The following is a 141,713-nucleotide window of genomic DNA, read 5'->3' as shown; positions in this document are numbered from 1 at the left end:
CACACACTTAGCAAGTACTTGGATTCAGTAGAGAGAGAAAAACTCCCTTATCTCTGACAGTAAAACAATGATTGTTACATTAAAAACTGTCAGTGTAGATTTAAAGACTTTATAGTCATAATATCTTGTAGTATATTAGTGACATTCATACTAGCAGTAGAATTAATTGCGGTAAAATATAAAGCAGTGGTCAGGGTATATTATATCATATTAATAATAATCATTTGCGTATCGGCACAAAAATGTTCAGTTTCATGTAGAATCCAGATCCTTTATTCTAAAAGAAAAGAGGGATTGTGTTGCTAGAATTGTCATTTACAAAGGTTTATTAGTAAATGTCCATAAAACGTTAGGCTCAAAGCCGAAGCTGTAATTCTAGCCTCGAAACTGGACCTGGATCCTGCAGCCTGCAAGACGAGGACAGGAAGGAAAGACACAAACTAAGGAGAGAAAGAACAAGGTTAATAACATATAGTGAAGTTATATTCATACAGAGTGTGAGAGAGTGAATGTGAGAGAGTGAGTGCACCACATGAACTTCCTCAGCTGTCTAGGTCTATAGCAGCATAACTAAGAGAGGGTCCAGGTTTCTGAACTGTCACTGGGAAGGCTCTGCCTCCCATTCTGCTCTTACAGACTCTGGGAACCACAAGTAAGCCTGTATTTTGGGACCTCATCTGTTAGGATGTTATGGTAAAACCAGTTCTCATCATTAAGTGTTTTGTATGTGAGGAGGAGAACTCTACGGGGAGCCAGTGTCGAGAAGCTAACACTGAAGTTCCTGTCAGAACTTGTGCCGCAGCATTTTGAGTTAACTGGAGGGCACATTTATTCTTTTACTCTCAACACTATTGAATGAGGAAATACAGTTTGTTGAGAGCATGTTCTTGCACTTTTTATTCTCCACATCTCACACACATTGGTCTTAAAAGAGCAAAGAACCAAGATGATGACAATACAGCTAATACAAATAATAGCATTTGGTCTGGATCTGGATCCTGCTGCTATGGAGTCACAGGGACTTGTAGAATGACAACAGAGAGAGAGAGAAGCACACTCTGGGGTCGAGAAAGAACAAGAACAAGGTTATTATATATTATATAAGTGTAGTCTCATCACGGAGAGCTCCAGGACTCCATCTTTCATAAAAACATTTCCCTCGCAGACGCTGGAGGATTTTCTCCTGATGAAGTGAGTGCTTGCAGGATCGGGAAATCCCACGTTCAGAAGGTCTTGCGTACTTATGATCACTTCCCTCGAAGAAATGTTCCCTGATTTCAAAACTTTAGTTCTTAAGTTTCAGCCTTCAGAACAACGTTTCAGTTCATTCAGGTCAGCTTAGTTCAGTTTAATGTCTTATTTCTTTCTAATTTGGTTTCTTTGCATCGTTCAATTTTGCTGTGGAAAAAAAAAATGAAGCATGAAATAAATACAATTCTGTGCCTGAAAACATGAAGCACCAAACAATTCAATTCTACATAGGCTAGGTGTCAATTAAAAAATAATTATAATCAAAATTAGACAGATACAAATAGACTATGATGGAATTTGTACAACTAAAAAGTGAAAAAGTGAAGTGCAGGCACTGAGTGTGGTATCGTGTGCCATCTCAGGTTTAGACTTGTGCTGCTGTGGTTAGTGGATTCAGTCGTGGTCCCACTAGGATTTAGTTAAGTAATCAAATCCATGTATGGGTTGTGTTTTTTTTTTTTTTTTTCCTTTCAGAAACAAGATACCTTCAAGTCCCAATTTAAGGCTGTAACTTTCATTTTAACTACCCTCCCATCTCCACTCTCTTAAACCAGTCAGAACCAACATCGCCCCTGCGGCTTTACTTTGTGCACGGTTCAGTTAGTGTCATGAGAGGGGATTCGTATCTACGTCCGTGTAATGCACTCCTATCACAGTGCGTGTTTGATGACTGAGGAGCCGTTTATGAGAAGGTTCTCACAGCCTGTTTCATAACTTTACTGCGGGTCTGTGGCGAGTTAGAGTAATACCTTTTAATCGATAGTCATGTGCTCGTTTACTGAAAAATCTGTTGGAGCTTAAAAAGTACTCGGCCAGAATGAGCATGTGAACTGCAGAGAACATGTGTTTTTCATTACTGACTCTTCACAATGGGATTTTTGGACGTTTCGCAACACCAGAGTAAAAAGGAAAATTGTAAAAAGGTGTTGTCAGATTTGCGTATCGGGATCAAGAAATGGTTGCGCAAACTGTGCTTTTCCTTGGATATGAGGGGACTCGAGGAAAGAGTGGGAGAAGAGCACTGGGTGGTGGTGTTGCCAAGAGATGGAATGATAAACGTGACCCAAAACGGAAACAATCAGGCCTTATTACAGACGTCAGAGTCAGGGCGAGTCATGCAGCTTTGATGACACACCAAAACACACGTTCGCAGCAGGACACGTCGACGTCTCGCGGCTGATGACAGTCAGTGGAGCGTTACAGGAGTTTACTAACCGTTAGGTGTGCTCCTAAAATGATCACGTAGACTAAACCATGCCGTGAGGTTCAAACACTTTCTTTTGACAGATGCAGTCATGTCATAACAAGGGACAGAAAAAGCACAGAACACCCTGCAGGGCTCCTTATCGTCAGAGTAAATACCAAAGACTTCCTATTTCACCACATTTCGTCTATTTCATACTGTAAATATTCAATTAGTGAGCGTTACATAGCAGAGACTGGCTGAGGTTCTTGCTCTCTGATATGTAGCCGTTTTTAGACAACCTCTGCTCTCGTCCTACATGGGAGGTCAGTCAGTCAATCTTGGTTGCTTTCATTCCACTTGTCATTAGTGGGCCGGTGCCAAAAACCTTTTAGCAGGCTTCCAGTCAGCATCATTAGATCATTCGAATAGTGCAGGTTCAGTTACAACAAACAGCCAGTAACTCAATAATTAAAGAATATATCTGGATGACATTTTCTGGGGATGTAGTTGATCCAATGAAGAACTTATTGGATATTTGGGGGTGATCCAGAACAACCTTGCGAGATAGAGGAGTGTATTGACACTGTGGGAAAGTGAGTTCCAGAGCTATTGGCTCTTTATCCTTTATTTATACTGTCAGTGTGTGTGTGGGTACATGGAAGAACAGCATCATTCTAATCATGTTCATATAAACTGGAGCTTTGTCTTTTGTTCGCGTTCACAAACAGGTTTTTCAATCACAGCCGTCAGCATCAGCGCGAGCAGCAGGCCATCCATTTTGTTCATTAGCAGACGTTCCTCTTAGTTTCCCATGGTTCTTTGTTTGTGTGTCGTGTATGAACTATGACCCGCGAGCTGATACTGTCAGACGGAATGATCTGAATGTGAGCTGTGCAACACATTATATTTCAAGTTTCCCTTGAAGGGTTGGAAAACAAAGGTGACGGACCAACTCACTGACCATATACAGTTTACCGTCAAAATCTTAACGTGAGTTTGTCTTATTTTCACTCGGAATAATGTGTTGTGCAAATTGAATCAACGGGCAAATTTTCATTTTCCATTCATCAGGTTCTTTATTATTTTACAAACTGCTACCGTCTCTCTTCCCAACGAAAATCATTTTGTGCAGCAAACGCTTTGTCATGGTTACAAAATCTGCTCTACGCTAAGTATCAAAGTTACATTTATATCAAATGTACATACATATATATATATATTTCTACTCTGTTGTAAAAATTAATAAATTAGAACAATAAATAGTGTTTTAATTGACACAAGCAGCAGAGGTATCAAAAGGCTTTAAACTAAAGAAAATGATAGTATTTTCTTTGGGGATCCTTAACAGGAAGTGGCCCCATTTCCACACTTGGTTTTAGCTTACAGGTGATAATGTTGTTTTTTTTTTACATAAAATTGATGGATGACTCGGCGGAAGAGTTATGAGATATTGGGGGTACAGGGTGGGTCAGTGAGTTGAGCTAGTAAAAAATGTCTGTTACCTAGGAATGTGAACAACCTCTGGCCCCTTTGCTGTGTACCCCCAACTTTCAGCCCCACTACCTTAAAAAGATGCCCCCCAATGACGTCCAGTTCTAGTCTGGGTGGTCACTCCAATGTTTCTCAACCCCCCAACACCTTGCTATCACTTTAGCTAGGAGGGAGTGGAAAAGAGGCATGTGACGTGGGAAGCAGGGTTTAGGGATGATAACCCTGCCACCACGACCCCCACACAGCACCTACGTATCAGAGGCTGCAGAAGGCAGGAGGTGGGCCCACAGAGTTTATGTCTTGTCAGGTTGCCTCTGGGAGGCCATTTCACTGCACCAGGACACATGAAGTGCTGATTAGTGTTCGCATCAAGTGGGGAGTCCAGAGATAAGTAGAAAGGAAGACAGATGTCAGGGGGAAGTAGAGGGAGGGGGAATGCAAGCCCACTAGTTCCCACCAGGCTTCGCACACTTGGACGTACTTGGTTGGGTCCTTGGGAAATCTCGTTTCTTACTGTTCTCGATGGTCACAGTTAGCGACCAACGGCTGCCGTTCAGCAGCGCATTGTCTCTCCCCTGTCTTTGGCCATGTACACATCGGGTTTCGTGAACAGTGAATGTGCGATTCCAGTCTCACTGAGTAACCTTTACAGAGATTCCACCAGCTGTCCCTTTGTCGAAACAACATTCTGCGCTTATCTCCTTTTCCAGCTTATGTTTGTTCAGTGTCTTTCCTCTGACTGTAAAGCGTAAGACTTTGTAGCGTGTTCAACTCTCTCAGAGCATGGACTATCTGCAACCGCACTCAGCCACGACCATGCCCTCGTATTTGTACTTGTAGGTGACCACGCCCGTGTCGTCCAGGTACAGCAAAGAGATGGGGTCCAGCTTGGTGGGCACGCAGCAAGCTCGCGCCGCTTTCTGAGGACTGTTGATATTGACCAACGTCTGCACAATGGCGTGCTTGGTGGGCGTCACATGCTTTGTCAGTGGAAATGAACAAATGCCAGTGCATTCAAATGCATCATAACCAGTGGGTGCTAGAATCCAACTGTCCCATCCAATATCTTTGAACTCTACAAACAGACTCTGTTTATTGCAGTGGTCGCCTTTGGCATTGCGACGAATGCGGGATGCTGAATCGTAGATCAGATTGGAACGCATTTGGAGGAGCTCCTCCTCATCGGGCTCGACCTGTTCTTCTCCGTCCTCACCCCAAAGGCCTGTCTCAAGGTCATTCTGCAGAACCATGTTGGAGGTTTCGTGGTCAATCATCTCGTTCAGCTCCCGCTTGTCATCGCGGTGATCACTGCTTTGGTCGTCAGAGAAAACAATCAGCAGGGGTTTGTGTTTTTCCTCAGGACTGGTATCAATCTTCATGTCTCCTTCAGGTGGATCCCTGCTTCTGTTGTCCTCAGATATACTTTGAACATTTTCATTAGCCATACTGGCAATGTGCACCTCTATCCGGTGCGTGGTGCCACGGTCCAATTTGTGCCAACGCTGGACAGCAGCGGTGAGGTCAAACGCCTGCCAGCCGCTATCGGTGCCGTAGACCTGTCTCGAAGCCAACTGTACCCGCTCTATCTGCTCTCCTCCCCCTCTGAACGCATCTCCCATCACAGTGTTGTCATCCGTCATGTTGTCGTCTAGCTCATGCGGCTCCAGTTCGTAGATCGTGACCTTGCGGTCGACACCGGCATAAAGGTGGCGGTCAGTCTGGACGAGGGTGTAGAGGCGTAGTTCGGCTGTGGTGATGCGTTCGTGACGAGGGACTGACACGTTGAAGAGGAGAGGGTGACACCTCACTCCTTCAACACCGACAACACTGGGGGATGAATCTGGGGAGAGAAAGGAAACGAGTGGTTAAAGATAAACTTATGTGCAATTCGTCTTTCAATCCTAACCAGATTTAGATTTAGTTTGTTCTCATTTCATGGGATCATTTGAATCATTTGCTTGTTGTAAATCCTATATTTGGAAACAGCTAGCTAATTAATTAATTGTGTTACAAGCTGCTCCGCTTCAGCAAGAACATTATTTTGACAGGACCGCAGATTTGTGCAGAGAAGTAAGAGGGTTGTTACCAAGGCAAGTAAAAGTTGCTCTAAGTGTCATTACTGATACTAATTGGCCTTGCAGACCTGAATATGATGAAGAAAATAAAAATAGTATTTAAATAAAAACAAATTAAAGATGACCCATAATAAAAATAGTTCTAAGTTTGAATTTCATTTATTGAGCTATACCTTCATTTTTGAAGCTGCGGATGATGTTGGCGGAGGGCATGGCACTGTGGTCGTTAGCAAAACGGTTGTATAGCTCCATCATGTACTCAGGTGGCTCTTCTCGGGTACTTCCAGAAGGACCCAAGCCCGACAGGTTGAAGGTCTGCAGAAACTGTTCCTTGAGGCTCTCCAGCAGACTCTGCATGTCCATGTTGCTGTCCTGTTCCAGCTGTGATGGATCCACCACCCCTCCGTTCCCGTCTCCCAGCCCCGGGGCAGGACGATGCCTCTGATGGGTGCTGGAGATTGGACTGCTCTCACCACATAAAAGCTCCTGGAGTACCAGGATGGAAAACAGCAAGAGCCTTGTCTGGGAGCTGCAGATGGTTCCCGGTTGAGAAATCCAAATGCTCGCCATGGGAAAAACAATCAGCAGACAATCAGAATTCTATCTTATGCCCTCTGTGGTTGTTGATCAATAATCAAAAACAAAATAACTGCAACTTCTGGACCTCTGAATCCAAAGGTTAATTTAAATTGCGTTCATTTCATCTGTAGCCAAAGAAAGTTCTGGTTCTCCTGGCAGCAGTTAGTGGCGATGTTGACCCTTCCTATTCCTGCTGCTCTCCTCCAGGTCTTACAGTATAGTCTCTCTCTGAGCTCCGCTCTGTTGTTCCCAGCTCTTTCTCTCTGTCCCTTATCTATGATATGGTGGGCTCTGCATTGCTCAGTGCGTATGGTCTCTTTGCGAGTGTGTGTGTGTGTGTTTGCGTGTGTGCGAGTTTGTGCAGACGTGCATGCCTTCAACTTTGTGTGATGCACAAGCGTGTGTTATCTCACAACTTCCTTAATGAGGACTTCGTAAACATGTCCTGTAGCCTCTTCCTTGTGGAAGCGTATTTTGTTTGGGTGGGTGCTCCGGGGTTGATATACTTCATTTGTTTATTATCTTTGTAAATGGTGGAGTTCTGCGAGCTGCTGTCTGGGCTCTATTGACCATTTCGCTTTGACAAAATACACCAGGGGTCTGTTGATATTGTTGAATGCAACAGGATATATCTATTAGACAACAAATGTTCAAATGAAATTGAAATGCAATGAGGTGTGAGGCCTTAATGTTACAGAATAGTCTAGGGAACATTTCAAGTAGCTCATGAGGACAACAAAGAAGCATAAAATTATGACAAAGCAACGTTGTTATGCTAGCTGAAATGTTAAGTGCATACTTCCTCTTCTGGTAAGTGGACATGGTGTCTGACATACGGGTTATCTGCGCACCAGAAGGGCCTTAACAATGCGAGAGCCAGAATGACAAGTACAGTCATAAGATTTCATGGGTGGTAGAGAGAATTCTGACAGCAGCAAGTGAAATGTGACGCCACAGACACTGGGTGACTCACATAGGACGACCGCCGTCATCTAACAAGTCAGTACTGTACATATGGACGCACCATACATAGTATAGGTACGGTGGCCTGGAAGTGCTAACCAGTATTACAAAACTTGAAACAAATTTACCAATACAGAAACAAATTAACAAAGCTCGAAACAAATTTACATTTCCTGAAACAAATTGACATTTTCCAAAACAAATTTACAAAATGTGAAACACTTTTACAAATACCAAAACAAATAAACAAAAGTTAAAACAAATTGACATTATCCAAAACAAATTGACATTTTCCAAAACATTTTTACAAAATGTGAAACACTTTTACAAATACCAAAACAAATAAACAAAAGTTAAAACAAATTGACATTTTACAAAACATTTTTACAAAATGTGAAACACTTTTACATATCCTGAAACAAATTTACAAAAGCCACAGTTCTTATGGAAAGGGAAGAATGGATACTCGGAAAATGTAAATTTGTTTTGGAAAATGTCAATTTATTTTGGAAAATGTAAATTTGTTTCGGAAAATGTAAGTTTGTTTTAACTTTTGTTTATTTGTTTTGGTATTTGTAAAAGTGTTTCACATTTTGTAAATTTGTTTTGGAAAATGTCAATTTATTTTGGAAAATGTCAATTTGTTTCGGGAAATGTAAATTTGTTTTAACATTTGTTTATTTGTTTTGGTATTTGTAAAAGTGTTTCACATTTTGTAAATTTGTTTTGGAAAATGTCAATTTGTTTCAAGTTTTGTAATACTGGTTTGCACTTCCAGGCCACCGTATATAGGAGACTGGTCCCGCTACCAACTTGCGGTCAAAATGTGTCTCGGATGTTTTGTGATGAGAACAACAAGGACTCCTTGGTAGAGTCTGATTCGTCATCCGGAACTTCACTCCACTACACAAGAATCCGTCATTCCTGAGCTTCTTTGTGTGACCTGCAGATACACTCCTGATTGTAGTGCTTCACAGAGAAAGGAAGGAATGAACTTTTTCCTGCCTCTGCCAGTCATCTGCTGTCTGACAATTGACAGGCCTGCTGTTATCTGTCATTCTGTTAATCTGCTGCCACAACAAACTATCACCTCTTCCTGAAGGCATGATAGTAGCAATGTGTGCTAGTATATGCAATCAGGTCCCACACTTGGTCTCTCTCAAGGACCTGGAGGTGTAACGAATGTGGGATTACGAAAGCCAGGGTTGCTATTTCGAGACTGAACCTTGCAGAACACTTGTCCAGATGTTAAATGCACACTTGTAAAGATTTTCATGGGTTTCCTCCAGAGACTTTTGTTGGGATGATCGGTTGATTCAAAGCAGAATGTGACTGCAGTGGAACAGCACAGACAGACTGTATTCAGTCATAATAAGTTTTCAGCTGACATGGAGCATTGTATGAACTCATTCGGAGTCATTTCCCTGCCCTATGTTTAGTCTCACTGTTGCATCATTTTGCTTTTGTTGTAACTTTCCAACGAACAGCACGTCAAATGATGCTTAGCTCTTTCTAGGAAGACACTGCTCTAACTTCTGAAGGCCACGTGCAGCGCCAAGTGTCATGCAGCTCACCATTAATCACTGAAATCATGCATATGTGTGTCTCCCTTAACCACAAATCAAAGTTTTCATGCTTGTTTCGTTAGTCTGGTATTTATTGGCCACACGCAGTTTTCTTTTTAAAAGATCTGTTTTCCGGAAACCCGCTTGTTGAAAGTGAAATGAAAAGACTTCTCACATGTACTTTTTAAAGCTTTGTCCAAAATGAAAACGTAGATTGTTGCAGCTTTGAGTAAAGAGATGTCTGATATTTCACCATATAGCAGCAGGGCTCTATATGGTGAAATGTTGTTCCGTAAAATAAGGATTTGTTCTGTATTTGAAACATAAAAGATGTGTTCCTTAAACGGAATTTAGTTTGTGATGACATTGCATCGGGGGATGTCACCGGTTACGTACTGTACGGGGTACTTTATATAACCACAGGGAGTGAGCTGGGTCCCTGTACTTTTCCTGTCTGTCATCATGACTTGACCACGCTTTTTTTTGTTAACAGTCGGTCAAACGTATTTTGAAATCTCAGTGAATTCTTTTGTTTAGTGCGTCAGACAATCATGCCTGACCTCAGCCCCTCAGTGACCCAAATCCTCCTCCTCCTGCTGCCGGTCAGCTCTTAATCAGTCCGTCATTGATTCCAATCCAAAAGAAAATGGACACTTTTAATTGGTCCGAGTGTCAAATGTAAACCATAAAACCGTTCCTTACTTTCTTATCAGGACGTTAGCAACCCTACTATCAAATCTATCAAATCTAAGCATATTAGCAGAGCTGGTTACCCTGCACTGCCACATGGGAATAGTGGAATATTTCTCAACGTGTGCCACATGCAGAACAATGGACTTGGCAGCAGTTTAGTTTAGCGGCACATGACGCCACCACACTCAAACAGAACGAACAACATTCCAGTTGAAACACCACATGTGTGACTGCCATGCAAAGCATGCTCACATTGGCTTTTGCTCAAATTACCCATCTATTACAGGCCCCAAAGTTGACATCTTGATTGCCCCCTGGTGTGTGATTGCAGTAAACCACGTCTCTTTCAACAGATGTGGAAACACAAAGTACACAAAGAGGTTTTCTTTTGTTTGAAGCTAGCTGTAAACACACTGATGTCCAAGTGTTCATGTTACTGACAAAAGTTGTTATTTCATGCTATAATAACAGGCCGACATGTCATGATTGACAGGTGAGTCTGAGGGATGGCAACTAGGGACGATACCACTTTTTGTGTCCGATACCTATATCACAAAATTGGTATCTACTGATATCAATAATAGTCTGATACCATTACCATTTATGAACTATGAAGCAGCACATTTGTGCTGAGTCATTGTTTAACAAATATTGTTCTCCCACAAAGAAGAAATGAACATCCCAAACATGACTCGGCTAAAATGCTTTGGCTGATTTTTATTTACATTTTTACAGTCTGTGCATGAAGCATGTGATATATAAGATTTTTGTATTGTATCGGATTTTACATTTCTATCTCTCCCAATATCCGATCTAGTGGTTTTGATACCAATACTGACCGATACCGATTCTCATCCCTAATGGCAACACAGTGTGATGAAGTCGAGATGGTTTCTCCGTGTTTATTTAAACTCATTGATACAGAGGACACAGCTGTAGACCATACTACAGGCCTGATGTATCAGTGTAAACGTGCCATCACTTGTTGGCATTAACTTATTTTCATTTGGCTCCAAATATCTGACTTACTCTAGATGTAAGGGTTTCATGTATGTACGCTATAAATAACTTTTACTAGACATATGAAGCTAAACGAGAGAGAGCAAAGCACAAATGTGAGGGTGAGCCTCTTTAACCCCTATCTGGTTCTGGCTCTGTGTCCACATTTGATTTCTTTATACAGGTGAGGTAACTGTGTGTGGTACTAATAAGTGTTTGATTGGAGGAGCAGGAAAGACATCACATACAGTATCTAGAAAATATTATGTCCTGAGCCAAATACAACTGAACAGTAGGCCAGATGTGAGTTTGACACATGTGCCATAGACCTTAAATAAAAAAGGATGCAGTCGTCAGGATTCTTCCTGAAGCCTACCATGAATAAAAATATATTGAAAAGCCACTAGAGGGCAAAAAAGAACTCTTGTTTGTATGGAAGTCTGTCACTTGATTTATAACGCTAGTAAACAGCCATACTTCTGGATTCTTGTGGTCTAATGTCACCATCATTACTGACAACCACTAATCAAACAAAGAACAGGTTTTACGTAAACTTTGACAAATAAGAAATAATAGAATATTTGAGTTCTTTTTCTGCATGTTTTTTTATTTGCATATGTGCACAAGCCTTGCATTATTTCATGCAGAACACAGAAGTCATATATGCCCAAGCTGTAATCAGCTTACCGCAATCTATTTATCACACTCCAATGATTGGCTGACACCCACTCTCACACCAAGGCCGGCCAGTTAAATAACACTCCCCACTCACGGTATTGGTTAAAAAAAAGAGAAACTACCCAGTGAGCATCAGTTCCCTTGTTGGTGCAGATATCGGTCCTGAAATGATTGAAAACAACAGTAAACTCTATAGTAACCACTAGTTACAACAACAGCTCACAGAAGACCACACTTTTTTTTTTTTTAAGGTAAATGACTTTTTATTTAAAGTCATTCACCGAAAAAAGTTGGACATCACCAAAGGTTTGTGTGTATGTGAACTTATTTTATGCATCAACAAAAATAAACTTTCGTAATGTACCACTATAAATGACAAAGTAATTATTTACTCCATTTAAAAGGTGGTATTTGTACAGTCCAGTTATGCTCTGATCAAAGAGAGCATAACATCTCAGTGGTGTCCCCTCTGCATTCAAAACCTATTCACATCTCTCCTTGAAAGTCTCATAAAGCCAATAAATTATCTTTAGAACCAAACAGAGCTCAGATGAAAACAACCTAAGACCATTTCATGATCAGTTCATGTAAAGTAAGCTCCGTTGAGATGAATGGGGTCATGACTCGGTACACGAGTGAGTCTGAAAACGACCATTAGGTGGGAGCGTGTGGTCTCCCAGACAGGAACTGCTGAATTTCTCTTTGCAGCTCCTCGTTGCGTCTCTGGGCCTCGTCTCGAGTGCGCTCGGCATTTCCCAGGCAGATCTCCAGAGCGGACACACGGTGGCGCTCCTTCTCCAGAGCCAACTGGAGCTCCGCCACTGTGGCCCTCAGCTCCTTGTTCTCCAGCTGCACACTGAGGAGCACAGAGACACCAAAGGTTAAGAAAATAAATAATGCAGTCAAAGAAAAAACAACCAAAACTTGTTGTGATACACCTTAACAAAGTCACTTTGTCTTGCAGCTGTAATAGTTCATAACCTTAACGTTGTTACTATGGCTCTGTTTGATGTTTGTAAGCAGAAATGTTGTCACGTTATTTGTGTATTGCAGGCTCTGTCAAGCAAAACTATCATACTTGTTTTGAGTTAAAATATAACGCCCTTTAAGTCAAGTCAGTTTATTTGTGTTTAAAAACCGCAGATAAAGAAGTTAAAAAGAAAAAAAACAAAGAACGTGTCCCACATGTAACGACTAGTGAGAGTCTGACTGTTATTAGTGAAGTATGAGAGTCACTGTTACTCACCTGTCGACGAGTGGCTGGCTGTCTTTCTTCAGCTCAGACTTGCTGTTGACCTGCTGACCTGAACCTCCCGCTGTCAGGAGCTCTGCACTCTTGTGACTGGACGGCACCTGGACGGTCTGGGGCTCACTGACGACAGGTATTTGGGAACCAGCTGTTGAAGAACCCGTGCCGTCACTTTCTCTGCTGGCTGTGGGTTCATCGCCTCCCTTCTTGTTACTCGCGTGGGACCCCCCGAACAATGACATGGAGCTCCGCAGGTCCAGGATCTTAAAAATGTCCTCTGACAGTGTCCCGCTCTTCTCCTCCACGCCCTCCTGAATGCGACTCCACCGGTTTATAGCGCCGGCCTTAGCTGCCATTCCAGTGAGGGGGCAGTTGAAGGTGGGCAGGGTCTGGGTGCGTTTGCGGGGATTTCCAGGCCAGTCGTCTGTTGTAGCAGAGAGATGATCTGGATGGAGGGTTTGGGGGTTGCGGTTCCCTCTGTCTGGGCCTGGACTGTCAGTGTCCTCTTCCTCCTCTGGAGACTCCGACAGAGATGCATCGCCCATCTGAGGTGGACACATCACAGACATATGTTACAGTATGTGTGCAAAGGGAAGCGGAATAAACTTCACTGACGTAACAGATCAGGGAGGTCTTCTTTTGAGTTGTTGAGCTAAAAAAAGAGTTAAAAACTGTGTCCAAGTCGAGGTCAAATAATTCAGAACAAACCAGGCATGTTGTTTAAATAATGAAACATCAACAAGAATCACATTTGAAATGAATGTCATGTTAAGATATATTAGTCGGAATACTCATGAAAGAACATCAATGCAGAAGAGCGGTAAATATTATGTGGGAAGGGTTCGGGTTATAATAACTTTTACTAGACATATAAAACTAAAAGAAAGGGAGCAAAGTACAAATGAGAGGGGGAGCCCTCTTTAACCTCCCTCTGGTTCTGGTTCTGTGTTTTCAAAGTCCACATTTGATTTCTTTATACGAGACAAGGTAACTTGATGTGTGGTATTAATAAGTGTGTGATTGGAGGAGCAAGAAAGACATAATATCTCACAACTGTACGGCAGGCCAGATGTGGCCCGCGGGCCTTGGGTTTGACACATGTGCCATAGACCTTCAATAAAAAAGGATGTAGTTGTCGGGGTTCTTCTTGAAGCAACCATGAAGAAGAATATATTGAAAAGCCACTAAGGGGCAACTCCACTGGCTACAAAAAGAACTATATTATAATAATAATAATAATCTTCTGGATTCTTGTGGTCTACGGGTTGATGTCACCATCATTACAATTATTGACCAAAGAAATACAAGTTTTACATAAACTATGACTAATAAGAAACATATTTGAGTTTTTTTAAATTTGCATAAGTGCACTTAATGAACCCTTGCATTATTTCATGCAGAACACAGATGTCATAGACGCCCGAGCTGTAATCAGTTTACCACAATCTATTTATCACACTCCAATGATTGGCTGACACCCACTCTCACACCAAGGCCGGCCATTTAAATAACACTCAAGGACCCAGTGAGCATCAGTTCCATTGTTGATGCAGATGTCAGAGGAGAATGACCAGACTGGTTCTGAATGATTGAAAAACCACAGTAAACTCTAGTAACCACGAGTTACAACCACAGTTCACAGAAGACCACACTTCTGAAGTCAAAAGTCATTGACCTAAAATAAAAGGTTGGCCATGTTCAGGTGTTACACATATTAAAAGACTTCATGTACCTCTGAAGATTCCCAGCCCACAAAGCTGCGGGGAGTGTTCTTCTTGCTCTCGGCCTTTTTGGAGGGAGGGGAGGGGAGCACGTCTTTGGAGAGAGGAAACAGCTTCTCGTGCTGTCTGATCATCACCGTCATCAACTTTTGGATCTGAGGAGTCGCTGTGAAGAAAAGGAGAAGGAATTTTCTCTAAGTTTTAATGAGATTGGTTCTATGTCAAATTTGAAAACAGGAATGATTTTTAGAAACATTCAAAATCAGAAAATAAATTCAAAATCCATCTGTGTTAGGCAGTTTGTATAAAGTAAAAAGTTAAAGTACCTTAAAGGAAAATGACTTGTTGAAATCACTTTTTACAGTATCACTGCAGTAAAAGTCTTGAAGTATATGGGATTTACTGTACTTAAGTTTGAGAAGTAAAAGTATTAAAAAGTTAGAATTTAGCGACAGTAGCTCAGTGGTAGAGCAAGTTGTCTTTCAACAAGAATGTTGTGGGTTTGATTACTGGCTCTGCTCATGTATTTGTGTCCTGACAAAAGACGCTTAACCTCACATTACTCCTGACAGTACACAGCCGGACACACGGCTGTGTGAATGGATGAATGAATGGCACAACGTGTAGTGTAAAGCAGCTTTGTTAGGCACATACTAAACTATGACCTTTTTGGGTTCTTTTGGAAGATATTTAGACTTATTCACAGTTTCACATTACTGTGAACTGCATTGATTACAGAGTGTGCTGTTATTCCCAAAAGAAGGGATGGCTGAGTGTTCTATGATACTACTTCTAAAATGCCATCCTCCCATGAGCCATGGTTCAACACTCCAAATGTTTTGTTGTCTTTTTGGACGATATAATCAACTATGACTTTTTTGTCACATTTTGGAAGACATACTAACCTATGACTTTTTTGTCACATTTTGGACGATATACTAACCTATGACTTTTTGTCACATTTTGGACGACATACTAACCTATGACTTTTTTGTCACATTTTGGACGACATACTAACCTATGACTTTTTTGTCCCTTTTTGGACGATATACTAACCTATGACTTTTTTGTCCCATTTTGGACGACATACTAACCTATGACTTTTTTGTCCCATTTTGGACGATATACTAACCTATGACTTTTTTGTCACATTTTGGACGACATACTAACCTGTGACTTTTTTGTCACATTTTGGACGACATACTAACCTGTGACTTTTTTGTCTCATTTTGGACGACATACTAACCTGTGACTTTTTTGTCACATTTTGGACGACATACTAACCTATGACATTTTTATCACATTTTTGACGACATACTAACCTATGACAATTTTTTCACATTTTGGACGACACACTAAAGTATGACTTTTTTGTCAGATTTTGGGCGACATACTAACCTGTGACTTTTTTGTCCCATTTTGGACGATATACTAACCTGTGACTTTTTTGTCACATTTTGGACGACATACTAACCTATGACATTTTTATCACATTTTTGACGACATACTAACCTATGACACTTTTTTCACATTTTGGACGACACACTAAAGTATGACTTTTTTGTCAGATTTTGGGCGACATACTATAATATGGCTTTTTGTCACATTTTGGACGACATACTAACCTATGACATTTTTGTCACATTTTGGACGAAATACTAACCTATGACTTATTGTCACATTTTGGACGACATACTAACCTATGACATTTTTGTCACATTTTGGACGACATACTAACCTATGACTTATTGTCACATTTTGGACGACATACTAACCTATGACATTTTTGTCACATTTTGGACGATATACTTAAGTATGACTTTTTTGTCACATTTTTGGACGACATACTATGACTATGACTTTTTTTTTACTTTTTCAGTTTCACATTAGTGTGTATTAATGCGTTAATTACAGCGTGTGCTACTATTACAAATCTTTAAGTTTGGTTGAGCGGTCTATGGTACTGCCTTTTGGGTGCCAGCCCCCCATGGGACTCTGTTCACATCCTACCCCCGACAGTACGTAAGACGTTTTGGTGTCATTTTGGACGATATACTAAACCATAACGTTTCAATAAATTTTTTTGACTTTTTCAGTTTCACATTAGTGTGTATTGTGTAAATTACAGAGCGTGTTACAATTACAAACTTTAGGTTTGGCTGAGCGGTCAATCATGACATGATTGGACGACATACTAAAGTGCGATGTGACCTACTGATCTGCAGAAGTTTTATTTTTCAAACGTGTTAACATGACATGTGCATGTATGTTTGTGGTTTAAAACCCATTAGTTATGTGTTCCAAACTCTCCCAGAACTACTTTTGTCAGCTCCGAACTCGGGCGAGATCTCCAAACCGGAGTGAGGTGTTTGGATGTGTGTGTTCTCACCCTTCATCACAGTGATGGGATCTTCTATCTGAGGTTTGAGCAGGTTGATCCCCATCACTGTGGCCAAGTTCTCCACGTTCATCTTATTCACCTTTGAGTGCTGCTGCACCTCAAACAGAAACCTGGAGACAAAAACACACCACAAGCACAATATGTACACGGAGCACATCCCCACTGATGCTCTGTGCTGCAGCTTCCACTCACCGACACACGTAGCTGAGAAGGTTGTAGTTGATTCTGGGGAGAAGAGAGATTTGTTTCTCCAACATGTCCCAACCCTGAAAGGACACAGAGAGAGAGATGTTTGTGCAGCTATTCTTCTGCATTGACTTCCATTCATTTGGACAACCTAAAACAGGGATGTCTAAAGTCTGGCCCACGGGCCAATCACGGCCCTCTGTAAGATTTTGTACGGCCTGCAGCTTCGGATTTTATAATGCATTACTTATGGCCCATGAGTCATCCCCTTTAGCTGGTCAGGAGTTTTGCTTTGAAACGAGTTGTGACAGATACGTACATGTTATCCGACTCTAGATGTTAAAGAAAGGCAGAATTTTATATTTATAGATGATAACTATGACAATGACAGTAAAATTATTATAAAAAGTGTATTTGTATGTAACCTTTACTGTCTGAAAGGACCATTGGCCCCTGGAAATCTTCACATTGTCAAATCTGGCCCTTCAGACACATCTGACCTAAAAAATAAGTGTTATTTATCCCTAACCACAAACTAAACACAATTTAAATCTTATCTCTGAACTTAACCAATTCCTCATAAATGAGATTCTACCTCAGTAGGACCAGGTTTTGGACGTCTGGTCCTAAAAAGTCAATGTTCAAACCAGTAAAAAAAGGTCCTAAAGTGGTAACTAAAACATTATAGTATAAACACACACCTCTGTGCTGCTGCAGTCCAGCAGGTTGGTACAGTCCAGGAAGTCTTGGTACTGAGTCCAGGGAATCACAGGCTCTGGCAGCTCCCGCAGGTACAGCTTGAGCAGTGACGCCACTGTGTGGACATCTGTGTCACTGCAGGCGATGGAACAAAATCCACTTAGATTAAAACTGACATTTATACCTCAATTACTGAACATTGTGGGGGTGTTTGGCAAAAGAATGCTTAGTCACATGGTGTAAATGGAGACCTTTGAGCCTGATGTAATATTCACTGGGTTCTACTTGATGAATACAGTATGTGTCTGTTTTTTATGAATAATGACCTGGGTGTTTACCACATGTGGCTATGATTTTAGAACTATTTTATTATGATGAGACCAAACTATCAATATAAAGCATTTGTCTGTAAACAGTGTCTTTGTTATACTTTAATATCCGGTGGTGAAGACAAATGTTTAGCAGGAAATCAGTGTTTGGGCCTCTGTGAATTAAAGTTGGCTCACTCACATGTGTGTTTTGGACAAGAAAACACAAACTCTTGTCCTCATTGCTGGTTGTAAGTTATACGCTGGGCGAGCTTAGTTTTGCTGTTTTTATGCACATTTTCAATTTGTAGCACAGAAGCTTTGAAAAGGTTTAAGTTAAACCAGTCAATGATGGGCGGGACGAGTGGAAATCACAACACTCCTCAACTTCTATCGAATTTCATGGACAGAAGCAGCGATCAAAGGCCACCACATATCAGCAGCTAGTTCCTTAGTTATATGGAGCAGAGAATGGCCAATTATGATAGTTTATCATAATTAAACCCTTTTTTGAAACAAAGCTTTGCCAGCAGCAGCAGTGTGAGGCAGCATTGGTGTTACAAGAACGTAGACGTCAATTCAAATACAACCGTTCACTGCCAATGACGTCCGATGAAAGGAGAGAGTCTACTCTTTCTTTTGGTAGTTTGGGTGTTTACATAGTCATAGAACACAGTGTTTTGTGGGTCTTGGACTATCAGTCAAAATGCTGTAAAACGCCTGGCAGTTCTGTGCTGAGAATGGCTGGCAGCCAGTGAGTTAAATGGACCACCTTGGCGTGAGAGTGTCTGGGATTGGAGTGTGATTTCTTGACTGGATTCAGCTGGCTGTCAGCATGAACTAACACAAGGCTTCATTTCATTATACATACAGCTGTGCCAAACCTGTTGGTTTGCAGCATCTACTGTTATTGTCCTGGGTTACTTCTTCTTCCAAAATCACAAGAACTGCAAATGATTTTCTCACAGGAATGAAAAGAAAACCTGTGTTTTGATACCTATTACGGTTTGTACACAATCACAGTTTAAGTTTTGTACTTTTTGTTGGATCTTTTGTGTGTGACATCATGTCAATACTACTACAATACTACTTTGCCTATGCACTTAAAGATTTAAAGGTCCATTCCCCCCAAGTATTGCCATACCTAAATACTTTGTTTTAAAGGTTGATTCTACACCCGCAGGTGAACCCACTGTAATTTGTTGTGGGAATAAATCACAACTCTCATCAACTTCTTATGTGTTGTTGAGACAAATTTATGATTCATTTGATATAGCATTTTTAGTCGTGATATAAAGTAGCAATTATGGTGCAGAAGTCACATAATTAGACTGTTTTTCTTTCCCTTATGTTCATAAAAACGAGCCAAGTGAACTTTGAACTGTGAGGTATTTCGCAAATTTCACAAATTCAATCCAATTTCAAACATTTTGAGTACTTTTTGCTCAGGTGTTGGTGAAAAAAAAGGATATAAGACACTCTCACCAGCTGTCAATCATATCCGCCATACTTAACAAAAGTGACACCATAACCCTTAACTCCTCAGGTAAATATTTACTGGTGTTATAAATAAAATGGCATTCATTAGACCATGAAATACAGTGTCTGGTTCTAATCAGCAGCTCTCTGTCAGAAGTGATGTTGAGTAATACAGACACTCTCGCGTCTTCCTGTCAGAACAGGATGTGGTGTTGGCTTCAGCTGTGTGAGCAGACAGACGTGTACTAGTCTCTCTGCATCGTGCACCTCACCTCTCATTCCTTTCTCAGAAAAAAAAGAAAGATCCAACCCACTGATGCTGGTGATTGATAAAAGTCAGGCCATTTTCTGTAGCAGTGAAGTCTCCTCATATAACATTGCTAAATAAACTCATTCTTTTTCTTTCTCTCTCTTTCTGTGCTAAAGAATAAGACTTAAAACTTATTTTTTTATTCCACCCTGTGTTGAATTTGACTGTTTTATTTGCATATTTTGTTTTACTTCAAAGTTAAAAGAAGGTTTTCACTTTTGGACTATACAAATACAGTTTATTATTATGATTTATTCTATTACATATTTCAATGTTTTGATTGTGCCTTTTATATCTTCCATGCTGCTGCTTTTCTTATTATTACTGTAACGCACTTTGAAATGCCTTGTTGTCATTGTACGTACTGTACACAGTAAACTTGCTTTACCTTACAATGAACAACCAGGTCTAAAGAATTTGTTCCACGTGTGTCTCTGATGGCTCGTGATAAATAAACCACTCGACAACCACTGAATATTCACCATTTCCTCTGTTTTGTAGTCACAGGACTTCACATACAGGGCTTTATCCTCCACATGAGGGGCACATGGGGGAGCTGGAGCCAATCCCAGCTGACCCAGGGTGAAAGGTGAGGTAAAACCTGGACAGGTTGCCAGTCCATCACAGTGTCACATGGAGACAAACAACTATTCACTCTCACGGACAATTTTAGAGAGTCCAATTGACCTCATTTTGGAGTGTGGGAGTAAACTGTAGAAAACCCATGCACACACGTGGAGAACATGCAAACCGTGTTCTAGTGGTTAGCACTTTTGCCCTTGCAGCAAGAGTGCAAACCACTACACCCACCATGTGACCCCATCAGTGAGCATTTGTCAGCCTGAGACAGTGAGGCTTGGACATCTTTGGACCAAGTGCATTTTAACCCTTAAACACAGAGTGCATCGCAGACGAGACTTTTTCAACAGTTTCTGAGAGCTGAAAAGTTAGAAGTCAAAGTGGACGTGTGGTTATTACGGTAATTTCACTTGTGCTGTTGCAGGAAGCTGCAGGAATCAGCGTCTCTGTCCCCAGAGAGGAGAGAGTTGGAAAAATGCCTGTACATAGTTTCCATTTTATGGCCTGTTTTAGGACACAAATGTACTTTTAAATATGTTTTATACTGTGTTTTTTCTCAAAAAAACGTAGTCTTTCCTTTATTTTAATATATATACATATATTTTTGTCAAGTTTGGCTTTGCTGTGTCTTCAAGTAAGAAAAAAAGGGAAGGTAATCATATGATAAATGTATTTTTCAAATCCTTTTGTTGACAGAGGAGTGTGAGGGAGTTACCTGGGGAAGGACGGCCTCTCTCCGGCGTCAAAGGCGTCCCTGAACTGTTTAACGGCGTTGTCCTGTCCAGGCAGGCGGAAGATGCCCTCTTCATCCAGCCCGTGTTCTTTAATGAACTCCACACACTTCTGCACCAAGATCGGCACCATGCGAGGCCCGAAGCGCTGCTCATACGTCACCGTGTCGATGAGACTCTTTTCAAACACTGCAGAGATAAACACACACGTGATGAATGACCAGAGACTTCAAAATTAAGATATACTAAGTCATTTAATATTTTTAGAAATCTTTCAAAAGCTTGTTAAAAACTATAAATGTTATTTTATTGTTATTTATTTGGCAAATAACAAACTGAATAGTAATTTTTATACCCAGATTTGGGCCGGCTCACTGGGATTATGACATTCAACCACTAAAATGTATTTTTCTGTTCAGGAATGTAAGTTAATATCTATAATTTGACATCTTAATCAAGAAATAATAAAGTGCTTTACTAAAGCGTGTTAAATGTGTTGAGCAGAGTATATATATATACAAAGATAAAAAAGGTTAAAGATTATATACAATAAAACATTTACCCCTGTGTCAAGTACCAATATGCAGTAAAACATATATTATATTGAAATGAACACTCAATCAAATGTATTATAATAATAATAATAATATAACTGTAAACTATCATTGCTTTCTTTATATATTTACTTAAACATGTTTAATGTTTTACTCAAAACCTCAACCAAACTCCACCACTTTATTAATATTCTGCTTTACTTGTTCTTTACTTGTTTTTTGTTACAGATTTTTTTTTACAGTTTTACTTTAATTCAGCTCTTTTTACTTTTACTTTTTAATTTGCTCGTACACACAAAATTAGTGGAAAATGAATTCCAGTAACTGTCAATAAAGTTGTACCTTAGCGTGTGTTTATCTTACATTGTATTTAAAAAATCAGCTGTTCTTTGACTCCGTCTGACATCAACATTAACTTCCTGTTCCTGAGTCTTTTTCATAATGTTTTTCCCCTGGAAAAAAAGTACAGTTTTTGTTCTGGAATAAACGAAAGATAAAAAAAAAAATTTAAAAAAAAAAAGGTTTGACAAATGACTTTGAGTCATGATGATGATGATGATGATGATGATGTAGGCAGAGGTGGAAACTTATGAATTCTATTTACTCGTGTTGCTAGAATTGAGGAGGTTTGTTGTGTACTAAAATTTTACATTTGCTTCAGTATGTTTTTATGTAAAATCTCATCTGTTACTGAGTAAAAAAAAAAAAAATTATAATAAAAATAAATCACACGCCGGAATATTTGAAGTGAATAATGAGGACAGGTGAATTAGCGTTAATTAAAGTACCTGTGTGAGTGAGAAAGTTGAAGCTACAAGTTGACTGGCACATTAAAATAAAGTAGTTTTTTTTACACAAAAATAAATATGCTATACATCAAAAATAGTGGTACTTTTATTTCAGTGGAATATTTCAGTAACTCTGTCCACCTCTGCATGTACGTAATCATCGCTATAGAAACAGTCTCTTCGTAACATTTAAAGATTTTACCAAACCTCCACTCGTCTGTACTCCGACGACTCTGCGCAGAGCTCGGACCCACTCCTCCATGTCACTCTGGGAGTTTGCCATGAACACATATGGACAGCGCACTCTGTCAACAGTCGAACCTGTGAAATGAGTGGAAGTGACTGAGATTCTGATCGTTTCCTTGCACTTTCTAACTTCCTGTCATCCAGATAAGCTTTTATAGAAACACGCACACATGTCAGCAGAGAGGGACATTAACCCAAACTGGACCAGAGCACATTTAAAAACTGGTTTTCATATAATATGTATATATATATATATATATATATATATATATATATATATATATATACTGTATATGCTTACGTGGAATGATCTCAAAGAGGTACTTTGCGGGGTCGTCAGAGTTTGGAGGGAGTTCGTTAACTTTGGTGTGTCGTAGCTGGATGATTCCCTGGACACACACACACACACACACACACACACACACACACACATATATACAAAGTTTTTAGTCATTAACATCCTACAATAAGGGTTGTGGGGTTGCTGGTGCCAATCCCAGCCAACATAGGGTGAAAGGCAAGGGACACCCTTGACACGAGACCAACAACCGTCCACTCAAGGCTACAAGCAATTTAGTGTCCAATTAACCTCTGCATGCTTTTGGACATCCCATCAATCCAATTCAATTCAATTCAATTCAATCCAATCCAATTCAATTCAATTCAATCCAATCCAATCCAATCCAATCCAATTCAATCCAATCCAATCCAATTCAATTCAATTAAATTCAATCCAATCCATCTTTATTTATAAAGAACATTTTAAACAACAAAGTTGCACCAAAGTGCTGCTCAGTCTAAAACCTTTACGTACATAGTACGAGCATAAAATATACGATAAAACAGCAAAAACATGAGAACATCCACAAAATGAGTAAAACGAATAAAAGTCAAAATCACGTTGCTGTAAAAGCTAATGAAAACAAATGTGTCTTCAAAAGAGATTTAAAAACAGGAAGAGAAGAAGCCTAACCGAGATTGTGAGCTTCCAGACTCCCAGTCCCCTTCAGCCTGGTTTTAGGGACAACCAAGGTTAGGAGGTCAGCTGACCTCAGGGCCCAAGAGGGAGGCTGAAGCAGACCAGAGAGGTCGGGGCGGAGCCAGACCATTCATACATTTATAAACTCCACACAAATATCATTGTTTTTTATTAATGCTATAATAAGTGCTTTTTTTTTTATTGTATGGATGAGTGAGTCGTCTTTCAACTTGAAGGTTGTGGGTTTGATCCCCGGCCCTGTTAGTCTGAATGTAAACTGCAGTTCTGAGTGGTCATCAAGAGTAGGAAATATATATATATCTGAAATATCTCGAGCAAATGCATCTGTGGGTGTCGGCCCACTCTCTGGGAATGACTTCCAAGGCAGATGTGAAGTGCTGAACACTGGAAATGAAAAGAAGATGCTTTTCTGTTCATTGTTTGAATCTCCACTCCTCTTCATACACGGCCCTACTCTTTGTTTTTTCTTTATAGAGCAAGAGCTAAAGTAAAATTTACTTTTAGGGGGATTTGTGCGCCTACAGTATGTCCATCATCGTCCCCAAGATAAATTATATTTATTTATTTATTTATTTATTTATTTATTTATTTATTTATTTATGTATTTATTTATTTATTTAATTATTATTATTATTATTATTATTATTCAATCATAATAGTATTATTAATAATAATATTATTGTTGTTATTGTTAATACTAATACTAATACTACTACTAATAATAATAATAATAATAATGCTAATTATTATTATTAACAAGCAAAACTATCAGACCTGACTGAGGGAGTGCCGGGAGGAACTGCTTAGTTTTGAACACCTTGCTGTACTACCACAATGTTGCACCTCCATCTATCTTCACATAAAACAAATGACTTCCTGTGTGCAGCACAGGGGAGAGATCTAAACAACGCTATATTAGGAAACACAGAGAGAGTGAGTTGTGTGCAGCCTGAAGGGGCGGCTGAAAATCAGTGGGAGGTCATCAGAGGCTCAGTCACTGGCCGGTCTTTGAGCGAGACACTGCCCCTAATGTACTGAATGAATGTGAGTGAACGTGTGAATGTCAAACCGTTAACTAGCTCTAGAAAGACCAAACACCAGCATTAGACGTGTGTTTGAAAGTTAAACACACAATAAACAAAGTATTTTCAGTCAGAATCAGCAGGGGGAAGCACATAGAAACACATTGTCAAACGTTTTCTAAAGACGAACAAACTTTAAACAGAAGAGGCAGAAAATGCAACTTATTCCCACACAGTGTGAACCGGTGTTACACCTGTGTACAGACGTGGGAACAATAACAATAATAATAATAATGGCCTCTGCGCTGCAATTGTTTGCCCACAAGTTGCACAACACGAGTCTCACACAGACGCACCACAATAACAGCATAATGACAGAGAGGCTGGGCGGTGGAGGCATGTGCACAACATGTAGCAACGATGGACCCAAGAGACGAGTCTCAAAGTAAAAAAGTCTTAAATGCCGTGTGGCCTCAAGCGCTGTTGTTTACGCTGTTTATAGGAAGTTTGCAACTGTTGATAAATGACCACTTTTACTGACAGACAGACAGACAGACAGACAGATAGATAGTGTCTCACCTGGACAGTATTCTCCCTGTCATCTTTGTAGTAGGTCAGCGTGCTTCCCCTCAGCACAAAGTAACGCTGCTGCCAGTTCTTCACCAGAGACCTCTGTTGCTTCTTGAGCCAGCCGGCCTTCAGCGGCCGCTCCATGGACCTGGAGGAGCGCGGCGAGCCGGGGCTGGAGCCTCCCTCTCCAGGCATCACACTCCTGGAGCGCGCTGGCAGAAACACACCACAAGAAAGCAGCTGGAGCAAAACATGTCAGGAGCAACAATCCCCCAGCGTGCCGTGACACAATCCAAGCTGTTGAAACATAACCCAAGTATCTACTGATCTGCAGGCTGAGCACTTCCTCCTTTTTATTTGCATCAACCCATTATGGTTTGAGAGACTTGCTCACTCACTTCAGTCTGTTTTTGTTTGCTGTACTTTGGCCGGAAGGAAACTGCATGTCAGAGCAGGCCGGTTTCCTGTGGTGCAGCTGCTTTCTACAGCGACAACACAACAGACTGACCAAAGGTCAGAGAAAAAGGGTCTAAGTCGACTGAAGGCCACAGCATGTGTTCTCTGCCAGTAGAGGTCTCGCAATCAAAAGACCTTGTTTGATGACTTCATGAAGCAGAGTGGCATCATGGGAAGTCCAATCTAAGGCAGAGATGTGAAATTAGCTGGAACTGATGCTTGTGTGATGTGGAGGTTTGATGCTGCGGTGAAAGATCAGAGGCAGAGGCGTGCGTGGTTCGGAGAACTCAGCGTCACACACACACACACACACACACACACACACACACACACACACACGCGCGGTCAGAACTGCAGAGATTGAGATTGAGCCTTGTTGCTCACCGTGTCTTCTAACGCAAGATGATAGAGAAGAAGAAGAAGAAGAAGAAGAAGAAGAAGAAGAGCCTCAGTGGGATAAACAGGAAGCTTCCACGTCATTTCCACAGGGCCGGTCTCATTTTGAAGGCCTCCACCTCATAAGCTTCAGGGTCCTGTGATCTTATTTTGTTAGAAGTGCTGTTGAGGAACAGTGAGCGCCCCCACACACACACACACACACATGGGCTGATGTCACACCTCGTCTTCAAACACCTTTAAAGTGACTTTATGATGTGGCCAAACGTTCACGTCACGTCAAAGATGTGAGAAGAAGAACAAGTGCTTTCACACATGGGCGTTCACACAAGGAAATTGCCTGGGCCCCCCTCCCCCGAGAATAGCAGATTACATTCATTCACACTTTAAAGTGTATGATCAGCTACTGTATGTTCAGATTTGTATCCTCAGTCTTTCCAGTCGCCTTGGCCACACACACACACACACACCTGCTTTAACATCAAGATGAATATGATGATGAATGATCTTCAGGGTCAGCATTAAAGGTGTGAAAGTGTGAAAGAATTGGTGAAATCTAATGGTTAAAAGCTTATTCCCATGAAAATAATGTGCAAAACATCAGTGATAAACAGTTTTTTTATGCATAATTGATCACACATTTAATAATAATGCAATATTAGTTTTTTTTTATTATCTGAGGTTGTATGAGGTACTGAAAAATGCATGTGTGCGCCCCCTGCTGGCCCCCGAGCCAACAACCCACCTGGGTCACAGAGCCCAGAGAGGAAATGAGTGTTTTTTAGCTCAGGGGGACACAGGAGCTGCTGGTTAGTTTGTGTTACTTTGGTCAATTCAGTTGAAGGGTTTCAATCACTGATGTCACAAGATAAGACATCTCAACTTAGTGATGGAGGCAGCAGTGGATCAGACAACTCCTGTGTGATGTCATGTAAAAATCACTGATGTTCTCTATGGGCTCAGGTGCAGGAAGTGAGCCGCCGTAGAGAAAGTGGCGTAAACTTCAATTTACATTTTAATATTTTGAATAAATTGTAGTATTTTTCTAAAAAAACAAAACAAAAAAAAAAACCTACTCATTACTAGAGATTATTCATACACACACACACACCTACATACTGTCAGCATGTGGGCTGAGCTCTTGCATCAGTTTCCTGCTGAAAGTGCCTGCGTCACTCTAAATTCCACGGCATGAAATCGGCCATGAAACACGTCAAAGTCGCGCCGAGACCGTGAGATCACGAAAGAGATGCCGGGTCATCAAGTCAGACTTTTTATCCTGAGGGGTGCAGCGTGGTAGAAGCTGCTGATGTTCAGTCATTATGAAAGCAACAGATAAAGGGAAGCTACTTCCTTTCACAGAGGCTGTAAAAATGATACCATCAGTGCCTGTGTGTGTAAAGAATATTAATATTCAGTGTACATAGTACATACATACAAAGTGTGGTCAGTCCACTTCTATTGAACACTTCACTGTACTCCGAAATAGTAAAAAAAAAAAGCCTTCTATATTAGCCTATATGACAGTGGTCTGTGTGTAAAGGTATAAAAACAGCTCTGGTTACAGTGCAGTAACCACCAATGCGCAAAGTACAAATCAGATATACAGAAGCCTATATGAAGAATTACTGTGCCATAATTAAACACTAAAAACAAACACATAATATTCTGGAAGAAAAGGAGAAAGAGAACACTGTCTTTCCTCACTCTACATCCCTGCAGTTGACAGCATCAGTGTAAAGCGTGTGAAAAAGTGAGATGGGCAGCGTCAGTGAACGCACCACGGTGCCATCAGTCTTACCTATGCGACTCGTCTCAGCCTTGAGGGTGCTGAAGTCCCAGTTGCGAGGTAGTTTCAGGGACATTGTATTTAAGTTGTAGCTCAGGTCAGTGGTTCATTTCATGCACACACACACACACACACACACACACACACACACATACATGCACAGGCATTAATACACACTGACACAGAGAGACAAAGTGGAGCTATCGCACATCACTTCCTCCTTCCTGTGTGTTCATTTTTCTTCTTCTTCTTCTTTTCTCAGCCCTTCACAGCAGCAGCAGCAGCAGCAGCAGCAGCAGCGTGTCCCCTCACGTTGTCCATGTCCACACTCGCTCTCATCAGAGTGCAGTGTGGGTAAAAAGTCTCCCAGGCTGATTCACTCAAAGGTCTCCTCAAAGGAATTTGACATAGGAGTAAAAAACAAAAAAAAAGGGGATTTTTTCTTAAAAGAAATGGTTTTCACCTCCTGTTTCTTCACAGTGTGAATCCACTGATGCTCCTCTGTCCTCCAACAGAGCCACGGCCATAAAAGGCGCTCACTCACAGTGTGTGTAGAGATGTTTTTCAAAAAAAGGGAAGAAGACCGAGAGGGAAGAAAGAAGTCACACCATCGACACCACATGATTTATTTTAAATAGATCTATCTTTTAATTTTACTCTCAACCGATAAGGCGAAGCACATTTCAGCATCAAAAGAGTTCAGCTCTGCTCTGGACACTTAACACAAGCAACTGGACACTTGAACAAGAAGATACTGAAATCATAAACGTTGGGGTTTTTTTTTAAGAGAACTTAAAGCTGCAGTGTGTAACTTTAGTGGATTTGTGTTGTGTGTGTCATCTGTGTTTCTCAGTGTTTTCACTCAAGTTCACTCAAAATAGGAACATAATTAACAACAAACTGATTATTGAGACCATTAACTTTTCAGGAAAATGTTTACTGATGTTATGAATCAAGGACTTCCATTCAATCAGTGGTGTCGCCCCCCGGTGGCTGTTCGAAGATTGAATGACTTTATTCCTCCCCCAGGGGGGAAACACACATTCACAACAGCTCAGTTAAGAAATGAGAATAGAATAAAAATAAAATAAAATAAAATAAAATAAAATAAAATAAAAAAAGTAAGAAAATTACAAAAAAAGGATTACATTGAGGATATTCTTACTTGCTGATTGACTTCCGCAAGAATACTCTAACAGTAAGTCCAAATTTTATATTATAGTATGTTTTTTACTTCATCATTTTACAGTGGTTTGAATGTAAAGCTTTTAAAGGTTACGCACAACAGTTTTAAGAGAACTCTTTTCTTTCTTTTTTTAAGACAAAGGGGAATACGTTGTCCACTAAGGGAAGCCTACACGGTATTTGAGGCGGTCACAACTCCCATACATTCCTTTCAGAGGGTCCTGTCTGGGCAGGATTTGACAATCACAGCAGCAGACTGTGGCACAGGAGAGGTCACGAAACAAACAAACAAACAAACAAACAAACAAACGGGATAAAAGCCCTGATCCCTCGTGTCCTGCCTCCACATGAGCACATCTCAACTTTTGGGGCAGTGGAATGTATCAGACAGCAGTGACAAAGGGGTCAAACCTTCCCGGTCAGATGCAGCCACAGGAGCTTCAGCGCCCTCTAGTGGCCGTCTGTGAACACCAGACAGAGAAATGGCAGTACAGAGCTGTGTGTGTGTGTGGGGGGGGGGGGGAGGGATGCTGAGACTCATCACTTCCTGTCTACTCAAAAGAACACGGCACGACACGAGTCTCTTACACAGTCACAGCGACCAGAGGAAAAGAGACTGAAGTCACATACAAGGAGAAAATACTCTGCTATTTTGACTACTCTTCCCTCTATGGCAGTAATAATAATAATAACACTTCAATTATTAAGATCACTCAACATAATATCTCTAAACATCGTCTTAAATGTGGAATATAGTAACCTCAAGGTGATTAAAATAAACACTTTATATTTATATCCTTACAAGTCAAACCAAACATATGAATGGAGTGATATAAAGTGAATGAACATGGACGGAGAGACATTCTGTCACTACAAAGAACACGGGTTTAGGTCACATGACGGCGTCCAATAACAGCACGATCACGATGAAGAGACGACTGAGCTTTACATCCCTGCTACAGACGACTACTGCTCATATTGCTGTTTGAGTCCAGAACACTGACCACAGGTCACATGACTGTGTTTGAAGATGATGATGATGATGAGGGTGCAGAAAGGAGGGAGACGACGAATGAGTTTGTTGACGCGCTTAAATACTTGAAATCTTACATGTAGTGAATGAACCTGTTTGCTACACGAGTACAAATGGAGTTTAATGCGAATACGCGACTTAATTAAAGATCCTGTGACATTTAGGTTTGAATGTTTAATTGTTTCTTTAACGGAAATTGCAATTTCAAACAATGCAACTAGAAAATCACAAATACCACAAATTGAAAATGTACTTTGTGCACGTTGGAAATAGGTCTCATCTTTTTAAACCTTTTACTGTGAAACTTTTCAAACCTTTGGACTGAACATTAACTCAAAAACTTACTAACCCTATGTGTAAGAAAAAACTCAGCCCTATAGTACCAATAAGCAGTGTTTGTCTAAGTTTATAATTGCTCAAAAATGATAATTAAAGTCCTGTTTGTTACAAATTGCAATTTTAAAAGAGTCATCTGTCACTTCAGTAAAAGCTGGGAGACTTGCCAGTGACGGATTAAACTAATCATTTAAATTGATGAAGAAGATGCTGAGATAACCTGACGTTTATTCTACACTACACTTCCCACAATGCAACGCTACGGCATCTTTCACTTCCTTTAACTTAAAAATGCACACATCTCAGTATGTAACGTATCAATGTGCTCGAGGTGAGATAATGACTAGAAGTACTTCTAGTATTTAAAGTATTCGAGTATTTAACGAAACAGAACAGAAGCTTCAGCTTTTATATTTTATGCCAGTGGCATCAATATCAGAGTCGTGCTGTGCGTAGAGCAGACGATTTAAACGCCAACACTGGACCTCTCTGCATCTATCCACAAGCGCTCATGAACCATCCCACCACCTCACTGAACATGTGTCCTTTACCTTTAAACCCAGATCTTTAAAAAAAATATAACAAAACAGTAAAAATAATCATGAATCATGAAATGACTGTTAGCACAAACTCAGTTTCCCACAGGATCTTTATGGATTAAAACCAGATTCACCCAAATACACAGTAACCGAAACCTATAATACGACTGTTATTTTTATAAAGTTAATGATCAAAAAATGCTGAGAAAACCCGGATTTCTCAAGGTTAACGGAATACTTTGCATTTAGCTTTGTATTACTAGACTAGGGCTAGTATTTTTGAAACATTGTGCTTCCCCAACCTCGAGAAATATCTTCCTTCTTGTCTTTGTTACGTGGCCACCAGTGACACCTGTTAGCGTAGCTGTTAGCAAAGATGGCGGACACTGTTTACATTCTGGGAATGAGGTCCCGTCCCCCTACAAGTGGGTCTAAAAAGTGCGGAATTAGCATTGGGGTTTCAAACATTCAAAAAATACTAGCCCTATTCTAGTAATACAAAGCTAAATGCTAATCGGTGAAGTATTCCTTTAACAATTCTTTTAAATTAGTAATTGTCACCATTTCTTTCTTGGGCCGAAACCTAAATCCACAGAAAAAATAACACAGAATCACAGCCAAAATGTAACGTTTTTGGTGGATGTGATGATAAAAGACCTGTTTTCATGGAGCAATGCTACATGTCTATGGACTGTAACACAACACTGACAGGAATCAGATACTGGATGGAGGTGTGTGTGTGTGCGCGTGTGTCGGTTACAATGAAATACCTCAGTGTAATTTAGTTGTTCATCTCATATTTCTGCATGAGAATGAGAATGACAACGATTTGGCCACGAGTGTGAGAGGATTTGCAATGTTGAATGGCAGCAAACACAGGGTAACACACACACACACACACAGGGAAATGCACCTACTAGACGGTGAAAGTGGATTCGGACACACAACCTTAATATATAATAATAGAACATAGCAAATATAAAAACATCCATATATATATAAATAGAAACAATCACAATAAAGAAAATTAAAAGTTATTTTTTTTGGGGGGGAGGGTGGAGCTGGAGTCACGGTACAGTGAGGAGTAACAGGGTTGAGGGCAGTGCATTCAAATAAAAAGTACAGTAAAACATGAACACACATTAACCAGGTATATAGAGGATGATCTGTTTACAGCAGAGTGAGAGTTTGTTCAACACGGTGAGAAGATACATGGCGGTGAGAGTGGAAATGTGACGGACGTGACCTGAAAGTACTGGTGTCACAAACTGTATGAACACAAACACGCATGAAATGGAATGACCCAATGCTGTGGCTTTCTTTTTTCTTCCCTGTCCGATGTGTTCTCCCTCACACACAAAGCTCTGCGCACCTCCCACATTTCTTGGGCAGCACAGAAGCCGCGGGCGCCGCTCCCTCCGCTCCCGTCTCGTCTTCAGAGTGAGGAGCGCGGGCGGCCTCTAGGCGGCGGCCTCCTCCAGCGCCGGCAGCAGGCCCTTTTCTATGAGGTGAGCCTTCAGGGAGTTGAATATGTGAAGCTGCTGATCTGGACGCAGGGCCAGCAGCTGCTGGATGACCTTGCTCGGGTTGGGGCCCCTGAAAGAGGACAGAGACACGATCAAAGACACGTCCTCGCTTTCAGAATCCACTTGACTTCACTTTCCATTAGCTGGGTTTCTATTTAAATTGTGTTGCAAATTTTAACCGGATTTTCAAGGAAATTTGCATCTAAGCAAATATGGAGAAATATAAGAATGTGTATTGTTGTTTTTCTTGTTGCTGACCCAGTGCAGTGAAGTGAAATATCTAAACTGCTCGTGTGATTTCTTCTTTATTAACTGAATCGGTTTCTACTGTACTAACGTTCACATTTACCTTTTATACACAAATCTTTTTCAACTTCATGTACATTACTTGCTTTTCACCCAATCACAAGTGTAATAGAATTATATAAAAACATTATCTATCACAATAAATAGAGCACAATATTATGACAAGACATGGTAAAGTGCACTGCCAAGGAGGTAATATTCTGTGATTGGGTTTGCAAAATTGTAAACTTTCCATGGGAGTTAATGTGAATAAACAGGATATTTTCAAAATTGAAAGTTGGGAACTTAAATATCGTTGGTAAAACAATCAGATTTAATGCAAATACAGTTGATTATCAATGCTATTTCTCAGTCACAGGCACATAGATCACTACCTACATGCACAGATGATTTATAGACACCTGAACTACTGAGCCCATGACACAACGGTGTAACAAATTAATCTGCATCATGTTTTTTTTTTTAATTGTATCATTGACTGCTTATGACAAAACTAAATGTTGATATATTTAAAGTTTTTTTAAATGATCCAAAACGTCCAGTTCATCCTTATTAAATCCCATAAATTCATCTTCCTCAAACGAAAGAACTTTCATGTAATATTTCAAACATTTCCATTCGGGTTTTTTTATACACAAATCAAAAAAAAACATAAAAAAACATAAAAACACAGTCAAATCAAAGTATCAAGCTGAATTTCTCATGATGTCAAAGAAGCAAAGAGATAATCTAAGATGGATTCAGGGATATTAGTGTTTATCTGATCCAAATAAAGCTGCAGTCTTTACCTTTTACAGCTAACGTGCTAAGAACTTCAGAATAGGCATATAAAGTAATGTAAGAGCACACACACACACACACGTAAAGGCAGAAATAAAAGAGTGTGTTCAAATGTGACATTTCACGCCGCCGCTGTGTGTTTACCTGATGAAGCTCGCGATGTAGACATTAACAAATGTGGCCATGAGGTACTGGCAGTCGAACCTGTCCATGATGCCACCGTGACCCGGGATAGTGTTGGCAAAATCCTGCAAGGACAACGGAGAAAACACAGAGGTGTAAAAGTCTTTAACATGAGCTCAAATAAGTCAACTAAAAATGGACCTAGTCCTCTGGTATTGTGATTTGACCACCTACTGGACAATACAAGCCGTCAATCATACTGACCACTTTTCAACCTACTCATATTTTATGGCTGGTATCACAGCTGGGTAAGAAAAAGGAAACAATCCTAACCCTGTTACACATACTAAAAGGAAAACACTAAAGGCAACAGGTCATCTTGACTCATGTCCTTCATCTCTACCTTGATCTTGAAGGCTCTCTTGAAGCCGCTGGCAAAGAAGCCGCCAAAGGGACCGACGATGGAGGCAAAGGAAGAGAGCGCAATGCTGTGGATTTGGAATGGGTAGAGACGCACCGTCGTCTGTGGAGAAAACAGGGAATGTGAAGAGCAGCAGAGTGTATTTTCAAGATAAAAGTGTACACATTTACCTCTATACCCTGTACTTTACTTTTTTCAGTGAAGCATTTCCTAACGAAATTCAGAAATGTGGTTGTGCACCCTGCACTCTGAAAATTCCCCACATCCAGCCACAAAGTTACTAATTTGGCAACACTGCTCAAACTGCACGTTATGCCCTGATAAACTAAAGATGTAATCATTTACAAAAATCTTCTGGCTGCTATATTAGGTGTACATAATTAACTGCTTGTTAACACCAAAATCTAATCAGCAGCAACTCAGTACATACAGTCATGTGCAGGAAGAAATATTATTTAAAAATGACTTTGAACATGGTATTCCGCAGCAATTCTCTGAGAGAAGAAGACCGTCTCTGAATTCACAACACTTTAAAGCCTGAAGTCGATGAGCTGCAGCAGCAGCAGCAGCAGCAGAAGACCACACTGGTGCCACTTGTGCTGGCGAGTGTCAATATCCAATTTTCTGTCAGTTTCATAAAATGTGTTACTATGAGACGACAGGGAGAGTGCAGGGGACTCTTACCCATCCTGTGGCAGACTCCAGGACACTGGGCAGAGTGTAGTCTTGGAGCTGGAAAAGGTCAGAGGGCTCACAGTCCACCTGGAAACTGTTGGAGTCATTGTTGAACTCCACGGGACACACGAAGTAGCGACAGCCAGCCATCACATAGGAGAGCTGCAAACAGAGCGAGCTTCAGTTCTCAAGTACAGCTACAGCACCAACACACAGGAGGACACAGGGGGACAATATATACAATAATATACAATATACAATAATGTCGACGATATAGTGTGAGAACCAGAGCAAATAAAACGTCAAATTCTCTATGAAAATAACTGGTAAAGTGGGAATCGTGTCTTACCAGGATGCCAAACACAATAGTAGCGAATAATCCTCCAATGAATCCCTCCCATGTCTTCTTAGGCGACAGCTGCAGATGAAAGAGTGAAGGTTAACAATAATAATGGAAGTAATTATATCGGATTATTAAATACGGATGATTAAATACAAAAAAAATCGAATGAATGAAGATGAAAATCACTTTATAATCAAATTAAATTAGAAGGTGACCTAGAGATCCCCAGAATTATCTTAAATATTGGGTAGGAACTTACATCCAGATGTGTATTCTGTTGCTATATAACATCTTTGTTTACAAAGAACGACGACACAAACCGACCTTGATCAGAGGAGTGCGGCCAAAGAAGAAGCCAAACATGTAGGCCATGATGTCATTACAGATCACACAGGAAATGGGAACGATGAACCTGTCCAAACAAACCAGAGGTCACAATGAGCTTCACGGCACAAGAGATGAGGTTTAAACAGCGATAATGATCTGCACATGCACAAATCAACATGATGAGCATTATTAGATTCAGAGAGAAGGAGCTGTTTTGCATTTACACTCATGTACAGTAGTAAAAAGCTGCTCACTTACCAGATCATGCCCTCAAACAGGTTATGAATGATGAGGTGAGACTGAGTCACCACAATCAGCAAAGTCACGTGAGTCCATCCAAACTGTGGAGACAAGAACAACAGGGATTTTATGTAGCTTTCAGTTCAACATTTTATCCAATTATGTCCCATTTTGACATTTTTGTATGAATAGAAATGGTGCACCTGATGATACAATACAACACGCGATACATGGTCCACGATGCCAATAACATCCCAATAGTATAAATATACTGCAAGACCATCATAAATCACAATATCTGCCTAACTGAAGAAAACAAAACGTCTGTGAAAAGTTAAAAGTGAAGGTTTTCTCATAAAATCCATGTAGTGAACATTATCCTGCTGTAAACTCCCTCTCCTTCAGCCAGGTAACTTCCACCCGTTTCCCTCATTAGGGACTGTTGACTTTAGAGCGTCTTAATTTGTTTGCACGGGGAAGGATGACGATATATATCAACAGATTAATATTTTGACCCTCCCGCACTGCACACATGAGGTGACCTGTTTGACGTTAAGACAAACAAACGCAACAGCAACAGTGCACGACTAAACAGACACGGCTGCAAACACACAAAAAACACCCACATAAAGTTTCAGAAGTGAATTCTACCGCTCAAAAAAAAGAGTTGTTCACAATTAACAAACAATTATTTTTACAATTGATTAATTAATAACTTGTTTGGTGCGTAAAATGTTTTGTCCACAAACCAAAATGGTTGAGTTTTAATGATTTCTTAATGGTATGTGGGGCAAAGAAAACAGAAAATATTCACATTTAAGAAGCTTTGAAGTTTTAATTATTGAAAAACACTCAAGCAGATTAATCGATTATCAAAATAGTTGATGATTAATTTATAATTAATCGAATAATCGCTGCCGCCCTTAACAAAAGTTAGACACTGCAGCTTTAATAATGACATAACTGCCAAACAAAGGCTTCTTCTGACAAGATTAACTTCAGTAGCAACGGTTATAATTTGAAAAGATTATTCTGGGCCGAAGCTCCTGTTTTGAAAGTTGACATTTTTGATCACATGAGTAATCACGAATTGAATCATTCATATTTATCAAATAACTTCAGCCACAACAGAAGTGGAGTGTGAATTGTAAATGTCTATTTAACTGCAGATAAGACAATAACACAGACACTTTATCACATTAACAAAGATGAGTGGAAAATGTGGAAGTTTTCAGTGTCGCGGCGCAGAAACAGCTTTTTGTGCAGCAGAGGCAGCTTTTCTAACTGAGCAAAGTGTTCCATTGACTGTGTGACAGAGACTTCTGTTATAATAACATCTGGCCCACTTCTCTCTTCACTAGAGAGTCTGTATTTAAAGCAAACTTCATCAGTAACCCAGCACAGGCCTTGAGGCTTGCTGTTCTCTTACCATGTAGAACTGGAGACGGTAGTGTTTCTTCACCAAACTCAGCACAAACATGCAGAAACCTGCAACAACACGACAAATGCTGCATGAGATACCAAATAAGGACATAAACAGAGCTTTAGGCCCCGTAAGGAGGAGGAGATTTATTAATTCAGAATCCAGGTCATCTCTGGTCAAACTGACTAAATTTAGATCGACCTATTTAAAACATAAAGCCAAGTGTTGATGTGGAGCTCAGGATTGCTTCCTGTCATAAGACACAGAGCAAAGATGAGTGATTGTGAACAAAAAAACAGCAGAAATACTGAAAGAGACGCTCTGCTCGCGGGGAAATTCACTCCTTTACAACATAATATAACCACGTCATGACATCACACTGTAGATTTAAGCATTTTCTGTCACTGTCACCGCTCAGAAGATGTGTCAGAGGAAACGAGTCAATCAGTTTCACCTTGAAACTCGTCTGCAGGAGAGAGAGAGAGAGACAGAGCTCTTCCTTCCTCACCACATCCTGTTTGCCTTCTGGAGGCAGCTAAAGCAGCACTGAGCGACTAACAGACAACCTGCAGCACAGGAAGTGGGACTTAAGCAGTCTGTGCGGCGCCAGAAATAACCGACTCTGTACTGTCTACTTTAACATGGCGGAACAATCAAAACCATTTGGTTATCAAGTCTGACAATTTATATGAATATGACTTCATTTTTTTTTCATCTGTGCTCGGTTCAAACACCGTGACAGTAAACGTTTGAACAGAGCAGAGGTGCTGTGGGAAACAGTGTACCTGTGAGGTAGAGGGCAAAGGAGATGAAACGGTGGTATTTGCTTAGGATACGAAGTGGCTCCTCCCTTTGCACCAGGGTAAAGAAGTAATCTGTCACAGTCTCGCCATAGAAGAAGTAGTTGACACACAGCAGGAAGTACCTGTCAGGCAAAAGGATTAAGAACACACACACACACATCTGACAGTTTTAGGACGGATGCTAATTAGACTCTGAATTCAATGCACTGTAAATAAGGGCCTTGCTTTACAGAGACCCTCATCGATTCTATCAGAGTCCAAAGGGACAAACTAGTCATTTGAATCAGCAGAAGCTTAATACACAAATAAAAAAAAAAGAACATCATTTGTTGGTATGTGAAGGCCACCATAGTTCCCTGACACACATGAGGAAGTAGAGGAGCCCTCCATTTGTTGCAATCTGCAGACTCACCGTTAGATGTCACAGTTATTTTTACAAAATGGATCAGTAAGGCAGCCAAAAATCTGATTTAATTTACTCTTGAAATGAATCATGTGAGTAAACTGTCCTCATGGGCACATGATGTTTTGACTTTTCATCATGTTTTTATCTGCATATGGCATATGAATATCAAAACTCTGCTATCCATCTATCTATCTATCTATCTATCTATACATCAATACCAGAGGTTTTCAAACTGTGAGGTGTGCCTCCGTTGGACAGAAGGCAGTGTCATGTTGATACTTCATGTTCCAGGTACATGCAGGGGTTGTTGTGCATGTATCTGTACTTGATGAGTCCATGTCAGCAGCACAGTCAGCAGCATTTATAATTAAAACCGTAGGCCAAAATGCTGAAAGATACATGAAAATAAATGTTCTCTTTCTGAGTCATAACTCAGCCTAATCTCAACAGAGACATAATGTATAAATAGTATATATATGTGTGTGTGTGTGTGTATGTGTATATATACATATATATATATATATATATATATATATATATATATATATATATATATATATATATATATACATACACACACATACATATATATATATATATATATATATATACACACACACATATATACATATGTGTGTGTGTATATATATATATATATATATACATACACATACATATATATATATATATATATATCAGCAGCATTTATAATTAAAACCGTAGGCCAAAATGCTGAAAGATACATGAAAATAAATGTTCTCTTTCTGAGTCATAACTCAGCCTAATCTCAACAGAGACATAATGTATAAATAGTATATATATGTATGTGTGTATATGTGTATATATATATATATATATATATATATATATACACATATACACACATACACGTATATACATAGTACTGTGCAAATACATTTTCATTAAAGCTATTACTAACAACAGAAAACAGTATTTTTAAGTATAAATGTGAAGCAATGATAGTAACAAGGACATTTCAAAGCGGCTGAGTGGCTGGGGAGTGTGTGGGTGTGTGAGGCGGTGTCAGACCTTGAAAACCCCAGATGTACACTGACTGTACACATCTACTTCTAAAAGGTAATACAATGCAGATCTGCCAACCTGAAAGAATGTCTCGGAGCGCTGCCTTATGTCAAAAAAAAACAAATAACTGTTCAAGTTCAAAATATACAGCAAAAAAGCCCGTCAGACTGTTTGAAGTAATTACCATGTGGTCCAGCAGAGGGTGCTGTGTGCACAGCATTGGATCCACTTTTAAAGTCTTCTTGACCCATCAGAAAAATAAGATAGATGTTCAGTTGTTTTGCTGTGAAAATGGAGGCCATAACTGTTAACTGGGTGAAGAATAATGACACCAGAGGATCTGAAATGTGTGGACTTATATTTCAGGTTCTTCAACTTATGAACAAATCCGCAGACTCAGCTGTCAGTTTACCTGTTAGCACTAGTCGTTCTGTGTATGTGTGTGTGTGTGTGTGTGGGTGGGGGTGGGAGCGGTTAGAATCTTTACAAAGGGATTGTTAGTCAATATTCATAGAAAGTAGATTTTTTTTTGGAACAATTGGCATCCCTAATATGTGCATATTTATTGTTTATATTATAGTATTTTGTATTATCAATGGTCAACTATGTCGACAAACATTTATGGGAATATAAGTTGCAGGTTAATGTTAGTTACCTGTACGCGCGTTATAATGTGTCGTCAGATGCTTTACTTGTGTGTGATGCCTCCACTGACTTTGTAACTAGTGCCATCTATGGTGTTGAACCATACATACTGATATTTTGGCGTAACGCTCAGCACAACAACATAACATCACTCTCGTCTTCTTCTGATGAGCCAAGAGAGCATGGATGCAGGCCAAGCTACACTCACACCACCCTCTGTTGGAAATGTTGATTACTTCAAACAATCTGATGTGCTTCTGGGCTGTTTATTACATAAAATATACCAATGTAAAAGAGCCACCAAGTATGTGTGGTGTCACTGTCATGGCAATAATCCAAGTCGACTCACAAAATAGTAGTTAGTTGAAACCCATTTTGTATTGTATTGTAATTCTATTGTCAGATATTATGAAATAAGGAGCACTTGTTTCAAAGGATTAAATCTAAATGTTAAGCTAGTATTGCGACTTCTGTTGTGGTTTTATACACTTAAAGCTGTAACGTGCCAACTGATCATTTATGACAAATATTAGCATCTGCACTGTAGACTGTGCAGAACACAGATTGGGAAAATGTGGACAAACAGTGACACGGCCACCTTTCTCAGTAAATGTTCTGCCTTGTTTGTAACCATCAGATTCCTTCAAACACTGATTTTTACATGATTTGCTACGATGTCTTAAAATGACATTATCGTTTGTCACTCATCACTGCCTATGATTTTTTTCCCCACTGAGTGAAGGCCAGGGAAACTAATTCAATTATATTTTGGTATTTTTCCTTTTGCTTTTCTGCAGGCTGGACTCTTGAGTCCTATACAACTGGTCAAACTCACAAGACGATCATTGTTGCTACTTTACTTTGACAAACCAAACTACTGTACTTTGATCTCAAAATGTGTTTACTGTCTACGGAGGTTGGCAGGTCTGCAGACAACTGATAATTCACAGCAAGTTTGCTGATTGGCTTAATAGTCCTTGGTCTAATCAAGATTCAAAACAGGTCAGAAAACAAACCTTGAGAAGTCTGAAACACATAAAACACGAGACAAAACTTTAAGACAGAAGCAAACGAGGATATGTGCAGTTTCACAACACCCTTGTGGATTGTGTGATCGTTGTGTCCGCTGTGTGTGCACATCCTCACCAGCTCAACGTCCTGAACCAGGGAAGGTGGTAGGAGTGGTAGACACTGTAGCCGATGGTAATGATTTCTTGGAAGCACTTAATCTGCACACAGAGGACCTGCACAGGGACAGTGTCAAGGAATGTGTTAGAGATAGCGATTAAGAATATTACATAATATTACACACTGCAACAAGGTCCAAACCATCGGTGATGCTTGTACTCACAATCATCATAAGCACCATGGGGCCCAAGTAGATGATGAAGAAAAAGAAGGAGATCATGGCCAGTGTGAGGATTCCTCGTACCCACCAGTTCTTCCATCTGAGGAGAGTTCACAGACAAACAAACACTGCTGTTCAATGTCAGCTCTAAGAGGAAATACAACACAGAGGTTAACAAACAGAAACATACGGTTTAATGTTGGATCAGTTGAAGTCAACTATGCATAAGGAAAGTAAATCAGAAAGAGTCTGACTGCAGTCTTTTTATTTCATATAAACCACACAGTAACCATTTAAGCGTTAAAAGTCGTACTCAAACTCATACTCATCATATTCCCAAAGCTTTCATTACTGTATACATTAGTGTGATGTATGATTCTCTCTTCAACAGTTGTGGTACCTTGAGGAGAGTCCAGACAAGGCCTTGTTTAGAACCTCAGGGGTGTCATCAGGAGGGACGGGCACCTCTGGGACCCCCGAGTCCACCTTGGCCTCACTGTCCGACAACCCATCTTTGTCCACTTTCGCCTCACTGTCTGAACCCTGACACAAAGACAGACAGACAGACAGACAAGGGGAGGAATAAGACCCTGATATTTAGCAAAGATAGAAAATATCACAGAATCAATAAAAAAAACTATTCTCTAAATCATCATTTTAAAAATGTCCACCTTTTTGTCTTTGCAGACTCTCTAAAAAGTGGTGAGCTTTTTAGTAGGGCTGAACGATTTTGAATAAATATCAAAGGGAATGGTCATTTTTACATCATTACTATCATTTTTATTCGAAAAACATAGGAACATTTACGATAAAATGTTTGCAGATCCGTTCAGGCTTCATCTCACACTATGAACAGTAAAACCAAAAGTAAACACCCTTTACTCGATGACTGCCATGGAATGGCCTCAAACTTAATTACATCACATTGTGTCTAGGTTACACAGTATTTTCTTCTAACCGACACAAATTCCTTCTGCACTTTGTTCCCACGGGTAACTTTGAGACAAACGGTGTCACTGTATCAGTTAAAATGAGAACAACAACAAGAGAAGGCAGCAGCAACTCAGGCCTAAGACAACACATGAGAACATATCTACATTTTCTGAGCTATTAAGATTGAGTTGTGAATATGTATTTATTTTCTGTACTGTTAAATTGAAGCACTGATTATATCATTATATCAGACATCAGCCTCAGGCTCATGGTATCCATGGATTTAATAGTAATAAGCAAAGAAGCAGCAGACCTGCCAGCACAGGGATGTGTTGTGCTGTGTGTGTGGGAGGATGTGCACTGTGCCAATTCATCTCCGTCCATATTGTTGATTTCTCAGAACCGTCTGTTCACTAATGGAGGCCATCTTAAAATACACCCATACACAACTATCAGATAATGGATGTTACCAGATAAGAGCTCGACAAGATCACAAAGGCCGATTCTTATGAATAACCCAAACCCTAACCTGTTTCTTCTGATAAAATGTATAATTGCTCAACTACATTGCACATTATTTTGTATGCTGCGTCCTTCATCTGAAAACGGTCTGTCACATAATACTATCAGACCTAACTGAGGGAGCATTTGTGTGTATACAGCAGCATTATGGGAGCGGGCTCTGCGAGTTTTCTGAGCAGTAGAATTCACGTCTGACACGTTTCATGGGTGCTTCATTGTGTTTTCAGTCATACTCCATCATGCGCGCACCATGAAAAAACTAAAGCCTGACGGACTAATAGCCTTTCCTCTGTCAGATGATGGAAGTTCGCACACAGTCGCATTTTCTTTGGGGAAAAGAGACAGAGAACAGGCCGTCATTCACAACAACCCCACTGACCTCTCTGCTGCTGCTGACCAAATTAGGCTCACAGTTCTTGCCTCACAGTCACATAGCAGATGATTGCTTACTGTGCTGTGATGCAGTCTCGCACATGGCTGCGACAGCTACACTCTGTTATACATTACAGCAGCTAGAAACAATCTATATATGACATAGATTTGTCATTTCAGCATCAATAGCTGTCCAGTTATTCTGTCTTATTATTGTATGATACTGGCATATCATTTTGTGCAACTTTCTACACATTCATGGCAATTGAACAACTTATTTTAACTTAATTTCTTTCATAATAGGGAAAAATGATGGTAACGCAAGTATGATAATGGATCATCAACTGCATATAGATAACAAATTGTTCTTGTGCAGGAATTAAGTTGTGTTATATCATTAAAGGGCTGAATCAAAAGCAAAGTCAAACTGCAAAGTCAAATACTGACACCAATATTAAAGCTCAACAACCACAGCTAACTCGGCTACAACTGTCATGTGTAATGCCAAAGGCTCTCTCAGAAAAGCGTATTCACCATCAATAGCTGTGAGTCGCCTCCAGCTGAATGCAGCCATATGCACAAGACCACATACACACACACACAGACTCATTCTGTGCCTGCTGGTTTCTATGGAGACAATATCCGTCATTCAGGATGCTCGAGTTAAAAATAGGGGCATGCTTCACACAAACACTCCTCCCCTTTCAAGCTCTCTGGTAGACAAGCAGCAACCCTGAGCATCTCCATGTTTTTAGCACCATTTCCTTGGAACACACTCCATCTGTGTGTCCAGATATACTACAATTTTAGAGCTTTGAGTAAATGTCTTCAGACAGAAATATATTTTAAAACAGTCATTCCCAAAGACTGGGTCAGGATGCTTGTGTTGTGTTGAGGAACTACTCAACACAATATTAGCTTTTACAGAAATGGCAGTAAAATAGTAAGAAATGTTAAATTATAGCTTATACTGTAAATGTAAACTGGGTCATGATAGTTTGTCAAAAAAAGTTTGAAAAGTTTTCATTGACTATAAAAGCACATGTCTACTCAGATGATCATTGAGAAGGAAAGAAGGAAAGGAAGCACATTAGACAAAGGCACTAGATGATTCATTAATAAATAAACCATTTCCCTGACAGGATGCAGCTAATGCCTCCACCACTTTCCTATCAGCAATTTTTTTCTGTTCTCATCATGTCAGGAAGACTTCAAAAGACTACAAAAGAGTTCTAGCACAACTCGGCGCAGCTCTGCTCGGTTTGTTTTTGCTTTTCCATTCGGGATAGTACCTGGTGCCTTTAGTATCTGCACTGGTGAGGCTCCAAGCGAGCTGAGCCAATACTATGGTGGATCTCTTGATGTTCTACACTAAACCATAGCAAACTGATGGCATCATGGATTTGAGGGTTTCCTGCTATGGTGTCCTGTACATGTATTATATGACGGTTCTGCAGAGCAGACTAATGGCATGCTATTGTCTCAGGAGCTCCTCTCTGCTAGTGGCCCCAGCCAAATCCCTACTTTGTCTGCTATGTCGCAACCTATGTCCTCTCATCCTGCGTAGATGCCTACATCCATCATAATGCACAGGTCTCTACTTGGTCTGAATATACAGTGGGAAACTAGTTTGGGAACTGTATTGGCAAGGAGCAATGCATATATTTAACTTTAGCTTGAACACTACACAGCACAATGCTAAACAGACATGGCATAAAGTATAAGATAACCCAGCAGAACTAATATGTGTATGTTAAGGATAAGCCAATACAATAGTCAATATCAATATTAATCTGATACTGTGGTCAAAACCACTAGATCGGACATGGAAAATAAAAAAAGAGTAAAACCTGTAAATATCACGTACATGCACTATTGTCATGTGACCAGGATGGAAGTGAGGGCTCCACATATCTGCCACTCTGACAGTTTATTATGATTTTAAAACGTTTGATTATAGCTAGGTGGTAAATGCTTCACTGCAAATGTGTTACTAACACTTACGTTGATGCAAAAGACATAAAAAAACTGGACTGGACTGATATCAGTATTGACGGAATCCAACACAGAGAAGTGGTATTGAGCCAACCCCCATGTGTGTTGTCGGGGCGGGGCGGGGCGGGGCGGGGGGGGGGGGACATATGTGTGTGAGCTGTCGCCATTTAGCAGTGACACAATCAACAGGCCCTGTTGGAAAAAACAAACAAACTACAAACAAAACAGCAAAGACTACAGTCACCACTCCAACACTCATGTAACCACCGATTACCTACCATCGTACAAATACTTAACAATTTACACTTTGTAAGCTGATCAGCAAATTAAGGAATTAAATTGCTCCTTAGATCTCTTAGGCCACACGGTGGTGTAGTGGTTAGCACTCTCGCCTTGCAGCGAGAAGACAAGGGGCTTTCTGCATGGAGTTTGCATTTTCTCCCCGTGTGTGCGTGGGTTCTCTCCGGGTTCTCCGGCTTCCTCCCACAGTCCAAAAACATGCAATGTGGGGATAGGTAAATTGAACACTCTAAATTGACCATAGGAGTGAGTGTGAGAGTGAATGGTTGTTTGTCTCTATCTGTGTGTGGCCCTGCGATGGTCTGGCGAACTGTCCAGGGTGTACCCCGCCTATCGCCCGATGTAGCTGAGATTGGCACAGCACCCCCCGCGACCCTCTGGCGGAGGATAAAGCGGTAGATGATGACTGACTGACTGACTTAGAACTCTTAAGTAACAAAAGCTGTTCAATACATTTGCATTTATCGAGTAAGGAAAGCAGAGTGCGGTGCAATTATAACCACATAATATAAGCATTCCATCTTAAAACCCTGCTCACACAGCAACACCTTCATATCCTGCGTCAGTCTTTGTTATGTATATTCTCAATTTTGTTATTTTCTCCTAATATTGCAGCCTGGTCCATTTTACTGTCCTTAAATGCCCTCATACATAAAACACACTCAAACTCCAACTTCTAGGCAGAGAAACCAGAAGAGAAGTGTTGAGAGCAGATGTCTCAAACTCAAATGACCTGGAGGTCACACAAGCATCAAGTCTGGTCAGGAGGGAGCCAGCCAAGTGAAAAAAGTCCCAAAAAGGAAGAAACCAACTGATGAGTTGGTAAAATTGTTGACGTGGTCAAAATGATGTCACAATATTCCATCATTATATAGCAATGTTTGTGACTATTTGACATGATTTCAAAGTAAAATGTTTGATTTTGACGTAGAACAACATATAGTTCACTGTAAAGTCATATTCATGATGCAAAATGAATCTATAAATGTCAAATACACACATTTAAGCAGTAGGCTGCATGAAATCGATTGGGCGGGCACTTTAGACAACAAGAGGCACTGTGGTTGATTATAAATTTCAATTATAATTTTAAATTTTAATAATTTCAGCAGTAGCAATAAATATATCCAGGTGGGTTCAACAGAACCATGTAATTGGAATGTAAATATTGTTTTCCAGTGTCATATGAATGAGCTTCTCACTGTGTAGTTGATAGGAGATAGGAGCAAAACCAAAGCAGCAATACGTTAACAACGTATATATGTAAAGATGTAGTCATTTCTCGTTATGTCGTGCCATGTTGCTCGAAGTTATCGCAACATAGCGCATGTTTTCCTGATATTGTGCGGCTACAAAAGCACTAACATGTCCACACTGTCACGACGACAGCACAGTCAGGAAGACCATCAGCCAGTCATGTCATATAACGAACAGTATTTTGACAGATGATTCGTAAAGCCCGCGTCTTCTCTGTGTTGTAGCATTTTAAATGTTAGCTCTAAACCCGCCATGTAAGCGAGCATGTCTGAGAAAACATGTTTTAATTGATTTAAACGTGGCTCTGTCTCTGGCTCGCGCAACTGAGAGCAAATAGCGTTGACAAATTGGTGTAGCTGAGTGTGGCTAGCGAGAGTTAGCATCGCTTCCAGCGAGGCTGAGCGGTGGCAGGAGCTACCTTGTCCTCAGACGGCGGTTGTAAGGCTGGGTCACTGCCTGTAGCTCCGCGGTGCCTCAGCTCTGTCATGTTTGCAGTAAACGACAACAGCGAAGGTCCCGAGGCTCCGACACACTCTTCTGATGATGATGTGGATAAATGACTAACGGCTCCTCGGCTAAGACACTAGCTAGGTTTGTTTTTAACACTGTTCCTTCGAAGACCCCCCCAGATCAAAGTCACCCAACGACGCATGAAGAGAGCTGAACATTACTTCCGTTTTTCAAAATAAAGTCCATGCATCTCATATCCTGAACAAGGTTATATTAATAGTTTGGGATTTTTCATTGGTTTTAGTTTTTATTTCGTTGTGACTTTTTCCATTCCATTCAAAATGCAATAGATCACAGAATAAAATCATATTATTCTTTTTAGCAACAACAAAGCCAGTAGTGGCCATGGAATTTTGCACAGTATACACACACGGACGCACATACACACACACACTATGTCAATTCCAAAGTCCAGCGTACAACATCCAAGAGTGTTTGTAAGTACAGTGTCGGTACTTTTTGATTGTGAGTAAATGTGTAATTGCTTTAAAATAAAAAAAAACATTTGTTTTTTTGTTGCCTCATCATTTGCATTTTGAATCATAAGAGCAACTTCCTGTCTGCAAAGTCAAGGAATGAGTGGAGGAGATCTCTATTTGTCTCACCATTAGACATCACTAATCCTAAAAAAAATCTGATATGATAAAACAAATCTGAAATGAGTATAAATAGGTGTAAACATAATAATTCAAATCCAATTGTAGTGTGTCTAAAGTGTGTAACCAGTTCTTTTCTCATTCCTCTGCCCTCCATGTGTTCGGAGTATGATAAAGAATTATATGTATTATAGATTTGCCTTTTTTCTGGAGATGTAAACAAGCATAATAAATCTGCAAGCGATGAATCTGTGCTTTTATTTTTAAGGCATCATTGCCTAGTGTTTATTCTGTCCTGGTAAACTTGACTTTCCTATCAGTTCTCTGACGTCATCGGGGGAAGAAGTATACAAATATTGTAATGTGCTATAAATAATGTGTTACTATTACATAACTTAATCATGACAAACCATGGCCGCACTTAGTCTTTGTATACATCTGTACATTCTTTACTGCAATGCTATACATCATTGCATAACACATTCACAATCATTTAAATTTCCACTTTTCATATATATGTGACCTTTTGTGACCTTTGACCCATTTTGACTGATACATTATGTGTTTGCATATTTTAATTTGTAAAGTTTTTCGTCCTTTTTGCAGAACCTCAGTCTCTTTAACTCCAACTAAATTTTTAAAAAAGGTACTGTTTTACTTTACCTTGAGTACAAACTTTTACTTGTACTTAACTTGTAAAATTTGATCAAAATGGTGGTATACCTTTACAGTATACAGTATATATATTGTGTAATTTGCTCCTGTGAAAGTCAGAAACTCAAGAAATAAAGTACGTGGATGGAAGTGGGTGTTGATTTTCACTGTCATTAAAGTCAGTCAGTCAGTCATCATCTACCGCTTTATCCTCTGCCAGAGGGTCGCGGGGGGTGCTGTGCCAATCTCAGCTACATCGGGCGATAGGCGGGGTACACCCTGGACAGTTCGCCAGTCCATCGCAGGGCCACACACAGATAGAGACAAACAACCATTCACTCTCACACTCACTCCTATGGTCAATTTGGAGTGTCCAATTTACCTATCCCCACATTGCATGTTTTTGGACTGTAGGAGGAAGCCGGAGTACCCGGAGAGAACCCACGCACACACGGGGAGAACATGCAAACTCCATGCAGAAAGGCCCTTGTTCCAACCGGGGCTCGAACCCGGGTCTTCTCGCTGCAAGGCGAGAGTGCTAACCACTACACCACCGTGTGGCCCTGTCATTAAAGTAAGAAAACTAATTATCATGTGTTTTGATTGGACCAGTGTGTGACATAATGATTTTTATTTAGAACTAATGTCCATAAAACACATTTTTTGAGAAGACGGGACTGAATCATTTTACTTGTGCTTGATCGAGGATCTGTAATCTGCACCTGTAACACCAAGTGGCAGCAAAAGCTCACTGTAATTCTTTCATTCTCTCTCTCTCTCTCTCTCTGTGTGTGTGTGTCCTGACAGAAACCAGCAGTTATAAATTATTAATGGCGTACCGCTGTTGCAGCACATGTGAAAATGAGAATCGCTTTGCAGCCAAAATAAAACAGTTCAATAGGAGGTGACACTGTCACGGTGCAGTGATGAATGTATCAGCACACACACACATACACAAACACACGCGTGTGACCCAGAACACGCTTTGTTTACATCAGGATGCTGCAGTTTTTTTTCTTACATCACACTCACAATAAACCTGTTTGAAAAACTGAATTATAGAAATTATAGAAACAAAGTTCCTTCTGGCTCATCAGGGTAAAGAAGACATGGTATTTTTAATCCTTTTGTTTTTAAATTTGTGTTTTATTGACTATTGACAAAATGACTTTACACAAGTGTCTCTTCTGCCGCAATTTTCTTGTTATTTTCCTGTTATTTCACCTCTTACTGAGTGTCCCAGCATAATTTCAGGCTTTTCTCTAAAGGATTTCTCATCCTTATTACCTGACGAGTCATCGCTAAACCACTAAAACAGGAACACCAGCAGCCACAGCCAATAATAGTTACATCATGTGGTTTAAATGATGTTGTGTTTGTCATAATAATAATAATAACTCATTACCTTCTTCTTTCAGATATGTTGCCACTGTACAGTACATGTGATGGTAACTTGCTGTCTTCAATGGTGAAAATGTGTTCTTTTTACAACAAGACAGAGAGGAAACAGTTTAATAAAAAATAAATAAATAAACAATGATGGAAACACAGTGACCCACCCAGCCAAAGATTATGACTGCAGTGCTTTTAACTCCATTCATTTGGGGCCATTTCATCCTTGCCGCAGTGCTCTGCTGTGGACGGTGCTCTGCCGTGTCATCACTGTGTACAGACTTGTCATGCTTCAGCTGTCCCACCCTGCCTGCAGGCCACGATCCAGTCTGCTGTCTCTGATCCACTGCTGCGTATGTGTGTGTGTGTGTGACAGCAAAAACACTTTTCATTTTTTTGGCTGGGACTCCTCAGCGGCTCCTCCAGAACTGCAGAGCTGTGGGACATCTGCAATGCAGAAGTCTATATATAGCCATGGATTTAGAGAAGGAGAGAGAGAGGGAAGGATGGGAGAGGCAGAGAGGGGAAGGACACGGCAGAGAGAGAAACACTGAATGAAAAGAGTCATCTTTGAAGTTAAAATGAGCTCGGGACTATTATGTAAGTGACAGAAAGCAGCTTTATATACATTGACTCATTTGAATATATTGAATCAAGTCCCTGAATGCCTCGTCCAGTCCAAATGTCCACCCAAGACGTCAGCTCTCCCAACAGCAAGGTCACTGATGACTGTAATTACATTGTCATAGATAGACTCCCAGTTACAGGGAAACAGGGCAGGCAGTTTGTTAAATGCAGAGGTCGAGTATTTATTGCTCTATCTGTAAAGGTCCCAGGAGGGCAGTGAAGGAGGAGGAGGAGGAGGAGGAGGAGGAGAGAGGTTCAATTATGTATGCACCTCCACAACAACAGAAAGTGCTGACAGCAGAGCTCGGCACGCACGCAGCAGCAGCAGCAGCAGCAGAGTGGCCAAATCAAGGACACGCCAGGCATCTGTGCTGTTGATCGGACTCTTGAATTTTCAATAAATCTGCCCTCTGACACCCAACCACAGAGGCGTGTGCCGAGTCATAACTCTGCCCAGCAGGGATTCAGGGAACAGTTCAACATCAGTTGGTTTAAAAATTCAGTTCAGTTCAGTTACTCTGTAAGCGTGTATTGATTAACAATTATGGACAAATGTGTACAGTGCAGCCCTTAATTAAGTTGATGCATCATTGAAAGGAAATACAGTGAGGCTGCTTTGCCAAGAGCGAGAAGAAGGAGCAGAATGTGCCCAGTAGCAGCAGCAGCAGCAGCACTTTCCTGAGGCTCACTGTCAACATTACACCGTGTTACTTTAATCAGTACAAAATATACGGCGTGAAAACAAGAGCTGGGAAATAAATTACGATATCTCCTCAATTGACTTTTAAAGCCTCTGATTAGAGAATTTATTGTTGTATAGCAGCACCAGCTGAATTCATTTGTTTCAAATCTGTGACTCAAAAAACAGCGGGTTTGTACTTTTTTTTTCTGTTATGACCCAATTCACAATATAAGAAAAACAATTTCATTTTATGCCTGTAATTTAAAACATATTCTTGTTATATATCTATGAGTATTAGGGACAAACTGAAGAAAAAAAGTCATATCACAAGAATAAAGTCGTAATTCCATGAGAATAAACCTTATTTTTTATCATTAATAATGACAATATTAATATTCTCTTAATATTGCCACTTTATTCTCGAAAGTTTGGCCCCAATACTCCGTCAAAATGTCTTATTTAAACAGGGAAATAAAGAAAGAAAAATAAGAACGTTTTTGCAAAATGAGTTTCCCATGACCCATGTGTGGGTCCTGACCCAGACTTTGAGAACCACTGGGATAAAGGACACTTCATGGAAGGTTCCCCCTCTCAGAAGACATGAGCAACCGTTCTTATTTTGAAAAGATGACATATTATTGTAAAGATTATAATCCACTTTTTCCACACACCTGTGGAGCTTGTGATCATATATCACTGAATTCTCCTGAAGTCTAATCAGAGCAGAATCCTTAACGTCTTATTGACTGTCCCGCACACACACAGGGAAGACTTTGCCGGTTCGTCCTTGTCCTCTGTCGTATCGTCTTACACGTCTTCTCCCCTGAAGCTCGCCGTGCACTCCACCCTTCATGATTTAGAGAAACATCTGAGCTCCTATCGTCCCTCCTCCTGCTTTCCCTGACACTTGTATTGACTGCCGGTTTGAGGTGATAATGTGTTTGCCACTGTGCTCTCTCGCTCTCTCTCCCACACAGCAGATGTGAGGCTGTGATGAAGCTCTTGCCGGGTGACAGCCTCGCCGGTGGGCCAACGCCGAGGCAACCGCCATCCATCACAGCCTCCTCCGTCGTTCACCTCTGGCTGCAGGGAGGCAGAAGCCGAGATGAGTCGATAGTAACACCCAGCGAATATGATGCAGCTGCATTAATGAGCGTGCAGAGACAGTGAGGCTCACGACTGCTCCACACATTCTGTGTTAGTTTTGTGGGCACTTCAAATTACAAATGATGACCTTACAGCGCATGTGAAATGAGTGCAGCGAGAGCTTCTCTGGCTTCACCCCTTTGTCCAGTTCAAGGCCCACACACCTTAAATCCTGCAGCAGGCCTTGACCTAAGTGGCCCCCGTTGAGATGTCGCACAGGCTCCGCCTCAGCAGTGTTTAAGCCGCACCCCCCTGCAGCAGCCAGCTCCACACATCACCAGTGGCACCACAGCCACACCCAGCCCATCGCCTCGCCTGTGGAGGCCGTCAAAATGTGCTGTGCGCGGGGTGAGGAGACAGGAGAGAGGACGGGAGAGGACGACATGAGACACTTTACCGCAGTGTGCTTGTGTTGTCACGCTATCAGCGCTGACTTTGCTGAGCTCGGCCGTCCTTGCCGTCCAGGGGCTGGACAGTGAATGAACCGTGTTTGAAATCCTTCATTTGGATTCACCTGGGTGACACAAACTTAGAGTAGCAGCTCCTGTGTCCCTGCAAAATAAAACTCAGGCAGCACCGACAACCCTCGACCCACAAGCCCCATTTTTCACCTCCCACTGCTCAAATATGCATTTCATTTTTAATCCCCATATAGAGGACATAATATCAGATATTAAAATGATAGATACTACACAACGGAAACGTAAAAGTGAAAGGACTTGGACCCAATTGCACGACTAAAACGATCTTTTATTTTGAAAGACCACTCATGAGGGGAAACGCCAACAAAAACAAGGGCTAAAGCTAACAAACGAAAACACTACGGGCAAAAACAACACCTGACAAATCTTGACAAGACAATGGCGCGGCGGTTACGGTGGCTCTCAAGTTCCCAAGACAAACTGGCAACAGACGCAGACCATAATATACACACACGGTCATGGAGAACAGGTGGAAACAATCAGGGCGGGGCAGACAATCAGACACTCAAGGGGAAGGAACAAGTTACCTGAAACAGAGTGACATTTCAAAATAAAACAGGAAACCACAAGACAACTAAACACAACCAGCTTTCTTGGTCATGACAGTTAGTGATGATGTGCACATCATGTGCAGATGTTGAGAAAGTTGTGTGTGTGTGTGTGTGTGTGTCAGTAGCAATGATGCCAAAGATACTGATACTGATAATCAGCTCAGGCTGCTGAATGACTTTGAATCTGTGACTTCAGAAAAGGTTTTGGTTCCTGACCAAGTAAGAAGACCAGAGTTCGAGACCCGGGTCTTTCTCCATGGAGGTCACATGTTCTCCCTGTGTGTGTGTGTGTGGGTTTTCTCCGGGTTCTCCGGCTTCCTCCTCAGATTTGCAGATTAGGCAAATTGGACAGGGTGTGACCCCGCCTATGTCGGTTGAGATTGGCACATTAAAAATTGTGGGGTTTTCTTGTCTTCTTATATGTTGTTGAGTCAAAGTTGCACTCATAATTGTGCAGAACAAAATGAGGCCTTTTTCTTTTCTTTTTGTTGATAAAGACGAGCCAAGTGAACTTTGAACTGTGACGTATTTCCAAATTTCACAAATTCAACCCGATTTTAAACATTTGGAGTACTTTTTGTGTTTATATAGTTGGTGAAAATTTTCTTTTTATTTCATCAGATTGTCTAGGTTGTGCTGAAAAAAAGGATATAAGACACTCTATGTTGCACATTCTTATAGCCTCTGTTTAAACATCGTCCTGGAAAAATGCTCTGTGAGTTAACAGTAGCACTAAATACTTGAAAACATAGGTGTTTTCATATGATCTGGTCAGTATAGCAGCGGAATATTACATAATACTTGCAATACCAATTGGAAAGTTGAAGTCATACAGTATTGCACGGCACTGAAGACACAGAGTTTGGTTATTAAATGTTTTATTTGGCTTTGAGAGGAATATGACTGCATGAGGTCGCAGCACATACACAGTCACAGTTGTATAGCAGTCTGGAAAGAGTACACACTCCTCAGCCTCCCCAGAAACAAGTGAGATGCAGGTGAAAACGTGTATATTTTAACTCCAAGTCATGATTAAGGCAAGTTTTTTCATCTTTTTTCTTTTTCTTTTTTTTTTAAATTGAACACACGACAAGCAAAAATCTATCCCATCCATAAAATAATCAAGCTCCAAGAGTCAGGCCATGCAGGGGCGGGGGGGGGGGGGAGGGGGAGATAATGAACAACAGTGATGCAAGGAGTTAGAGTGAAAATAGCCCTTAAATGCGACTCTGCAGCGTTTAACCATGACCCCGGCAGCATCTGCCTCACCTGCCACACGCAGTCTGAGCCGAGAGCTCTCAGTGTCAGCGTCAGCTGCCTGACACCGACAGCCTACGCTCACCTCCACCTCCTGTCCTATTTCGAGCAAAAAAGTAAAAACAAAAGCACCACCACGTTTGTGTGAGGACGCAGGGGAGGGGGGGAAAAAGGGAGGTTTTCTTTGAATAAATGAAGGGTAAAGGAGTTCTAACTGTTCAACACATGAGGTGGCGAATACGTTCCTTGACAAATGAATCAATCACAGGGGGGATCATTAATATTCCCAAATACATATATAGCAGCAATTTAAACTCAACACTTTTCATTCCCAAAGATGCACTTCGTCGTGGAGAAGCTGCTCCTCCTTCCAAGCAACTGAGAGATAAATAAAACAGCAGTACGCTGTTTCTCGGAGCTGCTTTTATTGCAGGGCTGTGAGGAACGTGGAAACAGAGGGCTTGAATGGTCAGCGGTACATTTCTTTTTGTCGCGGTGGGATGAGATGAAGAGTTGGAGTGGCGGCGGACAGAAAGCAGCGGAGGAAAGAAGGAGAGGAAACATGCTGCTGCAACGCGTGAGGTTTACGCAACAGTACAGACACAAGCTGGGACTTCTCTGTGTGACGCTCGCGACGATTCGCTGGTGCAGCTTTTGATCGGTGACCCCCCCCCCCCAACTTTTATAAGTAAAAATCAAATAGCACCGTAAAAGTTGGACCGGCTGTTTGTCATGCTCCATGGTCTGTGCATTTATCTTTAAAGTGTGCGTGCCGACAAACGTTGTTACTTTCAACTTATTGATTGCTCTTAGTGTGAGTATTCTTCGTTAATGGCACATTTGCTGTTGCTCGTATGAGGAAAGTGTCGTTTTTTTGTGTGGCGTCGCGCTCGATCCTGTCGACCTCTGCAAAGGATGAGGATGAGTTAAACTCACTGTGCCGCTGTGATACATCCACTCCCGTCTAAAGCTCTCCGTCTAATAAACGTCTGGACTAATCCGACTTCTGAGTAACAGAGAAAACAGAGACACGACAACACAGAAGGTGTGAGGCATCCAGAGTGTGTGTGTGTGTGTGTGCTTGTACATACATCTTTGTGAGGACCGGATAAAAGCGCAGGAAGTGAGGACATACTGTCTGGTCCTCACTTTAATGGTTTAGTTGTGGTTAAGGGTTAAGGTAAGGTAATGGGCTTTAGGGGATGCATTATGTCTATGAGTGTCCTCACTAAGATAGCTGTACATGAACGTGTGTGTGCGTGTGTGTGTGTGTGTGTGTGTGAGATGATGTGAACAGTAACCAGAACAATACAAGTGACGGCTGGGATGTGGAATGTGTTATTGAGGATGATGAAGACGGTGAGACAAGCAGTTTAACTCTTGCTGCTCTTGCCGGTGGGACTCTTCTTCTCCTTCTCCTTTGGCTTCTCCTCCTCCTCCTCCTCTTCCTCCTCCTCCTCTTCCCCATCCTCGCCCTCCTCCTGGTCGTCTCCCTCCTCTTCTCCCTCTTCCTCCTCTTCCTCCTTCTCCTCCTCATCCACCTCCTCTTCCTCCTCCTCGGGCTTGGCATCAGATTTCCTGGACGCTCCCAGGGTGTAGGAGCGGGCCGACATGTAGGAGTAGCCGGAGTAGCCTGAATGGACCATGGCTCCACCTACAGAGCTGAGGCGGCACTCCTCGCCTTCCAGCAACTTCCTGTACAGAGAGAGAGAGACAGAGAGATGACGACTCTTGTCTGGTCTCATTACGTTTATAATCCGAGCAAATCTCTCCCGAGGAGCGTGATGTCTCTGGGATTAACTGTCTATTTACATATATACAGTCTTTGCTACAAACACCATCACAGTTGCTCAGTTAGACTATTCCGGGAGCACATGCCCAAGTGTAAAGGGAACTTGGCTTGTAACTGGAGGGTTGCCGGTTCAAGGACTGGGGTGCCCCTGAGCAAGGTACTCCCCGGACATTGCTCAGTGGCTGCCCGCTGCTTCCTCATTCTAGGAAGGTTTCTAGTAGAGGATGGATTAAATGCAGAGAAGGAATTTCCCGAAGAGGATTAATAAAAAGAACAAAATAAAAAAATAATATTGTATATTCACACTATATATCCTGTTACAGTGGGGGGAGGGGAAATGATGATACCCATTTTCAAAATCAGTTGAAGCCACAGACTGTATGCAAAATGCGGACAAATTTGTTTGGTTTGCTGGTTGAAGCTAACCAGGAAGTAAGAGTATAATGAATAACCACCAGGGGGCGACTCTGTTTAAGACATTTTCCTGTGGACTTCATGGTCTCACTCACGAGCTGCAGGAACAATTATGCCCCCATTTTTCCATCTCTGAAGCTTGTTGTTAGTCTTGTTTCAGAGGATAGATACAGAGGCCGCCATTTTGTGCTGCCATGCTAACGGACAAACCAGCCAGAAGAAGAAAGAAAGAAGAAAAATGACCTCCTCTCTGGTGAGTGAGGGCAGTGAGTTTGTTCGTTACAATCTGCAGATTACACTCATTCTTTATGTGATATACAGTCTACTAGAATATAAGTAAATGTCCATAAATGTCAAAATAAGAAGGGAATGGGAGTGTGATTTGCGCGGCATAATAACGTAACAGACCTGTAGGCGGCGATCTCAATGTCCAGCGCCATCTTGACGTTGAGCAGATCCTGGTACTCGCGCAGGTGACGGGACATTTCCCCTTTGGTGCTGTGCAGAGCGCCCTCCAGCTGCTGAATGGTATCCTACACACACACACACACACACACACACACACGGTGAAATCTCATTATTTTGTCAGACAGACAAACATCAAAGAAAAAAAACATTTCTGTGCTCAAACACTGAAGAGTTTCATTGATTGATTTTTTTTATATGAAATATACACCTCCTGTAAACACATATCTCAGGTTTCCACTGCGCTGTGTTAAACTGATGAGAGTGAGATTTGTGGCAGAATCTAATCCTTGTGTGTGATGTCTGTGGGACCTGCCTGTGTTGTTTGTGTTATACGAGTGAACAGAGATTATTTAACGCGGTGTTCTCAGCTGTAACTTGATCAGATCTCGCTTACATGTGTGGTTCAATAAAAATCTGATGAGTGAGACTAATAACGACAACAAAACAGTATGTTACACAACCTTGAGTATCTGCAGACACTGATATTAGTCTGATGCCGATGTTTTATCTCTAATAGAGGTTGACTGCTTTTGAGTTCCGTCTGAAAAAGTTAAACTTAAGCTTAAATAGTTAGAAATTGTATTATTTTAGAGTCGATCTGCATTGTGTGGCTGCACTGCAGAGTTATATTTTGTCAAATACAAAAGTTATACTGACTGCAGCATTTATCACATTTCTGAGGCCAACTATGAAAACTATGTCCATGCTAATTGATTAAAAAAAACTGAAACTACTGAGGTGTAAACAACACATTTGTGTTGATACATTCATCGGCCAACCCTAACCAGCCGTTCCAATAAAGAAGAAATGAACAAATCTACAACATAAACACAGTGAAAATTATGTTTTTGGGTCATTTTATGTTTTTCATACATCATATCATCAGCTCATCTCCACCTCGTCCCAGTTATCATACCTGCATCTCTCCCATTTCATTGTTATGACGATCCTCCATCTCAGCCATCTGCCTCTCCAGGGCCTCGTTGTGGCCCCTGAGGGCCTCGATCTCCAGGGTGCGAGCCTGCACCTGGCGGCGGTACTCGCTCAGCTCCTCCTTTGAGTGCTTGATGGCGTCCTGGTTGCGCGCGGCCGACTCGGTCACGGTGGCAAACTTGGAGCGGTACCACTCCTCGGTCTGGACCTGGTTCCTGGAGGACAGGGTCTCGTATTGAGAGCGGATGTCCTTCAGCGCCGCAGCCAGGTCCGGTTTACTCATGTCCATCTCCACTGACACCTGGACATGAGGAAAGGGAGGAGGGAAACACACAACTTTACTCTATACACAGGTCTTAAATGTCTATGTGGAGATGTTAGTGATGTTCTAGATGTTTCTGCATGGTGCAGAGTCTGCATGTGTGAACATAAATCTATTGTAGATGAGCTGAGTTGCAGGTCCAGTGATGTGGACAGCAGATGGACTGATGATGAGTGGACTGCTGACTCAGCCGCTTACATGGCAACTTAATCCCCGTACAGGGAAGAGGAGAAAAACCCTGGAGAAATCTGCCCGGCAACCATCACTCAAATGCACACAACTCCCCCCCTGATATCACCGCACTGTCAGAGAACGATCCATGGCCTGGACAATGAACAAAACTTTCAGATTGTAATAATAATAATAAAAAAGGTTGGTACAGGTTTATGTAACCTGTAATATCAAATGTAAGGTGGAGCTGAGAGAGTTGGCCTTGACTGCTGCATCCTGGGACGGCCACACCCCTGAATTATGCGCGATTTATCCGCACCCCCCTCCTCCCTCCCCCCTCCCTCCCTGCCCCTCTGCAGCCTCTGCTCATACAAACATCAGCACATAGAAAATCACACGCTCTGCGTTTATAACAACCGTGTTTGAAGACATCTAAACAACTGTTGCACCTATGGCGCAAAAAAAAAGAAGCACACATGGAGTGAGATACACTCCATGTTAAAGTTTGCACGGGGGCGTGACGAGGAGGAGGAGGGGGAGGGACAGCGCATGGTGCTGAAACGGAACTGCAGTGCCATCATTTATCCGGTGCAGTGTGTTCACTCCGCCATCAGGACTGCTGCTGTGCTTTAAATCTCTTTACTCAGTGTCTGCACCACACACACACACACACACACACACACACACACACACACTGTGTCTATATGAAGAGATGTTTGTTTGTGTGTTTGTCAGCTCATTTCAAAATAAAATGTGTTGTTTTATTAAACAAGCTGCAGCTCTGAGGTCATGAGGAAAACCCTATGATCAGTTGTGTGTGTTCAGAGAAAAATCAGCAAATAATATTATAATACCAGAGTGTTATTACATTTTAAATGGGAGCTTTAAGGTGAATCCTTTTCTATTTTAACTGAGCAATTAAAGAAGTGTATAAAGAATGTGTCATAATGTATGCATGATTTTTATTTTAAAAATCCTTTAAATTAACGATTTAACGATGAGATGTGTATTTTACTAATAAATATAATGGGAGCTTTAAACTGGTTTGGTATTTAAAAAAAAACAAAAAACATTTAATATGAATATGTATACATTTATATATACATATATATGGGAACTTTAAGGGATGTGGATCTCCTGCTTTTTGGCTGTTTTTTTTAAACTTCTAATTGTTTCTACTGGAGTCCCTTTTTTAAATTTTTATGTTATGGTTGAGTTGTGGTTATTGATGGAAAAGTGGAGCAGAGTGAAACCGCAGTGGAGCAGCAGCTCCTGCAGACCCTCTGAGGTGGTCCATACCTGCGAGGCCTGCAGAGAAGTCTGCAGCTCCTGCAGCTCCTCCTCGTGAACTTTCCTGAGGAAGGCGATCTCGTCCAGCAGTGACTCCACTTTCTTCTCCAGCTCCAGGCGCGCGAGGGTGGCGTCGTCCACGTCCTTGCGGTAACCCTTCAGCGCGTTCTCCGCCTCTTCGCGCATCCTGGTCTCCTCATCCAGCTTCTCCCGCACGCGCTCCAGGGTGTCGTTCATCTGCACGCAGTCCAGGTGCATCTGGCTCTTCTCGTGCGTCAGCTCCTCCACGCGCGCCCGCAGCTCGCGGATCTCCTGCTCGTAGAGCTCGTGCAGGCGGGAGGGCTCGTTGTGGCGCTGGCGCAGCAGAGTCACCTCCGCCTCCAGGACTTTGTTCTGCTGCTCCAGGTTGTGCACCTTCTCGATGAAGGACACGAAGCGGTCGTTGAGACCCTGCAGCTGCTCCTTCTCGTTGGTGCGGATGATCTTGAGCTCGTTGGTGACGGCGGTGGACTGACTCAGGTCCATACCGGAGTCCGCCATGGAGGAGTAGACGCGGCCGGGCGCCGCTGACCTGCGGTAGGAGGTGGAGGACACCACGGAGGGGGAACCATAGTTGCGGTGGCTGCTGCGGTATCCCGCAGGGTGCAGGCGGGACGGGCTGCTGCCGCCACCGAGACCCACGCGGCCGGAGCGTGGGGCATCTCCAAAGATCTTCCGATAGGAGCTGCTGGTGTAAATATCACTGGAGTAACTCATGTTTCCTTGAGACAGAGAGTGAGTGGAGTTCAGGAGTGCGTGAGGATGAGTGCGTGTGTGTGGGAGAAAGAGAGAGAAAGTGAGATGCGAGTCCTGTGTGAGCAGGACAGGTGCTTTTATAGAGACGGCGCGGGCGCATCATGTGACGAAGAAACAGCACCAGATGAGGGAAAACCTGACTTTTTTTCTTTCTTTTCTTTTTTTTGTTTGGATTTTCTGCAGAAAGCATCCTCCACCCACTCCACACACACGGGCTCACTCATGCGTCAACACAACAGCAAACTCCTGATGAAGTTCTTGGTTTTATTATAAACTATTACAATCTGTACATTTCATGCATCTGCACTTTCACTAAGTCATGTTTCCTTTGGGGTTTGGTATTTAGGGCACAATAAAGACACATTTTAATAAAATGAGATGCGTAATATCATTGCCCCCCCCCCACACACACACACACACACTGGACTGTCTCATGTTACTGTCAGTCCACTCTGTCCACTGTCGCTGCAGCTTTTCTTTGCCATCCCAGCAAAAAGGCAAATGGGATCGATGAGTGGAGCCGTGCTGTGCTGCAGTCTGCATCCACCTCTGCAATATCACAATGCAGGATGAGAGTCATTAAGGAGTCACCAGGCTCACAGATGGAAACATCAGTGGTGCAGTAGCAGCCTGAGTGAATGTTAACACACACATGACGAAGCACTACGAACTCCTAATGTAAATACAACTTAAATCACACCTGTGTGAGTTATTAACAGTCAAATGTGCTAATTTCTCTCCTCAGCAGAGGGGAAAACAAAAGTCATGTCCGGCCTGTGTGACGTTTTAGTGCTGCGCACAGCTGTCGCTGGCCTTGGTGCTGATCCACGCAGCAGCGGGGCCACGCCCCTGTAAAAGAGAGCGAGAGAGAGAGAAGCGCCCACCCACACAACTGCAGCCTCATCACCCACTACACCAGAGCAGGCGCCTCCTGTACAGCAGCAGCAGACAGACAGACAGACAGACAGAGCCAGGCCAAACCTTGTGAATGCTGCCAACATCCTCAATCATCATGGACCATAACTTATCACGTACTCTGGGCACATACTTCACAGTGTGCATGTGATTACTTTACTAACTATTAGAAACTAATCAGTGACATGTGTCTAATTTTAAGTCTTTCCAAAAGAAAACAGACTTGAATGATTTGTGTGACTGTGTTTTTTGTCATGTTAAAAAACTATTGACGCCTATCAGCCATTAGGAGGCGCTGTTTACACATGATGATCATGTGTAAACAATAACCTCAGCAGCCTCATGTTGGTGTGAGGCTTCACAACGCTGGAGCTGGTGTTTGGCATTATGGACAAATGTAATAATAATAACAACATGCTCTACTGTATTTACAAAGTTGAATTTCCATGACATTGTTGCAAATAAGTATAACTATGAGTATTTAATATACTGTTTCTGACAATAATAAAGCACCATATTTGTGACATAAATGGTAATATCAGGTAAACACACTTCATTATGTTAGTATAAGGTATAGAGTGTATAAAGTGAGCATCGGAATGAGAAAGAAAGGTGATCTAAGTGACTTTGAACGTGTCTAGCACCCGTTTGCGGGTGCCAGACAGGCCGGTCTGTTTGTTTCAGAAACTGCTGATCTAAGATTTCAGGTTTACAGAGAAGTGTCTGAAAGTTCTGTTTCAGCAGTTTTTCGATCTGAAATGCCGCGTTGATGCCAGAAATCAGAGAGAGGAAAAAAAAAAAAAACATTTATGCAGACAACTACACCACCACAGGTGGAAAGAGTTACTGAAATATTCTACTCGAGTACAAGTTCCACTGTTTTGATTAGATTTTACTTAAGTACAAGTAAAAAAAACTGGTCTACAAATGTCCTCAAGTTAGAGTAAAACAGTAGCTTGTTTAAAAGTTACTCAGCTACTTTCTTGTGTCGTGCAAAACGGACGAGGTGACACAAACCTCACATGAATTGTTCTTAATTAAAGGCTCAACTTTACAAATTAAAGTGCTGGCAAAATAAAATATGTACACACATAATGTATCAGTCAAGGTGGGTCAAAGGTCACAAATGCTTTAACTTTCTCACTCACTCAGGGACTTTAATTAATGCCAATTCACCTGTCCTCATCATTCACCTGTCCTCGTCATTCACCTGTCCTCATCATTCACCTGTCCTCGTCATTCACCTGTCCTCATCATTCACTTTCAAAGTTTCTGTTACGTGATTTAACTTAGTGACACACACACACACACACACACACACACACACACTCTCAAGTGTGTGCGCGTGTGTGAGAGAGAACTCTTGAAGACAACAGAGCCTGTTGAGTGGGATGGATGCCAGTGACTCAGCAGTAAAATGAGAGGTTGCCAGGAACAAGCCTTTTGCAGCCTGCTCATTTTTCTGCATAGTAACCAGGAGGAAAGGCGACACCTTTAATTCACTTGTGTTCCCTCATACATTCCATCAAATGCTGGTTTGACTCAGTCATAATCCCAGGTTTTCCAATCAAACACTGGGTTCACAGTGTGCCAACTATACGGCAACATCACAGTGAGCAATGTGCAGCTTTTGCCTCCATCATTCATTCTGACATCAGCTGAATAATGACGGCAAACAAAAACACTGCTGCAGCTCACAGCCGTGCTCTGCAGTCTGAATGCAAATTAAGCCACTGGTTGGATTTCACAGGAAACGTCTCACAAATGACAGGAAGAGGGCGCTGTTTGATCACCATACAGAGGAGAGGAGCTGGAGGGATGTTTTTATTACAGTAGACATTTTGAAAGAGGATTTTTATCATATATGTTCCCTCACTGGTGATGGCTTATGAACCCCCGTTGTTATTAGTTACTTTATTTTCATTTCTTATAACATGAGTTTACTCGCCAACTCACTAACAATTTAGATAAATGTCAGAGTGACTGACATATGATGTTCATCGATTTTGAAAATATGATCGCAGGGCTGCATTTTTCAAACCCAGACATTTTCTGCAGCCAGTGAGGAGCAGGTGGTGACAAATTTAAAACCAGCAAAAAAAGATGTGAAAAGAGCTGAAAAAAATAACAAAAGAGAGTATATCTGAAGAGAATCTGAGGTACTAACAATGTTTTCCACTGTTTTGTACAAACCTGTCCTTCACACACATCTAGTGCAGTATTAGCTGTAACTATTGTTTATCTTCAACATTTTAAATAAATGACTTTGTCGTATTTGGCCCAGGTGTCACTCAAAGTGCATGAAATCAAAAAGGTGCACAATTTTAGCAGCAGCAAATAAATATACATCAAATTTGCCACACAATGTATACAGTATATCACGCATACATGAAGATACTTAATGTTTCTAATGACACACAGTGATAATGTTTATTTTTCTCTTACCTTTTTTTCTTAATTATTGGTATGGATATGTTATATTTTGATCCATTCTGGGGGGTTTCTATAACTTACTAAAAGTATTATAATTTACAAAAACTGAGAACTTGCAGATTAAAACAAAAAAAAGAGTATTTAATAAACTAACTAACAAAGCAGCAAAAGGTAAAACACAAACAGAAAAATAGGAGAACAAACAAACAAACAGGAACCAGGGAGACTCAAACACAGGTGAAACACATTAGGGAAGAGCAGATAATCCAGAGGAACCATAGGACAGGAAGTAAAACTTAACAGTGTAAGAAGAAAGAGAAAAACGGTTAAAACATGAGTTAGAACGGTGATTAATTGATTGTGGCTGAAAACTGCTGATCTGCTGAGATTTCCACACACAATTAAAATATCCAGTTTTCTGAGGGGAGAAAAAAGATAGCTTGTGGTTGCGTCATTAGGTGCCACTCTTACCACCTTATCAAACACTCTGTGTACCTAATAAAGTGGTCAGTGAGTGTATATAGATCATAGAACACAATTTATTTGATAATTGTCGCTGTTTGGATGAGGCTGTGGAGGGAAAGACACACATTTACATTCTGTAATACTATGTCACCATGTTACTGTTGAAGAAGCCACAGGATATTATTTATTCACCATGTCCTCCTCCTCCCTAGGTGGGACTGACTGCAGCATAGCATGGAGACACTGTCCTCAGCAGCCTGCTACCCTAACCTTTCTCCTTCTGCTGTCCCAACCACCGCTGCTGCCAACGCAGCCGCACTCCCCTCACTGTGGTCTCAGCTCACAGACTCATAAATACTGTAAACGCTGCTCCACACAGTTCCCAGTTCGGTGCAGCTGCTCAGGACCAGCAGAACGACCACCTCTGTTCATGTCGTTCCATTGATTACACTGAGGATTTATTGCATTCAGCAGTGAAAGACTGTCAGCAAAACCATTGCTGCTGAGTGATTACTGACGCTATCATGACTGAATGGTGTTACAAACAGTGTTTATTCTGATATAAGATCATTGAGTAAGATTATTTTCTACACACATACAGGATAAAGCAGGGGTGTCAAATGTACGGCCTACTCGACCCTCTGTCGGGCCGGTTCTGGCCCGCAGGATGAATTGGTTAAAATTACACATTAAATACTATTGTAGTGCCCTTAGCCTGACTGGAAGCAACACATTGCTGACATCTACACTCTTCCTAGGTTCGTAGAGTTGGACCCCTAAAATATACAAATAAGGGACATAAAGTTGAATTTTGACAATTTATTGTCACACACAAGTAATTTATTGCAGTACATGAAAAATAAATACTACAATAGATAAGAGCTCTTTCATAAAAAATAAAATAGAAAAATGAAATAAGTGTCCCTTCTTTAATTTAAGAGTTACATTCTGGGTTGTGTATGTGCGTTCAATGTTCTGTTCCTATGACTACCCAGGTAGATTTTTGTGTATTATTTCCTTATCTGTGTCACTGAGCAGAATGAGATGATGTCTGAGGTTCTCTGGAGTGGATCCCACGGCTGGCCACACCGAGCTGTCCAATCGATCGTCCTTCCTGGCTCGCTTCCACAGGTTCAGAATCTGAATCAATCTGTAATCCAGCAAATAAACCAATCTACACATATAGTGCAGAAATCATAACAGTTACTATTAATCACATGACATCACGCTACCTCCACTTTTCACTCTGAATATCTTTCACACACACACACATATACATATATATATATATATATATACACATATATATACACATATATAATATATAATTCAACATAAATGTATTTATAAAGATTCATAAATAACTATTTATATTTTTAAACTTTTTAAAGCGTAAATAAATATTTAAACAGCTTCAGCTTTTACAGTGAATATCTGAGCCACCGTAGCAGTAGCGCCACTCGCGAATAGCGTTAGCATCGTGCTAACTTAGCTAGCGATCTTTTCAGAGTAGGTTTACACTGTTCACAATGACACAGAGAGCACCACAGTGGGTTCAAACATTCATGTAGCTCCGACTGGTTTAATAAAATTGACTCAATGAAAGACATTGACTTGTCACACAACAACTACTACATCACAAACTAACAACGAGGCTTAGCCTCTAAGCCTGTAGCCATGCTATGCTTACCGGAGTTCTCTCATTGGGCTCAAACGGTGAAACAGCTTATCTTATCCAACATAAAAGACAAGACTCGTACCTAATAAGCGAAAGACTTATTACACACTGCTTTGAGATGATAAATCATGGGTTTTCGACCTTTAAGTTATATTTTATACCGATGTTCACTAATGGGGTCTCAGGTCAGAGAGAGGGCACGCACTTGACAGTGGGTAAAGGGATGGTGCGCCCCCTTGTGGTGAGGCATGGTAACCACTTCTAAATGACCATGTGGGTTACAGTATATTTTTTAATTCCAGATACCTGTGACTAAATGTTTGTGCCTTTAAAGATCCAGTGTGATGTGAAAATGGTCAACTTAGGCATAATATTGTTAAAATTGCACTTATTTTCAGGTTTTGTAAAAAGATACTTCATTAAACGTAAAACAAAGGAAAACATGTCAGAGTTCTTGTTGTTCAAAGGTTATTATATTATTGTTTTACTGGTCCGGCCCACCTGAGATCAAACTGTGGCCATGAACTAAAATTAGTTTGACCCTCCAGGTATAAAGGCATCCCCATTACAGCCAACACACACTCAGTAACTATAACTAGTACTGGCCTAACCCTAACCTTAACCTCATCCTAACCATACAACATGTCTTCACCTTAAAATGTTATATTTTACATTATGGGGACTTGCTTTTTGTCCCCTTAAGCAAGACAATTCCCCATGCAGCATTCATAGTGAGGGAAAATTGTGAGGGAAAACCTGATCACAACAAGAATAAGGAGACATACTCTTCCCAAAAGCCCAAGAAACCACACCAAACAAACCCTTTTATTAAAGGTTTATTAAAATCACGTTCAGCCTGGCTGTGGACAGTTCAAGGACATCTAGTGCAGCTGGGACGATCAGGCCTCTCATACCAGAACCTCCTTCACCGGACCAATCATCTCCCAGGATCCATCTCGACTCTCACACACACGAAAAACCCACTAAACCCAGTATATCCCTAAAACCAAGTCAATAAAGCCATTTCAAGGGGTGACAGATTGAGGATGAGCCTCACACAGATACCCATACAAGAACACACACACACACACAGTCTGGTTTTCATGACTTCAGAGGACATTACATTGACTTACATTCATTTCCTGGAGACTTACTCTAACCTTAACACAATTTTACCTTAAATGTCATTTACATTGCTTTTTAATCCCCATAATGTGAACAGATTTAGGTCCTCACAACATGAGGAATACACACACACACACACACACACTACTCTCTCTGCTGCTTTGAAACTCATTCTCCTTTGATGCTTTGATTTGCCAGGTGTTCACGACGAGCACTAGGTTTTCCTTGAAGAGCGCGAGTACGTGTCACCTACAGACCGCACTGATCTCGTCTGATGTGCTCTGCTCTTTCACTCGGCTCCCATGAGATCCCTCTCTCTCACATGCAGATCATCTCCTCCGTCTGTTTGCATATGTAACCACATACGCATGCAAAGCACACACTGCGTCCCTTGATCTCGCCAACGTACGTCTGTCGCCACTCAGCCACTTCCTGCACTGACATTATGTCTCAGGTGAGACTCACCTGTGAGACTCCGGGAAGGACAAACTGGGATTCTCTATTCACACTGGAGATAATGAACCTGAAATTCTACTGGATGGGGAAATAAATGCGCTTGCACCCCAACAATGGTATCCTTATTTTTGCTGTTTCTCAGGAAATAATGTGGCTGAAGCCTTAAGAGAAAAACACTGTCAACACTTATGTTGTTATTTTGCCTCTGTACACCATCACAATGAATTTCCATCCATCTTCTACTCTATCCTCCACAGCACCAGCCCATTGCAGGACCAGTCCAAAAACATGCAGAGGTTAATTGGACACTCTAAATCACACGTGTCAAACTCAAGGCCTGGGGGCCACAGCCGGCCTGCCATACAACTTTATTCGGCCCTCAAGATAATATGTTAATATATGTCCATTGGCATCCAATGTTGATATTGAGCCGTTCTTAGGCTTATGGAAAAAGGGCATTAATTGCGTTCCCGTAAGTATCGTATCGTATGTATCTTTATTTAATCTCTATGGTTTGTTCTGAATGTTAATATTATTTGACCTCATCTGGCACTGGACCTGGACACAGATATGGGTGTTGTGTGTATGTCCTGTGATGGACAGGTGACCTGTCTCGCGTGGAGCCCGCCTTTTGTCCTATGTCTGCTCAGCTGGCAGCGTCTCCAGCTCCTCATGACGTGGAGGATTAAGCACTAAGATTGTCTGTCTGTGTGCTCAAACAAAGGGTTTGTGTTGTTATGCGTTGCCATGGCGCACACATGTGTGTGTGTGTGTCATGTAGGTGGGGGGGTTGCTAACCCAGTCTGTCTGCAGTGTGTCTATGTGTGTGTTCTTGTATTTATGCTTCCTTTCTTGCATAATCACTGGTCTTTCAGTACCAGTAGCCCTCATTGAGACCAAAACCTGGTCTCAATGAGGCAGAACCTCATTCCTGAGGAGCTGGATAAGGGCTGAGATCAGTATTTTGGTTGGGTTAAGGTTAGGGTTCCGCATTAACTGGTTCTATTGAGGATTGGGGTTAGGGAATGAATTATGTCTATGGGTGTCCTCACTACAAATGCTGCACAAACGTGTGTGTGTGTGTGTGGGTGGGTGATAGGTCAGGGCAATCCTAGCAGGAGCAGGTCAAAGTAAGCTGGGTGTGCAGGGCCTGGATAAACTGTTTGACTAATCTGGAGGGTGAGGATGTGTCGAGGTGACCCTGTGACCCTGTGACCCTGTGACAGGCAAACCACACCTAGACTCACACACAGCACAAAAACAGCAGCCAGGTTAAGTCAACACACATGTGTGGGCCACTGAAGCGCCTGTCTCCTGTTTCATGTGCAGATTAAATGTAAGGTGTGTCTGTTAGTTTTTGCTTTTATGTAAAGTGCTTCACAGACGGACGTGACTGAACAATAACCTCCCTGACGTGACATCCACACACCAACATGCACGAGATAGATAGATAGATAGATAGATAGATAGATTCGCTTTGTTTTGCCGATTCATGGAGGAAACAGAAACAGGAAGTGCCACACATTCACAGGAAGTCAGAGCCTTTAGTTACTGCTGCAATATAAAAATAAGGTTGATACTGAGAGACAGTTCTGTGGTGTCAAAATATCTAATCAGCCAATCACATCGCATCAACTTAACACATTTGTACACGGTCAAGGCTGAAATGTGATTTGTGTCATTTTCTCTTTTAAACATAGTCAGGTTGTTGATACCAGATGGAATCTTAGCGTTTAGAGAGAACGGTCCAACAGGAGAAAATATCCATTGAGCAGCAGCTCTTCATTGTCAGAGCACACGGGGAAAAAGTAGACCATGGTATGCAAAAGATCAACACGTCAAACCTCAAAGCAGGTGAGCTCCAGCAGCAGTTGACCCCACCGCGAGTGTCCTGTGTACCTAATAAAGTGGCCGGTGAAATGATAATCAAGGAGACAAGGAGTTTCAGAGCTCTCCATCCCCCTCAGCAGTCACACAGCTCCAGAAGGGGATGCGGGGATGCGGGGATGCTTTTCACAACGCCCATCCCCCACTTTCATCTCATTCTCTGGCTTTATGTGCGTGTGTGTTGGTTATGGAGCTGCCGTCAGATGGCCGCGATCATTAAAACCTGGGATTTGGCCTGCAGATTACTGGCGAGGCATCTAGCTCCCGTGGAGGCTCTATTTCATGTGCGGTGCAAAAAACCTCCTCAATAATGAAATTATTCATTGTATGACTAAGTGTTGTGCTAGTTTCCTTGGTAAAAAGCCTTCAGTTGTTCTTGCAACATAATGACAGCGCAGGCGTCGTTGATGTCATGAATGACAAATAAAGACAATGACGAGCTGATAGGTAGGTAAACAAGGGTTTCAAATGTTTTATTCCTTTAACATCACTGGCAAATATAAACTGCTGCTCCATAATTGGTTTCCAAAGTTAGTGTTTTTTTCTTCTTCCGCACATTTCAAGTGATTTGGTGTCCAAATTCTCCAATTCCTTAAAAAGTAAGTGCACAAAATGTCCACCTTGAATAGTAATAGCTTCAACAGACATTTGGCCCTTTCTGAGGAGAAAGGCGACGATGGCGACGACGTCCATGGAGCGATGACGCGAAGTGTGTGTTTGTGAAAGCACCACATCTGAGACCATCATCACCAAAAGGACTGACCTTTGTCACGTGCATGCGCACAGACCACATACACTTAAAACATGTGGGTCATACCTTTGTGTCTGTTTTAAGGCATTGTTAGCCATTTTGTATAATGCAGGGACAAAATGTGCAAAAACCAAAATATACACATGATCACGAGTTTCCCCTGATGCTGAAACCTATAGCTTAAACAACTGGTCTGACCGTATGTCATCTTGTTCTTTGAGAGAGATTCCACACCTGCTTCTCAAGGCAGATGTTTGAGAGCACCAGGGATTTTGTCCGGGAGAGTTTGGGGAGGGAAAAGGGAGGTATGTGTGTGATCAGACCATAGACCGCTCAACAAATGCACACAAAACAAACCTCAGAATTTGTACTTCAACACCAGGTCAGTTTCTGATGATTTATCTACTAAATTAACTCATTTATATAACCACTTAATTCATTGATTAATCCGCCTGAATGTTTTATTTTTAAATAATTAAAAGAAGTTTCCTCAAAGCTGGAGCACAATGTACAAAACTGACTTCATGAAGTCATTATGAACGCCTGAAACTAGTGAGTGAATCCATTAACTCCTCAGGAAAATGTTTACAGACGTTAGAATTAAAAGTGGGAGGAGTAGAAGCTTATTATCTTATTTTTGTGGGCGACTGCTAGTTCCATCCCACTTACAAATAGAAAGACTACGTCCATTCTTTTTTTTTTTTTTAAATACAGTCTATAAATCAGACACACACAGCCCTCACCTGCACCATGGAGGCCAACACAACACGTGGAGGAGGAGGGAGTCGAACTCACACATACATGAAACACACACACATGGATACAGTACATGTGTGGTTTGCTAAGACAGCTTTGGATGGAACAAAGAGGGAAAACATGAAAACAACCCGCAGACGCACGTTAATGCTTCGCTTCATACATGAAGCCTTTGTGGAGTGGATGTTCTTTCTTTTTTTTTTTTTTTGCATTTTTCCAGTAAACAACTGAACAGAAATCCTGAACAGAAACATCGCTTTACAACCACCCACCCTCGACCACCCCGAGATATTTCTCTCTGAAGACAGTGACGAAATAAACTCTCACACACACACACACGTACACAATCGCACTTACCGAATACGCATGCACGCACCAACAGATGGCGCCCACTGTGCCCACTCACACCTACATTTCTCTTTTATAGCGTAGCTACACATTTCCTCTCCCGTTTGAAAAGGTTTTGATTAAAAGAAGGAAAAAAAGAAAAAGCAGCATTCCTCACGCAAGACTAAACAATCATTTTTATATATACAGTTTATATGTATATATATACATATATATATACACATATAAATACGTATATATATACATATACATATATATATACATACATATGTATGTATATAGACTAAACAATCATATATATATATGTATAGTGTGAATATATATTGTATTTTTCTCCTTTTTTGAAACTTTTGTTGCTTTTTTTGGTCTGACCTCCTCATGCTTTAACTGAGATGCAGCAGTGACTGGTGCAGGAGCGGCGGAGGACCCCGAGAGAGACGTCATTCTGTTTCTACGGTTCCCCCAGGACCTGACCACCAGCTCCTCTCACTTCTTTTTTAGTTTTTATGTTTTTTAAAGTAATTCCCATTTTTAAAACTTTTTTTTTGTCCTATTATCCTTCCTTTAAAAAAGGGCAAGATGAGCCGACACAAACACCTCGAGGCACAAGAGACATCTCTAAATACTTTATAGATTGACTAGGCTGTGCAAACAAACTACACATAGAAAACTCTCACAAGAAGAACATGGCTATGACTAAGTAAATATATTTTTGTTTGTATATATATATATATATGTATATATATATATTTATATTAATCTATATATTCCAAATATCTAATAAATACATTTGCTGATAGACATAGAGATCTTTCTGTGAACTATTTACATTAAATTGTGTACTCTTTTCTCTTTTTTTTTTTTGCAAAAGCAATAAATAGCTATCAAGGCAAGGACGAAGGAGAGAAAATCTGTGGTTTAAACATTTGAGAGATTTTTTTTCAGATGTGGACACAGACAAAGATGTCGGCGCGCCTCGCGTCTCAAACATCTGCCCACGAACGTCCACTCGCGAGAAATAACACTCTCAGTCGCTCCTGCCCGCCTGTCCTTTCTCTCTCTCCACAGTGGAATGTGCTCCAGTCTCTCGACTGCTCTTCCCTGACTTCAAAACACCTGGTGAACAGGGCAGTGAAGGAGTAGCGTACAAAAACGCACCAGCACCTGCCTAAAATATACCAGCATTGGGCCCGGTGGCTGGTGATCACATGTCTCCCAACTAGCTTGTGACTCCTGCATGACAAACACACACACACACACACACACACACACACACACACACACACACACACGATAAAAGGATGCTGTAAAAACGCCACAGTCGTCAGAGAGAGGCAGGAAAACATTAAACCCACTCTTTTTGTCTTAGTTAAACTTCTGAAGTGCAGGCGTGGACAGAAAACTACAGCGTCGTCACCAGATCGCCTGCAAAAACCTGGCTGCTGCTGCTGCTGCTGCTGAGGGGACGTATTGCTGTCGGCCTCCGACAATTTGATTCAGCGTCCACACAAAAAAAAAAAAAGGAAAAGAAAACAATCTGCTGCACCACACGGCACGGGCGGACAACTGACAAGGTCTTTGAACGCTCACTTAACGTCTTAAAGAGACGGTGTTGGAGAAAAAGACGACTCCGTTTCGCTTAGAAAAAAGCAGAAATTTTAAGTGCAAATCACCATGCACGGATGGATCGACTGGTGAGCACATCGTGTCAGTGTCACACCTCAGAGAGAACTCCGTCTCACTGGACAACAGGGAGTGACGAAGGGGTGGGTGTGTGTGTGTGTGTTCATGTATGCACGCATGGGTGTGTGTGTGTGAAGTAATGATGGATCTGGTTAAGTTCTTCCTATGGCTCTTGAGGCATAGATAAAGAGGCAGTGGGATATTGTGTGGTAACATTCTCTGGCTGAAAGTTGCGGTTCTGACAGATGGAGGGGGGTGGAGTGTCTTTTAAATCCCACTCATTTGATTGGTGCCGAGCAGAGTGAGTAACACCCTAAAGACTGACCGCTGATGATGGACTAAATGTGGGCCGGTGTATCGAGGGGAGCTGCAGTCCGAATGGAAGCCTCTTTGGGGAGAGGGAGTCCGCAGCCGCCTGGCTAGAGAGGCGTTGGACATGGTCAGTCCTAGTGGCAAAGGAGGCAGGGACGGAAGGAAGGAAGGGAAGGAAAGGAAGGGAGGGAGGGTGAGGGCGGGATCAGGGAATCACGACTCCATCTTGGGACGGGATAGGCTGAGGGGAGGACGGTGGGTGGGTGCTGGTTCAGTGACCAGTGCTGTTTATAGGCTGCAGCCCAGCTGCTTGGCCGTCTCCTGAGTGTCCTGCAGGCGCAGCAGGCTGGCGCTGGAGTAGCCCTCATCGCTACAGCTGCTGCGCAGGCTGCCTCGCTCGTCTCCTGAGTCACTCACACTGCTGGTGCTCCACTCCAGGTCACCCAGCAGGTAGTCTGTGCCCTCCACGTCCACGTCCAGGTCTTCTGTTGGGACACAATAACCCGGTGGTTAGAACGAGAGATGACAATGAAACACATGAGTACATACTTGCTCAAGTTCTTTGTGAAGGTCTCGTCCTAGACGCTGACATATTTTAGCTTGGTCCTGTCTCAGTCTCGATCACGACTCAAGACTGGAACTGATTTATTTACAAACCTATCTTCAAATGCAACCAATTATACATCAAATCATCATCAATTTTAAATAAGAGGATGCCGTTTTAAGTGATATTAATCACTATAATACTGATATTAATATATGGTACACTGGTCTCCCTTTATTTATTATTCTGAGTGACTGCACAGGAGTAAATACTTCAGGCAATAGTTAGAATATGAGAATATTAACCATATTCAACTTTGTCATTTGACAAATCTCTGTAAATGGCTTCAATAAATCATTGTGGATTACAATTTCCTGCTCTCGGCGCCCCCGCGCTGGCCTTTTCGTTTACATTTTACATTGGATTTTATGAAGGACAGATGATAACAGGAAGACAAATAGCTCCGGGTTTTCCTTGAGCTTCTCGCCACGCTGTAACATTAATTACAATCTCCGAATAACAACAACAATTAAAGACGTTTCAAAAACGCTGTATGAAAATGAATTCTTTGCATAATGTCATCTGTCATTTGTGGAAATGAGAGATTTCATGTTGGATGTCAATATCACGGCCTCAAGTACCTACTGAAACCAGTCTGATAGTCTTCTTACTAAATCACACTTCTCCTTGTTTTATCTTAAAATAAAGTGACTAGACGTCTCTGTTTTTAGGATTTTTGAGATCGTAATGAATTCAACTTTTTCCTAAACTTTGACCAGAATCAGAATGATACGTCGGCTTTAATATTATGAGTATATTCTGTTTGTGTCCCGCTCACCCTGGTCAGAGTCCGACTTCTCGGAAGACGACAGAGTGGAGCCAGTGCTGTCCATGCGGGTCCTCTCCACCCCCAGCTGCTCCAGGCGCCTCCTCAGGTGCCTCTGCTCTCGTTGTAGCTGCTCTAAAGTGTGCTGAGCCCTTTTGTCGCCTTCCTCCAACCTCTGCAGGTAGGAAGAGAAGAGAGGAAACAATGTTCATAACACTGCGCTCTGTCTGTGTCTGTGTGTGTGTGTTGACCCCGTCAGCTTATCTATAATGTTTCAATCACTGCAACACAGAGTGCTAATGCACTTTTTCACCACAGCGGTCAACACACTGCCCTCTTCATTAGGTGAGAGCTTCACACACACCTTGATGTGATCTCTGGCCTTCATCAGCAGGCTGAGCGTGGTGTGCCTGTTAGCATCTGGTCCCAAGGGAACGAGGGATTTCAGTCTCTCTAAACACAGCCGTAGATTTGCCCGTCTGCACAGGGAGAGAGAGAGAGAGAGGGGGGGGGGGGGGGGGGTTAAAAAGGTAAAAACTGCATTGATTCAGGAAATACCACCGTCGGCTTGGAAGTTAATAATATCTGTTTGTTTATGTTTGAGTGTGCATTTTAGTAACTTTTTTTCTTCCAAAAAAAAGTGAAAAGTGACAAATGTACCGACTTTGTGTCATAAACCTAAATACTTTATGAGAAGGAAATGCACAATTCTGCCGCACAAGTGAGAGCCATCTAACTGTATTTACTGTGGTTGGAGAGTGGAACACACACACACACACACACATGCACGCACAGGGGTTAGTTTTTTTTTTGTTGGTTCACAGATGAGGTGCGACAATGACGTTAGATCATTGACCTTGGTGAATCAACCTAATTCTTACCAAATAGAGCTACTCTAGTCTTCTGGTGAGAATGTTTTTATTTTTTTTAAATCACAATGTGGTTTTCAATGGCTTCTTTACCAAAATATGTTTTGTTGCTTCACTAAATTATCAGTTTCAATGAGGTCACTTAACTTTCTGTGGGAAAAACATTACAACCATAACATATTGATCAAAGCCAGGTATCTTTAAAACAATTTTCAATTTTCAATCAATATTAAGTGGATTCAAGTTACAATCATATACTTTATATGAGATATGAGAGAATTAAGTGTCGTTTAATTCACCTTTTTGATTGTTGCTGTGTGCTCGGACTCAAGTGAGTGAGCAAGACCGGCAAAGACCGGTTTGACTGAGCACGTTCTGCGTTTGTGTGTCACATGACTCGAGATGTTGGTCACGTTCTACTACGCCTGGTTGAGCACAGCTCCAGGCGTAGTAGTTGTGGGTCGTTTACTTGGATGAGTAAAGAAATCATCCATCAACCACAATCGTGAACGTAATGCGACACAAATTACTGCTTCAACTTCACAACTTCAGCCGACGCCGACTCATCACATAAGGTAAAAAGGTATCCGATTGCTCACAACTTTTCCACGAAACCACAAATTGCAGCTCCACCAGCTTCTCAAGGTGTGAGCACATGAGCCGTTAAGTAATCGCTTCACACCCAGAGTAAACTGTTACTGCAACCAGGGATTAACACACAAAGTTTAGTATTAAAAGAATTGATGCTCAAAGAAAAACTAAAAATGAGCATTAGCCTCTCAATGACAACTCCACACATGTGATACACCTAAACAATACCACAATATGGTGGCTAGAAATACTGTAAATATAACTTTTATTGTTCTAATCTTTATGGTAACTAAGTATTTTCCTTGGTATCAGTATTGAGATTGTAAATCTTGTATCATGATACTTATTAAAAGAAAAAAAACTAAAATGAAAACATGGGACTGACTCATGAACAGAAAAATAAAGAAGGTCAAAAAAATGTTAAAAGTCAACGACACATTTGTATGTTTTCCTGTGTTTTATGGCCCTTTTGCAAATACTGGAGTGAATCAACAGACTTAAGATGCGGTGAGTAAACAGTAAAAGGCCACATGTGGGAGGTCTCTGACAAGCGGACTGGGTTCCGGATGCGGAACCAGAAGCCACTGACCTCGCTCCATGAATCATTGGTAATTCCAACTTCTTGACAAGACAACAGCATTTATATATTCAACTTCTACCACAGTTTTTGGAGCTTTTAAGGCATGTGGGAAATGCAGACCAATTACATGCTCTGTAAATTGTCATGTGACACCTCTCAGGCCAATCACATCAGTGAAAAGAGAAATCAAGACAGTACAGAGATTAAAAGATGTTTAGTTATTAAAAAAAGAATTGATCAAAAAGGTACTAGATTAATTTATTCTCTAAAATTAAGCACTTAGGTTAAATATGTCATAGAACATTTTTGTTATGAAAGCCTGTTTAATGTTTTAACTGAAAAAAAAAGACCATTTGTTTAATTTAATTACAGTGCTCATTATGAAAAACTAAAATATGAATTCTGTTCTTGTTTTAAAGTCAACCTGGACCTCTTGGAATATTGAGTCATTACCTCGGCTTTATGTCGATTTCTACACAGGAAGCATTGTAACATAACGTTGCTACAGAAGTGTGGTGATGTACTCACATCATCAGTGACACACAAACACCCACCCACACACACACACACCAGTTTCTAATCTCCAATCCATTTCCTCATGTATCACAGTCAGCCGCTCTAAGCTGCAGTATTGGCAGCTGGTGAGGTCTGGTGGGCGTCAGTGACCACTTGACCTCGCTGTTACACAACACACACCTCCAGTTCCAGCTTTGGCAGAGTGTGCATGTGTCTGTGTGTGACTCTGTGGGTATGTGGCTGAGTGGGTGGGTGTGTGTGTCTACGTCAGCCTCTTCCTGAGAGCGATTTAAAATGTTATTTTGGCAGCTGACGGACGGCTGCCTGGACGAGTTGCTGGTTTATAATCTGCTGCTGCTGCGAGCATAACTGCCAGCAAATGTGTATTCAAAGCCCAACACAATATCCTTACCCCTTGGCCTTTTCCAACACACACACACACAGCAGTATTCAGGTGAAACTTGGAGCCGGTTCCTCAGTTGACTCAGTCTAAAGGGCACGCGGCAGACTGTCGTTTCATAACATGGAAATTGTTCGGACATAATGAGGGATCAGCTGCAGCCGGGGCTGGATAATGTTTGCTAAACACTGACGAAGAGCACCAGACTCGCGAAACTCAACGGGTGACTGACGGAGACAAAACACTGCAGGCGTGGCAGCGCCGCACTGTGCTATTTCAGCAGCAGATTATTCTGGTGCAGTGTGTCAATAGGTGAGTATGTACAGCTAAGGCGTGTAACGGTTACAAGTGTCATGGTAAACCACGGTAAAGTTCCCGGCGGTGAATGTTGCCGTATTGGTTTTAATTGGCACGGGGTGGAAATCTTGCAAGACACGCCGCGCCAGCAGTATCGTGCGGCGCGTTTGTTATGTCGTGAAGACATACCAGAGGGAGGACGTGAGAGGAGATGCCCTTGGGACATTTTTCCGCCTTGAAAGGTCTGGAAAAGTCTTGAAAAGGTAAAGTACGATTTCGCTAGCCGGTCACAAATGTACTGGATTGATATCCAATCGAATCGCTCATGGGTGTATAATTTCTTTTACATGTCATCTGTGTTACCTGCTTGTTCAGGATCAGTGAAAGTCACAATGTCGGACTGGCGCGCAGTCTGCTGTTCCTGTGTTTGAATTGACACACGTATATAGCTAGCTCGAGCCACACGGTTGGTGTAGTGGTCAGTCGTCTTGGCTTTTGCACCAAGAAGACCCAGGTCGGAAAAAGGGCCTTGCATGTTCTCCCCGTGTGTGCATAACCTAAATGAGGCCATTTCCCTCTTCACTGCAAATAATATGATGCCAAATAGTGGAGAGGCTGATGAAGCCTTACTACAATGTTCCAATGGTGTAATAATATTTATAATAATTAAAACCCATATATACTCTTTGGCAGTCGACCCAGTATGAGACATTGGTTTGATCTTTTTTTATATTTTTATTGTATGACTTGTTTATTTGTGTTGTTTTTATTCTTTCTACAGCATTTTATTGTTTGTTCTTAGGTCTATTTGGTCTTACATTTAATTTTTTTATTTATCTCTGATGTACAGCACTTTGTTTCAGCTGTTCAGTTGTTTTTAAAGTGCTTTATAAATAAAGTTGGATAATGACTGTTGATCTTAGTCAAGTTTTTTTTTTACTGTGATAATTATTAACGTTGCTCAGTTGTCTTTTTATTAAATGGCTTTTTAACTGCATTTAATGTTTATTTTGTAGTGTTTTGTAAGGTTTGGGTTTTTAATTCTATTTTAATATATAATAAATCTATTTAAATATAAATCTTGGCGTCAGTGTATGAGTATTGTTTCAACATTACTAACATATTCTAACAATACCTCGGAATATGAAATTATCCCTAATACAGCTCATGTAAAGCTACAGGTCTTGATCTGAATTAACACTTGTATCCTCTCACCTCTGTACCCGTTTGCACCTGAAACAAGTCAAACTGTTTTAGTAAAACCACTGACACCTGGGATGTTTCTTGAATTGTAGACTGGTTTCTCACAGTAGCTTCTCACCTCATGTCCTGCTGCATTCGTAAGTTATAGCCGTTTACTCTAACTAAACAAAAGAGAAATGGATCAGGAGTTTCAGGTGTGTGAGAAAAGGAACAAAACAAAATTGTAGTGTTTGTTCTCAGACGGTAACACCCTGTGGCGGTGACTGGTTTACTCTTGTCACATAACTTGAGGCTTATTCATAGTAAAATTTCTGGATTTTCTTGAAATATTTCAACTCTGTATGTGTGAAGGCCTGAAATGTAATGTCAAAAATGTCCCTCCCTGTTCAAATTCCATAGTGAGTGAACAATTACAGTATAAGTCACTGATAAAACAAAATAAAATGAAATATAAAACAATCACTGTTGTCCAAAGTTCACTAAATAAGATTTGTGTTGCGGGATTTTGCATCTCTGCCAAAACAGATTAACCCTTTAACACCTACGCCTTTTTTTTTTTGCTTATTTTAACCATCGAAAGGGTCCGAAAATGTCCTTTTTCCAGAATAACTTTCAATATCTGGCTGTTATTTACAATTTAAAGCATGTTCAAATAGTGTATTAACAATTAAAGATAAAAAAGGCACTGTAGTTCTACATGAACATGAAATTTGAACAGTATAAAACATATTTACATAACATTCGTTTGTCTCTGAGTCTTGGCCAAAAAACGGAAACTTTGTACACACATTTTTCCAACTGAGTAATAAAATGCAACAGTACATAATTGCCCATTTATTTTATGACATTTTAGAGGAAACAGAGCGTCCCTTGCTGTCATAAAAAAAAAATAATCTGGAAGTGAACGCCAATTTAACACATTTACACTGGTCATAAACCTGGATTAAACAGGTTTTTTGACTTGTGGGAATGGGGTATAATAGTTTGGTTATTGCATCCAACAAATGAGAAGTTCTTTTCATCCTGTTACACCATAAACATTTGTGAGCCTGCTCGTTGTGTGCCTCCATTTTAAATAAAATTCACATGTGCATAGGTATAGGAGACATATGATTGGTCTGATGTCACGCAATGAATGCCCTCTGACCTCTAGCAGTATCTGCCCATGGCTAGCTGGGAAAAATGTGCATTTGTGCTCGGTAGATGGAAACATGCACACTGGGTCGGTGCCTAAAGACAGACAGGGGAGGGGACTGGATGTGAATCTGACAGTATAATAACCTCAAGCTGAAATATCACAGTACGGTCATCCTACCACTGAAAACACAGTTGACTGACGGTTGTCACCAACCCAAAGGGTGAAGGGTTGGGTTACGCAACGCTGCGCTCAAACTGAGTGATGTCTGCTCTGTTTTTGATTGTTGTTTAATTAAAGACCTCACATACCTAAGGCAAAGTATGACAGACATTTTACTGTACCTCATAAATGGGTTATCAGCCCATCTTGGGTCTTACACTCCTCTCTGCTGCACCAATAGTTCTCTGAGTGCACCTGTTTGCACTGAAGTACTAAACCACTAACTAAATCTGCAAAAACCCTCACTCTCGACCTCTGACCTCCAACAGTAACTGCTGAGGACGAGCGAGGGTGGCATTGCGTGCACACAGAAAAAAGGGTGTGGTGGTGGCTGGAGTCGTGTTACGTAGACACGTAGACACACACACACACACCCACACACTCTAAAAGTTGTGTTTTATGACAGCCAATGGGGACTGGAGCTACAAAGCTAAAGCAAAAATAAGGATAAGTTTACTGTCTGCCTTTCTCATTTAAAAGACAGTTGGTTATAATTTTAACACACACACACCTCAGTGCCGTTTGTAGGTGCAGAAATTGAATATACCACAAAACAGCAAGCAAACAGTCAAACCAGCGATTTGAAGTGGAGGCTTGTTCCACAAACTGAGAAGAACCACATAAACCTGATGAACAGACCGACAACAAACATCTGCATCTATAGGAACCCCATCCTCTTATCATGTACTTTTTGAGTCTGCAGTCTCAATATTAGGTGGCACTAATTCTTACACATTAGACCTTTAAAGTGACTTTTCTTTTCAATTTTTCATGAAATTTAAGATTAAAAGGCATACACTGCTGCTGTTCCTGGTGTTAGTGTCAGACATTGGGGTGGAGGCCTGTTGGAGGCGAGAGTGGAACAGAACAGGGAAATGTTTTGCACTGTGCATCTGGGCCTCCACTGCCTTCATTACCATTGAGCCGTGTTTTAAACACTTCTTCAACATCATCATGTGTCACACACATTGGCTCATACTGGTTTTCTGTGTCTGATAAATGAACTGCCATATGGATAGGTAGCATAAATAAAATTCGACTTCCATTATGACTTTGTTCTCCATTTCTTTGCTTGTTTATTTGACTCATGGTTTCAATGACTTTTTAAGGATCCTTAAGAACTCTGTTGAAGACACACGAGTTCTAATTAATGAGTTCATTGTGTTAAAAAAGTTTGTGAAACCAGATCAGCTCAGCTAAAGTGCCAAAGGGCACACTGAGCTACCTGATACAACAATGATGCCACATTTGTCTCATTAGTTTCATAGGACGGTAAGAGGCCAGTGGTTCTTTTGGCACCAATGAGCCAAGAGCTTTATTACACGGGACATGAATACACTTCTATAAGTGTATTATGTCCTTTCAGTTTGCACATAATGTGGATCATAAAAACGACTTTGATACAGGTCCTAGGTCAATCAGATATCACCGTAACCACATTACTCCATTTACTGCTGTCAGTAGAGGGACATTGTAGTTTTATCAGAACAACAGGACAATGATTCAATTCACTAACTAATTCTCCAATTACTCATTTATTTATCACTTTTATCTGAAGCCGTTTAAGTAATATTCAGCTTTCTGGAGTTTTTGATTTCCTCTATTTAGAATAAAATCTTCCTTATACATGAAATACTAAAATCAGACTAATCTCATCGTTCCTCATCATATTCCATTTAGGATAAAATGATCATCTATCTTCGTCTATCACACCCGATTCTTAATAATGTGATATGTGTATATGAACAGTTTCCATTGAAAACCACATGATTTATAGACACTTCCATGGCAACAGTGGGGGAGGGCTTCTGTGGTTTGAGCTGGTCTTAATGTGAACTGAGGAACAACACACACACACACAAACACTTTTACATACCTGTTCTTTTCCATTTCGTTGTGCGTAGACCTGCGGAAATAAAACAAAGCTCATATGAGAAAATGACAGCACACACATAATTAAGTGACTGACTGAACAGGGCCAGATTCTCTCTCTCTCTCTCTCTCTCTGTGTCATCACTGCAGTCCGCTGCAGGAGAGACAGGAGAGAGAGTGTGTGGGAGTGCATGAGCACCCAGAATAAATGACAAAATAAGATTCTGAGAAAAATTGTTTTTTTCCGATGCCTGAGGCTTGTTCTGTAGAGAAAAAGAAAGGTTTTTGAAAGAGCACACAGATACATGAGGAGGCCAGCAGTAAACATAGTAACAGTAACCACCAACGATAGGGTAGACAGGACTATGCTCCTTCATGTTGCCTGATTAGTACTGAGCAAGGTGGGGGTGGGGGCACCGTGCTGAAGGAAGGCACACTACTGTGGTGTTTCATAGCGGAAAAACAAAATGGAGAAGTTAAAAAAAAACCTCAGCTGGCTCCATTTCTGAATGAAAACTCCAAGGCTGCATTTTAGCCTGGATCAGAGACTGTATAGAGGAATTGGACTCAGTTTTGAAAAGGGAATCCCAGGAAGTAGCAGCCACCACAGGTCTATGAGTCTATGTGAAGTCCATGTCCGTGTTTACATTCCGGGAATGAAGTCTCGTCCCCCCTATGGGTGAGTCTAAAAAGTGCGGAGCTGGTGTTGTAGTTTCAAACCTTGACCTTGACGTCTGCTACGCTGAGTCAAATGACGCAAATCAAATTGGAAAGGGAAAACCAGATTTTATTTTACAACTCAGTGGAAAACTGAGGGAGGGAAGCACAATTTTTTTTAAATTCTACCGCTATTCTAGCAATACAAAGCCACATGCAAATTGGCAAAGTATTCCTTTAATGTCGTCCATTGCTTGTATAATTAAATACAGGTCTTCTTTAATAGCACATGATGACAGCTCTTATCATCCAATAGGAGCCTGACTGCAGGTGACGTATGTGGATTTCTGGTTTGAAAAACTGACATGGAAGATTTTTTTAATTTCTTTTTAACATAGTGTATGGTATGAATTGGCAAAATTAAAATTGGTGATAAGTTACAGGCATTTACTTCATAAATGCTTCTTATGAGCTGCAACTACTGTCAGCTGTGAGCAAAAAGCTTTCAGTTTCACTTCATCATCAGTCTAAGAAACAAAGCCTTGTTATGTCTCGTTAGTTATACTCTAAGAGACAACAGCAGAAGAGAGAATGAGCTTCCTGTTTTCCCCCAATGCCCAGTGTACCTGAATGGTCACATATCTGGGCAGAAATACTCATGTGGACAAAGCCATATTTAAATTAAAATATATCGATGTGTATTAGGGCTGGGCAATATCGATATTATATCTAGATCGTGAGATGAGACAAGATATCGTCGTAGATTTTGGATATGGTCATATAGTAATAAGGTATCTGTGATGACTTTTACTGGTTTTAAAGGCTGTTGCATTGATAATCATCATATTTAGTGAAATACACTAAATATTAGAAATTAAATAAATATTTTGATTAAAAAAATAGCTGGAATTGACACAATTATATTTTAAAAAGTATTTAATTCTAAGCCTGACTATTTGTGTCATAGCAAAATGTTACCATATTTATTGTCAATTTCACACTCCAACCAAAGAAATAAACCAGGTATTATCTGAAATTAAAGGTACTAAAAAGGTCATTTTAAACAAAAAGTTATAAAGATCATAAACAGTTCCAACTCTCTACATCTCGAAAGAAAACCTTTCGTGAGCCCAGAGAAACTACTAGTGTGTGCATGCAGCTTTATATCCCCATATAATCTTGTACATTACGATATAGCCTAAGGATAATGAGATATTATTTGTAAGCCATACAGCCCAGCCTTACCCTTATGCTTGACAGAAATATTGATTTGATTTATATCATGATATAAATTGATATTGAATTATATATATAAAAAAAGTATATTGTGATAAGAGTCAAACACACACACACACAGAGGAGGAAAAGATGGGGTCAAGTGTAGCGTTAGGGAGGAATGTACTGGTCTGACCCAGGTAAAAAAAAACACTAAAAGGGCAGCTGGGTTAAAGAGTGGCTGAAAGCAAAGCAGAAGAACCCCCACTGTATTCCTCCTCTACCTCCACCTAACCCACCCGATCCTCCCACCCCACATCCTAAAATAACCCCTGCACCTTCAGCTCTGCGTAGTCCAAGACTGTCACCACCCCGTGACCAACCTGCACATACACAGAGGAGAGAGACTCACTGCTGTCCTGTGACAGCACACACACACACACACACACACACACACAGAAGAAAACTCACTCTGTTTAATCAATGTGCATATAACGGTGTATGTAATTGTACTTCCGTCTATATTTCAAACCAGCATTGGTAAATTAAAAAAGCATGCTAATGTGGGTAAAGCTGCCAGCAGCCTGTTCAAAGAAATACAAATGTAGTTAGAGTTATTTGTGCATGTGTAACCTTTAAAATTAGATGATGTATTGAGGTGTTATGGTTAAAATTAGGTTTAGGTTAGGGTAGTGGTTATGGGTCAGGTATTTAGTTTGTGTAACATGCAAAAAATGCCAATGGGTGTGTGTGTGTTACTGTAGGGTATCATCTTATTTCAGCTCGTCTCTTTGGATGTTCTCCCTATTTCTCTCTCTTTCACTTGGCCCACTCTAGCCAGTGTGCATTCCAGTGCAGGGCAGACAGCCACTGGTGACATAACAGCACTGGAAAGGAAATGATCCTGCTTGTTCAGGCTGGATTTCAGGCTGTGGGACACCTGCCACTGTCTGATTATCCTCTACGCCTGTGCTACCTAACACGGCCATGCTGCAGTGAGGTACCAGTGATTCTAGTATGATTGATAGAGCTGGTATTGATCAAACATGTTTGTAATAAGAAGACATTTCTTCAAATGAACAACAAAAGAAAAGGGTAAGGATCATGTAGGGAAACTTCTGTTTCTGTGTGGATAAGGTCTTAGAGGCTTTTTCAGTTCTGAGAGTCTGAAAACTGCAGTTTGGTTTACCGTCAACTCACTCTGTATTTAAAGTTAGACTTATAACTTTCCTTTTTGATAAAGCTTATAGTTAGAGCTGGCTCAGGGAAACCTGGGCCATCTCTTAGTTATGCTGCTATAGACCTAGACTGCTGGGGGAATTCCTGTGGTGCACACACACTCACTCTCCCACACTCAGGGTATGAATATGACTTTATTATGTCATTAACTTTCTTCTTTCTCTCTCTGTAGTTTGTATCTTTCTTTCCTTTCCTCTCTCTGTGTCCTCATCTTGCAGGTTGCAGGATCCAGATCCAGTTTTGAGTGTATTATTATTATTATCATCATACATATCATGACTATTATTATGATGCTATAATTAAACGTTGTAATTTTTATCAATCAACAATTTCTGCTGCTGCTTATATAAATGACATTGTAGTGGTATAAACATGTCATCACTGACGCTAACTGTCCTGTATGAACTTATAACTTAATACAGTTGTTGTATATCTGCTCCTGGTCTCCCTCTGGTCTTTTCTCTCCCCCACCTCTCTTCTGTCTCCCATTTTTCCTTTCACCCCAACCAGTCGAGGCAGATGGCTCCGCATCATTGAGTCTGGTTCTGTCAGAGATTTCTACCTGTTCACAGAGAGTTTTTTTTCTTTCTCCACTGATGCCTAGTGTTTGCTCATTCTGTGAACTTTTGGGTTTCTCTGCTCTCCATAATGGTGTCTATCTACAGTGCCTTGAGATAATGTATGTTATGATTTGGCACTATACAAATCAAATTTAACTGAATTGAGAGTTGTTCACTTTCCAACCCAGAATAATGTTATGTGTAATAATGTATCACCTGAAGGAGGATTGTTAGTTGCTATTGTGTGAGCAACCCTAAAGTACACAGTAATGTAACTTCAGTGAACAACCACAATTGTCACTGAGCTGCCACAAGCTAAACAAAGTTCAACATTTGCTAAACATTAGTTTTACCTGCTAACATTTTGACGCGATTGCTGTCCTCAGTGGATTTCTGTATCAGGCACTCTGGCTGAGGGAGGCTGCACCAGCCAGGTCGTGAAGCACCGTTTTAATATCATATTCATTCACTGAAGAGTTACCTTTATTCATTAAACAAGCACCAGCCAAAACAACACAGTCACTCACTCACTCACTCACTCACTCACTCACTCACTCACTCACTCACTCACTCACTCACTCACTCACTCACTCACTCAATCTTTTCCAACTTCCTGCATGCTCCGAGATGTTGATGAGATTAACCCTTTAAGTACCGAAATTTGGTATCAAATGACAACACATCTTTATATATTATGTTATGCAGAGGAAGTTCAGTCGATAACACAAAGGTAGTGAAGTTCGATACAAAGCCCTACTGAGTACTCTGGAGATTATTCACTGTAAGCTATGTGGAGTAATGTATGAGTTCTCTAATCCTCAATCAGTTGTTTACATTGGAGTCCTGGTCTATCAATGCGATCACTGACTGCATCATTTACACTTGATTACATTAGCTTACACACAGTACGTTTACATGTGGAGGATAAAGTGGTAGAAAATGGATGGATGAAAGTTGACTTTCGCTTTAGGAGGGACAAGTACAATACAGTTCCTGCTAAGAGTTGTCATTTGTTTCTGAAACATCATGCATAATGTTCTCCTTCTGATAAACTCCTCCTCTCCTGCTAACCTAAGTAGAAGGAAGTGGAAGTGAGAGCTCAAAAGTCTGAATCAGTTGGATGACACATGAACGGACTTTATCCTGACGGCTACATAGTACATAGCCTGTTTAATGTCCAACTGATCCCATGCGTAAATAGGATCAGTGATTGTGCAGGAGATTCAATGAGTTTGTTGGCATGTTGATGATGTTTCTATCATCCATTGTGCAAATCTGGAAGAGTAAAGAATCCCAACCTAAAAAAGGTTACAGTACAAATATCGCGGTCTTCTTGCATAATGTCTTGCTGCATGCTCTACCTAGAATCATTGTCACCTAAATTCAATGGAACATATCCACTATAACTGTGTATAAACTGGTTAAGTGCAGTTTAGCTCGCCACAGTACAGTTTGGAACAGTAAACCCTTATCTGGCCTGTATTTTCACCACTCAGCGTGTCGGTCAGATGGCAACAGCTACATAAAAACAGCAAATACAAATAGCCTAACAGGATCCAACTGTCACACAGTGCAGTCTGCCAATAAATGCAATGACAAACAAGAACACAACAAGGTAAACAGTAGGGGTCTCACAATCCCGACGTAGATGTAACAACGAAAAGAAGAAGTCAACTCTTCCATCCTCATTTGGAGCAAAACTTGACTTGCATTAAAGCGATAACTAGTGATAAAAGCATGTTTGTAGCATCAGACATGCAACCTTATTCAGTGGTGGAATAACCAAATTTAAACATTTGAGTTATGTACTGAAACCACACTACCAGTGCCGAGCAGGTCATATCGTACTACAAAGATGTTGACTTAGTGCAGATTTAGTGGCCTTTACAAGAGATTGCTGGATCTTCAGAGCAGAACACAGAGCCAAATGATTCTATGACTTCTCTTCATTTAACAGTTTCAAATTAGTTATTGTTACATTGATATTGTTTGGACATTATATCACTCATGACACCTTGGAGACAATCGAATTGGGAATTAAAAACTTATATGATGTATCATGACATAAAACCAAGGATCCTAGACTAAACTAAAGTCTAAAATGGCAGACCCATCTGCGCTAAATGAGAGGGGAAAAGGTTGAGAATGGCTTTAGACAGAATGCTGTTGTGTGTTCCATGTGTAAAAGGGCAATTTTGTACATTGTCAAGACCTGAATCTTCAAACACTGTCCATAGCTCAAGTGAGGAATTCTATAAGCTTTGTCTTCTGCTCACATTATTCTTTCATTAACCGTTCCCATGTGAAGCCTTGCTGTACCGTCTCCAGGTCCACAGCATTAGACTCCATTTGCCTTTGCCTATAGGGGTGGGGGTTGGGTGTGGGTGGCTACAAGTCTCCATCTATGTAATGGAGGAGCTGGTGCTCTCCACTGCCTGGCCAACCAAGAGTGGGAATAGAGCAGGAAAGACACACAAGGGTGGAGGAGAAGGAGAGCAATGCATAGATGAGGGGAAGGGTGGAGTCCCTTCTACCAACACACATATACATTTACACACCAGGAACATGGTGACAACCCTCCCCCACTACTCACACACCCATAAGAAGGGAAAACAGGAACTGGATGGCCTTGAACATACTGGCTTGAATGTCTTCAAATTCATACAAGACTGACTGACCTACATTTCTGTAAGTCTAAACAGCAACAAAAAGAAAACGCTTATCTTGAGAGATCAATTAATGATCTACTCTCCTTTCGTAGAATTCAAACCCACCTCCCCTAGAGGCAAATTCATTCAGTCACTGTGCTGCTCTGCCTATTAATGATCAAGAGCTAGCATCACAGAAGACCACATCAAATCATCTGATCTCTACATAGACCATGATGGCTGTAATGCTCTTAAATAGTGATGAGTAATGGCTGATAAAGTGTTCAGGGCTGATGGGGAGTTGCTGCAGCCTAACCTGGCCTTGTAGTTCAACAAAAATGGATGATTAAGTAAATGTTAGTGAGCTTCCGTTTTTCGGACTGTAAACAAGGACAAACCTGCAGCAGCTTGTTGACATTTTCTTCATTAGCATGTCTAAATATGTCATGCCATGCAAGCATGTGAGGACATGAGCTTGAGTGTTCTTACAGCACTCGACATCCTGCTTCTTTTAGGCTACATCCATGCTACTCCAATTTCCTTTTAAAACACATACTTTTAGCTCCTGATTCACCTACCCATCCACATTACACCAGCATTTGAGGGCCCCCAAAATGCAAACATTTTAAAATGCTGCAGGCTTTATTTTAGTTTGTAAACTTACTGACGGGGCTCCATTTTGGTTTGGATGGCCAAAAGTTGCTTTTAATAGGCTTTGACGGCCCCGGGCAAAATGGCCCAGGGGACTCTACATACACCCAAACTGAAACAAGCTAGTTAAAGGGCGTTTCCACAAACTTTTGTTCCTGTGAATTAATGTAGAGCCTTGCCCTCTACTCAGGGCCGCAGGCAATTGCGTACTTTGCCCACCCAATTGCAACTAAGACTTGATCAGTTGTATACATCTTCAAGTTGAACGGCCATTTTCCAAGCTACATCAAATGTTTGAGCAACAGCAGAAAATAACTGAGGGACTGTAAACCACCTTTTGTTTAGAAAAAAAACAAACACATTTTCAATATCCCAAAATATTAATTGTATTTATATAAAACGGAATACAACCTCTCCACTAGGGGGATGGGGCTCTGAACTAGTGGTAAACACTGCTCATTATGTACTGAAAAACTGCGGACCGAATATGAAACTGAAACAACAACTATAGATGATTGACCAATAATGAAAATATTTGTCAGGACAGTGAGAAAAATGTATATATCTATATGAATGATGCTGTACAGGCATGTTTGAGTATATGGACTGTTCAGTATTTCAGTCTTGTAACTCTAGATCTGAGAGCAATAAGGCTGATATACATTGGGCTAAGAAGAGTGGCATGCCGATGCATAAACACATTCATGTGACCATTTACATTCTTCACTACATATGTGCTCTATACATAGGATACGAAGTTCAGCATTGAGGCATATAGGAGGCTTTTAAGGTCAGGACACTCTTCAAACTGGTTTGTACATGAGATTGGAACACAATGCAAATCTTTGCAGCTTAACAACTACTATGCTCGAAGCAAAGAAGACAAGCCCACCAAAATAGGAGAAGAACATGGCGTGATAATAGTTCACATGGGGATAAAGGAACAGGTTAAGGCAGGTTGATGTGTTGTGAGGTTGTGACAGATCAAAGACATAAATCATAAGTGAGGCGAAGGTGGTGAAGGAACACATACTTGTCAACAATGAAAAAACAAAAAGAGTACACAACATGCGGTATTCTCAAATGTATAGTAGGCCTGTGACGTGTTCATGGATATAGATGTACACTGGGTTATCCAAGGTGAGAAGGCCATATATTAACCGGTTTACAAACCTACACTACATGGTCTCTGCAGAGGAAGGCATGTGATAAGCTGAAGGGTTGATGATGACAGCCAGTGTGTTTACATGCATGTTGAAAGTCCAATTTTAGTTGGACTAAGACAATAATCCTGTTTTCCTAATGTCATGTAAACACCAACTAAAATCAAGCCAGTCTTAGTCAGACTAACATACCCTTTGCTTTCTAAACAGCTTCGGTTCTCATAATTATATATCCCAAGGGCTGCACCCCATGGAGAAGACTGTCTTGATCGCAAAGGACAAATAAAAATGAGGATTTCCCGATTATGTCTCTAGCTTGTCCTACCATTGTTGCATAGCAACAGATCTGCAATTGGATATTATCGTCTAGGTCAAAAACATGATATTTTAACAAATATTCACATTTTGAGGTCCCTTGTTTGTGATTTAACTGAGGTGAAGCCTTGCGCTCTAACATAAAAGTGTATTCCTCTGATGTTGGTCTTATTTGTTTGCTACCATCGCTTAAAAAAACAACAACAAAAAAAACCATTTGTCATCTGTGAGCAATGAAGCCTGGGATAGTGCGACCTAAAAAGCATCCACAATTGGAGTTTTCCTTGCTCAGAAACACAAATACATATTTTTCAGCTGCATTAGAAAGAGCCTTCAAAATAGGACTGTCTAGTTAAGCCTCTGTGACAAATACAACTTCAGAAGATTGTGGCACCTGGATAAGGACACAGCTATGGATTCTACAAGATGTTGGAAACCTTCCTTTGAGATTCTGCTCTATGTTGCAATGAGTGCATCACACCATTGCTGTCGGCTGCACATTCATGAGGTCGTTCTACTTTTCTATCACATTCCAGAGGTTGTCTACTGGAAAGTTCACTGAACTACCTGTAATATTCACAACACCAGTTTGAGAGGAGTTTTAGTTTGGGATATGGATGGAGCCCTGCTATATCAGAAAATAGTAAACTGTAATTAACAGATCGATCTTCGATTTAACCCAAAATATGTGACTATTATGGGGGCAATGCATGACAAGAAAACTTTCCCAACACCATCACACCACAACCAGCAGATTGGACCATTGACAAAAGGCAGATTGGCTGTGGATTTGTGGCAATGTCATCAATATCTGACTACCATCTGCAGCCTGCAGATATCCAAATCAGAGCACAGATACTGTTTTGGTTACAGTCTGCTGTTTGCTTCTGTCAATGACACAATAAGAATAACACAACAAGGAGTCTAAATATGACATTTAACTCACAACTACGCATGCCCAAGGAACTTTTAAGAATAAGTAAAAATTCTGGATAAATTTTCCATTTGAAAAATTAGGTGAGACATATTAGCGGAGAACTGGCTAATTCCAATGTTATTTTTTGCAAAAGCAAATGGTGTGCACATTACACAGCGTAGTCTGTGACCCAGCCACTTTTAGACTGTCCTCTAAATACCTAAACTAGGTTATGCATACGGTATGTGCAGTATGTTGACACAATTCCTATCATATCAGCCTTTATTTGCTTTACTATCTCTGAACATGGGCAGTAAAAACTCTAAAATCTGATAGTCATAAACCAAAAGCTACAGATACTGAATTAATTTCCTCCCAAAGAAAACTGCAGTTAAAACAGTGTTTTTGACTTAAAAACAACTTCCTTTAGCCAGGAAGAGAACGTTTTTATAAGAGTACATATCAATAATATGAAGAAAACATTTGGATTTAAGATTTAAATCAATTAAATCATGATGTCGGGATAGAAATAATACATTTTATTTTTTCAGTGATCTGCATAGGCATGAAATTTCAAAAATTAAAGGGGAATTTTGTGCAGCTGGCCCCACACATGCAAAAGAATCTAGCTCAAAATCCAATTACATGCTATAATTCTGATGTGGATAATAAATACCAATATGGGAACAATGGATTCATTCTGCTGCATTCAGTGGGGGCATACTTGAAGTGGTGATATGATGGGCAGCATGTTGAGCTGATAAACAATGAAGTGTGTATTTTTATTGGCCACAAGGAGCAGGATAGCATTTACCTGCTACTTGTATTTTTCTTGCTTTTGCTTTTCCTTTTCAAGCTTTCCCTCTCTCGACTGCTGATGAAAGGTGGCATGGAGGCATAGCCGTGCTCTGCTTCTGCAAGAAAACAACAAACATAGTGGTCACATGGGCTGCTATCTGGCACTGCAAAATATACCGTTACAGCACCACAGTGAAAAGGAGCCAGGTTTGGAATAGAAAGACTGCAAAATGTGCCACATTTGATCTTGAGTCATTCGGTAACCATGTCTTTTACTGAAGCGCAGGCATACATTGAATGGATTTCCTGCAGTCCATGCACTGTAATTTCTCCCCCTCAGCCTGCACAATGATGTCATCTTGAACTGGAATAAACCCCAGTAGTGAACCACAACATAAGGAAAGGAGGGGCCACCATAAAATCTACCTCCCTGCACATTATACTGCATCTGCCACATATATGCATTCACTCTTTTACTATCTAAAACATGCAAATGCAAATACACATGCATGACAGTCCAAAAATGCCAAAATGTATTATTTTAGGTACATGATCAGATCTGCTGTATTATGAAAAATCACACAACATGTATGCATATACTACAGTTTAACAACTGAAAGTCAAAATAAAGGGCATATATTCTGGATTCACACTGACAGGGGAATATGAAGAGGCTGATTTCGGGAGAAGGGTGTCGCTAAAAATTTTCACTCACTCTCTCTTACACACACACACACCGAGAGAGAAAAACAGACCATGGTAAACAATGCAATTACACTTTACCTCGTTCCCTACGTTCAAGGTACTCGGCTGCTTCGATCAACATCTGCACCATTCCGATCGCCGCCATTTTCAATAATACTGATATTATAACAATACGATGAGGGATTCCGTGGCTGCACACAACCTGCCTCAGGTCCCAGCACTGGCTTCCTCTCCTTGTCAAACTCAGCTCAGAGCCTCGCTGCTTTGCGTGTGTGTTAACCGACTGCTTTAAAAGGCGAGGTGTATAATGTTAGTTGAGTTTACTTGTGCAGCGTGACACACGACAGGCTGTTAAAAAGTTAAATGCCTTGAATGCAGCGCCTGTCACTGAAGGGGAAAAAGGAAAGCCTTGGAGGTTCGTAAAGGTCTCCTGTTAGCCGAGGATAATACTAACGGTTCTGCTGCTGGGTCGCTGTGGTTGCTTTGCTGCCTTTCAAATGCTACTTGTTGGCTGAATATTGTGCGTCTTAGTAGTTATTGGCAGCTCTTCAAAAACAAAAATAAAAAGCTTGTTGACGACAACAAAATAGAGCCTTGCTTGGTAGATGAAAAAAAGAAGAATATTGAGCGTATGTTCTCTTTGGGGAAAATAAGTTGGCTAATGTTAGCAAGCTGTCAGACTAGCGACGGAAAAGCGCTGTGTAGCTTGTTTGTGTCGTGTAAAGAGTGAGCCAGGCGACAGACGAGGACGCTGTTGTCTTGTTGAGTTGTCACAGCCTTGAAATTGAGAGAAAAAACAAGCTAGCTTGTCCTAAAGTTCAGCTCGACGATGTCATACAACCTCGGCGGCTATGTGGCTGGCTAGTTTTGTGCTGGTTTGTCGCTAATAACGCGTGATATGTCTGACTGGATGTACAGACAGCGGCTGGCATCAGCTGAGGAACAGTGTTTGTCAAACTGCCTCCAAAAATACAGGCTTGTTGATGTGGATGACAGCTAATTGCTGGACTTCACCACAAAGCTCTCCTGTGCCGCGATGTGATTGGATATTGGACATAACAAATCAGGCTGCTATTGGGGCTTCAAGCTGTCGATCAACAACAGGGGGTGTGGCTTGACTGCCACTGTGGGACGTCGCCGGCCATTTTGGTTCTAATTCCCATCATCTTATGCACACGTCGGCGAACCACAATGGACACAGTTTCTGCGGTCAACCCTCGCGCACTGTAATTGGCTGGTTTCCGATAATCTCGTCACCCATTGGCTGCAATGCCCACGAGCTGGACTTGCGACGCCTGCTTCTGACAGAAGACACACCCATCTACCATGCTGTTTCAGGGTGTATGCCGATGATTGGCTCGCGTCGTGTTGTTTGTCTTAGTTATTCGTCAAGGGTTGGTCAGTTTCACATGATCGCCAACTATTGGTCTCTCGTTAAAGCATGTCCGCGCATGAGCATTACCTCCAGAACCACGATAGCACTAGCAGCGGAAAATCATGATAGAGACCGTTTTAAAATGACATGGAAACAGTGTCAGTCAGAACTGGACCTTCACTAATGCGAAATTAACCTAAAAAAAACACTTCCACGGTGTTTAATTACAAAAAAAACCACCAAACTACCAAATTAACGTTCAAACATACATACCTTTGCGCAGCAGCCATTTTGATAGGTCACACAAGGTAACTCACATGTGTAAATAACCAAATTCATGACAACTGGGTCACATTCAGCAACGTCAGGGTACAAGAACAGAGCCTTTATTAATGTAATCAGTAACACCGGTGTTCTTCTTACTAAGACATGTCAGAATGGCTGTTGTGCAAAGGGTCCGGTGAGCCTGTTGCACTCACTGAGATTACTCTTACATACATTATATATACAAACATTTCACAAGTGCAACGCCATTTTTAAAAGCATTTATTTCAAATAAAACAACACCTACTTCAATAACACAAAGCTCCAGAAACTGCAGTCTCCTTTCATCACACATAACTGCAACTTCTATTATTTACATGCATGTGTTTTACTTGTCAAAGGTTGTATACAGAATTGCTGCATGACACAAAACAGGTTAGAAATAAACAGGGAATAGCACAATATCATCCACAGTGAAGGAGAACAAAGGTGATTATCCTCAATGAGCTGCAAACACTTTCATGCGATGAAGTCCAGCGGTCTGTTGAACCCACCTTTTCTGTTCATGTACTGCCTGTAAAAAAATAAATATTAGGAGAAAACATTACATCACTGTTACCCCCGCAACACTTTGCAGATGACATCATCAGACACCAATGGGAGAGCGGGGATCTCTGCACAGAAACACCTGCAGAGGTGATTGGTTAGAATAACAGTGGTTGATGCCTAGAGTGCTCACTGTGAGGGGGCTGAAAATGTGATGTTTTAACTTTGCAACCAGGCCAACTACTAGAATTCAGATAATACATTGTAAAGAAAAAGGGAGGCTTATGAAACCTCATGTCAGTGATTTCAAAATCAGTATTTCTGTTGTTGACATACCTGTATTTTCTCTTCATGGACACATTGATAGCGTATGCATTTACTGATCCGTCAGTTTTCTTACCCTGTTCAAAAACAACATAAATGTTTCACATATACAACAAAATGGACACCATTTTCATAGTTTACATTATAAAGTGACCTTATTAGGTAACGATTACATTGTGCCATTTTATTTATGGAACAAAAATTAAATGCAAGGTCACCTTAAAAGCACCATGAACCACAGCAAATACTTCTAAAAAAGGGGCTGAATTACATTAAAAATACAATAAGATGAATGTTTAATTTGCTCCTATTACAATATGTAATAAAACATAAAAACTAAATATCTAATATGCATTTCATAATCCTGAGCTTTTATCAACTGTATCTGCAGCTGAATTTCTCACACTTGCTTTGTGGAAACAATATTTTATTTAAACAGTTTCACAGAAACAGACAAAGACGCAGTTTCTACCACGAGTACCTCTCTTCACTTCAGATGGAGAATGCAATAAACTTCATCAAAACTAAACTGCACCGCCTTGTGGCTGTAGTACACACGACACACTTCTGATTCTGACCTTGGTGGTATCAAAGGAACCAAATCCCATCGTTTTCATCATCTCAATTTCCTCTTCCGTTTTGCCCTCCATGTCCTCCTCTGTAAAAGAAAAAGACAATTTATACATAAACCTGAAATGCCTGTTTTATGTGAAAGTGGAACGTCAACTTATTCTTCATTATACCTGAAATCTGAATGGACTTTCCCGGCTTGGCCTCTTTACGGTCAGGAGATTGAGAGGAGGAGCGATGACGTCTTGCAGGAGACCTGCAGGAGGAACACACAGATGGCTGCAGGAAGGGTTATCACAACTAATGCGAGCAGATACATCTGCAGCTGAAGTGATTTCAGTTAGCGTCGCATAGATGCTTGAGAAAAACCATGAATGCTCTGTACTACCTCAGCGGAGGGAATCACATTTAGCTGGGTCAGGGTACCAGAACAGAGCCTTTATTAATGTAATCAATAACACCTGTGCTCTTCCTACTAAGACATTTCAGAATTACATTATTTTATGTCAGTAACCTGAAAAGACAAGCAGCAAAGACGAGCACTATCCAGGAGTTTTAAAAACTCACCTTGACCGCCTCCTATGAGGAGACCGCGAGCGACTTCTGCGCCTGTCTCTGTCCCGATCTCGAGAGCGAGAGCGATCTCTCTCTCTCCGTCTTCGCTCACGGTCCCGTGATGCTGAGCGGGAACGTCGTCTCTCTGCTGAAAAAAGGACAGCAACCCATAATAACTCCTAAATACTTTCTTTTAGGTGACTGACAGAGAGAAACATGGTCTGAAACTATCCAATACTTTGTTCAGGCATACAAGACAAGACCTCAATCTCAACCAATGTCCCTTCAAAAAGCTTTATGGGATTTACTGTCCCACTTCAGGCCATTCCAGTGAACCAGCCTGGGACCTTATTGCACTTACATTCGGTTTGCACTGTCACAAATATTGAGGGCCGCCTAACCCTACACCTCAAACCAATAAGTGGCGAGTAGACTGGGGTTTACACTGACGCCGATTTAATATGTGTAATGCTGTCTGTCGTTAGGGAAAAACACACTGGACAAAACAAGACAAATGACATTTCGAGGTTTGGGAAACATCACTCATCATTTTCCAACATTTTATGGCCCAAACAACTCATTGGTTAATCATGAAAAATGATCGATATATTAATTCTAAATAATTATAAAAACAGTCATTAGCTGCTAATCTACAGTTGGGTTATATTTCTGTTGTTGACAGAGGCTTCAGATACTCATTGTGTCCTTCAGATCTCCAGAGACGAGGATGTTTCAGAACCTTCACTACAGGCTTTCAGTTGCAGCTTGTACTTGGTGTTGAACTATAGTTACGGAAGGTTTCCATTTCTGCCAGAGAGAGGCAACTAACCAAGTGTATCCCTAAACGGATCACTGTATTAGCACCCTTGATCAAGAGAACTTGGGAGATTCAGAGCACAGTCACTGTCGCTATAATTCATATATGTACAGCACCTGTACTAACATACATTTGACAAAATGATGACGAACAAATACAACGCGATAGAATATTAGTGTTACACATCAACAACTCAAGAGTACGAACTTAACACAAACGCTAACTGAGACGCTATGTAGCATATTGCTAGTCAAATTAATACGACATATATTTAACAAACGCCACATTTAACTGTTAAAAAATCAGCGAACGGGGAAATACGATTGCAATAACACCACAATAAGTCTACATTCGATTCGTTTCGATGTATCTTAGAAAATAAATTAATGGCAAGCTAAACCAATGATGCTGTGACGTTAGCCACATGAGCTATTGTTGGATTTTTACCTCGTCTTGGCGGACTTCGGCTCCTGCTCCGGCCCATGTTCCTGGCCGAGCTAATGTTACGCTCGAAGACACACGAAGGAAAGAGGAAAAATCTGGTAAAAAGTGTTAACGAACGGCAGAATTTCTGAGTTTTATCGACGGCAGAATTTGCTACACAGCGGTGTTGTCTTTAGTGGATGATAGACGAGCTTCCGGTGACTTATCTGCCTAACAGCGCCCCCACCGACCTGGAGGTGAAGCTTCGCGTGTACAATCTATGGCAGAACTACTGATTGAACACAGGGCTGCAAAGTTTGTGTTTGTTTTATTTTACTTTCAATAAGCATTTGTTTTTATCTGTTGCCTTTGATCTGTACATGACTCAGAACATGTCAAATATTCCAAAAGGAATAAAAAATAGAATAAAAGGGAAAATGTTGCGAGGATGCTGAGAAAAGGCTGCACACTTCACTGTATACATTGTTAGTAATGATAATAATCACTAAAACTGAAAAGCAACAGTTGGAAAACGTCTAATTTGATTATCAAAATTATTCTGATCAGTATTAAGATCAGGATTATTTGCAGTGGCGGTCCTTCCTACAGGCGACATAGGCGCTTGCCTAGGGCGCCATCTAGTGAGTGGAGCCAAAATATGCGGCGAGAAAAAAAATAGAATTAAAATTATAATGTCTATTTATTTTTTCAACAGTTTTTGCCATCCCTCTGTATCTACAACACTACTTCGACATAAAAATAAATTAAACTTATATAGAATATATTATTCTATTAACTTGGGGTGAATTTGAACCTTATTTGTTTATTTTGTATATTACGTTTTTGATTAATAGGTTATATGAATCTTATTTTCCAGTATTTAATTTTGCACACAATGTTTTATTGTTAGTTTAATTTTTTGTTTTGATTCTTTAGTGTGCACTTTTTGTTCTCAGATGATGCACTACTGTTTTATTTATTTTTTGTATATTTATTATTTATTATTCTTTTGCACATATTGTTTGTATTATAAATGTTTAAATATATGTGCAGTTCTTTGGACACAAGTTATTTTCTCGTGGGGAAGGGGCGCCATCAATCAAGCTCGCCCAGGGCACCAAATGGTCTAGGACCGCCCCTGATTATTTGTGATTATTCATTGATAACTAAGTATGTTAATTTTAGGGTTGGTCCTTTTACTTCAGTGTTGTGCTACATTCCTATTAACATACAAATCTTTTTTATTTATTTTATTTACATTAACAAAATTGATTTCATATTCCAAAATGCACCATGTAAATCATAAACATGGAAGAAAAGGCCAATAGACGGAGGAAGATAAGAACAAAAACTACGAGCGCGGTTGTTTTTAAATCAAACTTGATCTTTAATGACTGATACATGGTAACCTTGCAACACTCACCTATACATTCTAATATAAAATAAATTAAAACCATGGCAAACATCAGACACCAGCGTTTTGATAACAGCTACTGTTTTAAACAGAAAGTAATTATTGTCATAGAGGTATTTTGTACACATACATTAAAAAAGAAAATGAGGGAAAAAAGTGGAATGTTTAGTACCTTCAGTATCTTCTTTTACTGAGTTTCAAACTGCATTGACAAGCAACAAAGTCTTTATGCTTTTTCCTTTTTTTTTTGGTAATAGTGGCATTGATAGCGACTTGTGTTTTGTTGCGAGCCAGTATATTTCCCCCTGCTATCGTTATTTGAGTTCATCCCTGCTGTAACAACATCAGTAGGCTGTGAGAGTCACACGAAGCCAGCGTTCAGAAGAGCACAATCAGTAGCTATCAGTATAGTTCTACATGTACAGCACCTGTGCTCACACACTACACCTGCGACATCTATCCGATAACTAGAACCAAAGTATAACTAGAAGATGAAGAACAAATACAACATACTCGAATGTCAATGTACACAATGTATGCCAAGTGCCTATACATGGAGAAGGGGATGCATCGTTCAGAGGGACTTCGAAAGCCCGCCGTGTAGACGTGAGGGGGGGGAGGGGGAAGTGGTGAGTAGTAAGTGCACAGGATCACAGTTTTGATCCCAGTCTGAAAAAACAAATGTGTTTTTAATTCCTATACAGTAAAGTAATATTTTTGATAGCACAGCAGGTGACAGTGAGACGTGAAGAACACACAAACTGTTTGTGAGGACAAAACCCATCGCTGTGAGGACATTTTCATCAGTCCTTACTAAATTATAAAGGCTTTTTTTAAAGAATTTAGGGTGAGAATTTGTTATAGGTTAGGATTAAAGGCTGAGATTAGGAATTTAGTTAGAATGAATAACTTGGGGGTAAGATGGGGGATGCATTGTGTCCCGACAATTTAAGAAAGACGTGTGTTTGCATGGACACATTTCGGTCTTTATGATTTAAAGTTCCAGTGTGTAACATTTCGGGGGGGGGGGGGTTACTGGCAGAAAGTCTAATATTCTACCCATAAATATGTTTATGTAAGTGTTTAATAGCTTTGAAATAAAAACAGTTTGGTTTTCATGCAGGCCACACTGTTGGTGGAGTGTTTGGCACTCTTGCCTTTGCGGCAAGAAGACCCGGATTCACTTCACAGAGGCCAAAATGGACTCGCCAGCAACAATCTGCAGTCTCACCACGAGATGTCACTCAATCTTACACACTGGACCTTTTAAAGGCTGTTTGAGGGTTCAGGTTTAGAGCCAGATCTAGTTTAGGGTTTACGGTAAAAGGATTTTTCATTTCAATTCATGTCCTCGCAGCTATTATAAGACCAGTTTGTGAGTGTGTAGGGGTCTGTGTGTGTGTGTGTGTGTGTGTCAAGTATCGGTGCATCTAACTGTTGCATTGTATCCGACCTGGGTCAAATAGTATGTGAAAACATTCAGTTCTTCTCTGTTTAAGATGTATAATGGCAAAAAAATGCAACCAGTGAGCCTTTACTGCACTGTATGAATAGATGTGACATGGTTGACTCCATCTGCTAAAACACTAACAAATATTTCACAGTAGTATTTCACCGAGGTCTGGTGTGTGTGTGTGTGTGTGCGTGTGTGCGTGTGTGCGTGTGATGCCTCAGGTCTCTGCTTTCTCCTTCTGCTTCTTGCTCTTTTTCAGGAACGACGGCGGCTTGAACTTCTTCTTCTTCTTGGACGGAGACTTGGAGGGCGAACCATCTGGGGTGCCGCCCCCTTGGGGCTTGGCCGGGGGAGCGGCCGGGGCGGGGGACGTGTCATTGGTCGTGAGGGCCTTCATGCCCTTCTCCAGCTCCTCTGTCGTCTGCTTCTCCTGCTCGCCTCCGTTCTGTATCGGCGGAGAGTCTGTGTTTGCCTCGTCTGCTCCAAGTATCATGGAAAGAAAAAAAACAATGAAAGATAGAAATCATACTAGCACAATAGCAGCGTGGAGTTGGGCGACGACGCAAAGCTCCATGCTCGACATGTTGCTGCAGATGAGCATGCTTGTGGGTTAAGTTTCTCTGTACTTAATAATCCACCATTCATTCAACTAAACAAACGAAAATCTAATCTAATTTAGTAGATTACAGGGCTAATTACTTGTTCAAAATGAGGGACAACAATCCAACAGGAACATTCATATACACTAGATGGACAAAAGTATTAACATGGACTGTAATGATGTATTTAAATACATATACAGGACTTTAACATGGAGTTGGTTCCTCTTTTGCAGCTTTAACAGCTTCCACACTTTCCTAAAGAAGTGTTTCTATGTGAATTTGTGTCCATTCAGCGTTGATGAGGTCAGGCCTGGCTCACAATCTCTGTTCCTCGATGGGGTTGAGGTCAGGTCAGTCAAGTTCTTCCACACCAAACGCACCAAACCAGGTCTTTATAGTCTTCGCTTTGTGGTCTAGGACACAGTCATGTCCTCAAACTGTTGGAAACACAGTATTGTCCTTGTCTTGGTATGCTGAAGATGGTCCTTCAGTGGAGATAAGAGGTCTAGACCAAAGCCTGATTGAAAAACCTTGTCCATATAGAGTATATAATATGATTTTTTTTTGCTGTACATGAACAAAGACGTTCTCTACTGCACATGAGAAGGAGTAACACGGTTGTGAGGGAGTATTAGATGCGTGAGGCGGCGGCACAGACATGCACCAAGTGAGACCTTGCTGCTCAGACAGCCAACATGCAAGCTGAGAGGCTTTACCAAGCCTCACCTGAGAGAGGAGGGTGACTGGGCGGAGGACCCTTTGTGGGGGAGGTAGCAGGGGAAGACTCCTGGTCATTTGCCACCACCACCACCACCTCCTCCTCCTCCTCCTCCTCCCCTACTTGCACAAATACACACACACACACACACACAGTGAGGGACAGTGAGATTTCAGTGAGTTAAATAACGTAACGCAATTTAAAACGTTAATTTAAAACAGTTCAATATCTTATGCATGGTTTTACGGCACAAGATCAAGGATTTCACATTTGACATTGGCCCACACTGATTGTGAACATTTAGATTTGTTTTTTTTACATGAAATTGGAAATGTTACATGCAGCACCTTTAAGACAATTTGAAGAAATGCTCTGCTGGTGAAATTAAGAGCTGTCACACATGGAAACCGTGTGTAAGTGTCCTCAAAAACGTCTTATTTCGGCTTCTCCCACAGTGGATCATCTGCCTCCATCTCGTCCTATCCCGCCTTCGACATCCTTTATCCAATATAACCATCTTAAACCTCGCCTCTCTTACTATTATCTCCACACCGTTCAACCTGAACTGTCCCTGGAATATGCTCATTCCTAATCCTGTCCATCCCGATCACTCCAAACGAAGATCTCAGCATCTTCAGCTCTGCCGCCTCCAGCTTTGCCTGCTGGCGTTTAGACAGTGGTGTTTATATAAGACTACAAACCTATGTTCTAAAACTAAATCTATTCAACAATCACGTTTTGAGCCATTTGAGTTATATTAACCACGGACGTACCATTGGGCCCCCCGTCCTGTTTCTTCTGCACTTCCTTGCGGTACTCGTCCAGCTCCTGGTCCGTCAGCTGGTTGAAGGGGTTGGGAGGTTCTGGCTCTGGTGGGATGCTGGGTGGGCTGACCGGAGACTAATAAACAAGCGGTGACACAAACCATGTGAGCAAGAAAAAAATCAACCGTTTTTGTGAGCAGGAGAGTGTGCAGTTTACCGGAGGACCGCCCTCTGTGATAACACTGGCCAGGACTTGAGACTGTGGCCCTGCCGTCTTCATGTCCTGACGATTCTGCTGCCGGATCTGAGGTAGAGCAGAAGGTCAGCACTTCTCTATTCATGTGAGCTGAATGCAGAGAGCAAGTGTAGGACGAAAAACAGAGGAGAATGTACCTTGTTCCGTGTCTCAATCACCTCTCGAGGGTTGGTGAAAAGAGGCACAAACTGGTTCGGGTTTTCTATCTTGATGGAGGTGCTGCCAGCTTGCAGCATCTCTTCTGCCTTCAACCACTAAGGGAAAGAAGACACTTTAAAGGTACTCACAGAAACAGAAACTGCTTTAAATACTCCCCAGGTTATACAACACTGGAATAAGGGAAGAGAGTAAATGTCTGATGTCACTAACGTTAAAGATCTCTGGAGTGGAATAACGAAAGCAAGCTATGATCAAAACCAACACAGTCATGTAGACCTGGAGGTTTGTAATATCCAAAATTAAAAAGATGATGCTCTTGTTATGAAAAGCTGGATTGTTTTGTGAAAAACGCAGAAAGAGAAGCAATGGATTTGGTTATGTTGGAAAAACGGTGTATTTCTTAATTATTATTTCTGTCACGCTATGTAGAAAAATCCATACTGTATGAAATGAAAAGACAATCACTAGTATCTGAATATCAATGTTTCCTGCTAATTACCGATAATTTGCCCATAATAATCCAACAAAATGTGGCATTTCTGCAGGGGAAGTTTGTAAAATTCATCAACTTAATTAAATTCCTCTCACTGGCCAACTGCAGTACCGCTCAACCCACTAGGTGGCGGCGGCACTTACACTTCGGGAATCAAAGCTAAGTCAAATTATACATAAAATGATAATAAATGACATTAAATACTGTATTTAATGCCAGATGATAAAGCTCTCCTTAAAACTACAATGAAAAATAAATAAATAACATTTGTCTATGACTGAAAGTGTGGATCCTGTCGCTTTTATTTTATTTTATTTACACAGTTTCTCTCTTTCTCTTTTCAAAGGTGTGTTTATTTGAAGCAGATTTACTATTAATATTGATGCACGTTGCCACCAGAGGGCAGGCTCTTCACTGCAGTACAGAGAGGGGATTTCCCTGCAATGCAGAGGAGAGAGAGAGAGAGAGAGAGAGAGAGAGAGAGAGAGAGAGAGGGAGAGAGAGAGAGAGAGAGGGAGAGCCAAGCTCCTCCCACTGATGTGAGGCAACCATGTCCCAGGTCAGGCTCTTCAGGGCTCCTTGCTTATTTCCCTAACGTGCACTGAAATAAAAACAAATGCTCCGTAGTCGACGCTAACTGCGACACACTAACTCGGGTAATTGTCAGGATCCAGAATGTGGATGTGTCTCCTTTCTACCTTTCAGCTGTAATGGAGTATAGATCTCCTCTCCTTCCAAACAATAAAACCAGCAGCGATCTTAAATAAACAAAGGTATTGAGTTTTTTTTATTATTATTATTATTATTAATAACATTATTATAATAACCGAGCACAGTCTATTCTTTATGAATCATTTAACGAATATTCACGTATTATTATTTCTTTCATACATTATTTATTTAAACAGAAATATAATTTGACCTCTTTGTGAATATGATCACTGAACCCCGCACTGAACTGGCTAAAAGGACTTTTGTGTTGCAGAAACTAACTGAGATAATTTCACGGAGCGCTTTCAAATCCTAACTGACATGCGCTTGTTTTTCATAATGTGCTTGTAAATTTAATCTGGATTATTTGCATTTGTTGCAACTGTGTACATTTGTAACTGTTGTGTGTTTTTTGTATTTACAATGGGATTTTCCTGGTTAAATAAAGGTGAAATAATGCTGCTAATTCTAGGAAGGTTGATTAATAAATAACTCAAATTCACAATTGGTTCTCTACATTTGCCCTTTAGGTCCTAATGGACACAATGCGGTGAGCGATGTATGGTTCCTTAACTCTCAAGGTGGGTTTGGTTCAATAAAAATCCCAAGAAAGAGGCTCACAGTGGTGCGGTGTCCAGGACTGGCCTCCTCCTGACAGACTTTTTGGTAGGTGTTGGGGGTGTTGAGCCATCGGGTCCTCTCTTGCTGCTGGCGCTGAGCGAAAGGGTGCTGCCTCAGAGCCGGGTGGATGCCGTCGTCATCGAACTGGTGGAAGGCTGAGACGGTGGCAGGAACCTCCACGTCCCTCCGCATCCGCGTCCGCTCCAGCAGCACGGGGAAGCGGTACGCGTAGCCTGAGCGGTAGCCCTGGGAGAGAATAACAAGAGGGGAAGCGGTTGTCAGAGATCCTCCAGCTCCCGGGTATAATCTCAGTGAGCTCAGGAGAAAATCTAAAGGTTCCAGATTAAGTGAATGGGTGAGCGTACAACTCTTCCTTGTCCTTGTATGTATTGATACCAATATCAGTCCTTTTCAATAGTTCCTACCTATTTTAGAGTTACAGACAGACAACACAACAATACAGAGAATAAAGAAAACAGAATAAACAGATTTAAATACTAGGAGCAGGAGCAAGTTCCCAACAATGGACAGCTTGAGACTCTGCTGAAGCTTGTTCCAGGTTGAGGGGACAAAGTAGGAAAATGGGGGACAGTAAGAGAAGAGGGATGAAGAAGGAGGCAGCAACAAGCACAGTTAAGTGAAGTTTGGGGTTTCTAGATTATACTGGCTTCTGCATTTGTCTTCTGTCCAATAACAGATCCAGCGATTTTTGTATCAGCTCGTTCCATAAATCCTCCAGAGATTATCCTGCAGAGAAAGCAACTCACCCAAACAATCGTTTGTCAAACCGGGACGCAAATTTCCCGAGGGGAAATGCAGCATTACATTGTCCCCGGAAACCTGCTGAGTCATTGTGATTGTGTTCACTCCACTGCTGACAAAGCAGCGTTTTACTACGAAGGTCATTTGCCTGCCGTAGCTCCCGAGGACATCACAAGAGTGGTTTGCACTTTAATGTCGTTCAACTGCATCAAAGCGGTTATTGAACATGACGTCGTGCTGGCAAGCTTTCCATCTGCAAACCACAGCGAGGCTTTTGTTGTGAAACAGCTACAGGAAACGGAGTGGCATTTCCCACAGCACTTAGGCTGAATCCACATGATGGATGGTAGGGTCAGGGAAATCCTTGTTATAAGGCCTTTTCTATTAAGTTGTTAATTTAAGTAGACTTAAAGTCATTCACTTAAAAACTACATGCAGAGAAGTACAAACGTTGCCTACCAGGTTATCCAGAGTTCTCATGAGGGCTTCAAACTCATGCTCCCCAACGCGACTCTTGTGCAGAGGTCCGAAGGTGGAGCCGGCCCAGCCCACGGTGCCGGCCACGCTGGGTTTGTGAGTGGTTCGGTCCAGCATGATCAGGTTCTGTTCACCGCCAGCGCAACACAGAGCCGACACCTGGAAAACAAAACCCGATTTAGAAACTAAACGCAATTCGTAAAACTCTCTCTGCTTCAAGTGGTTCCAAAACAAACGAAAATCTTAAATGAGACATCCTGGAATGGCTGGAAAGATGGAGGCTCCCCCTTGTGGCACTTCAAAATAAAGGTCTAAAGCCTCAAAAAGGCCTTTTAAGGGCTGACAGAACGTGATAACTTTCCCAAAATGTTGTCACTATGGCTTATACGGTCCTCACAAAGATACCCACACAAGAAAACACACACACACACAGAAATGAGAACACAAAATAATCTACAAGTTACCAAGAATAAAAAAAAAGAAACAAATACCATCAACACCATTGCTGCCTAGTTGAAAACATAGATTGTTCATATTTTTTAAATTTAGCCCTCCGAAAAGGCTTGACAGGAAGCACACAAATGCTATAACTCTTGTTTGTCCTTTGTCTTCTTTTTATTTTCTGTATAAGAATTAGATAATCAAGAAAAACCCGGAATCACACGGACTTACCAACAGCTTTTCAAAATAAAATGAAGCGATACAAAACCCTTGAATAAATGATTCAGACCCACAAATAATAATAAATAACTTCAATGACATATAATATGTCCATATTTGTATACAGTCTCATGCCGCTTTTCCACTACATGGTCCCAGCTCGCCTCGCCTCGCACGACTCTACGCGGTTTGGATGGTTTTCCCCATTACTACGTGGGCGGAGTCATCACGGCACCGCTGCATGAAACGGCAGTGACTTTATACATGACAAAGACACTTCCTTTGCTGAATGTTGCAGATAAACACATGATTTCTGAGCCTTTTTCACTGATCTATTGGTAAATTGGTAAAATAATACACATGGACATGTGTACGTGTGAAGGACGGACGACCGCGTGGACACGTTCCTGCCTGTCTACAGTCTTGGACGAGTACTGCAGCGTCTCTTTGGCACACGACCACGCAGTAATGTATCATACTGCAGTGCAGCGCTGCCTGATAAATGCAGGGGAAGAGTGAGTGTATTATGTACACATTATAGCTCACGCTCATGCCCTCATACACACCTACACACATATGCAATGGCAGCACTTTGTCTTCAGCGTTATAGCTGGGAGTCAATAAAGTGTGTGTGTGTGTGTTTGCTGGACCTGGATCTGGCAGGCAGCCTGGATGTGGAAGATGGTGTAGAAAGCCTCCTCCACAGAATCCCCAAGAGCCACGATGCCGTGATTCCTCAGCACCAGAACCTGAGATACAAAACCATAACATCATTGTGAAATGAAAGTGAGCGCAGCAGTTCTTCCTTCAATAATTCATCCGGTGCTTTATGTCTTCACGGAGCTCAAACTGTCTCACACGGGGAGGTTCAAGGTTAATGGAGGTGCTCACCTTACATGTAGGTCCCAGGCTCTTCTGCAGCTCCACTCTGTCCTCCTCCTCCTCCATCACTCCGTTGTAATCATAGTAGGCCACGTCACCGACCAGCAGAGCTTCATGGGACAGCGGCAGGAGGCCACGCTTCATGGCTGAAACCTGAAGATGAATAACTCTCAGCAGCAGCAAAAACTCAACGGAAATCTGGAAATCTCTGGAAATATGACATCCAATAACATTCTCCTCCATACTTTTGTGCATAACCTGCTGTTTTAATAAAGGTCCAGGGTGTTTATGTTTGTATAATCACTTTAAAAGTACTTTTAAAAGAGGAAAAGCATTCTTTCTGGTATGTGAAGGCCACCGTAGTTCCATCTGTGGTCTCAAATGTATTAAAGACACATATTCTTTGCGTTTAATTATGAATCTACAAAAGAGATCATTGAGAAATAGAATTTATTTGACAGTAACTTTAAACCTCTGAGCTCTAGATTAGGAAGGTGGACTCTTGTTCCTTTTTCGAGGTTTAGGATCTAGAGCTCAGCTCTCCTTTCTCTACCAGACATTACCTGTGCAAATTCCTATATATATATAATCCTGGGTACTCAAACATACGGTCCGCGGGCCAGAACCGGCTCACCAGAGGGTCCAATCCAGCCCGCAGGATGAATTTTTTAAGATTAATACTATATTCTTCAGTTTCAGCTCCCTGTGACTCGATGTGTTGTGCCTTTTGTAGATCCACAGTGATCCGTGAGTTGTCGTGCACATGTGTAAATGTTACACAAAGGGGAGTTCTTGTTGGTTATAGGTTATTATGCTATTATTTTACTGCAAAACCACTGGAGTTAAAACAAAAAGAAGCATTGTATGTGAACTAAAATGAGTTTGACACCCCTGAGTTAGAGTTTTCAATGATGGACAGGGTCCCACTTCAGGTAATTGTCTCAGACGGAGCATTGATCAAACACCTCGTTGATGGACAACATTCAATTATTAATGTATCTCTGAAGATTTGGAAGGAGGCCCATAACGTTCGATGTTCCCGTTAAAATGTGTGACATATTCAAATAACATCCACGTGTGTGACACTCTCTGACTCACCGCCGCTGTCGCCGGCGTGTGGAGGTGAAAGAGACAGCGGACGTCCGGCCGCGCCGAGTAGATGGCCGAGTGGAGGCTGAACTTCTCTGTGTCCACGCCCAGGTTGGTGCTGCCCTTCTCCACCACCTCGCCCAAGATATTCACCTTAACCTGCGAGAGCACATGAGTGTGTGTGTGTGTGTGTGTGTGAGAACTTAAATATGAGCTCATTCCAATATGATTGCACACCTTTATGAATATGAATACAGCCTTTGCAGTTGCCTCATTTGTTATTTTCATGGATCATATCAGTAATAGTGGAGGGCTGAAGTTGTCGTACTCACCAGACTGGATCCAGTCACTTCACTGTAAGCCAGGCCGTCAGGAAGCACCAGGAAATGTTCCTGTTCTTTACTGACACGCAGCTGTGAGGCAGCAACAAAACAAACGCACATGAGACACAGATTTTCCCAACAAAAAGTATAAAATGTTGTTTTTTGGGGGGGAATTAAGGAGAAAATAGTAAATAATAACTTATAAGTTTGCTTTTTTTCTGAGTTAACAAGATTTTTTTATTAAAAAAATTATAATTTCCTATGACTCGACCTGAAAAATGACACTTATGCTGATCTGCCAAGCATGTACAGTATGTGCTACAGTATGTGTTTCAATTCTGCATCCATTATATTTATCATATTTATTCCGTGCACTTTAGGGTATAATATATTATATTAATATATTAACCCGTGGCACAGATCAGTGCCACAGGTAATTTCCCGTGGGAATAATCCAATTTAAAAGCAACATCTCCTTATATGGACATCCTGGTGTTGTGTGTTTATAGATCACATATTCAGGCTTTAAAAAAATGTGTTTTTCCATCTTCTTATGCGTTGTTGAGTGATTCATTTTATATCACATTTTTAGTCGTGATATAAAGTAGCAATAATTGTGCAGAAGTCACAAAATTAGACCATTTTTCTGTTCTTTTTGTTCACAAAAACTCTCTATAGTGCACATTCTTATAGCCTCTGTATAAACTGTACGTTTAAACATAGTCATGGAAAAAAGCAGCCGAAATGCTCTGTGTTCTAAGAGTTAAGGCCCATCTTCTTCTTCTCCTGCGGGGAAGGAGCACTGTTGTCTGATTTCTGTCAAACAGCACGCTGCACGCTCATGACATTAACCAAAAATACCACGTTAGGTTTGATCGCATCGACGTCTGACCACCAATCATAAGCATCATAATTGTGACTGTGAAGGTAGAAGACAGAAGGGAAACTAACAGTGAGACACGTGTGGCTGATCTGGGCCCAGCCGTACAGGTCGAACAGGCGATGAGTGCTGGCCAGTTTGCAGCGCATCAACCTCTCCCCCTTCACCATGGTGCCAGGCTCCCACCCGTGCAGGTCGTTGATGGGCGTCACCATCATCATGTCTGCGTGGCGAGAGAAAGACAGGGTTTTTTTTTGAAAAAGGTCGTTCCCACAGCAGCACAACACAGATGATTAACACCGGCGCTGTTCCATTGTGGCAGAAATGTGACGAAAACACTGCGGAGATCATCGTGTGTGTGTGTGTGTGGGCTGATGAATAACACTGTCCATGCAGCTGCTGCTTCTTTCAAATAAAGCTGTATTACACTGGAGGACCAAAGGCAATCCCTCCATCTCTGAAAATCCCTTCTGATATTGATTTCCACGATGGGAAAAAAGCCCTCCATGTTAATGCATGTGAGACACAGCAGAACAATAATAATAATAATAATAACAAGAAAAACAATTGAAGCACTGATCCACACAGTGATTGAGAGACACCTGAGCTGTCAGTGACAAGCACATGAGGATCAATACTGACAATTTCAAATACAACCCTCAGTGATGAGACACTGGAACCAAGAAAGGAAAAGAAGGTCTAATATTTGTTGTTGATGAAAACACTGCAGAGTTAACTGATAAAAAACCATAACTAAATTTAACTGAATTGTGTGTTTGTAACGCTTAGTTTTCATCATTTTTGTTCTGTTATTATATTTGATTCAGGGACGGTTGTTCATTTGTCCACATACACGTTTAAAACGGCATCTGTAGCTGGGTTTTTCTAGACACACAATGCTTTATATTACAATTATACAAGAATAAAAACGAAACTAAAACTAAGCATTAATCAAGGGTTTGATTAAAGGCTTTGTACGTACTGGAGGGAGAGACTGGCAGTGCGGCTGGAGAACCATGAGAGGCCATGAAGTCAGCGAGCTGCCTCAGCGCCCACAGGTTGGACGAGCTGCCGCCTTTCTTCATCTGCTCCTGGATCAGCACGTCCAGCTCCTCCCTGAACGACTGCAGCCACACACACACACACACACAAATAAATAGTATTATCATATATATACATGTATGCTTAGACCACATAATAACTGCAGAACTATGGCGGCCACTGTAATCCACAGAAAACAGCTCATTCTAGAAAAACTAAAGTATTCTACACTATATTACACATTATTATAAGTCTTACTATTTGATTTCTGCTAATAAATCCCTGGAATTGTCACAAACTTGAGCTCTAAGTAAATAATGGGTCCACATAAAACAAGTCCCTTAGCTAAAGTGCATATAAAAGCAAACACATTATGTTTTAAAGTGATTATACGGCTGAGCTCATAAATAATATCTCATATAATATAACATATTATATCTAATCTAATATTTTTAGGCTGAATCCTGATACACTGTAAATAAAATATCCAATATACACCTAGGTTGACATGAAATTCAAGGACCTTTTAAGGACTTTCCAGGACCAATTCCCTCAAATGCAACTTCCAATGGCCTTTATTTATTTACTTTTTTTTGTGTTAGAAACAATATAAATATGGCCAAATGTTGCTATAACACAAATAATTAGGTATAAATTAAAATATAATTTTGTCTATTGCATTGTATTTTATAATTTAAAACATTTAGTGTATTTAATATAATATTTAACACATATATTCAATTTCTGTCAATAAAACCCCGTAAATGTCACAAACTAGAACTTTAATGCCCCTCCATGTGGGATAGGAAGACTCTTTTGATGTTTGTCTCATTTTGTATTAACAAACATAAAACTCATGTTCGTAGAATAATTAGAGAGACGCTGCCTGGAGACAGAGGAGAGGGACAGACAGACAGAGAGACAGACAGACAGACAGACAGACTCACTGGACTCTGAAGGAGGCTGGAGATGCGTTTCTTATGCTGTGGTCCAGAGCCTGGCGTGGAGTGTTGCGGAGACTGCAGAGCCTCGGGAACGCCATCGCTGGGACTGAGCTGCACCGGAGTGCTTTTAGGGGTGGGAGACTTGCTCATCTTCGAATCTTACAACCAGGTGTCACTGTGGGAAAACTGTAAAAAACACATTTGTTTGTGTTATTATATTATTATTATTATTATTATTTGTCATCTCTGTTTCTCCTCAGTCAACGAGAACACAGGCCGCTCACGACAAAACAAACGCGGGTGAACTCCTTAACGGGGGTCGCCGATCGCTGACATTTAGGAAAATGGGCCATTTCACCATCGTCCTGGGAGTCAGATCAATAACACTCTCATGTCTACCCATTAAATATGAACACACAGCCAGGAAATGGTTAGCTTAGCTCAGCAGAAGCACGGCAAAGAGGGAGAAACGAGAATTATCTTTTTCTATTTGTATTTTTGGAAGATTACTACCTTTCATTCATTCTCCAGTAATAGTAAGTACGTTTTATTTAATTCACTTTAAATAAACTAGCAGCAGCAGACGAGAACATTTAGCCTGAGTCTGGATCCTTAAACGTCGACGTCATCCACACAAGACACTGGTGAGACGAAGATCACATCCTCAGACCATCGAGACTTCATTAAAGTGAATGAAGTTTGAAGTAAATGTGCACAGAAAGAGAAGAGTGAGGAGAAGAGTTTCCTGCTTAAGGACGAGATTCATCAGCAGACCGGAAGTCAAATATTAGTGATCAAATATTAAATAACAATCCAATCCATAAAATCACTTCTGTGCAATTCAACCCTGAGACTTTCGTATCCAACATGTTCCCGATGAAGAACACCTACCTTCACGTGAAGGATGCTGACTCCTCGGGGGCTCTGCCACTACACAACACAGCAGCATTAGCGGCACAAGCGCACACTCATGAGCAGCCTGCGACTGAACTCGACTAACAGGAAGTTAGCTGGTGATACGGCCTCGGTAATTGGAGAAAGAGTAAAGAGTTACAGTAAAGAGCTGGCCACTCCCCTCATGAAGCAGACTCAGCTCACGCTGCTGCTGCTGCTGCTACTGCTGCAGGGAGCAGATAAGGTCCCAAACACACCACACCCTCCTCCACAGCTGACTAACTGACTCCATCACTGTTATTATATCTGTTATATACATTCAGCACTCATGTCTCAAAAAGGCACAGGAGAGATTTACACTCTTTAAGTGAGTCTCAAACTTAAAGACTTCCACTTCTTTGCACAGACTGATAGGATCGATGATAATGGACGTGTATCACCTGCTGTACCTCATGACCCCTACTATCATTTTGCACATTAGGTTTCTACTTTGGTTTTGCACACTTTGCACAACATGCACCACTAAGGGTCTTTACTTTAACAGTGTTTATTTCTTCTATTATCAGATACTTATAATTCATTGCCTACAACAGATTTCATTTCTATTGCAATTCATACTGCCCTTATTGTGTGTTATTTTATTACTTTTAACTCTGTATCTATGTAACTAAAAGACAGAATTCCATTGCACAGAGAAAAGTCTTTTCTTACTGCTCATATGACAGTGTCATTATATTCACAACACATTTCCATTTAGGGGTAAAAAAAGAAGAAGAAGAAACTGTGTTTATATTTTGTTTAGTACAAATACTCCCTTATTGTACTTAAGTACAAAATCCAAATATCTGTACTTTACTTTTCTAGCAACTTTTACTCCTCTAACTCATAAAATCAGAAGAAGAAGAAGAAGAAGAGTTGTTTATGGTCTGTATTTATACTTTTTTTTTTACTTTTTACTACCAAAGTCAATTTCTGGTAAGATACATGTACTAGTTTCCCTTTGAGGTACTTAATACAAGACTGGCGACCTAAAACCACCCAGTAACACAGCTCATAGCACATGAACAGGCCATCTTGATGATGATCCACTTCCACATGTGGATGCAAGCAGAGCCAGCAGAGAGCAGACAGCTGCTCCGTGTCTGAGAAAGCCACAGTACCACTCTCAGAAATGTCCAGAAATATGTGTCTGCAGTGGAGATGTGTGCAGTTATAAGTCTGTGACACAAACACAAACACACACACACACACACACGCTAGAGTGGAACAAACAAGGTAAGATAAGGTTTGTAAAGAGAAGTTTTCTTTGTTATTTAGGCTTTGCTCCTCTCTAAAGTTCATAAAACTGCTACTCGACCTCGACCAGGGACATAACACGGACCGATCCTTATCCTGATACTGATCCTGAGTATCGTATCGGCTCGTCTGAAGTATCGTCTTAAGTAAATATGAAAGGCTCCACAAACCTAATGTAAAGTGATGACACTGTCATTATGGGATATAATGTCACACACATTGGACCTTTAACACGCTGCTTGCGTCAGTCTACAGAAGAAAAACTGTGGCGCCTTCTTCTGTCTCACAACAGAGGATGTTCACAGTGTATGTGACTCTCTGTCTCTCTGTCTCTCTCTCTCTCTCGGGGGTTTGGGGCACAGCTGCTGACGGGCAGCAGACAGAGAGCCTCTCTCTCTCTCCCTCTCTCCCTCTCTCTCCTCTCTAGGGAGGGACATAATGAATCAGGGCAGACGTGGAGATCTTTGCTCCGTCCGCTTTTCCTCTGATGACTGACTGAGCTTCATCCTCTCCTCTGGATCTTTCTTTGAAGGCGCAACATGGAATGAAAAGAGTAAAAAATGTAAAAAAAATATGTAACACTGCAAAACGACGCACCTCTGGCAGCATTCAGAATGTTTTTTATAAACCTTCACTTATTGCACGTCTTCTGCAGATGATCAGGTGACTTCCTGTCTGTGTGTGAATCAGCATTTTTAGTCAAAGGTGGCCTCAGTTTAACCACTTCATCAGCACACATGAATGAACTGAGTGCTCTTTATGGGTCGCGTGAAGATTTATGGACAAAAAAAGTGTCGGATATGCATTTTGAATGAAGTGTAAAACACATTCTGAATGTTCAGTGTATTAGGAGGTCAGAGTGTCCGGCAGCAGGGAAGCAGATACGGCTGTAATTACCTCTGGATTGATTTTCCTTTGTCTTCCCTTGCAGAGGATCTGAGCGGTGATGGAACTAAGTTTTTAAACAATCCATTAGAGCAGCTTGTCAAAATAAGAGAGTGAAATAACTGTGATGACATTAAAACTCATTTGCAAGGGTTTTCATAACCGCTACAATTCCACAACGTCGTTTAAGTCCGCATAATGTGTTTTTACTTTCCATTTTCACTGCAACTCATATTTACTTGTTCATTTAATGGTAAACGACCCTTTTAATGAGTTCAAATATCATATTGAGACGATATGTATACCTTTGAGCTCACAATACTCAATACACGATGCCAATAATATCACGATACACCGATTCTGTCATAATCAATATACTGCAAGACCATCATATAGCGATACATCACAATGTCGTGCAGGATTTCTCTGTTTATTCATAACATAGAGGTCAAAGGTCATAAGGTCTATGTATTGAATGTGGATGGAGCTTCTGCTCCATTATCCCACTGTAAACTCTCTCTTCTTTGAGTGAAACTGGCAGGGACTGTTTACTTTAGAGCGCCTTCATTTAACAAATTAAAATATTGATGTTTGCCCTCGTGCTGCGCGAGGAAGGACGACGATACAGAACTGATATCTATCTACAGTAGCAGCCTTACATAACAACACAAAACTAAAATAGATCACGGCCTTTTTATGTTGCTTTAAACCCACAAATAATGACCACAGAGTAATATGTGTTTGAATAAGGAGAATAAAATGCAGCATGTGACAAATGACGGTGATTCAATCTTAAAGCAATGCCTCTGATTTATTATGCTGAAGAAGCTGTGTTGCGTTGCAGAAACACAGTTTCTAATCATATACGTTATGATAAAGCACGTTTCATGGCAATTTTACAAAGTGCTTTGCTGTTAAAATCAATAAGGGAAACACAAAGTGCTTCGGAGGGAAGTATAAAACCTGGCTGATCTCCATCCCTGAGTCAATGTCAGCCATTGTGCTGTGGGAGATTATGAAAGTAATCAGTAAAAGTAATAAATAAAACCTCTGCTGTGTCACGTGGGGCACGAGGGAAAGAGGCCTTATTGATCAGACAGTCACGTGAGTGCAACCTGACACTGAATGAATCGTCAGCCAGCCTCATTATTTTACAGTGAATGCACAACATGATGTTTTAGCATCCTCCGCCCGTTCTGCATGGCTGCCTAGCAACACTAGCAACCACGCGCGAGCTGCAGCATCAGCACCAGAGGAGCGGAGGATCCGCAAATGGCCACCCGCAAAAATGTACAGGCCAGAGGCGACGGGGACAGCGCTGCAGTGAGAGCACACACACATTCACAGGGATCACGTGGAAGTAAATGAGCTCCTGTGAGGAGAGAGTGAGACAACGGGAGGAGGAGGAGGAGCAGCCTTCATCATCAGGCCTCCATCCTCACCACAACACCAGCAGCAAGATCTGGATTATACAAGCATCTATTTCACTGTGTGTGGACGCAGAGCGCAGAGTAAACAACAACAACAACAACACTGAGCCGCCATCATCATCATCATCATCACCATCACCATCAGGATCCCGCGCTGCACCCACTCACACAAACACCGTCGCATTCTCGACACAACGGATCATAAAACCCAGAGCAGACTCACCTCAGTGCATCCTCGGGACCGTGTCCTGCGCGTGGGTGCGGCACACCCACAGTCCTCGGCACGCGCAGACGTTGTTTTCTAATCACAAACAATCTAATAATCACTGTTTTCCTCTCCTCTTCCTTTGTGAGCTCAGTGTGTTAGAGAGGAGCCTCAGCTGGAGCCGGATTCTGCTGATCCGTGTGTGCGCGTGCTCCAGCCCACTGCCACTGCCACGCCTGTCCTCGCGGTCTCACAGCGGATCCTCACTCTCATTACAAGCACACTGTCTTCACTAAACCTAAACAGAACTGTTAAACTGTTAATAAAACAACTAAATTCACCAGGTTTAACTCGATTATCTGGTTTTTATTTTGATTGAATTTGTTTTTATTTGTTCCTTTATTTATATTTGAGTGTCAAACACTAATTTGTGTTTCTTTTCATCTCGTTTTAATTTGTATTTATTTATTACACAACAATTCTGATTATTATCCTGGTTATTCATTATTATTATTATTCAGTTTTTATTTATACAATAAGTGTTGTCAGCGTCCCCCTAGTGGGCCGAGCAGGTATTGCAGGTGAACATTTCTGAGAACATATTTGTATCTTCTTCTTTTCCTTTCGGCTGCTCCCTTCAGGGGTCGCCACAGCGAATCAACCTCCTCCATCTCACCCTGTTCTCTGTATCCATCTCTCTCACACCAACTAACTTCATGTCCTCTTTCACTACATCCATAAACCTTCTCTTTGGTCTTCCTCTGGACCTCCTGCCTGGCAGTTCCAACCCCAGCATCCTTCTACCAATATACTCACTATCCCTCCTCTGTACATGACCAAACCATCTCATTCTGGCCTCTCTGACCTTATCTCCAAAACATCTAACATGTGCTGTTCCTCTGATTGACTCATTCCTGATCCTATCCATCTTCGTCACTCCCAGAGAGAACCTCAACATCTTCATCTCTGCTACCTCCAGCTCTGCTTCCTGTCTTTTCCTCAGTGCCACTGTCTCTAGACCATACAGCATCGCTGGTCTCACCACTGTCTTGCATATCTTTCCTTTCATTCTGGCTGATACTCTTTTATCACCCATTCCAACCAGCTTGAACACGTTTCTTCACCTCTTTTCCACAATCTCCACTGCTCTGGACTGTTGACCCTAAATACTTTAAATCCTCCACCTTCTTTATCTCCACTCCCTGAAGCCTCATGGTTCCACTTGTGTTCCTCTCATTTACACACATGTATTCTGTCTTGCTGCGACTAACCTTCATTTCTCTCCTTTCTAGAGCATATCTCCACCTCTCGAGCTTTTCCTCCACCTGGTCTCTGCTCTCACCACAGATCACAATGTCCTCTGCAAACATCATACCCCATGGAGATTCCTGTCTAACCTCATCTGTCAGTCTGTCCATCACCACCGCAAATGAGAAGGGACTCAGAGCCGAACCCTGAAGTAGTCCCACCTCCACCTTGAACTTCTCTGTCACACCTACAGCACACCTCACCGCTGTTTCACAGTTGGCATACATGTCCTGCACCAGTCTAACATACTTCTCTGCCACTCCAGACTTCCTCATACAGTACCATAGTTCCTCTCTTAGCACCCTGTCATAGGCTTTTTCCAGATCTACAAAGGCACAACGCAGCTCCCTCTGACCTTCTCTGTATTTCTCTACCAGCATTCTTAAAGCAAATACTGCATCTGTAGTACTCTTTCTAGGCATGAAACCATACTGTTGCTCACAAATGCTGACTTCTGCTCTCAGTCTAGTTTCCACTACTCTTTCCCATATCTTCATTGTATGGCTCATCAACTTTATTCCTTTACTGCAATTCTGAACATCTCCCTTATTCTTAAAAATGGGCCTTTGCTTTCTTTCATTTTCCTCATTCATTAGCTCTTCAAAGTACTCTTTCAATCTTCCCATTACTTCTGTGGCACCTGTCAACACTTGCTACACTCTCACCCACCACTACTTTGCAGTCACTGATCTCCTTCAGATTACATCGTCTATACAAGATGTAGTCTACCTGTGTGCTCCTACCTCCACTCTTATAAGTTACCCTATGCTCATGCCTCTTCTGGAAAAAAGTATTCACTACAGCCATTTCCATCCTTTTTGCAAAGTCTACCACCATCTGTCCCTCTGTGTTCCTGTCTTGGATACCAAACCTGCCCATCACTTCTTCATCACCTCTATTGCCTGCACCAACATGTCCATTGAAGTCTGCACCAACTACCACTCTCTCACCTCTGGGGATATTCTGCATCACTTCATCTTACTCACTCCAGAATGTTTCCTTCTCCTCTAATTCACATCCCACCTGTGGGGCATAGCCACTAATAACATTTAACATTGCACCTTCAATTTCAAGCTTCAGACTCATCAGTCTATCTGACACTCTACACTTCCAGGACATTCCTAACAAACTCCTCCTTTAGGATAACCTCTACTCGATTTCTCTTCCTATCAATACCATAGTAGTACAACTTAAAACCTGCACCTAAGCTTCTCGCCTTGCTACCTTTCCACCTGGTCTCCTGGACACACAGTATATCCACCTTCCTTCTCTGACCTAAGGCTGCATTGAGAACATATTTGTATACATATAATTTTTATTCATATTATTATTTTAATGTTTCTGTTGGTTTTAAGTTGGTCTTCGTGTTTTCTTATGTTGTTTTTATGTCTAACTGTACAGTCAACTCTGTTGTTTTTAAATGTGCTTTATAAATAAATTTGGATTGATATTAACATATGTCAGTCAGTCAGTCATCATCTACCGCTTTATCCTCAACCAGAGGGTCGCGGGGGGTGCTGTGCCAATCTCAGCTACATCGGGCGATAGGCGGGGTACACCCTGGACAGTTCGCCAGTCCATCGCAGGGCCACACACAGATAGAGACAAACAACCATTCACTCTCACACTCACTCCTATGGTCAATTTAGAGTGTCCAATTTACCTATCCCCACATTGCATGTTTTTGGACTGTGGGAGGAAGCCGGAGTACCCGGAGAGAACCCACGCACACACGGGGAGAACATGCAAACTCCATGCAGAAAGGCCCTTGTTCCAACCGGGGCTCGAACCCGGGTCTTCTCGCTGCAAGGCGAGAGTGCCAACCACTACACCATCGTGTGGCCCTATTAACATATGTATTTATGATAATTAAAATGTACAGTACATACTGTTTAATCTTTACATTTATAGACTTGTAGACTTGATATGCATTAAGAAATAAAATAAATGCCAAACTATATGTATTTTTAAATTACATAATTTAATGCATACATATGGTTACTCTCACAACAGTCAGCTATAATGAATATTTTCTGAATATAAATTTGGCCACTGTATTTTTAAGTTTGGAAACGGCTCCATTAGTACTTTACACATCAAATATGGACTAGTGTGTGTGTTTGTATAAACATATGATTAACAAAACATATTCTGTCAAAAAGGAGAAAGGAGTAGTCTCAGTCACTCACTCACTCACATATAGAGAGGTTAGATAGATAATTTATTAAAATTGATAATATTCATTCAATATTTACCAAACTTAAATCTCACTGCAGTGTAAATATGTTGAAGTTGTACATATTAGACTTTAGTAAAGAACATAAAACATTTCTTTTTAGAAAGTACAAAAAAAATGAAGCCAGACTGTAAACTTTCTTCAAAGGCTTTCGAGGATACAATTTGTAAAAAGGAAAATAAAAACAAATTCAAATATAAACACTTCAAAACTATTGGAATTTTTTAAACATAAATGTAAATACAACAAATAAAACAGGATTTTCTCAAAGACGATTCATTCTTCAAAGCGTCAGCTCCTTAGAGAAACAAGATTAGAGTTAATACATACATACATACATACATACATACATAGGTCCTTGTACATATTTACACAAAACAATACGAGCATTATTGTTTAAGTTTATTTCACTTTCCCTGTGTGTGCACAAAACCTATTCAGGTGTAGTATGTACTGTTCTGTAAACTATAACTGTTATTGCACGCTGAGGTTACAGGCGCAATAGCGTGTGCAACATTCAACCACAAGAGGGCAGTGCAACGATGCAATTTAAATGAGTTTGGACCTCACCAATTATGAAATAAACATGTTTTAGATGTGAAATGAATGAAAGACACTTAAAGCAACAGAACTTTTCCGGAAAAGAAAGAAATATGTTAAAGCCTTAACAGGCTCTATTTTTCTTCAACAAATGTTAGAAATTCACTCAAGATTCTTAGAATTATAAATAATAAACGCTTAATATTTCAATGTATCCAAAAAGAACCATGTTAAATCTTCTACAATACTGGTCTGGGGGAAGGCGACTGGTGGATTTGATTTGGATGTTTCTTCTGTTAACTGACATTTTCACACCTGCCTAAACCGAGTGTACACTGACATTTCGTTCAGTTATACTCAAAGTAGAAGAGGATATGTACGATTTAGGCATTTTGAAAGACAATATCCTACATTAGTTAACTGTGTGCTTTGTTTGACTAATAACACAGAGTTAACATGGCTTAACACCATGACACAGCCTGGATCCTAGAGCTGAAGCCAATAAATGCAATTTAGAAGAATCATTGAGTCCACACAGGGCAAACTTGGGACAGTGATCTTGGTTGCTTTCTCATAATATTGAACACACACACACACACACACAGAGAGAGAGACAGACAGAAAGGCCCTTGTGCTGACTGAGTCTCAAACCTGGGTCTTCTTGCTGCAAAGGCAAGAGTGCTAACCACTACACCCACCCTATACATACTAAAATCATATTTACCTGGCATGTTTCCAGTACTGGTTCAAGGCTCTACTAACCTCTCAGGACTGAGACATCTGTTGAACACAAAAAGAGATTTTCAAGATGTACATTTTCCTGAGTGTTACATAAGCACCTAATGGTTAGAAGGTCAGTGCAGCATCAAAGCCTGGGCTTTACAACATATTCCCTGACATCCTGACCTTGACAATTACTAAGTGCTCAACATGAGCCATGAAACCTATAGGAAAAAAAAATGAAATTGTGTGGGAAGTATGACGGAAGAGTCTTGATTTAACCTCTGCACCTTCAATTATCCAATCAACCAAAGTGCTGTACACAGACATAACAAATAAAAATGAAAAAGAAAAAACATCTACCCCAGCTTTTATGGAAGCTGGGTCAGGCAGACTATTGTCGTAAGCTAGTACTAATTATTAAGGTATTGTTCACAGTCCTTACTCGGCAACGAAAGAACATACTCAGAATTATTTGGTGGAGGACGGTGGACACACAGGCCATTCGCTTACCTGTTGTGACCTTTTCTGATTCCAAACTACGCATGCATTCTCGCGAGGCTTGGAATGTTTGTATACAATGAAAGGGTCTATTGTGACGCATGCACACAGATACGCCCAATAGGCGTGCATAGGAAAACCCACAGCCGAGGAGACTGTTGCCCAGATAACCCGATATAAACTTCTTACTCCAGTAACTACCAGGAGTCTCTCAGCCACCACTAGTGTGTTCTGTGCCTCATGATGTGGACTGTTCTGCACCTGCTGCAAAACCTTTTATTTGATTGGATCGTTCGAATGGCTCACATCGTGAAAAGCTTTGTGTTGATTACTTGTCTTGATAGTTTCCTATTCTTGCAAGATGATTGTAGGATTCACACATGATCCAGCTGTTCCCATTATTTGAATGGTACCCATCTTTCCATGTTCATAAGGTTGAGCCTCATTATCTGTAGTACAATCAGTCATCACATTTAATCAATTTAGTATATAATCAGATTCATGAGCTCTAACACAGCCATCACAGTCTCGATTTTGAATCGAATACTGATTGAAACATCACAAATTTGACCTTTCGAAAGCAAAAGGTAATCAAGGATTTAAACACGCCCCAAGTGTGATGTGCTGCAGGCGAGCCAGAGGGGAAAAAAAAACAACCTGTCCTCCAACTGAAACGTACATATAGGTAGTTTTTTCAACCCCTGAAAACGTACATATAGGTCGTTTTCTGAAAACGTACATATAGGTCGTTTTCTGAAAACGTGACTGTGGGTCGTTTTTTTCAAACCCCTGAATGCGACATAAAGGTAGTATTTTCCAACTCGAATATGCACAGATGTTACTGAGGGTAGGGTTAGGGCAAAAAGACAGGGTTAGGTAGTAAAAATAAAAAAAAACATTAAAAAGGTGGTATAGTTAGGGACCGAACCATTGTCGACCGTGCAAAATGTGAACAGCTGATCTCACATGGCACGGCAGCACAACATCATGAACACCTAACGAGGAAGCATGTTGGAGCCACGGGTGAAGGAGATTCACGTAAGTTCGCAGTAAGTTAATTTATCTGATCAATAATCTATTAATTGAAAAAAAATAAAAATAATCGACAGATCGATCAAGTATCAAAATAAACGTTAGCTGCAGCCCTACACATTACCTCTTCCTGCTAATCCGAAGCTGCTGCCAAACTGAAATGAATTGAGCCATTTCTGGTCCTGTCCCTTTAAGACTAAATCCCCACCAAGAGATACTCCAAGCTGGATGTCCTAACCTTCATCTACATCACTTAGATCACGCTGTGCATCAGCCTCCTTGGGGGATGAGATCTGTGTGGGGAAAGACCTTGGTGGGGATAGCCTTGGTTAAGAAGCCTGAGTGATGCACAGAAGGCAGACGTGATGGACGCCGTTTACGACCCCACCAAAGATCTGTTTGGCTGAGCTTTGGAGAGGATGAAGCATTCGATCTCTGCCTCCCCAGGAGAAAAGCCCCTCGCGCCCCCACAGGGCACCAGGCCTGGTTCTTTGCAGCTTCAGCTGCAGCAGTGAGGAGGCACCAAGGGAGTGCCCGCCCTCAGAGACAGACTGGTCAGCAGGTCAACCAGCAGCCCAGATCTAACAACCAGAAGCCATGGGGCAAACACTCCTTTGCAGCGGCAGAAAGCAAAGAACCACCCATCTCGCCCCAGTGATGGGAAGAAGATGCTGGCTTCCTCACACCCCCAGCTTCTCCAGGGTTCTAGCTAATACATGATGCGTGTCGGCCCGTTACGCTATGATTCGCGGCTGACGTGCAAAATTGAGGTGCAAGTACACGTTCCACGAGGGCGCAGGAATGCTGTGAATGTGTGTACAGGTTTCGAGTGAGAGTGCACGGTCAGGTTTTCACTTCTATATCACTTAATTTATCATAATAGCTGCTAATTAATGTGTAAGTTTGAAGTTTAAAGAGTATGAACTTAACGTTTGCCGTTTTTTAAGGCATCAAAATCTGCCACAAACACCATTCATAATTCATAAAATGCACGCATGCACACACACACGCTGCTAAGGGGTACATTTGGGGCCAAATGTCTTTGATCCATTTTAAGTCTTTTTTGTTCTGAAAGGCAAAAATATGTTTAGCAGAATTTGTTCTTTATTATATTAACATATTATCCCATATCACCCTGGGGCTCTAAAGTGTCACCAAGCACTTCCACCTTGTTCGCAAATGTTTAAAAAAAATACTGCATTTTCACACAGCCGAGGGCAAAATAGCAGCATAAATTTCTTATAGTGGAACTGAAACACAACAGAAACATAAGGGAAAAGAAAAAGTTGACCCAAAAGTTATATAAGGAATGAATGAGGTGAGAAAAGAAATATAACCTGCTTCAACATGAAACAGAAACAAAAGCAAGACATTTAAAACAAAACTATTAGGAATCACGTCCCAGAGAAATCAATAGGTACAAAACAAAACAAACACGCAACAACAAAGATAACGATTGATGAAATTCGGAAAGCAATTGGCAAATTAAAATCAAATAAGGCATGAGTCGTACAAGAAGTTTAGTGAAGATTTAACACTTCACAATACTTTTAACTGGGTTTAATAGTGATGACAGAATCCCGCCCTCTTGGACTGAAGCAATTATTACAGTACTGCCCAAACCCCAAGTATTGCCAAAATTATAGAACGATATCAGTATTAAATGTCGATTAAAAAAAAATCAAATCAATTATATCAAATAGACTCCAAACATGTGTATCAGACTTGATGAGGATCAATGTGGGTTACATCAGTTTGGACTCAGGAAAAGCATTAGATAAAGTCAAATGGGAATTTTTATGTTTAACTCTGGAAAAATTGGGATTCAATACTGGGATACTAAGTCAGTACATCAGATACATCTATAACAAAACAATTTCTTAAATGGGATAAATGCATATCCAGATTTACCCTGGAGTTACCAGTTTACCCAGTTCGTCAGTGCAGAAAGGCCCTTGTTCCAACCGGGGCTTAAACCGGGTCTTCGTGAAAGGTGTACTACTACTACTACTACTACTACTACTACTACTACTACTACTACTACTACTACTACTACTACTACTACTACTACTACTACTACTACTACTTCTACTTCTACTTCTACTACACCAACCGTGTGGCCTCGTATTGGGATATGTAATTCCTAAATCCTGTCTTGTTCTATAGCTCGGACATTTGGAGGGAACGGTGCATGTAGGAGACCAATATTTTGGTCTCAAGATTCTCCTGGAGGCTGATAAGAAGGCCATTACTAAAAACTGCCACCAATTATAAATGGAAATAAATATTTTTGTGATGGAACAGCTCACATATAAGTTGAAAATGAAAGGGGAAAATGGTTTACATATACTGTAAGAAACAACATAAACACAGTAGCTTGACACAGGACCTCTCTTTGCCAGAGTGGAAAGGTGGTGTGGGTTCTGTGGGCCTGTGTCCACTATATCTAATGAATACAGACTTCAATTTACCAACCAGATTCAATGTCATGTTAGTTTCAGTGGCCAAGGGAGATTCTGCATGAGCTTTGGAAGACGAAATGTCTTTACTGAGCAAACAAGCCATCAGGACCATCACAGCGGAGGAGGAAAAATATGGTTTCAGACACTGAGCGGTTTCCTAAATAAAAGTATTACTGTAATCATCTATGTCCTGCACATGATAAAAAAATATCCACTCATTTCAACCAAGGTACGTAGAAGACCATCTCTCAACACACAAGACCTCAAACCTGGAAGCAGATGGGACACAGCAGCAGAAGACCACACCTGCCACGCAAGGTGTATTGCTGGTTAGTGTATATCCCAACCTAATTTATATTACCTTATAATATCATGTTTATAATGATTTTATTTCATGGGTGTGTAGAAGCAGAAGCTTGAATGATTAAATGAATAACAAAAAACAACGGAACAGGGACCTGTGCAAATCATGTTCTTGCAGACTGATGAAAAACTAATTCAAGTAATAGTTCATCTTTTCCCTGAAGTACCGTCTATCTCCATAACTCCTGTGCTAGATGCCCATCTACCAGGCCAACACCTAGCTAACCAAAACGAAGCATTAAATCGGGATCAGAGTTTAACAAGTTAAATGTGTTACCTGAGTCTGATCCGGTGCTACTTGGATGATAAACTGGTACGCAGCAGGCATCACACAGTGTTGCAACACCAGTCTGGTCATGTCTCCATCGTCAGTTACAGGCTCTGGCGGTAAAGCGAAGCCATCCTCCATGCACTCGTCTGACATGTTCAGCATCTGTTAGCAAGAAACATCTAGTACATAAGCTCCAAATACGCTATGGGGCTCGTTAACGTATAACTTATTTGCAAAACAAGCTTAAAATCCCATTCCCCTTTTCCCTTATTTTCCCCCTCTTTATGCTGTGTTGAATGCTGCCTGGAGCGATGTCTTGTGGTCCGTTAGCATAGCCGCTTGCGTGCCATAACAGTGCTATTCGCCGAGTCTTCCTTCTTTTGCTCTTCTCTCGTAGATCGACATGTTTTCGACATGGGAGGGTGCTGGTGATCAAATTTAATTCACTCATCATTCACATGGTAATATTCAACCATGTTTGTCTATCTTGCAGAGTATAATGAAGAGGATTAAAGTGACCTTGAGTGCTTAAACAACCCAATTACAATCAGGTCATCTTTGAATCTAAGTTAATGTGTATGCGAAATAGACTAATATATCAAAACATTCCTGTATCACCGCCAGAGGAATTTCATCATCTAATCATTTTCGCATGATAGCATGAAACGGAAAATTCAAATTCAAAATAAGTTTTTGGCGATTTCCTTATTGTTATGCGTCGTGTTCTTGGCTTCTGTTCGATCTAATCCTGCCAGCATCGAAGCGTGGAAATAACAGCAAACCCACGTGCAGTATCGCATCGTATTTCATGCCACAGGTGACATTTCTCACACTGACAAGCGACAAAACTTAAATTAGTAATCTATGAATCGATGATGCAAAGTCAGATTGCTCTGCGTGAATTAGCAATCTATCAGCCAATAAAAAATAGTGTTTCTTGTTGCCGGGTAAAGTCTGAACATAGGTTTCCGCTGCAAGTAATGAATGGGTGCACAGGTTTCAAGTGAAAGAGCACAGTCAGATAATCACTTCAAGTATATCACTTAATTTATTATAATAGCTGCTTAGTGCTAAGTGTACATTTGAAGTGTGAAGAGTATAAATTTAAAGTTTGCCACAAACACAACTAGAGCTGCAACTAACGATTATTTTCATAATCGATTAATCGGTCGATTATTTTCTCGATTAACCGATGAATCGTTTGGTCCGTAAAATGTCAGAAAATCTTAAAAAAATGTTGATTGTGTTTGTCAAACCTGGAAATGAAGATGATCTCAAATGTCTCGTTTTGTCCACAAACCAAAATGATTCACTGTTATCCAGAGCAAAGAAATTAGTTTTTATTGTCGAAGTACTGCCCAATCCCTAAGTGAGATTGACAATGAGAAGACCATCACATAAGAGAATTCTGCTTTTCCTAAATCACAGACAAAAGGACAGACACTTACATCATCCACTCTCCACAGGTCATTGGCCAAGCATTCAGTCTGACCGTAAGTGATTGCATTGTTTAGGAAATCAGTCCCGCTGCCATCATGCTGAAAAGAAAAGAAAATAACACTAATCAAAATTTCAAAACAAGTGGCAGTGATGTCCTTGGAAAACAACAGAGGACACTTGTCCTGATGAGGACAGCAGCACTTACATTGTCTGTGTCTTGCAAAACCGCAACAAGCAATCGAATGTATTCGGTGGCAGCTTTCAGGGTGTCCACCTTACTGGGCTTTCGGTCCGGTCGCATCAGTGGTACCATGCGCTTCAAACGGGAGAACATGGTGTTCAAGTTCCGGATCTGCACGGAAATGAGGAAATAAGAAATATAAGAAACCTGAGATAGGCACCGGTCAGTGAAGCAAATGACCTATTCATACAATTGACGACCGATCATAAATTGTCTCCATAAGAGTTAGTGAGTTACTTAAGACTTTATGGACTGTTCTGTCCACAGAATCCAGTGGACATGCAGACAACTATGACCATTAGATATCTATAGGACTTTAATTGCTTTATTGTTTTATCCTTTTACCGTGTCACTTAATTTCACTGGGCTTAATCTGCTACACCTGGTGTGATGTCCCAGCTCGTAAGCAACAACCAAGATGTGATATGGTTAAAAAAAAAAAAAAAAAATGTACAAAAAGGAGTTGAGGGTAAGCTCACAAAATAATCTGGCAACAAGGGAAAATGGGTAAAAGTTGCTGTTCTAACCAAACAAAAAGCAAATGAAAAAGTCTTCTCTCTTCAAAAGAAAGAGCTAAATTACCTTTTTGTCAAATACAGGAATAAAACCCCACTTTAAATTAACTCTGTTTACAGGGTGGAATAGCATCGCTATACTTAGTGTCTCTAGAAAACAGTGAGAATAAGGAATCCCTTTTGGAAGCTAAGGACCGGAGCCCAAATTCCATGTAGCCAAAGTTTCTAACACATGCCACTCAGCATGACTCAAACAAAATCACAAACCAGATCACAAGCAAAATCACAAACTAGTCTGCAAACCTAAATGAAATTCAGACATTGCTTTTCAACCATGCTTTAACAGAATTATTTAAGAAAATAAACTCATGAAACAGGCCTGGACAAAAATGATGGTACCCCTAGAAAAGACTGAAAATAATGTGACTAAAGGGACATGTTAATTCAAGGTGTGTCCACTAATTAGCATCACAGGTGTCTACAATCTTGTAATCAGTCAGTGGGCCTATATATAGGGCTACTGTGCTGTTTAGTGACATGGTGTGTACCACACTCAACATGGACCAGAGAAAGCGAAGGAAAGAGTTGTCTCAGGAGATAAGAAAGAAAATTATAGACAAGCATGTTAAAGGTAAAGGCTCTAAGACCATCTCCAAGCAGCTTGATGTTCCCGTGACTACAGTTGGACATATTATTCAGAAATTTAAGATCCATGGGACTGTACCCAACCTCCCTGGACGTGGCCGCAGGAGGAAAATTGATGACAAATCAAAGATCACGGATAACACAAATGGTAACAAAAGAGCCCAGAAAAACTTCTAAAGAGATTAAAGGTGAACTTCAAGCTCAAGGAACATCAGTGTCAGATCGCTGTTTGAGCCAAAGTGGACTTAATGGGAGACGACCAAGGAGGACACCATTGTTAACAAATCATAAAAAAGCCAGACTGGAATTTGCCAAACTACATGTTGACAAGCCACAAAGCTTCTAGAAGAATGTCCTATGGACAGATGAGACAAAAATTGAACTTTTTGCCAAGGCACATCAGCTCTATGTTTACAGACGGAAAAATGAAGCGTATAAAGAAAAGAACACTGTCCCTACTGTGAAACATGGAGGAGTCATGGGTCTTGCAACAGGACAATGACCCAAAACACACAGCTAAAAACACCCAAGAATGGCTAAGAGGAAAACACTGGACTGGAAAGTGGCCTTCTATGAGCCCTGACCTAAATCCTATTGAGCATCTTTGGAAGGAGCTGAAACATGTTTTCTGGAAAAGGCACCCTTCAAACCTGAGACAACGGGAGCAGTTTGCTCATGAGGAGTGGGCCAAAATACCTGCTGAGAGGTGCAGAAGTCTCAATGACAGTTACAGAAATCGTTTGATTGCAGTGATTGCCTCAAAAGGTTGTACAACAAAATATTAAGTTAAGGGTACCACCATTTTTGTCCAGGCCTGTTTCATGAGTTTATTTTTTTAAATAATTCTGTTGAAGCATATTTCTGTGACCATTGTGAGTTTTTCTTTCATTAACCAAAGGGTACCAACAATTTTGTCCACGTGTGTAGCCGTTTTTTGAACTGCGCATACAAAATGGTTGGATGCTTTAGACTACAATGGTGTCAAAACAGCTAGTATGTCAGTATGCTGACATAACAGCTCAAGCACATCTCATTCTCTTTCAAAAATGACATCTTTTCACTGTGGAACTTGTGCTGCTGCTGCGTGTTAAGAGCAGCAGCAGCACGAAGGACTCTTCACACGCTTGGAAGAACCTTCAACTATCCTGGGAGACAATGGTAAGGCTGGAATTTAGAGATGGGCATTCCATGCAAAAACATATCTCCAGTTGACTCATTCTTCTGAGCCAGCGGTTAAATTGCTGTCAAACTATAAAAATTGGTCCCATCTTGAGACATAAACCATTTTTCTTAAAAAAGAAAAAGTTCTGTGACAGCATTTGATTTCAACAAGACAGGCCGAGCAAACACTGTGAGCACCGAGCGCTGTTCACCTCAAACAACCTTGCTGTAAAACTCTTATGTAAATATTGTGAAAGTTAATCATGTCTTCTGATTGAACTTAGTTTTTTACATGATCTGTTTTACATATATCCATATTTTTTAAATATTATGTTTATTAAGTTTTTTCCATAAATACAGAAGACATATTCAGCAAAGAAAAAACAAAAGTCATGGCTGCAGGTATCCATATTCTACAAAATCAGATTTATACAATTTACAGTTCACGTCTTTCGTGATATCATATAACATCCACTTTTTCCACTTGAAATGTCTTTTTCTCCATACAGTATATTTCTCTTACAATCCCCAGCCATATTGCTATGGTAGGGGACTCAGTCTTGTACCAGTTTCTTGTTATTGCCTTTTTAGTTGCCCTTAGCTGTAAGTCAGTCAGTCATCATCTACCGCTTTATCCTCCACCAGAGGGTCGTGGGGGGTGCTGTGCAAATCTCAGCTACATCGGGCGATAGACGGGGTACACCCTGGACAGTTCGCCAGTCCATCGCAGGGCCACACACAGATAGAGAAAAACAACCATTCACTCTCACACTCACTCCTATGGTCAATTTAGAGTGTTCAATTTACCTAATCCCCACATTGCATGTTTTTGCACTGTGGGAGGAAGCCGGAGAACCCGTAGAGAACCCACGCACACACGGGGAGAACATGCAAACTCCATGCAGAAAGGCCCTTGTTCCAACCGGGGCTCGAATCCAGGTCTTCTCGCTGCAAGGCGAGAGTGCTAACCACTACACCACCGTGTGGCCCCCTTAGCTGTAAGTATCCAAAAAAAATCAAATTTTTTTAATTCATAACTTTCCCTAAGATCCTGGAAAGACATTGTGTTTCCATTCTTTAGTATTGTGCTCAACCCTTGTCAATTTTTGAACTAAAGTCCAGTGATATGGTGGACCATCTCTCAATATCTCTCTTAATTTGTAGATGAATCTGATAATTTATCTTCAGACTTATTACGTGTGTTTGTTCTTTAATATGTATTCCCTTTATTTCCTCACACTGACTTATAGTTGTGCCAGAGGTACAATGTATAAAGGCAAAGAGGAGAGGGGACAGGCAACATCCTTGGCATGTTCCCCTCAGTAGCTTTATGATTTTTGTTAAACTACCATTCATTTTTATTCTAGCTATAGGATTCTGGTAGATTGTTTTGATGCATTTAATGGCTTCTTTATTAAACCCAAAACGTTCTTATGTTAAATATAGAAATGTCCAATTTACGCTATCAAACGTCTTTTCAGCATCAAGACTAAGCAATATAGCCTTGGTCTCATTCATTTGTATCGAGTTTAATATTAGCAGGGTCCTTATGTTATCTAGTGTTTGTCATCCTGTAATAAATCCAGTTTGGTCCTCTTCAATTTATTCTGTCATAAAATTCTGATATCTCTTACGGAAATGTGTCTATAGTTATTACAATATTCTGTGTCTTTAACCTCCTTGGGGATTACAGATATAATTGCTTCATTCCATGAGGGTGGCAATCTACCTTCCCTAAGGCAAGGAGAGGGGTTAGTTCTTCTTTAAAAGTTTGGTACCACTCAGATGAAAAACCGTCACCTCCTAGTGATTTATTTGCCTTAAGCTTGGATATTGCCTTAGATATTTCTTCAGGGGTTACAGGTGCTGTAAGAGCGTTGTTCTGCTGTTGTCCAATAGATGGTAGATCAAGTGAACTAAGAAACTGCCTTTTTTCATCTTCATCTGATGAGGGTGGTTGAGAGTATAATTTATCGTAATATTCTCTAAATGTGTTCTCCATTTCTACCTCATTATGTCTTAGATGTAGAAGAGTCCCTAATCTTATATATCGTGTTAATCACTTGTTTCCTAATTCTCCTTGCCTGCTTAAGTTTTTTTGTTTTGATGAATGTAATGAGATAAATCAGATAACCGAGTCTTCACCTGCATGACAAAATCATTAGTATTAGTTTTTTACCACACATTCTGTCTCCCTTGTTTTTCCCGAGGGAGAAGCTGAATTACATATTTGTAAAGCAGACTTGTATCCTAAAGCAGCACATACACATCTTACATACTGTTGGTATCAGCTCATTGATGACATTTGAAATTCTATAGCTTCTCGATTTAATTTCCAGTGCTTTTGCAGTGACTTGTGTTTGTCTTTTCACTGTTGGCATTAAAAGTACCGTCACAGGAAGAGACGTCCCACTCACAAATCAAGCCAAACAGCGCCGAACTGTACAGTAGATCACTTAAAACTACTTCATAATCCTAAAAACGTGGGTTAATCTCCAACAACTACCAGGGAAACCTCTATATTTAACAGCAGTCTTTTAAAGTGGAGTGGTGTATTTACTGTAGGGACAGCACAGGCGAGCGGCATCACAGACCTGCCGCTGTAGTCTGTGGAGTAGGAGGCTGTGCTCCGGAGACGTGTGGACAGTAATCCAGCCGAAAAAGTGCCGCATTGCAGATAAATTAAAACGACTAAACAATCCTTAAAACGTGGGTTAACAACTGCAGAACTGTGTACATTTGTCCTTTGGTGAGCGGCAGCATCACCAAATCACAGATCACTCAGCTGAAACTCAGCGACAGCAGAGGCTCATTGACCCGGTGAAAAGGCAGCTAAAAATCCCTGGGGCTCCGATATGGTATGTTCTATCATGATAACTTTGTTCCTGGTAAAGCTGATGGTGGATTCAAACAATGGGTGGACAAAGGTTTGGGCAAAATAGCTGATTTGTATGTAGAAGGGAAACTAATGATTTTTGATCAGCTGGTTCATAGATATGCCATCTTTGGAAAACACTACCTTAAGTGTCTACAGTTAAGAAGTTTAATAACATGACAGACCCACAGCTTAGAGGAGCCGTCCCTCTCATATACAGAGAGAATCACTGTAAATAGTGAGGACAGTCGAGGACAAATGTCACTACTCTATACTATGCCGAGATCCAAATCAAAAGACACCTCACACTCAAGATTTAATGCCTGGAGAGATGATCTACGAGTAGATATCACTGAGGATGTGTGGAAAAATACTTGCTTGAAAGCACAAATGCAGACTATTAACATTGCATTGAAAATTATACAGTATAAATGGTTATTCAGAACAGTTGTCACGCCTGTGAAACTTATTCAGTTTAATCCTGACATTCCTGATAATTGTCCTAAATGCAATGATTGGCACACTGTTGCACTGTATGTGGGAATGCCCAAATATTCAGTTGTTTTGGAAGGATACCGTTAACCTGGTCTCACGTACAGCTGCCATAGAGCTCCCTCGAGGCAAAGTTCTGTATACTAGCTATCTATCCTAATCACTTTGTACCAAGCCGCAAAACGGCATCTTTGTGTCTGCTTCAAGCCAGTAAAGTGATCGCATTGAGATGGAAAAGAATGGACAGTCCTACAACTGCAATGTGGCTACGGGAAATGGCTTGCCTTGCTTTGGAGAAATTAACATACATTGTCAGAGGGGAAATCAGTCAATTCAAAGAAATATGGGACACCTTCATGCAATTTGTGGAAAGTGACCAATTGGAATTTAATGTGAGAATCTGGATAAATTAGGACCACCTAATAAGATTAATATTAATTGTTGTAACTGATACCATTAATGAGAGAGCGTTATTCTATCTAGGCTTTTTGATTTAATCGATGGACATTTTTATTTATTTTTTTATTATTGTTTATTTATTTTTATAACTATTTAATTTGTATTTTTGTCTTCCTTTGTTTACCCTGAGTGTTCGATTGTGGGTGGGGGGTGTTCATACATCTTTGTGTCTTTATAAATGTTTGTTTGTTTCATGTGTGCAAAAAACCCAATAAATATATTGATAAAAAAAATGTTGTGTTTTTGTCCAATGGGAATGAGGTATTGTAATGGGACTGCAAAAATAAAACAAATCACTAACCCTTGCCTCTCCCACACACGTGTCTTCTTCATTTAAAGTAAGTTTGAACATATTCTCTGGCTGGTTTTTGTCTGTTTGGGCTGCTGTAGAAACATGTTAATACAAGATCGCAGCCTCGCCATGCAAGGTCCATACTAGGGCTGTTAGAACGAATTTCAGGAATCATAAATTTTTGTGTGTGAAAAACAAAATGCTTTGGTCACGTACGACTCTCGTGTGGAAAGTTCAACAAACTGAAAAATTACAAATAAAGATATCGTCATCTGCAGAATATGCAATGTCGAAATGAAATATCACTCAACATCGAGCAACCTGCGGGGACACCTGCCAAAACTGCACCCTGGCAAACAAGCTGAGTTTAACACCGAGCAGACAAGAATTACGTATTTTTGGCCCCTCCACATCACGGGGTTCACAGCTGCTCGTCAGAATGCTATTACGGACAAACTTTACAAAAGATATGAGACCGATGAACATCTCGCAGGGGTCCGGCTTCAAAGTCTTCATCCAAGAAGTACACGGTTCTTAGCCACGCGGCCATCAGCGACAGCGTTGCCACGGAGGCATATGTGACAGTCATATCATATGTCATTTCATAGACATAGATATCATTCTCAAAAGGACTGAAGCTCAGACGAGATACACTGCCCAAACTCGGGAGAGTAGAACGTTATAATTATTTTTATATTATTTTTTATATTTATTTTTATATAATTATAATTATATTAAAGCCTTTGAAAGGCACCTGCAGGCCGCCAGTGTCCATGCATGGCCCAGTGGACAGAACATGCAACAATCACATATGAAGTTAAAATGTAATAAGAAAAAAATTGAATGTAATTCCAATATTAAAAATAATAAGGAATGGAGGAAAATTGACAGCCCTAGTCCTCATAAAATATTATGAGGTTACATAAGACAAACTAATATTCTTATTATTTTAAAGCCATTTTACACTAAATTTCGTAACTTTGTGCAGTATAGTCAGTTTTTTGCTCCTGAAAGTTACACACTGGACCTTTAAATTGTATTAAATAACCCATGAGTTAAATGGATACAGAGATTCTGGTTTCTGGTTAACCTATTCAAAATAATATCAAGTGTTACAGAGATGGCAACAAAACATTAATGTTACAGTGCAGTAAGTTCTTGTCATGATTTATAGTGTGAATTGGGTCGCAGCGGTTTTTAAACAGGACATAAAATGAGCTACAACATTATGGGGAGTTGACAAAGTTTGATAAACTGAGCTAAACCTGAAGTAAAACGTTGTTGTCGGTGTGTTTACCAGTGAACACTCACTCTCAGTCGCTCCTTGGCGTTCACCATTTCCCTCTTCTTCACCGTTTCGTTGAAGTCCTCGGCGACATAATACGCGCCGTCCTTTGCTCGTTTGAACTTCTCTATGTTGCTGTACACGGGCAGCGCGGACTCGCCCGTCAAGCGCTTCAAAATGTCGCTCATGAACTCCTCCGCTGGGACCTTCATGGTTAGGACTTCAACTTCTACCTCCTCCAGTGTGACCTGGTGTCCTCAACGAGCTGCGACGCCGGCACGACGAGGGCTCTCACACCTGTTCTGCGTCACGCTCTAATTAAGGCCCAAACTCACTGCTACACGTCGTGATACATGTGCACACAGTGACTGTGCCAATAGTTACACCTGTGGCAGCATTAGACTACTGTTTCAAAGTTAAGTACATGTTAAATGATGTAATTGCCTGTGAACGCTTGCTTTGATAATCACTCACCAATCAGTGCAGACCCAAGTCTTTATGGGGCTCCTTAACAGAATCTGATTTCAGGCGGCCCCCCTCAGAGTCACCTGTGCTTTACTATTATTGAGACAAATTTGATTCTATAAATTACATTAGTTACAGCTGTGTTTGTTTAACACCACACGAGTGTTAAGGCCGCATCTCATGGACCCTGGTATACTTGTGCATCAGGATCCTGTAGTATCTGATTTCACCATCGGGTGGAAAGTCTGGACACTGGGAATAGGACGCATTCCTACCAAAGAAGAAGAAGAGAACGATGCTGGAGCGGCTCATCTGCTGAAACATCCGTCGGGCAGGGGAGTCAGGTGTCAGCTGGTTCGAGGGTCACCAGGTCGAGGCTCAGATGACTAACCTTGGCGATTACTGCTTTTGTTGTGGAAATGTTTTTTCAAAACAATAGGATATGATGCAGCTCTGTTTGCTCTGATGTGGCAGAAACAGTTGTCCTGCATTCGGTGTCTTGTCTTCTCCTTCAGTAATTCTTAATACATGTGCAGCTCCTCAGACGGGGAGGGGAATACATTATTCAAAAGGTTTGGTTCGTTTCACTGTGAAAGCAAACTGGGACCTATTAGGTGTGAAAACGACCTTACGGTCTTTGCACTGGACGCTTTGCGGAAATACGAGACAAAAGTGTGGGTAATGCAGCGAATTACGATGAACCCTCCCAAGCACATCAAGCACAATGTGAAAAAAAAACAGATAAATTATGAGGACAAGGGGAAAAAATCACATCATGGACTGTGTCTGTCTGCAACCAGAGCAGGCTTCACACACACACACACACACACACACAGTGAATGTTGGTGAAAACTATTTTCAAGCTTGATTTACACACACACACACACACACACACACGTCATGTAATCGTTTTATACTCAGAGACTCTCTACATTCGGAGCCCGTCTTCTATAGCTATGAAACTCTCTTCCATGAAAAAGTGATCAGAAAAATAGATATTCAAGTAAGTATTCGTAACAAAGCATTTATACTTCATCGCCGCTCATTTCCCTATCACTTTCCACCTCTGTCACTGATCTACATCCTTTTGTCAGGCAGTTAAATGACTGACCCACTTTGGTCTCAGTGATGTCACACAGCCAGTGAGTCAGTGTGGTGAGAAGGACTCCTGCTAATCTGGACTGATTGAGTCTCCTCTGCAGCTCTAATGAGAGAAGTGTGCTTCCAGGGTGAGCTGTTGATTAGCTGATGCAATATTGATCTTGCAAACGTTTGTGTGTGGAGCCACCAGTATATTCCAAAGCTGCTCCGTATGTAGGTTTACATCAGCCTGTTTGTATGTGTGTCTTTGATTCGTAACATCACAGATCTCTGATGTGAACGTTTCATATTTTTCCTTTAAGGGTAAATGGGTCTGGATTCTTAAGTGTTAACGCGTTTAACATTGCGACACTGCCTGAAAGACATGGACAGGAGAGTGTGGTGCTGGGAAAACCTCAAATACACTGGGTACACGTGTAACAGATGCACAGATGTTTTGGACCTGTCCTGGACTACGTGCTACTTTAGAAACATTACGTGAGGCTTGCAGTGCGTTACAGTTATGATAAAATAAGATTCTTAGAAGGTCTTTGCAGGCCTAAAAGTCGATATCAGTATAATTTTTATCAACACTCTCTGCTGCTACTTATATTAATTACAATGTATTGCTCTATCATTGGCTGTATAAACTTGTAACTTGATACAGTTGTTGTGTATCTGCTCCTGGTCTCTCTTCTGTCTCCACCTCATCCCCCCCACCTCTCCTCTGTCCCCCATTTTCCTTTCACCCCAACCGGTCGAGGCAGATGGCCGCACATCTCTGAGCCTGGTTCTGTCCAAGATTTCTTCCTGTTCAGAGGGAGTTTTTTCTCTCCACTGATGCCTAGTGCTTGCTCATTGTGTGAACTGTTGGGGTTCTCTGCTCTCCTTGATGTTGTCTATGTACAGTGCCTTGAGATAATGTATGTTATGATTTGGCGCTATACAAATAAAATTGAATTCTTATTACTATTATAAAAAAATACTGCTAGCAAACATCTTTAGTATTAAATTGTGTTTGAACACATGATATTAATTGGTGGGCCGCATGTAATCGACTGGGTGCCATATATGGACTGTGGGCCGCCAGTTTGACACCACCGTTTTAGAGGAAGCAGATCTTCCCTCACTGTCATAGAGCAATTGCCTCTGATCCCTCATCCGAGACGTTATTATTATGTCAGACGATCATTCGTGTTGCTCATGCTGTTCCTTTCCTCTTGCAAAAAAACTGTTTCATATTTTCAGAAACATTTCTTGTGAGTCTCTAAACAGCGGTCCACTTATTTAAGAGCAGCCTTTGTAAAGGACGATTACACCGCGGCATATTCTTCATGTCCTGTGAAGCACGGCGTGTGCACTGGCATGTGTCTCTGGGTGAGACAGTTAATCCCAAGTGAAGGACAAATGATGAAAGATGTGAGATCGAAAAGAAAGCGTCGCACACAAGTGCATTATATGAATGTGTGAGTGAAGTGGATGAACAGCAAAACCGTAGGGAAAGCCACTTTCAGTGGTCGAATGCCGATAAGAATGTACATTTATGTTTCTTATATCTTGTATTTTTTCAGCACAACCTATAGGCAATCTACTGAATTTTTCTCCCCAATTTTTACCTATTATATAACCTGAACCTGAGCAAAAAGTACCCAATTTTTTTGCTTTAAATCACATTGAATTTGTGAAATTTGGAAAATATATCACAGTTCAAAGTTAGTTGTCTCATTTTTATGATCAAAAAGAGTCTATTTTGTCACTTCTGCACAATTATTGCTACTCCTACTCCCCTTTTTTTTTTTAAAATAAAATATGTGATATAAAATGAATCATAACTTTGACTCAACAACACATAAGAATACAAATAAAACACATGTTGTATAAAGCCTGAATAGGATGTCCTTATAAGGAGTTTTAGGAGTGGAGTGTATTATTCCCACAGCAAATTAGCTGTGGCACAGATCTGTACCACGCAAACTCTAAGGGTTAAACTGAGGGATCCATCCATCCATTTTCTACCGCTTTATCCTTCGCGAGGGTGGAGCTCAGCTGACATAGGGGGATGGGGGGTACACCCTGGACAGTTTGCCAGTCCATGGCAGGGCAACCATTCACTCTCACACCTCTGGGTCAATTTAGAGTGTCCAATTTACCTAATTCCCATATTGCTGGAGAACCCAGAGAAAGCCGACGCACACACGGATGGATGCATGATCGCCCTCTGGTGGTAGCATGTCAGAAACTGTCCTGATTAAAAGTTGTAAAATATCTATTTATTGGTGACAATAAGCGGGTGGGCCACGCAGTTGCCACGGGCCGTGGGTTGAGTAGCACAGCTTTAGAGTAAAACAGACAATTATGCATGGCACATAAGTGGACACCAGTGGGATTGATAGCTGGTGTCGGCCAATAGTTGCTGGGTTAAAGGCGACATCGGTGAACTTCTGTGAACAAAATGTCAACATGATGCCAGAATGAGTCATCCAATTCCTATGGGTGACGTCATGACCGGTTGCCACTTGGTGATGAATAGTTGTTCAACCATTCAAACCGCTTCCACATGCCCAGGAACAGGCTCAGCACCATGGGGGACAGAGCTTCTTGCGCTGCGGCCCCATGTCTGTGGAATGCTCTTCCGGACACCTTGAGGGCACCTCAATCCACAGAGAGTTTTCTTTTATCGCAATTCTTATCCCTGTAGCACTTTGATACTGCCAAAACACCAAAATACCAAAATATGGTGTGACTGGCTAAAACAGGGACTCTCATAGCCTCTCACCAGAAAGGCAGAAGTAAATCAAATGACCATAACAACCAAGGTATGAAGAAGATCATATCTGATTTCACCCCGCATCAAACCTTGAAGCAGATAAGCCACAGCAGCAGAAGGCACTCCTTATGAGTTATCATGTTTTGCTTACCTACTAAAGCTGTTGAGTGTTAATCCTCCCTAAGTGACCAATTATGGAGACTAACTCTGTGCATGACACTGTTGAATAAAACGCTACATCAAAATAGAATGTGAGGACAAAGCACAAACTTTGCTGGAATAAACAAACTGTGTATCATAACAGTAAAGGTCAGTGTGCCAACGTTAAAATACAGTGGTGTAAATAGACAGAACAAAGTCAGCTACAGACTTTTCACATGAGGCAGATTTAAGATCATTTGCGCTCTCCTCATCCTCCTCTTCCTCACATATACTTCACACACTGGTATAGTGAAATAGAGATAAGGTGATTATCATACTTATTATAGTTTAATTAATTATTTTTGTTGTTGTTTGTTTCATTTTCTCCAAAACTAGGATAAGGGATTATAAGACAGGCTATGTTGCTTATCAATTTAGCCACAAATCGGTTGCACTAAAGCAATGGCGCATAAATTACCATGGCAATTTATTTTTTAATCCTGCTGCTCAATCCGTCCAAGACTGATGTTCGTATTTGATTAAAACATTTTTATCGTGATATATTTGTGCAGATGTTGAGATGATTAGAAACAGCTGAGGTTGTAAAGGTTTCATTCAAGTCAGTGACGAGAGCAATTCTATAAAATACTCATTCTATCATCTGTGTTTGTGTCACAATGAAGTCACAATGAAGTTTTTTTTACATGAAATCCAGATGTATCCAACCTCAGTTTACGGTACAGAACAGTATAGAACAATATAAACACAATTACTTTGCTCAAATAAGCTGTGTAATTGTTTATATTGGGCTACTCATAGTGGCATTCAGTCTGTCCACAGTTCAGCCAGTGTTTCATCTCTTCATAAGTTTATATATTAAGGTGTTTTTCACTTGGTGACACCCGTCTTCTCCATTTCTGCATCAATAAA

The 141,713-nt window shown here is 41.1% G+C and overlaps 8 protein-coding genes across 11 annotated transcripts; all 8 read right to left on the bottom strand.

Annotated features, from left to right (window-relative positions):
* Positions 1–3,676: 3,676 nt before the first annotated feature.
* On the bottom strand, positions 3,677–6,826 carry bmp10 (bone morphogenetic protein 10). The gene is made up of 2 exons (XM_058636941.1): positions 6,177–6,826; positions 3,677–5,768 (listed from the first exon to the last, which is right to left on the bottom strand). Exons 1-2 carry the CDS (start codon positions 6,571–6,573, stop codon positions 4,717–4,719), a joined length of 1,449 nt encoding a protein of 482 aa, XP_058492924.1. The 5' UTR covers positions 6,574–6,826; the 3' UTR covers positions 3,677–4,716.
* A 3,759-nt stretch (positions 6,827–10,585) lies between these two features.
* Positions 10,586–28,169, bottom strand: arhgap25 (Rho GTPase activating protein 25). The gene is made up of 11 exons (XM_058636938.1): positions 27,977–28,169; positions 25,333–25,535; positions 23,033–23,120; positions 22,693–22,806; positions 21,128–21,332; positions 17,739–17,871; positions 17,044–17,117; positions 16,840–16,961; positions 14,462–14,616; positions 12,727–13,274; positions 10,586–12,336 (listed from the first exon to the last, which is right to left on the bottom strand). The coding sequence occupies exons 1-11, from the start codon at positions 28,038–28,040 to the stop codon at positions 12,135–12,137; spliced, it is 1,908 nt and encodes a 635-aa protein (XP_058492921.1). The 5' UTR covers positions 28,041–28,169; the 3' UTR covers positions 10,586–12,134.
* Positions 28,170–31,149: 2,980 nt separating this feature from the next.
* Positions 31,150–47,489, bottom strand: cds2 (CDP-diacylglycerol synthase (phosphatidate cytidylyltransferase) 2). The gene is made up of 13 exons (XM_058636942.1): positions 47,265–47,489; positions 41,868–42,010; positions 41,471–41,567; positions 41,266–41,363; positions 38,007–38,146; positions 37,228–37,286; positions 35,817–35,899; positions 35,556–35,643; positions 35,238–35,306; positions 34,898–35,050; positions 34,196–34,315; positions 33,814–33,917; positions 31,150–32,653 (listed from the first exon to the last, which is right to left on the bottom strand). Exons 1-13 carry the CDS (start codon positions 47,331–47,333, stop codon positions 32,518–32,520), a joined length of 1,359 nt encoding a protein of 452 aa, XP_058492925.1. The 5' UTR covers positions 47,334–47,489; the 3' UTR covers positions 31,150–32,517.
* Positions 47,490–54,638: 7,149 nt separating this feature from the next.
* On the bottom strand, positions 54,639–60,984 carry neff1 (neuronal intermediate filament family member 1). Its single transcript, XM_058636940.1, has 4 exons — positions 60,143–60,984; positions 58,334–58,651; positions 57,358–57,482; positions 54,639–56,438 (listed from the first exon to the last, which is right to left on the bottom strand). Exons 1-4 carry the CDS (start codon positions 60,887–60,889, stop codon positions 56,117–56,119), a joined length of 1,512 nt encoding a protein of 503 aa, XP_058492923.1. The 5' UTR covers positions 60,890–60,984; the 3' UTR covers positions 54,639–56,116.
* Positions 60,985–73,097: 12,113 nt separating this feature from the next.
* On the bottom strand, positions 73,098–94,653 carry mxd1 (MAX dimerization protein 1). 2 transcript variants are annotated; one of them, XM_058636948.1, is made up of 6 exons: positions 93,738–94,653; positions 92,971–93,070; positions 82,797–82,826; positions 75,472–75,586; positions 75,120–75,282; positions 73,098–74,219 (listed from the first exon to the last, which is right to left on the bottom strand). In XM_058636948.1, the coding sequence occupies exons 1-6, from the start codon at positions 93,802–93,804 to the stop codon at positions 74,026–74,028; spliced, it is 669 nt and encodes a 222-aa protein (XP_058492931.1). In that variant the 5' UTR covers positions 93,805–94,653; the 3' UTR covers positions 73,098–74,025. The 2 variants fall into 2 exon arrangements, with proteins under 2 accessions (XP_058492931.1, XP_058492930.1); XM_058636947.1 differs by having other exon boundaries at positions 73,098–74,222; positions 93,738–94,650.
* Positions 94,654–95,564: 911 nt separating this feature from the next.
* snrnp27 (small nuclear ribonucleoprotein 27 (U4/U6.U5)) lies at positions 95,565–98,761 on the bottom strand. The gene is made up of 6 exons (XM_058636950.1): positions 98,558–98,761; positions 97,306–97,441; positions 96,912–96,994; positions 96,747–96,826; positions 96,181–96,245; positions 95,565–95,872 (listed from the first exon to the last, which is right to left on the bottom strand). Exons 1-6 carry the CDS (start codon positions 98,592–98,594, stop codon positions 95,818–95,820), a joined length of 456 nt encoding a protein of 151 aa, XP_058492933.1. The 5' UTR covers positions 98,595–98,761; the 3' UTR covers positions 95,565–95,817.
* Positions 98,762–99,896: 1,135 nt separating this feature from the next.
* Positions 99,897–117,734, bottom strand: add2 (adducin 2 (beta)). Of its 3 annotated transcripts, none has more exons than XM_058636935.1 (15): positions 117,511–117,734; positions 112,786–112,968; positions 111,780–111,921; positions 110,869–111,020; positions 109,927–110,007; positions 109,604–109,753; positions 108,515–108,658; positions 108,274–108,372; positions 106,946–107,122; positions 105,725–105,970; positions 103,878–103,994; positions 103,702–103,788; positions 103,494–103,620; positions 102,729–102,839; positions 99,897–101,877 (listed from the first exon to the last, which is right to left on the bottom strand). In XM_058636935.1, exons 2-15 carry the CDS (start codon positions 112,930–112,932, stop codon positions 101,618–101,620), a joined length of 2,040 nt encoding a protein of 679 aa, XP_058492918.1. In that variant the 5' UTR covers positions 112,933–112,968; positions 117,511–117,734; the 3' UTR covers positions 99,897–101,617. The 3 variants fall into 3 exon arrangements, with proteins under 3 accessions (XP_058492918.1, XP_058492919.1, XP_058492920.1); XM_058636936.1 differs by lacking the exon at positions 117,511–117,734 and adding an exon at positions 113,674–113,779; XM_058636937.1 differs by lacking the exon at positions 102,729–102,839.
* Positions 117,735–121,081: 3,347 nt separating this feature from the next.
* Positions 121,082–136,631, bottom strand: figla (folliculogenesis specific bHLH transcription factor). Its single transcript, XM_058636949.1, has 6 exons — positions 136,357–136,631; positions 128,571–128,717; positions 128,374–128,463; positions 126,932–127,087; positions 122,301–122,356; positions 121,082–121,334 (listed from the first exon to the last, which is right to left on the bottom strand). The coding sequence occupies exons 1-5, from the start codon at positions 136,540–136,542 to the stop codon at positions 122,342–122,344; spliced, it is 594 nt and encodes a 197-aa protein (XP_058492932.1). The 5' UTR covers positions 136,543–136,631; the 3' UTR covers positions 121,082–121,334; positions 122,301–122,341.
* Between the last annotated feature and the right edge of the window lie 5,082 nt (positions 136,632–141,713).

Source organism: Solea solea, chromosome 8 (assembly GCF_958295425.1).
Source record: "Solea solea chromosome 8, fSolSol10.1, whole genome shotgun sequence".
NCBI classification, from domain to species: domain Eukaryota; kingdom Metazoa; phylum Chordata; class Actinopteri; order Pleuronectiformes; family Soleidae; genus Solea; species Solea solea.
The sequence above is the reverse complement of the archived record's forward strand: the minus strand, read 5'-3'. Positions and strand labels throughout refer to the sequence as shown.

Bases quoted from the DNA above. Each gene is read 5' to 3' on its own strand.
- neff1 (XM_058636940.1), bottom strand. From the start codon at position 60,889: ATGAGTTACTCCAGTGATATTTACACCAGCAGCTCCTATCGGAAGATC. The intron at 57,483-58,333 runs GTATGATAACTG...GTGTGTGTGTAG, and splicing joins ATGAAATGGGAGAGATGCAG to GATACCATTCAGCAGCTGGA. The intron at 56,439-57,357 runs GTCTGTTACGTT...CTCTCTGTACAG, and splicing joins ATTGAGATCGCCGCCTACAG to GAAGTTGCTGGAAGGCGAGG.
- bmp10 (XM_058636941.1), bottom strand. From the start codon at position 6,573: ATGGCGAGCATTTGGATTTCTCAACCGGGAACCATCTGCAGCTCCCAG. The intron at 5,769-6,176 runs GTATAGCTCAAT...TTCTCTCCCCAG, and splicing joins CCGCAGCTTCAAAAATGAAG to ATTCATCCCCCAGTGTTGTC.
- cds2 (XM_058636942.1), bottom strand. From the start codon at position 47,333: ATGACAGAGCTGAGGCACCGCGGAGCTACAGGCAGTGACCCAGCCTTA. The intron at 35,900-37,227 runs GTAAGAGAACAG...TTGTCTCCACAG, and splicing joins ACCGTCTCCAGTTCTACATG to TTTGGATGGACTCACGTGAC. The intron at 34,316-34,897 runs GTAAGAGTCCCC...TTTTCTCCACAG, and splicing joins TGGAGTCTGCCACAGGATGG to ACGACGGTGCGTCTCTACCC.
- snrnp27 (XM_058636950.1), bottom strand. From the start codon at position 98,594: ATGGGCCGGAGCAGGAGCCGAAGTCCGCCAAGACGAG. The intron at 96,827-96,911 runs GTATAATGAAGA...TTTCTTTTACAG, and splicing joins AAAGTCCATTCAGATTTCAG to AGGAGGACATGGAGGGCAAA. The intron at 96,246-96,746 runs GTCAGAATCAGA...GTTTTTGAACAG, and splicing joins GTTCCTTTGATACCACCAAG to GGTAAGAAAACTGACGGATC.
- figla (XM_058636949.1), bottom strand. From the start codon at position 136,542: ATGAAGGTCCCAGCGGAGGAGTTCATGAGCGACATTTTGAAGCGCTTG. The intron at 128,464-128,570 runs GTAAGTGCTGCT...TTTTCTTTTCAG, and splicing joins TTTTGCAAGACACAGACAAT to CATGATGGCAGCGGGACTGA. The intron at 127,088-128,373 runs GTAAGTGTCTGT...TCTTGCTAACAG, and splicing joins ACCTGTGGAGAGTGGATGAT to ATGCTGAACATGTCAGACGA.
- add2 (XM_058636935.1), bottom strand. From the start codon at position 112,932: ATGAGCAAGTCTCCCACCCCTAAAAGCACTCCGGTGCAGCTCAGTCCC. The intron at 111,922-112,785 runs GTGAGTCTGTCT...GTGTGGCTGCAG, and splicing joins CCAGCCTCCTTCAGAGTCCA to TCGTTCAGGGAGGAGCTGGA. The intron at 109,754-109,926 runs GTGAGTACGACA...GTGCTCTCGCAG, and splicing joins AAGTGACTGGATCCAGTCTG to GTTAAGGTGAATATCTTGGG.
- arhgap25 (XM_058636938.1), bottom strand. From the start codon at position 28,040: ATGTCCCTGAAACTACCTCGCAACTGGGACTTCAGCACCCTCAAGGCT. The intron at 23,121-25,332 runs GTGAGACACTAT...GTGTGTGTCCAG, and splicing joins ACAGGGAGAATACTGTCCAG to GGAATCATCCAGCTACGACA. The intron at 13,275-14,461 runs GTACATGAAGTC...TGTCCACCTCAG, and splicing joins TGGGCTGGGAATCTTCAGAG to ATGGGCGATGCATCTCTGTC.
- mxd1 (XM_058636947.1), bottom strand. From the start codon at position 93,804: ATGGCGGCGATCGGAATGGTGCAGATGTTGATCGAAGCAGCCGAGTAC. The intron at 82,827-92,970 runs GTAAATGCTATC...TTATTTCCGCAG, and splicing joins AAGAAAAATACAAGTAGCAG to GTCTACGCACAACGAAATGG. The intron at 75,283-75,471 runs GTGTGTGTGAAG...TCCTACCTGCAG, and splicing joins AGGCCAGAGATCACATCAAG to AGGTTGGAGGAAGGCGACAA.